Here is a 144,179-nt window from a genome sequence, read left to right as displayed (position 1 = left end):
CTCAGCGGGGGGATCGATCCGCCGATCCCCCGCTAAGCAGAAGGATGACAGCTGTTCTCCGCGCTGTGTGCGGAGACACAGCTGTCAGTTCCTCATACATCTCCATGGGGGAATCGGATGGGAACGGACCGTCCGTCCGCTCTCATCCGATCCCATCCGATCCGCTGGACGGATGGAAAATAGGGTTTCCATCCGTCCAGATTTGAGGGATCGAATCAGATGTCAGCGGACATGTCTCCGCTGACATCCGATGCCCCATAGGGATGTACGGGGGGACCGTTCAGATCCGCCAAAAAAACCGACAGGCGGATCTCAACGGTCCACCTGTGTGAAAGAGCCCTTAGGGGGAGATTTTCTTAAACTGGGGCAGCTGTGCATAGTAATCAATCAGCTTCTAACTTCAGCTTGTTTAATTAGGTTTTGACAATAAAACCTGAAAGCTGGTCCCCTACTGAACACTTCCGATTTGTGCACGTAGCTTATTTTTTGAGGACTATACAGTGCATCCAGAAAGTATTTACAGCGCTTCACTTTTTCCCCATTTTTTTATGTTACAGCCTTATTCCAAAATGGATTAAATGCATTATTTTCCTCAAAATGTTACAAACCATACTCCATAATGACAACATGAAAGAAGTTTGTTTGAAATCTTTGAAAATTTATGAAAAATAAAGAACCAAAAAAATCCCATGTACATAAGTATTCCCAGCCTTTGCTCAATACTTTTGTTGAAGCACCTTTGGCACCAATTACAGCTTCAGGTCTTTTTGAGTATGATGCTACAAGCTTGGCACACCCATTTTTGGGCAGTTTCTCCCATTCTTCTTTGCAGGACCTCTCAAGCTCCATCAGGTTGGATGAGGAGCGTCGGTGTACAGTCATTTTCAGATCTCTCCAGAGATGTTCAATCAGGTTCAAGTCTGGGCTCTGGCTGGGCCACTCAAGGACATTCACAGCGTTGTCCCGAAGCCACTCCTTTATTGTCTTGGCTGTGTGCTTAGGATCATTATCCTTTTGGAAGATGAACCTTCACCCCAGTCTGAGGTCCAGAGTGCTCTGGAACAGGTTTTCATCAAGGATGTCTCTGTACATTGCTGCATTCATCTTTTCAGATTTTTCTTTAAAAAAAACAAAAATTGTTTTTTTTTTTCTGTATTTGAAAAATTTTGGAGTTTGTCCTTTTGAAAATTTTCATCCGAAAATTTAGAAACGGATGTCAAAACTTGTGTACACACTATATGAAAATCGTACGAAAATTCTTTGTACGGAAATGTTCGCCTGATTTTCTTATGGTGTGTACTGGCCTTTAGGCTCTTCTGCCCCAATCGCTCAGTTTGGCTGGGCGGCCTGCTCTAAGAAAAGTTCTGGTGGTTCCAAACTTCTTCCATTTACACATGATGGAGGCCACTGTGCTCATCGGGACCTTCAATGCTGCAGAAATTTTATATACCCTTCCCCAGATCTGTGCCTCGATACAATTCTGTCTCGGGGGTCTACAGACAATTCCTTGGACTTTTGTGGCTTGGTTTGTGCTCTGACATGCACTGTTAACTGTGGGACCTTAAGTAAACAGGTTTGTGCCTTTCCAAATCATGTCCAATTAACTGAATATACCACAAGTGGACTCCAATCAAGTTGTAGAAACATTTCAAGGATGAATAGTGGAAACAGGATACACCTGAAACTCAATAAGTGTCATGGCAAAGGCTGTGAATACTTATGAACATGTGATTTTTATTTTTTCTATTTTTAATAAATTTGCAAAAATTTCAAACAAACTTCTTTTACTTTGTCATTATGGGGTATTGTTTGTAGAATATTGAGGAAAATAATGAATTTAATCCATTTTGGAATAAGGCTGTAAGATAACAAAATGTGGAAAAAGTGAAGCGCTGTGAATACTTTCTGTATGCACTGTATGATCCTCAACAGAACCACCATTTTTAACAGCTTATGAGAAGTGGTGTACCAAGGATCAGGGCCTCAGGGGTGGTATCTCCATGGCAGGGGTTCTCAAACTACGGCCCGCGGGCCGCATCCGGCCCGCCAGGGTCCTGAACCCGGCCCCCCCCCGGCAATTGCAGAACTGAGTTGGGCTGTGGAGCAGGGTGGAGATTTCCATGGCCGCTGTCTGCTGACATTTTTTTTTTTTTCTGTGTGCAGGAAATCGGCTGCAGCAGCCGCCAATTGGCTGTTTTACTCCCGCGCTGCATTCTGGGAGTTGTAGTCCCGACCACGCTCAAGTTCCTTGTGGCGATGGCTGTGGAGAACAGAGCAGGGGCGCGCGGCAGGAAACTACAACTCCCAGAGACTTTGAAGGCAGGAAGAGGCGGGGCACACGGCGCGGCACGGAATACAACGGAGCTCGCCGCTGGATGGCTGCAACAGTGCAGCCTGAAGTTTTTACAAAGGGTGCAAGCAGCTTACTTTGGAATGGAGGCAGGGAGCGCCAGCCTGCCAGGGGACGCATGTTACTGGCTCGGGCATGTCACTTGCTGCAGCTTGAAGTGGTCATCACCCCCAGGAGGCCGAGCAAGAACCTGCTGTCATCGGCATCGCTGAGGTGAGACACCCTGACACCCTCAGCTGACCCCCACATCCCATCTCACCCCCCCCCCCCACATACACCCCATTTACCCTGCCCCAGTGCCCTGCCCACCCAGTCACCTCAAAACAGAAAATAGCCCCCAACACTGTCTGGCTGTCAGGTCCTGTGCTGGCCATGGCCTGTGGGTCCTGCTGGGTGCTGGCCATGGCCTGCTGGTCCTGCTGGATGCTGGTCATGGCCTGCTGGGAGCTGCCCATGGCCTATGGGTCCTGCTGGCCACTGAGTCCTGCTGGCCTACAGGTCCTGCTGGGAGCTGGCCATGGCCAGTTTCCTGCAGGATCCACAGGCCATGGCTAGCTCACAGCAAAACTTACAGGCCAGCGGCCTGCAGGACCAACAGTGATGGTCACTGGTGGGGCTGCATTGATGGGCACTGATGAGGCTGAGCTAATGGGCACTTGTCAGGCTGCACTGATGGGCACTGGTGAGGCTCTATTGATGGGCACTGATCAAGCTGCATTGAGGAACACTGCTGAGGCTGCATTGATGGGCACTAATGAGGCTGCTCTGATGGGCACTGGTGACGCTGCATTGATCCTTAGATCTCAGGGGTTCCTGCTGGGACTTGAAGTCCATTACTTTTGGGAGGTATGAAACTATGAACTTCCTAAAAGTGAAGGACTGCAAGTTCCAGCATGAACCCCTCTGATCGGAGGACGTGACAATCTCTCCTAACTAGTGAAGTCCCAACATGACCCCCTGAAATATAAGAATGTGACCCCCCCCAAAAGTGAAGGACTACTTGTCCCAGTATGAGCCCCTCAGAGCTGAGGAAATGACAGCCCCCCAACTAGTGAAGGGCTATAAGTCCCAGCATGAGCCCCAGAGATTTAAGAATGTGACCCCTTGGAGCTCGTGGGTTCATGCTGGAACTTGTAGTCATTCACTAGTTGGGGGGGGTGTCAGGTCTTCAGCTCTGAAGGGTTCATACAGAGACTTGTCTGCACTGCTTGCACTTTAGTTCCTCAGGCTATGGTTTTAAATAATTGTACTGTTTTTTGTGCACTACAAATAAAATATGTGCATAGGAATTGGTTCATAATTTATTCAAACTATAGTCCGGCCCCCAACAGCGTCTGTGGGACAGTGAACTGGCCCCCTGTTTAAAAACTTTGAGGACCCCTGCTCCATGGTATATGCATCCCTGCTTACCCAGAAGCACCTATACATGCTGGCCTGAGAGCAGGGGCAGATCCAGAGTCTAGTCTTGGGAGGAGCACTGCCAGAAAATAGGGTGTTGCTTACAAAACTGTTTTTAAAGTATCATATAGTCTTAACCTTGTTTAAAACAGTGACACATTTAAAATGATGCCATTTCCTCTCAGTACGGAGGAGGTAGGGAAGAATAGTGAGACCTGCCAAACATAGTAATGAAAATGTTAAGGCCAGCCGCGACAGAGGTGGTGGTCTTAACACTTATCAACTTCAAAGGAGATCTTTAGGATTTCCCTGTGGGTCTCCTGATGTGCTACAGTACAGAGCACCTCTCCATCTGGGACTCCTTCCCTCCTCCACACACTGTGGCAAAACGAAGGGGAAAGGCTGCTACAGCGCACCTCTCCATCCGGGACTCATGTCTATACAGCAGGGGTGCTCAATCTTTTGGGGAGAGAGGGACACTTTAGCGCCTTAGTAACCAGTTGCGGCCCACAATGAGCGGAGCGGGCAGATGACCACTAAGCATATGGAGAGCAGACACAGACAAAGCCCTATCTACTCTTTGGGCCCCCCGATCCGCCCAGACAGAAGGATTGGAGATAGGCGGGTTTAAACAGGCACAAGTCCATTTACATCTGCCGCTCTATAGAGGTAAATAGAGGGTCCAATTAGGTCCATCCAAAAAACAGACAGGTGGACCTGCTTAAACCGATTGTGTGAAAGGGGCCTAAAGCCCCGTACACACGTACCGATTGTCGGCCGTAAATATTCGGCCGACGACCGATCGGCCGATTGTAGGCTTGTTCGGCCGAAAAGAATCTGTCGTGTAGGCATTAAAATTTTTGTTGGCCAACACCGGAACGGCCGATTGTTCGCCAGTCAGTACAGAATTCGGCCGACAATCAGCAGATTTGCAAGACTGGGCATGCTCAGAAAAGAAAAAACACACGGAAAGTTAACCATCACATGACATCACTTCTGCAGTCGGCTGTTGTTGGCCGACAAAATTCGTGTGCAGTCTTTTGCAGTTTTCAACAGACACGACAGCCCTGGACAAAAGACGGCAGATCGTTCGGCCTACGATCGGTACGTGTGTACGAGGCATTAGGCTGCTTTCACACAGATGCACTGTCATTTACCTGCACCTCAACTAACCTCAATCTTCACTTCTTCCTCAGGATTACTGCAGGTATCGCTGGCTGCGGCTATCCCCCGGCGGGTATGGCTGGTGGCTGCTGCTGGCTGTCATACAGGGCTGGTACTGCTGGTGGGTACTGATGGCTGGTACTGCTGGCAGTTTATTCTGGTGGGTACTGCTGGCTCGTACTGCTGTCTGGTGCTGATGGGTACTGCTGGTGGGTACTGCTGGTTGGTACTGCTGGTAGGTACTGTTGGTGGGTATTGCTGGCTGGTGCTGGTGGGTACTGCTGGTAGGTTCCCGGCGCTGGAGGGAGCATGCGGCTGCAGTAGAGAGCAGAGCTGCAGCCTCCTGTACTGCTCCTGCGCCCTGTCACAAACAGAGTACATTTGGTATCACTCCACCATTGACAGGAGTCAGCGCTATGCAGGAAGCATTGGCTCCGCTTCCTCTAGTGCTGGCTCCGTTATTTACAGTGATGCTCGGGGATGGCGGGTCGGTATGCCCAGATTGCAGGTTCCCGACCCGCCATCCCAGAGCAGGAGGGAGAGTCAGTAATATTTTCTCAGGGGGAGCAATTACCCTGTCCCCCCCCCCAACTGAATCCACCCCTGCCTGAGAGAGGGACCTTGCATGTGAACTAGAACTAGAGGACTGGTATACCAGGCTTTAGGTTTCCTACAAAGAAATACTAAATGTCTCTCTGCTAAAGGCTAGTATTCAAGTCCTGAAGGTGGTACTTGGCCCCTGCTTGCCTAGCCAGATAGTGTCCAATGGCATCATCAGAGTGTTTTAGAGGATTCTCCCTGCGTGGCACTATGCTCCATATTTGGTTGGAGTGCCCCAGGATCCGCAGCTATTGGAACAGGGTCTTTTTTCTTGCCCTGCAAACTGACAGGTGTTACAATTGCTCAACATGTTCATGTTACAATGCTCAACAATCCCCCACCAGGATTGCCACACCCCATGCGGCACTTGGTTTGCTCTGTCCTTTTGGCAGCCAAAAATCAATTTTGCAGGATTATGGAAGTCAACTTCTGTTTCCATTTGTCGCCTGAAACATAAGGTTTCCTGGATCATTGTTCATAAGAGAGTCGCTATTGTGATTAATGATAAACAAGCTTTGTTTGACCAAACTTGGGAACCATGGGCAACCTATATGAACGTACCTCTGCCCTTTTCCTAACTGTAATTCGCAGACGCCTATGCCATCTGTTAAACTTAGGTCTCCTCCTATTTTCTCCATTGTTTTCTTTGCTTTATTCTTTTTTCCCTTTTCTTTCGGTCTCCTTTTGGAGCCTCCTTTCCTCTTCTCCTAATTGCTTTGGATTTACAGTGGGTACGGAAAGTATTCAGACCCCCTTAAATTTTTCACTCTTTGTTATATTGCAGCCATTTGTTAAAATCATTTAGGTTCATTCTTCTTCCTCATGAATGTACACATAGCACCCCATACTGACAGAAAAACACAGAATTGTTGACATTGTTGCAGATTTATTAAAAAAGAAAAACTGAAATATCACATGGTCCTAAGTATTCAGACCCTTTGCTGTGACACTCATATTTAACTCAGGTGCTTTCCATTTCTTCTGATCATCCTTGAGATGGTTCTACACCTTCATTTGAGTCCAGCTGTGTTTGATTATACTGATTGGACTTGATTAGGAAAGCCACACACCTGTCTATATAAGACCTTCCAGATCACAATGCATGTCAGAGCAAATGAGAATCATGAGGTCAAAGGAACTGCCGGAAGAGCTCAGAGACAGAATTGTGGAAAGGCACTGATCTGGCCAAGGTTACAAAAATATTTCTGCTGCACTTAAGGTTCCTAAGAGCACAGTGGCCTCCATAATCCTCAAATGGAAGACGTTTGGGACGACCAGAACCCTTCCTAGAGCTGGCCGTCCGGCCAAACTGAGCTATCGGGGGAGAAGAGCCTTGGTGAGAGAGGTAAAGAAGAACCCAAAGATCACTGTGGCTGAGCTCCAGAGATGCAGTCAGGAGATGGGAGAAAGTTGTAGAAAGTCAACCATCACTGCAGCCCTCCACCAGTCGGGGCTTTATGGCAGAGTGGCCCGACGGAAGCCTCTCCTCAGTGTAAGACACATGAAAGCCCGCATGGAGTTTGCTAAAAAACACCTGAAGGACTCCAAGCTGGTGAGAAATAAGATTCTCTGGTCTGATGAGACCAAAATAGAACTTTTTGGCCTTAATTCTAAGCGGTATGTGTGGAGAAAACCAGGCACTGCTCATCACCTGTCCAATACAGTCCCAACAGTGAAGCATGGTGGTGGCAACATCATGCTGTGGGGGTGTTTTTCTGCTGCAGGGACAGGACGACTGGTTGCAATCGAGGGAAAGATGAATGCGGCCAAGTACAGGGATATCCTGGACAAAAACCTTCTCCAGAGTGCTCTGGACCTCAGACTGGGCCGAAGGTTTACCTTCCAACAAGACAATGACCCTAAGCACACAGCTAAAATAACGAAGGAGTGGCTTCACAACAACTCCGTGACTGTTCTTGAATGGCCCAGCCAGAGCCCTGACTTAAACCCAATTGAGCATCTCTGGAGAGACCTAAAAATGGCTGTCCATTAACGTTTACCATCCAACCTGACAGAACTGGAGAGGATCTGCAAGGAGGAATGGCAGAGGATCCCCAAATCCAGGTGTGAAAGACTTGTTGCATCTTTCCCAAAAAGACTCCTGGCTGTATTAGATCAAAAGGGGGCTTCTACTAAATACTGAGCAAAGGGTCTGAATACTTAGGACCATGTGATATTTCAGTTTTTCTTTTTTAATAAATCTGCAACAATGTCAACAATTCTGTGTTTTTCTGTCAGTATGGGGTGCTATGTGTACATTCATGAGGAAGAAGAATGAACCTAAATGATTTTAGCAAATGGCTGCAATATAACAAAGAGTGAAACATTTAAGGGGGTCTGAATACTTTCCGTACCCACTGTATGTTTGCATGGATGTTTATGCCAGCCTTTCTCGCAGGTATTGTGTCTTCTCTCATGAGAACTTTGACAAACTCAATCAGGACAGGGGCTTTTGGGGGGGACTGCAGGCTAGCCTCTTGCTTACTATGGGCCCTGGCTTGTGAGGGAACACTGCTCCTTGTGGGGTGTATGCAGGGGGGCCCCTTGGAGTAATGTTACTTTGGATTCAAGTCCACATCTCCCCAAGACACATAGACTCTGGGACTCTTGGCCTAGGATCCAGGTAAAGGCCTAGCTGCCTATTGCCAATAGGGGACTGCTTCGCACATGTCATCAGCTCAACCACCTGTCTTCCACACATTGTGGATTGTGCTTGATAGGATTATGTTTTATTTAAATGTTATAATCAGGCTTAATTAAATGATCCAGAGTCATGCTTTAAAACTTTTATTCTACTGAAAAGCTCTCGCTTTGTAATTGATATTCTTGTTGTCATGGAAGATGTGAATTTCCTCCCCAGTGTTATTTGAGTTGTGGGAACATCTTGTTTGCAGGATATTTTGCTATTCTGAGTTGTTTGCTTTCCTGTTGTATATATACATTTGTTTCCTTTAAGTAAAGGTATGTTTTTAAGTGTTTCGTGCTGACGTGTATAGACTGGAAATATATCTTGTTTTGTATACCCTATATAAGACCCAAAATTAAAGTTAGGTAACCCATTCACTATGCTCTTGTGCTAGTGCATTATTTCCAGAGCTCTGACATTAACCACTTAAGCCCCGGAGGATTTGGCTGCTAAAGGACCAGGGGTTTTTTTGCGCTTTTTTACTGCGTGACTTTAACGGACAATTGCGCGGTCGTGCGACGCTGTACCTAAACGAATTTGACGTCCTTTTTTTTCCCACAAACAGAGCTTTCTTTTGGTGGTATTTGATCACCTGTGCGATTTTTTGATCACGCGCTATAAACAAAAAAAGAGCGTAAATTTTGCAAAAATAACAATATTTTTCACATTTTTTTATATGAAATTCCCCAAAAAAAAAAGTAAAAATCAAAATTTTTTAACATTTTTCGGCCAATTTGTTTTATGCTACCTATGTTTGGTAAAAAAAATCGCAAAAAGCGTATTTTGATTGGTTTGCGCAAAAGTTATCGCGTTTACTAACAAAGGGAAAGATTTTTGTCATTTTTGGTGTTTTTTTTTTTTAACGCGTAATGGCGGCGATCTGCGATTTTTTTTCGGTACTGCGACATTGCGGCGGACAGATCGGACCCTTGACTGACATTTTTGACACTTTTGGGGTTACCAGTGACATTACTGCAGTATATCAGTGCTATACATATGCACTGTTACTGCAAAAATGACACTGGCAGGGAAGGGGTTAACTTTATTGGACAGGTAGGGGTTAAGTGTGTCCTAGGGGCGTGATTCTAACTGTGTAGGGACATTCCTATTGGTGTAAAAGCAAAGATCAACCGTTCTACATAGTAGAACGGACAGATCTTCACTTTTACACAGGGAGAACTGACAGGCAGCTTGTTTACACAAGCTGCTCTGTCTTTCTCCCTTCACAGGAGTGATCGCAGTGTGACTGGCGGACATCGAGTCCGCCGGTCACACGCACTGACTTGCCTGTGAACGAGCGCGCGCCCGCCCGCGATAGGCTCGCAAGTCAGTGACAGGCGAGTGACGTACCGATACGTCAATCTGCCTGGCCGGGGCTGACCGCCGCAGTATATAGTCGTGCGGCGGTCGGCAACCGGTTAAGGACATGTGGAATGGAAAAATATGCCGGCAAAGGTTAGTAGAGATTACATAGATAAATCACTTAGATAGATTGATACAGTTGCAGTTCTGGGATAATCTTTTAGTTATAATGAAGTAATATAGAAAGGGAATATGGATATATACCATTCATTTGTTATATATCAGGTATGGTATTCCTTTAGTGCTGATTAACTGACCTATTTTCCACTGTGGGGATGTGTTTACACTTATAAAAATGTGTATTGTACTTTATAATCTCGATGACGGCAAGTCTGCTAGTTAATTAGCTCAAGTTAATTAAATCACACACCTGTACTCTATCAGTGTCCACTGATATAGGAGGAGTCTCTTGTAGTGCATTAGCACATCTCTCCTAGCAAGGAGTGTTGTCTCCAAGGGTTAGAGAGGCTGGATTCACCCCTTTTTTATGGATAGTGTAGGACCCACTGATAATGGGGTACTTTGACGTAGTGGTGGGCTTGAGCACGATATGGCCATATGGTGGGACTAAATCCCCATTTTTTTTTATGGATTGTCTCCATATTTGATAGTCATTTCTTTTGCATGTGTGCGCTATTCTTTTTTAATATACATGTTGCTTGGTCCATAGCTGCACCAGCTTTAGATATACATGTTCAGGGCTTGCTCCCCAATTATTTGCTTGTTTATTATGTATTTGGTCTGACCAGACTTCTGAGGTTGAGCACCCCACCCCCCCACACACACCTGTACTCTATCAGTGTCCACTATCAAGTAGATATAGGAGTCTCTTGTAGTGCGTTAGCACATCTCTCCTAGCAAGGAGTGTTGTCTCCAAGGGTTAGAGAGGCTGGATTCACCCCTTTTTTATGGATAGTGTAGGACCCACTGATAATGGGGTACTTTGACGTAGTGGTGGGCTTGAGCACGATATGGCCATATGGTGGGACTAAATCCCCATTTTTATTTATGGATTGTCTCCATATTTGATAGTCATTTCTTTTGCATGTGTGCGCTATTCCTTTTTAATATAATTAAATCACTGTCATCTATTAGTTGCTAGTGGGAAAGTAGAATACGGTTTGTATTGGTTGTTCCTCAGATAAAGGTAATTATACTTCTCTACACAATTTCATCTGCATATGATAATCTAATCAGGCACCTGACCTGGTGGGGTATATATTCGGTGTGAGTTTGTTCAATAAATGTTCCAGATCTTATACAAGCTATTCTCGGCTAGTTTTGTATAGGGGTGGTTAGAATATCTGATATCTATGTTCAAGACTGAAGGAAGTGGTATTCTGATGGAAGCACATTGTGGGGTCGCGGTTTTGTTACAAGAACCATAACAGCTTACAGTAAGAGGTTAAATTCTATTGCCTATTTTGTATTTGGTACTGTAATAACCATATCATAAGGCTGACTGTTATTTTCTTTGACTGACTTTTTGGTTTTGCAAAAGCTTCATAAATATTTTGAACATAAAATCCTGGAAGCTGTTTGGTTACTATGCACAGCTGCACCAGATTCTGTGTGCACAAGTTTTAGTAAATCTCCCCCACTGTGGCCAGATAACAGATTTAGAGCAGCAGGGTCTCATTCAATGATGAAATGGACAAGAGTATGTGGAATGTCCTACTGGTTAAGCCGTGTCATGCTGGCTTGAGATAAATAGGAATCTCTTGGGATGAACTAATAGTGGGGGGGGGGGCAGTGTATAAATTACTTGTACTTTAATGGTTTTGAGCAAGTCTGGTTTGGTTTCTGCACAGTAACAGCTCCACCTTTGGTTACCCTTAGGTATGTGGTTTGTCTGGCCATTTACCTGTGCTTCTGAACACTTGCACTCAAAAGACGGTCTTCCATTGGCTAGTAAAGATGGGCAGTGGCTATGCTTTTGCTATAAGGATATTTTTCATTAGAATATGATCACCCCTTAAAATGCTGCATCTTCTTTCAAGCTCTTTGATTCAGTCCAATTTTCATTTCTGTAATTATATTTGTGCAATGTCATACAGGTTTTTCATTGGTGTTGTTTGTGATACATCAAGCAGAGCATACATCAAATGGTAACAAGCATTTGAAAATCATTTAAATTGATAGTGCCTTCAAATGATCCAGCATGCCGGAGATTTTGTGCACTTCTCTCTCAAGAAGAGAACATTCAGTAGGGGAAAGTCTCACTGGGAATAAAACTTGCAGCTTTTTTGATCCTCATGAGAACAAGTAGCTCTTAGATCTTGTAATTATGGAACAAAAAAACCCACAATTACAAGAAGAATAAATGAAAGCAATGCAGATGCACCTTGGTTGAATCTGAATTCAGAACCCTCTTGCTGCTAGGCAACAAGAGTACTTACTGAACCACTGTCCCACAATCTTTTGATGATGGGTCTCATATTATATTTAAACCCTAAATTGCATTTGTTCTTGTTTTGCTGCAGGACCTTGTTTATCAGTGCCTTCCTGGCTACCATCATCATGTACATTTGTGATGGAAGGTTTGAACTGTTTATAGAATATCATTGTCCATTAGCGGTTATTATTAGACACAGCTTCTGTAATCACTGTACAACACAGCTGAAATATCCTCCTCTTGCTGGCATAGTCAATAACCTTATCAATTATTCAAGTAATGTCCTTGATTGCTCTATAATTTGCCATTCTTGATCGTGAAGGTTACAAAAGATGATATACAGTCTTAGGCAATGTTTATGTGTCCAACTATAGGCTTATATTGAAAAAGAATAAAAACAGCTACTATTCATTTAATGCATTAAGGTTAACATTTTCTGAATTTATGAGATGGGATATGTGCATTATTAGGAGTCTTTTTTTTTTTTTTTTTTTTAGAAAAAGTGCTATTACTAAAAAGCAGCTCTAGTCACGGGCACACGAATGCAAAAAGTGCCAGAAACACTCCATGCATAAAAAAGGCCCCAACAGTCATTTTAAACATTTGCAATAAAACATGTTTGCCTCACAACAGATACTATTTGTTGCCTGCTGTTTCCTTTAGAAAACCATCTTTTGTGGGCCACCTTTATTGAAAGCCCACCCATGCAAGTAAGAGGTGTCTGTAGATAAGGTAAGATGTCATCCTTGGAAGTTTTTCAACCAGACTTCAGAAAGTATGTAAAATAACCTAATCCTATGGCAAAGACATTATCCAACTTTAGTCTAGGCTGCATAGTTTGTTTTTATCTACAGATGCCTCTTACGTGCATAGGCAGTTTGTTGGTGAAAGTGAACTAACCCCGTATATTAGATTAAATGTTGTCACTAGGGGCCTGATCTCTGGATTTTGCTGTGTCAAAATACCATTCTACTGTCTAATAAAGGCACTCTTGTGGCAACATGGATAGGACATTCTTAGCAGAGCATGCCTAGAATATAAACCAAGGTTTCTCAACCAGGGTTCAGTGGAACTCTAGAGCTCCTCCAGAGGTTGCTAAGGGTTCCTTGAACAATAACCAGTTTCTGCCCCTCTGCTATGTGCAAGGTGGGAATTCTTCCCAGTAACCACAAATTTAACCACTTGCCGACCGCCGCACGACTATCTACGTCGGCGGTCAGCCCCTCACAGGCAAACTAACGTAGGTCTACGTCGCTTGCCTGTGAGGGTCTAGGGAGCGAGCGCGCGCCACCGGAGGCGCGCTCCCGCTCCCGCGTGGTCACGGACCCCCCCGCGCGTGTGACCAGCGGACCCGATGTCCGCCGGTCACTCGGCGATCGGCGGGGGAGAGGGAGAATGTCAGGCAGCTTGTGTAAACAAGCCACCTGTCATTCTCCTCGCTGTAAAGACACTGATCACACGGATCTAGTATGTAGATCCGTTGATCAGTGTCCTTACAGCTGAAGCCACAGCCAATCACAGTAGAAAGCACGCCCCTAGGGACACACACAGCCCCTCCCTCCCAAATAAAGTTAACCCCTTCACTACCAGTGTATTTTTACAGTAACAGTGCATATGTATAGCACTGATTACTGTAGAAATGTCACTGGGACCCCCAAAAGTGTCACAAATGTCAGTCAAGGGTCCGATCTGTCTGCCCCAATGTCGCAGTACCGCAAAAAAAAAAATCGCAGATCGCCGACATTACGCGTTAAAAAAAAAAAAACAACAAAAATGACAAAAATCTTTCCCTTTGTTAGTAAACGCGATAACTTTTGCGCAAACCAATCAAAATACGCTTTTTGCAATTTTTTATACCAAACATAGGTAGCATAAAACAAATTGGCCGAAAATGTTAAAAAATTTTGATTTTTAAATTTTTTTGGGGGAATTTCATATAAAAAAAAAGTGAAAAATATTGCCATTTTTGCAAAATTGATGCTCTTTTTTTGTTTATAGCGCGTGATCAAAAAATCGCACAGGTGATCAAATACCACCAAAAGAAAGCTCTGTTTGTGGGAAAAAAAGGACGCCAAATTCGTTTAGGTACAGCGTCGCACGACCGCGCAATTGTCCGTTAAAGTCACGCAGTGCCGAATCTCAAAATACCCCCTGGTCAGGAAGGGGGTAAAATCTTCCGGGGCTTAAGTGGTTAAGGAGCATTCTTCCCATTGAGCATTAATGTAAGGAATATACTTCCAATGGCAGCCAATGTAAGGAAACATTTATACATCTAAAGCATTAGGGCCCCATTTGTTTGAATGGGCTGCCGAACATACCAAAAAAGCGTTACCATACCTTGTGAATGTCAGAATGAGTGTCGTTGCCACACATTACTGCAAAGCAATGGTATGAATCCAGAATGAATGTAACAACATATCTTTGAGAGTACTCATTTGAATAAAAAGACCTACGTGGAACAGATACATAAAAGCTGCCTTTGCTGACAGTTGCCCGACTGTCATGCTGAAAATCTTGGTTCAAGATGGTGCAACCTTGAGTGAGATTGTCTGTCTGCATTAAAAGCACTTTTGTAAAGTTAGGAAGGGTTATAATTCTTTCATATTTTGACAGCTTTTGGAAACATTTAATTCGAAACAAAAAAAAAAAAAATGATTAAATTAGTAAACAAAAAAAAAGAAAAAACTTGCATCTTTAATAAAATTTTATTTTTTTCTCAAATGAGCACCAACGCATTGTAAATATGACAGAAATAATGCACTTTCCTCTAATACTGAATAACTATGTACATTTACACAAAACAAAGACAACAAAAAGACAAACCATTACATTTATAAAAAAAAAAAAAAAATGACCTGATAAAACTTATAGAAGCCAAAAATAAGAATAAGACATTTTGTAAACACAAAAGCAATACACACAGGTATTTGATTCTTAATTCTTGTAAGATAAAATATGGATTTCTTTTACCTCACAAGTGAATTACGTTTGTAAAGAAGTTTAACAGGGAAGATAGATTCCACGTTAAGTTGCTACATGCATGAGCCTCACAAATCCCCTTTATAGTAAAGATTTCAGAAGACCTCACAGTGCTTAACATAGAAACAAATTCACTTTTTCCCACTGCTTCCTCACTAATCTTTCTATTAACTGCAAACATTTGACTTATGACTACCCTATGACAGAATTATCATAAGCAGTACCCAATAGGCTGAATTATATGTCAGTATCACCATGTACTATGTATTAACATGTATTACAGATAGGAAAATATAGATATAATTTAATTATAACAATTTTCAAACAAAACTAAAAACAGGTTGTTTGGCTGGAATTAGGATTAAAGTATAACAATAAATCAGATGTTTTTTTCCCCCAGTTCTACAGGAATGAATGAACTCCAAAGGGCCAATGCGCCCAAACTCATATAGGATTTTTGGTAGATGCTAGCAGGATTAATCATCCACAGCTCCATATTTCCCATGCCACAGCTATCAAAAGAGATCTAATGATATCTTAAGGAGACCTGTATGTATGTGGGAGACTCTAGGAGAGATAAAAAGCTAGTGGGTGATTTAACCAGAGTCTACACAATTATTGGAATAGGTTTGGGTGGAATGACTCTCTGGTTTCTACGTGCTTAGAGCCATCAGGTTATGCTCTGTCCTGAAAACTCTGCATCCTGATCAATATACAATATTTGCCATGGGGCTCTTCACTTTAACATTCACTAACAACAGGGTTTTCATTTGATAAATGTCCTTGTGAGAAATTTTGCACAACTTGCATTGATTACACAGTTAGGGTACCATTCTACCAGATCTAGATATACTAAGTTCTGTATGCACTAATACATATAAAATGATCCCATGTGGACAAATATGGGGTTCTAAATTGCCAACTTATCAATGTTTAGACTCTAGGGGCTGTTATGTTTCTGGCTCCAGATAAGGATAACAGCCTCGGAGGCTGCACCCATAAGAAGTAGTACACAATGCTTACTCCTATGTTTCCAATTGTTCACTTTAAGCCTAAGTAGTGATGCATAATAGAGAATATTAAACCCAGTTTCCAAGTCATACTAGAGTGCTTTCACTTTTACAATTTTAAATGCAAAGTTAATTTTAATACAGAATGCAAAAAGAAAGGGGTTTATAACTCGTACCAACCAATCATAAATTGTCTTTTAATCATGCATTACATTTAGCAATGAAAAGACAGTTTCTGTTAGCTGTTGTGCATACCAATTGCCTTTGTATCATGGTATAAAAAAAAATACCCAACAATGCTTTGCCCAACTCAGAAAGCCACCTTTGTTTGACAAGGAAACCATATGATGTATTCTTTGAGCATAACACAGTTATCATACTGATCATTTTAAGGGAGAGTATTGTACAAAGCATGGTAGCCCATAGCACCTAACCAGCAATTATAAATCTCTGTTCTTATTGCTCTGAACTGTTGAAATCTGATTGCCATGGATTACTAAAATTTGCACTTTTGTTAAATAATGCTAATTGTGGTTTTTAGGACTACATATAAATGGCTCAAACAAAAAAAAAATTAAATGTAGAATGTGTAATCACTGTAGGTAAATAAAGATAATAAAATAAATCTAGATAAATGTTTTGAGGGATGCTGACAGCAGGATTATAATTTTTTAACAGCACTATGCTTGTTGGGGGTAAATGTAAGCATTTCTCCTAGCTACCATTCAGAGCTAGGGTTTAATGAAAACAATTGTGCAAGATATTTTCTTCATCTTCTATCAACACAGATTGTGTTAGATACACACTTATTCCAATTTGATGTGCTCCTTGCACTTACTCTGTGTGTAAAGTACAGTCTTAGCAGCATTACAACATAATAAATCACAACTCTAAAGCTTTGTCAATGTAAGCACAGATGTAACTTTGGTTAGGACACCCAGAGTTAAAATAAAGACTGAAACACATAAGGGGTGTGAAATACTTGGGTTTCTCAAAAGTTAACTAGAAGGTGAAAAAAAAGAAACATGAAGACTTTTTTTTTTTTTTTTTTTTTTTAACAATGAGTGCTAAAAATAAACAAAAAAAAAACCCCCCAAAAAAACACACACATAAAAAAAAAAAAAAAAACAACAGTTGGTAATAAAAAGGCAAAACCGGATACTTAGTATATAAAAAGGTTGCAAGCTTTCAATTGGGGCAACATGAGTAAATTAAATGGGATTTCTGTCTGCTATAGGAAGTTCAGTTTTCATCAGACGTTTGTTTAATTTTTTTTATTTATGAGGGTTGGTGTGATGTTGGTTTACTGAAGATCAAGCTTGATGCTAATGCCAGCTTGTATTTCCATACATTTGTTGTGTTCTATGACCCAGTAACAAGCTATTTGCAAATACATTAGGCTTTCCTGCCATAAAGAGACTGAGCTTGCTTCAATCTTCCATAGAGTGAGTGCACTAAAGGATTACCGTTCTTTATACAAAGTGTAAATACCCTGTTTAGTGTTTGCAGCTGATCAGAAGACTGCTGACGGAAAAAAATCAGTGATCATTGAGTATTAGAATAGTCAACGTTTATAAAAAACTGACTAGGATTCCTAATACAGGAATCAATAACTACATCAAGCCCAGCTGCTGCTTAGTTCACTATATATTAGTGGATACTTGAAATGTGAACAGTATTACGAATATAACTTAAGGAAATTGATAGGCAAGCTAGCAAAAAGGGATATATTATGTCATTTTGTTGACATCTCAGATTATTTTTCACTTTTGTAATGAATTCAAAGACCATTTCTAGATCACTGTGTCCTTGAAGGGCGAGTTACAATTTATATCTGTAATCTTGTGAAACACTATCAGTTGCATAGCATCTCATGGGATGCTCAGTTTCATATAATGTTTAAATTCAGCTATATAGTGAATCCGGTAAGTATTCACAGCGTTTCACTTTTTCCACACTGTTATGTTACAGCCTTATTCCAAAATTGATTAAAGTAATTATTTTCCTCCAAATTCTACAAAGAAAACCTCATAATAACAACGTGAAAGAAGTTTGTTTTAAATCTTTGCAAATTCATCAAAAATAAAAAACGAGAAAAATTACATGTAAATAGTATTCACAGTCTATGCCATGATGCTCAAAATTCAGCTCAGGTGTATCCCGTTTCCACTGATCATCTTTGAGAGGTTTCTACAACTTGGAGTCCAACTGTGGTAAATTCACTTGATTGAACATGATTTCGAAAGTCACGCACCTGTCTATATAAGGTCCCACAGTTAACAGTGCTTGTCAGAGCACAAGCCAAGCCATTAAGTTCAAGGAATTGTCTGTAGACCTGAGGCACAGAAACATTTCTGCAGCATTGAGCACTTCATGGATGGAAGTGTTGGAAACACCAGGACTCTTCCTAGAATGGTCTGCCTGGCCAAACTGAGCGATCAGGGAAGAAGGGCCTTAGTCAGGGAGGTGACCAAGAACCTTATGGTCACTCTGACAGAGCTCCAGCGTTTCTCTGTGGAGAGAGGAGAACCTTCCAGAAGAACCATCTCTGCAGCACTCTACCAATCAGGCCTATATGGTAGAATGGCCAGACGGAAGCCACTCCACAGTAAAAAGGCACACTATAGCCCGTCTGGAGTTTGCCAGAAGGCATGAGAAACCATGAGAAAAAAAATGATCTGGTCTGGTGAAACAAAGATTGAACTCTTTGGCCTGAATGGCAAGCATCATGCCTGGAGGAAACCAGGCACCGCTCATCTCCTGGCCAATACCATCCCTGCAGTGAAGCATGGTGGTGGCAGCATCATGCTGTGGGGATGTTTTTCAGTGGCAGGAACCAGGGGACTAGTCAGGATCGAGGGAAAGATAAATGCAGCAATGTACAGAGACATCCTTGATAAAAACCTGCTCCAGAGTGCTCTGGACATGAGGCTGGGGCAAAGGTTCATCTTCCAACAGTACAACAACCCTAAGCACACAGCCAAGATAACAAAGGAGTGGCTATGGTGAATGTCCTTGAGTGACCAAGCCAGAGCCCAGACTTGAACATCTCTGGAGAGATCTGAAAATGGCTGTACACCAACGCTCCCCATCCAACCTGATGGAGCTTGAGGAGGCCCTGCAAAGAAGAATGGGATAAATTGCCCAAAAATAGGTGTACCAAGCTTGTAGACTCATAATCAAAAAGACTTGAGGCTCTAATTGGTGACAAAGGTGCTTCAACAAAGCATTGAGCAAAGGCTGTAAATACTTACGTACATTGATTTTTTTCATTTTTTATTTTTAATAAATTTGCAAAGATTTCAAACAAACTTCTTTCACGTTGTCATTATGGGGTATTGTTTGTAGAATTTTGAACACAATAATGAATTTAATCCATTTTGGTTCAAGGCTGTAACATAACAAAATATGGAAAAAGTGAAGTGCTATGAATACTTTCCGGATGCACTGTATTCACTACAAACTCCAATCTAGGTATGGAGGTTTCTCTTCAGATGATAAAATATGGCTTTCACCACTGGCATTGGCAAAAAACACTGCTACCGAGTATATATTCCAACTGGGCAAGTCATTTTTTTAGGCAATTATTTTTTTAAAGGTATTTTTTTTCACATTACATTACCACATTTAACAAGGGCAAATGCATAGGAAAATTAATTTTAGGCAATTACTTTTAAGCGCCATTCATTTTGAGTGGAGGGGGAAGGACGTGTATGACATATGAATATCATTTGGCCCCATTCTGCCAATCTCCTGTACTAAAGTATATGCCATGGACTTAGAGCCTCCTCAACCTATGAAAACCTATTAGACCAATAGAAAACTGGAGTAAACATTAAGCATCCATATAAGGTGCAGAGAAAATCAATGGGCAACTGGAGAAGGAATGTATGCTATGAATCAGGACAGAGGTAAAACGGTAGAGAGAGGAAAATTTACCCCCATCCATCCTTTGAACACAGGAGATCTCCAAGTTTTAAATGCTTTTAGCTCTGGTATCTGAACCTATTAATGGTGTTAAGTATAAGTTTTGTTTCAAAGCTGAAACTGAATAGTTGCATGTGATATCCTTAAAAAATAAATGACATGCTTTATTGGGTTAGCCAAAGCCAAAATTAATTCTAAAATGAACTAGTCCCCGGCATCAAAATGAAATCCGAGGCTCACACAAGAAATTCTTAAATGCAGAGAATGACTGTCTAACAACTAGAGTCAGAATTTGTCCTTCATCTCTGTTATTAGTAAGACGGCTTAACATGAGTTTGCTACCAATATTTGTTAAAAGTGAATCAAGTGAGATAAAAGAGAAAAAAAAAATTAAGTATTTAGTCCTAAATTATTATAATATTATAAATGTGCATGCTTAATCAAGAGGTTTTTATTTACCCCATATTTAACTTTACTTAGTTTGCCAGGCTAACTTCAGCTTGAGAGTCAGATGTTACCTGAAATTTGACAGTTGCTGACCTCGTACAGTCTTCCAAACAATGTCTAATAGCAGAATTCCACAATTAAGATGAATGTAAACAACCACGGGACTCTGCTATTTAATATGATTACATACACTCAGAAGTTATCTAACAGTTGCTATAAAATGACTGAACTGACAGCTTCTGACTCCTGACTGTCTAGCGGAAGAAATAAAGTTAAACAAAAGGATATACACAAATCTTTTGAAAGTAAAAATGCACAGATTATACTAATTTAAGACGTAATTTACAGATGGAGCATCACCAATATTGGCCATATTCAACACATCATTGCATCAGCAGATAGTCTGTGGGTTTAGGAATGCATGATTATGAATGCAACAATAATCTGTAGGTTTTGGTCATAGAACTCTTACAGGAACAAAAAAAAAAAAAAAAGGAAGGAAGGAAATTGCTGGGTCAGGAGCAGATCTTATATAGTTTACTATGGGTGCTTTGTTTTGAGAACAGGCTCTGGGTCTATTTGTAATTGCTACTTGGTTTGCCTGTGTAGATCCTGCAGAAGGCATGTAGTACAAAAGCCCAAATGACAACGGCAGCATATTGTTACGTCTAGTGGCTGTATGTAACACATACACCATACAAGTTGGGATCACACTTTTACATTAGGGAATGGAGGGTAAGTATAGCTCACAGTTTTCAGCACATTCCCAGTACAATATGAGCATCCTTTCTTTTTCATAGATTATGAAAAAATCAGATCGATTATGAAAAAATTCAGATCTCATCGCACACATCGCTTAGAACAACAGTGGTGTCGGTGAGCCATGTATCAAAGAATGAACAATATTGCTAGCTTTAATTTGACCACTAATTGTTTTTCTTAGACCAATGAAACAAAAAAGTTGAAGCTTTTCGATAACTACACTGGACCTTTAAATTTAAAATATTTTTAAGCCCAAAATTGAATTTATATTATTATGGCCTGGAAAATGTTGATAAGCCTATAGGCCAATATCTATGTCTATATATAATCAGCAAATGTAGAGTATAAAAGTAAAACTTGCAGCATGTAAATATATTGATTATTCTATGTTTTTTTGTACTGCAAGAACAATAGCAAAGAGAATATGCACTAAACACAATTTTTTGTTATAAATTTGCTTCAGTACTTTAAAAAGAATGGTAAAGGCTACATGGGAAACTGTTATCGTTTGATAATGATAGATTTAGCTGCTTGTTGATAGTCATTTCATTGGCCTCACATTAATTTCAGCATTCTGAAAACGAGGTGGCTGCCAACAAATGGTTACATATCTTCATAGAAAGAAAATAAAACTGCCTGTGTAGCTCTAGTTTATTAGACTTGCCAGTCTTTAATAGTTCCTGTTACACTACAAACCATGGGGGATATTTACTGGTGCAGCTCTGCATAGAAACTAATCAGCTTCCAGGTTTTATTTTCAAAGCTCAATTGAACAAGCTGAAGTTTGAAGTGGATTGGCTTCAATGAACAGCTGCACCAGATTGCATGTTCCAGTTTTAGTAAATCTCCCCCAATATGTTTTAGTATACAGAAAACCAAATGATAACTTTTTTTGTGGGCTTCACAACACAACTGTAGTTGTTGTACATGCCAGCTGATCCCTGATAACAATTCGCACAGACTGTTTGTTGGCAGTCTCAGTTGCCGGTCAGCTGAAGCCTAGTACACACTAGAATTTTTTTTCCTTTCAACCCAGTAGGGCTGAACAAAAAAAAAAACTGACAGCGATTTCCCCTGCTGTGCTATTGTGTTCTGCCAGGGGGATGGCCCAATGGCTGAGAGTGCTGATTAGGAGCTGATCAGCAGACTTTTTTCAGTCATGCCCAATCAACAGACGCCGGCCAAATGACCAGCTTCTGTCGGACCGGCTGCAGTACACATGGGCCCAACTTTCAGCCCATGTGTGATAGGCTTAAGGCAGCCAACAGTGAACATTATAGAGAGTGTCTGGGTCAGTTGCACCATGAAAATCTGTTACCAGTGAATGAGATAGACCTGTTTCGAAAGATGTCCTTGGCTAAGACATTTTCTAAACAGATAGTCACAGAATAGTTAGGCTGCACCCACAACAGAAGAGACTGAGGAGACAAGTACTCAGCCCCAGGTAAACTATCAGGACTTACTGCTTTGTACAGTCAGTCTAAACCAGTTAAACCAGAACATATTTATAAAGGAGGGGAGAGGAGTACACTTTACATTGAGCTCCTCTTTAATTAAAATTCCTGACAAAAAAAACCCCTAAAAAATACAAATAATGATTTTTGATTTGCAAACTTTAGAGTCTGACAAGTGTAATGCATACACTCTAGATCTGGATGTATATGAACGACTCACAATATTTAGTACTTCAGTACCTTTCCATCATAACTGTTTTTCAGGTTGCTAGCATTTTGCTTGTTATAGAGCATTTTGCTTGTTATAGAGCTGAAGGGTCTTTTTTTTCCCCTCTTACAACCATAAACACATCAGCCTCTTGTCAGAGGACCTACTTAGGAGGTGGGGATTTTACTATAAATCACGTTTATTTCATAGTTCATATGTATTCAGATATTAAACAGCTTGTAGCAGGAAGACCTAGGTCAATCCGCTACTGAATATTAAGTTGTAAGAATTTTTGTTAGTTGAATCTGAAGTGTAAAATGCTAATTTAAGGAACGTTTTTGTTCAACAGTTTCTATGCAAAACTGTTTTTCTCTTCTAAAGCTTTTAAACCTCAGAATAAATTATGCATTTTAAATTGACAGAGCCCTTAAGTCACCTATGCTAAACCTGGTCTGTTTTTCATCACTCTAAGATATGTATAGAGCTTGTTTTATAGACTATTGCAAGCACTTTCCTAGTAAGAACAGCTAATGCAGTGCACTGCAAATTCAACTTCTGCTTTCTCCCCAAATGGCATTTAGGCCAAATAGAGCAAGCAGAAAAGGCAGTTTTCCAATGAAATAGGTGCTCGGCACTGAAAGACAAAGAATTAGGAAACAACTCAATTGTGTCCAGACTACTCATTCACTTCTTGCTTTAATCAAAAGCCAAAATTTACAAATCGGTGCTTAGGTATACTTAATATATGTTGTCATTGCTCAAAAGGGACACTCCTTATGATAACTCAGGAAAAGAGAGCTTCTGAGAATGAATTTACAGTATTTCCAGATGCTGCTCCAACAAACCACTTTAGTATTCCCAGAAACATGAACATGAATTCTGTAAATCGTCCAATTAAACCTAAACTGTGGGATTAATTTACCAACTAAATGTATTCGTGCAGAGAAAAATTTGAAAGATTTTTTTTCCTTGTGACTATTACCTTTAAATATATGAATTAACTAACAGTCTAGAAAACGTAAGAAACACGCAGTAGCTGCCCACACCAAGCAGATGTTCACATTCATCTTCAACCCTGCACTAGAAAAATATCAACTAAAATATGATTGACTGTTTTAGGCAACAGTCCTTTACTTTTACTTTACACTTAAGAGAACACGGTTACACATCGTTCACACAGCATTTGCATCACGTCAATAAGGTTTTCCAAATGCTGTGTAGAGCAAATGTTTGTTCTTTACATGTACTGCAAAGAGTCTAGTAACCATGGGGGGGGATTTATAAAAACTGGTGCACTCAGAATCTGGTGCAGCTGTGCATGGTAGCCAGTGAGCTTTTAACTTCAGCTTGTTCAATTTAGCTTTGGCAACAAAACCTGGAAGCGGATTGGTTTTTATGCAGAGCTGCACCAGATTTGGCGGGCTCTCGTTTTGGTAAATATCTACCCCCCCCCCTTCTCCCCCCATGTGTCTGATAATTTTGATCTTGCCCACAACATTCGGCAGTCGCTGCAACTTGCAGAGTTAGCCAAACATCTCCATTAAAGTCAATCTCATTCTAAGGTGTTTGCCACGCATTTTGTGGAGCAGCAAGGATATATCCTTGCCCCCCCTCGCCCAAAAAAAGGCTTTTGTAGAGCTTTAGAAGTTACTTTCTTAGTGCTTCTAAAACACATCTAAAATGAATCTGAAGCTCAAATGCTTTAGGTGTTTAATCTCAATGCTTGTGTGGACCTAGCTTTCAATGCGCTTCCATTTTGTGCAAAATGCAAGTAAGTCAACTGGGCCATAGGAGAGACCATAACATTGTTCAAGAATGGAGAGTGGAGAGCAAGCTGATTTATGATCGTTAAATGTTTTCGCTTTCCATTAAATACTACTGGCAGAGTTGAATGCTTATTTAAAGTTTAACAATAAGTCATTGGTAATGTTTTTGCTCTCAAGGAAGGTTACCAATTTTATGTACTGAACAAGAATGCACATTATGACAATGTGGAAAAGATAGCTGTGCCTAAGTGGGAAATGTCGACATGGCTTTACATTAAAACACAAGCTTCTTCAAGTATTGAAATGTATACATACTGCCCAAGTGTATTTTTTAACTTAGGTGTCGAGATGTGTTCTATGTAAAGAATATGCTACTGAAAACATTTGCAATAATAGCACATTCTTATTGTACAGTCTATTCCTGTTACATTGACAGGCAGTCACATAGCAAAATAAAAAATGCATACTTTGGTTTTTCCTTTAAAACATAGTTCCAGCAAGTGCAACTAATATACAGATCACAGAATATGAAATAAAGGCTTAAAACCCCAAAAGGCAAAAATACTTTTTTTTTTTTTTTTTTTTTTTTTAGGGATCTGTTAGGATTGCCATTTCAGCAGCATGAACTGCAAAGATAATTTAAAAAAAAAAAAAAAAAAACAAGCTCTGCTTGTTGGGTGCACGTTGCTTTTCGTACAGTATATAAAACAAAAATCTAGTAAGTGAAAGAAATGAAAGTGAACAGAACACAATTATTACAGAAAAAGCCACCCGTGTATCTGTGAGAAAAAAAAAGAAATAAAAATCGACCATCAGCTCACTCTTCTACAACTCAAAAGGCGATTTTTAAATTAAGTAAACCAAGTGAACCAAAGTAAAAAAGAGCTTCTTTCCATGCTTTATGGCTGTTTTAATGTCACAGACCACAAATACCAAATCTAATGATGGCTACTGGAACATTTTGTTGAGTACTACAATCAAAACCTGGGAAGCTTTTAACTGTAATAGCAAAATGTCGAACAAAATTGACTTATTTTTAAAAGCAAGAAAGGGTTTCCCAATTATCTCACAAAGTAAATCAATAAAGCATTGTTATTCATATTCCGGTTTCAGAACTTTCTCCTAAACTTGGCTCTCATTCTTATCCTTGTATTTTATATCACTTTGACTGAAGCAGCTCAACATATGTCCTTCTGCACTGATTTCCCAAAAGAAAACAAGAGCCACCACTATGCTCTTTACAATAACATACTAAACAAAAAACAGGTGTTACATGTCCAATATGGACAGTAAAATACCTGGGACACTGGATTGGTTTAAATCAGTGGTGCCAGGGCAGACATAGGAAATGTGATCATATACAGGTCTTTCAATGTTTGATACAGTCAAGGTGCACAATTTTGTCAGGGAATATTGGTGCAATATGAAATCATAGTTTTTCAGAAAAAAAAAAAGTAATCCTCCTTTCAGTAAACCAACGATGGTCCTGTAATCGGGACCATACAATTTTAGAGTATCAGCTGATTTGGAAGAAAGAATTACCAAGTACCACTATATGGCTAAGGATTTCATGAAACAATCTTCTAATCTGGGTATTTTTGGTTTCTTCAAGGTATAAATTATGAACCCAGTTTGTCTAGGGTAATCACCCACATTATCCAAAAGTAACAGTGAGGTATTTTCCTCTTGTAAGAAACAGGTTTCATAAATTAAATCTTAGGACATTATCATCATCATCGTATGTCCCTCCCACCATATAAAGACTAAACCTCCCCTCTGTTCTACAGGACGACCCCCGTATGCCACTTCTTTTACATCGTGTTACGCACAGCTTTAAATCAACTTTAACATTTAAAGAACTGGCTGGGCTATGAGGCTCCTGATGCTTTTCTTTAGCCAACTCTACAAAAGAGCATGAGGCTGAGGGCAACTCACAAAAGGAATACAAAGCAAAGAGACAGAGTGTCAGAAGTTTAGAGGCCATTCACCAAGAATGATGGATTAAGGGTGAGAGGATGCTCCATGCGGCACAGCCTCTGAATCATATGAAACCAAGCACTCAGTTACTCGCTCATTCTAAGGATAACACGTTCGGCTGGATGTTCTTTTTAGGCTTCTGTGCATCTCTTCAGTCCCAGCCATTATCCTTGATCATGTGAGCTAATTCAATGATGTATTTGCCTTCTTTATACTTTTGGCTGCTTTCAAAGGCATGTTCCTATGAAAAACAAAGAGAAGTCACCTACAAATTTTGAGCATGTGAGCATTGTGCATTACATTGAACATTGCATTGCCATCTGTATAAAAGGCTTATAAAAAGTAATGAAAATGTTAAAAGGGGAACCAAAGTATTTTTTAATGCAAACATACTGACACTGCAAGCAAACTTAAAGTGTTACTAACCCACAATAGTAAAATCAGTCTGTATATGCAGTAAAGCATGCTGGCTATACCCAAGGATTTATTCCTCCGAGTTGTGTAAAAAAGGCTGTCTTCTCCCCTTCTTCCACAGTCCCCAATCTATCTCGTGATGACATTTCTGCCTGCTTTGTATAAAGCTCCCCCCCCACTCTGCTGCCAGCATATGATATACATCCATGGCAGCAAAAGGGTTAAAGGCTAAGTTTATGAGAAAAAAAAAATGGATATTAACTCAGTTGAACAACAAACTGAAATCTTTTAGGTGGAGGGAAATAAAAATAAACTAAAATAATATGGTTGCATGAGTGTGCACACCCTTAAACTATTACTTTGTTGAAGTACCTTTTGATTTTGTTACAGCATTCTTTTTGGGTATGAGTCTATCAGCATGGCACATCTTGACTTGGCAATATTTGCCCATTCTTCTTTGAAAAAACACTCCAAATCTGTCAGATTGCGAGAGCATCTCCTGTGCACAGCCCTTTTCAGATCACCCCACAGATTTTCAATCAGATTCAGGTTTCAGCTCTGGCTGAGCCATTCCAAAACATTATTCTTCTTCTGGTGAAGCCATTCCTTTGTTGATTTGGATGTATGCTTTGGGTCGTTGTCATGCTGAAAGATGAAGTTCCTCTTCATGTTCAGCTTTCTAGTAGAAGCCTGAAGGTTTTGTGCCAATATTGACTGGTATTTGGAACTACAGTATTAATAAGTCCCTCAACCTTGACTAGGGCCCCTGTTCCAGCTGAAGTAAAACAGCACCAAAGCATGATGCTGTCACCAATATGCGTCACTGTGGGTATGGTGTTCTTTTGGTGATGTGCAGTGTTGTTTTTGCGCCAAAGCTATCTTTTGGAATCATGGTCAAAAAGTTCAACCTTTTTCATCAGACCATAACACATTTTCACACATGCTTTTGGGAGACTTTAGATGTGTTTTTGAAAAATGTATCCGGGCTTAGATGTTTTTCTTTATAAGAAAAGGTTTCCGTCTTGCCACTCTACCCCATAGCCCAGACATATGAAGAATACGGGAGATTGTTGTCACATGTACCACATAGCCAGTACTTGCCAGATATTACTGCAGCTCCTTTCATGTTGCTGTAGGCCTCTTGACAGCCTCCCTGACCAGTTTTCTTCTAGTCTTTTCATCAATTTTGGAGGGACGTCCAGTTCTTGGCAATGTCACCGTTGTGCCATACTTTCTCCACTTAATAATGACTGTCTTCACTGTGTTCCATGGTAAATCTAAAACCTTGGAAATTCTTTTGTACCCTTCTCTTGACTGATAACTTTTAAGGCCCCTTTCACACTATCCGTCCGTCGGACGGACTCCGTTTTTCTCAGCGAGGGATCGAGCCGCCGATCCCCCGCTGAGCAGGAGGATGACAGCTGTGTCTCCGCACTGTGTGCGGAGACACAGCTGTCAGTTCCCCATGCATCTCTATGGGGGAAATCGGATGGGAACGGACCGTCCCATCCGATCCGCTAGACGGCTGGAAAATAGGGTTTCCATCCGTCCAGATTTGACGGATCGGATGTCAGCGGACATGTCTCCGCTGACATCCGATCCCCCATAGAGATGCATGGGGGGACCGTTCAGATCCGCCAAAAAAACGGACAGGCGGATCTGAACGGTCCGCCTGTGTGAAAGGGGCCTTACAATGAGATCCCTCGAATGCTTTGTAACCTCTCTGTGGACCGTGGCTTTTGCTGAAGGATGCGACGAAGAAAATGTCAGGAAAGACTTACTAGAACAGCAGAACTTAATTTAAAGTTAATCAGAGGCACTTTAAATGATGGCAGGTGTGTACTTACTCCTATTTAACATGAGTTTGGATGTATTTGCTTAATTCTGAACACAGCTACATCACAGCTACAAGAGGGCATGGACACTTATGCAACTACATACTTTTAGTTTTTAATTTTTTACTCCCCCCCCCCCCAAAAAAAAAAAAAGATTTCCGTTTGTTGTTCAACTGAGTTGTATAGTTTATAGGTCACATTAAAAAGGTGAAAAAAGTTCTGAAATGATTTATCTTTGTCTCATTTTTTTACATCACAGAAACCTGTCATTTTAACAAGGGTGTGTAGACTTTTTATAACCTATATAAGTGTACATGATTAGCAGATGCCTGGATTCCGCAGACTCTTAAGCACACTGTCTGCACATACCTCTGATACAGATACGGGTGGACAGTTACTGAATGTCAGGGAGAATCAATGGACTACGCTCAACATCACCCCTGCAATTCATTGAGAACTAGCGTCAGCCACTGAGGCCAACGGTAAATTTAAATTCTGACAGCGGGTACGGGTAGAGGATCCCCTGACTACTGTCAGGGATGATTGACAGTCGGGAGAAGAGGAGGCAGGAGCTGGAACATGTTCATGTTCCAACCTAAATATGAGTGGAACAAGTAACATGTTTCAAAGGTTAACTTATCGTGTAAACGTGAATCTAACTTTTTGTAGATGCTTGGGAGTTTTCATTTGAGCCAACTAGCCTACGTGCTATAAACTGTTTTTTATTATTAGCCACAACCTTATGATCCCTAACATTTTCACATTAAATGTTAATTTAGCATAGTCATCACACGTTTACAGACAGCTTTAATAGATGTACCACACATTCATAGGCAATCTAGTGAACAAACATGTAACTAACACAGGCCTACTCACATATTTCCAGCCCAATGTGGTTTTGCAATTTTCACAGTAGATGTCTGCTACCGCATGGAGTCCTGTAAGTAACACACGCTCCTCTGCAGGCCCACAACCAACGTTAACACTGTTTTAGAGGAGAAAATTAAAATCGATAAAACTCATTTGAGGTATGCTAGATACTAGGTTTTCACAATGGAACATTTCTGAGAAGGATATAAACAGTGCACAGAGATGGCATATATGTATACACTATTTAGGGGCTCGTATGCACAGTAGTCCACAGCTACCACCAATTTACCTGTCATAGATTTAGAGCACTCAAAAAATAAGCACAAGTTCGGGGGAGCCTTTGTGCAATCAGATGCTAAACACCCCCACGGCACAGAAGATTGTAGTCACTTGCTCATTCAGGTTCTGTACTGCCAACATCTAGCCCAATATTCTGCATGGTCTGAGCCAACAACACATAGCAGTAGTAGACCCAAGTAAAGATCATTGAACTTCTTTAGGTAACACAACTAGTAAATGAAGAATGCATGTTTTTTTAGCTAAAGGAGATGCAATTCAGCCAACCTTACTACCACCTACTATCACTGAAGCAAAAGGTACATGCTTCTACTCACTCTGATGGCAACACCCTCGACCTTTTAATCGCTTACCTATGCACTTTGTGCAACCTCTCCAACAATCCTTTTCCTCTCTCTGATTACCACCTTATTAGTTTTGCTCTCTTCCAGCACCTCTCCCTCCAACAGCCTAACAATTACCTGTATAAATAAACCTTCGCCACTTCAACCTTTCTCTTCTCTATTCTGCTACTGACCACCTCTATGATAAAATCTTACCCCTGTCCTGCCCCAATCTAGCCACTTCTGTCTACAATAGATCTCTGTCCTCCATTCTGGATGAGCTCACCCCCTTCACTACACACACATTCAGGCCCCGACCCCTACAACCCTGGCAAACAGATGACACCAGAAGTCTCAAAAAACTTAAGACACACTCTTGATCGTCTGTGGCAAAAGACTAATGCTCACAAAAGACTTCAACCAATATAATTCTGCCCTCCAAAAATACAATTCTTGCACCTACACTGCCAAGCAGACCTATTTTAATCACTCTCATTTACACTTTCTCATCCAGTCCCCAGTCCCCTCTCAACTCTTCTCTACCTTTAACTCTCTACTTTGTACTCCACTGCCTCCACCAACTAACTCACTCACTGCCCAGGAGATCATCAATCGCTTCAACGCTTCAAAAATAAGGTTGATTCAATTTGTGATAAAACCTCTACTCTACAGATATACCCCTCACCTTACACCTCATGTCCACAGATACAATCAACACTTCCCTTATTCAACCCTGCTACTATAGACAAGGTTGCTAAACATTTATAAGGCCCACCTAACAACCTGTCCCCTGGATCCAGTTCCCTCTCAAATACTGTGGTCACCCTCTGACTCTATACTACACTTTCTAACCCACATCTTCTATCTCTCCCTCTCTTCTGGTATCTTCCCCAACATTCTAAAACATGCACTAGTCACCCCCATACTTAAAAAACCTTGGAGCCCACCAATCTTAACAACCTATCTCCTTGCTCCCCTTTTCCTCCAAACTCCTTGAACGCCTGGTCTACAACCACCTGAGTGATCAACTCATGATCAACTCATTAGGGGGTAACCTCTTTGATCCCCTTCAGTCTGGATTTCGCCCTCAACACTTAACGGAAACTGCTCTCCTACAAACTCACAAACTACTTACTAACAGCAAAAACCAATGGACACTATTTTGTAATCCTACTTCTGGACCTTTCAGCTGTCTTTGATATGGTTGATCACCCCTCCTCCTCCTCATAAAACTTTACTCCTTTGGTTATCAAGACCGTACTCTTTGTTGGCTCTTATCCTACCTATCTAACCACACCTTGAATGTCACTTACAATTCTTCTTCCTCCCCCTTCTCTTTTTTTCTCTGTCTGGGTCCCACAAGGTTCTTGGACCTCTCCTATTCTCCATCTACACCTCCTCCCTGGGTCAGCTAATAGCCTCCCGTGGCTTTAAATATAATTTCGATGCTGATGACAGCCAAATCTCTCTCTCTACCCCTCAGCTCACAACATCAGTCTTCTCACACAACACTTATTTACTGACCAACATATATGTCTGGTTGTCACACTAATTCCTTAAACTCAACCTGTCCAAAACCGAACTCCTAACATTTTCTACCAGCGTGCCCCTTCCCCTGACTTTTCTGTCAAGATCAATGGCACAACTATCAACCCATCCCCACATACCAGGGTGCTAGGTGTAGTCCTGGAATCTGAACTCTTTTTCCTGCTCCACACCCAATCACTTTCCAAAGCTTGCCGCCTCAACCTCCGCAACATCTCCAAAATATGTCCCTTCTTAACCAAAGACACCACAAAGCTCCTTATCCCCTCCCTGGTTATCTCTCGCCTCGACTACTGCAACTCCCTCCTCATTGACTTAACTTTACATAGACTATCTCCGTATTGAGTCCATCATGAATGCTGCTGCCAAACTCATCCACCTTACAAACCACTCAGCGTCTGCTACCCCTCTCTGCCAGTCTCTCTATTGGCTGCAACTTACCCCAACAAATTAAACTCAAAATACTAATAACTTACAAAGTCATCCACAAATTGGCCCCCTAAGAAAATCGTTCTCTTCCTTCCTCCTAAGACCTTCTGCTCTCTAGTTCCCTTGTCACTTCCTCCCATGCTCACCTCCAGGAGTTCTCCCCAAGCCTCTCCCATCCTTTGGAATTCCCTACCCCAATCTGTCTATCTCCTACTCTATCCACTTTTCTGTGATCCCTGAAAACTTTTTTCTCTTCAGAAAAGCCTATCCTGCCTCCACCTAACAACTGTACTTTTTTTTCTCCATCAGCTCCTTCCCTAGTTATTACCTTTTGTATCACTTGACCCTCCCTTTTAGACTCTAAGCTCCAATGAGTAGGGCCCTCCGATTCCTCCTGTATTGAATTGTAACTGTACTATCTGCCCTCACATTGTAAAGCACTACGCAAATGGTTATATACATCCTGTATAATAAAAATAATATCCATTAAATCTTATATGGTGTTAATTAAATTAAACCTTTTAATTAAATGAAACAAAGGTTGCGGTTCTTTCAAAGCCTGGCTTCCTAGGCCAGAACCTATCCAGTGTTCCATAATTCTGGGCCAGCTTGTAAATGAATAAATAGGTAGCACCAACCCTTGCATAACAGTTGTCTCTTATTGGTCATGCACAGGGCTTTTTTTCTGCCGCAACTGAATTCTGCCACATCTGGCAGCCCTGTCCTCTCCCACTTGTCAAGTAACACAAAAGCTGGTAGAGGAATCATTTCCTCCACCAGCTTCTGTGTGCTAGTGTCGGCAGGCACCCAGGGCACATGATGCTAGATGTTTACAGGTGGATGTCCCGGGTCTTGACACTACAATCAACAACATTTTTTTGTAAATATGGGGCTTAGGGAGGCGTCTTCTTTCTCCATCCGCCACCTGTTACAACTGTGTAGCACGGAGCTGAGTGAAGAAGTGCTGTGAAACTCCTCCTCTGCTCTGTGCTACATTCCTAATAGGCGGAGCTGCCGAAAACTTCACCCTGTTGAAAAAAAAAGCCTTGACACAGAGCCCTGATGGCTGCATTCTGTAAGAGATGAAAGAGAGCTGTGGGGGGGGGGGGCAATCGGTGAACAGGTGGTGGAGCTTTTTGTGTGGGGGTGGGAGGATCTGTGAGAGCTGGGAGGGAGGGGGGTTTGTGAAAAGGTAAGTGAGCTGGGGGGAGGTTTTCTGAAAAGTTGAAAACTCTTTGGGGGGGGGGGGGGCAGTGGCGCGTACCTAGAGCCTTTGGCACCCGGGGCGGATCCTATATCTGGCACCCCCCCCCCCACTTTAAAATGTAAAAACACCCACAAAAAAATGTAATGTTTTCAAGAATATTTTTGCACAAATTTCACAGCCCCCCTATCACAGTGCCCCTTGCAGTCTGCCCTCCGTCTCTCTAATCACAGTTCCCCCTTTTGCACTCTCTGCCTCCCCTGCACAGTCCTACCTTCAGCATAGATAGATAGCTAATATTAGCAATGTGTTTAAGTTTGAGTAAGAGATTGGAGACTTGCTAAAGGAGATATTCAGAGACTACAGACATGATACAGTAGATGGTCAGAGACTGCAGACGTGATACAGGAGATGGTCAGAGACTGCAGACGTGATACAGGAGATGGTCAGAGACTGCAGACATGATACAGGAGATGGTCAGAGACTGCAGATGTGATACAGGAGATGGTCAGAGACTGCAGACATGATACAGGAGATGGTCAGAGACTGCAGACATGAAACAGGAGATGGTCAGAGACTGAGGACATGATACAGTAGATGGTCAGAGACTGCAGACATGATACAGGAGATGGTCAGAGACTGCAGACGTGATACAGGAGATGGTCAGAGACTGCAGACATGATACAGGAGATGGTCAGAGACTGCAGACATGAAACAGGAGATGGTCAGAGACTGAGGACATGATACAGTAGATGGTCAGAGACTGCAGACATGATACAGGAGATGGTCAGAGACTGAGGACATGATACAGTAGATGGTCAGAGACTACAGACATGATACAGGAGATGGTCAGAGACTGCAGACATGATACAGGAGATGGTCAGAAACTGAGGACATGATACAGTAGATGGTCAGAGACTGAGGACATGATACAGTAGATGGTCAGAGACTACAGACATGATACAGTAGATGGTCAGAGACTACAGACATGATACAGGAGATGGTCAGAGACTACAGACATGATACAGGAGATGGTCAGAGACTGAGGACATGATAGAAGATAGAAGAGCACTAGGGGGGCTGGAGAGCACAGACGAAGCAGAGAGCACTGGAGGTGCTGAAGGGCACGGTGGGGGGGGGGGGGGGACTGGAGAGAATTAAGAGAGGGTTTGGAAAGCATTGTAGGGGGGTTGGAAGGTGCAGGGGGTGGATTGCACTGGGGGGGACAGGGAGCACTTGGGGGGGCGAGCAGGGATAACTAGGGGGGTGGAGAGCACTGGGGGGGGGGGGACAGGGAGCACTTAGGGGGGTGGGCAAGGAAAATCAGGGGGGTGGAGAGCACTGGGGGGACAGGGAGCACTTGGGGGGTGAGCAGGGAAAATCAGGGGGGTGGAGAGCACTGGGGGGACGGGGAGCACTTAGGGGGGAGGGAGAAAGCACTGTGGGGAGTTGAAGAGCATGGGGGGGGGCTAAAGAACAGGGGGGTCTAGTGCACTGGGGGGAGAGGGGCTAAAAGCACTGAGGGAGGGATTAGGAGCACTGGAGGAGGTTAAGAACTTTGGGGGGCCAGCAAAAGAAGTTGTATAGGAGGGGGATGGGGCAGCTGCATTTAGATGAATTGATCTTTCCCTATTCTTCCTGCAGGAGGGAGAGGAGGAGAATCAGTTATTCAGCAGGAAGCTGCAGGAAGAATAGAGAAAGATGAATTCCTCTATATGTAGCAGCCCCATCCCCCTCCTATCCAGCACACACTTTTGCAATGGGCACTCGCCTTCTTCCCGCCGCGGCTCCGCCCCCTTATTCCCGCCGCGGCTCCGCCCCCTTATTCCCGCCATGGCTCCGCCCCCCACTAGCAGCACGGACTGAAGGAGCTGCCAGCCACTGCAGCTGCCTTCACACTGCGGGATCTGTCTGACTCTGAACACACCGGGCAGGACACCGGCTGACACCCCCACAGTGAGTGGCACCCGGGGCGGGCCGCACCCCCGCCCCCCCCATTGGTACGCCACTGGGGGGGGGAATTTGTGTGAGGTCAGAGATCTGGGGGAGGGGGAGGATTTGAGAGATAGTGGTGGTGGGGGATTTGTGCAAAGGAAAGAGCTGGAAAAAGGGAGACTTGTGCAGGGATGATAGCAGAGATTGGGGTGTGCAGATTGTGCAGAGGGGAAAGCTGTGAGGATAAGCTGAAGATGGGGGTGAGTTGTGGACTGGAGGTGTAACCTGTGGATGAAGGAGTGCAGGGGTGAGATGTTGAAGGGGTACAAAGATGAGTTGTGGACTGGGGTGCTAAGGTGAACTGAACTGTAGATGGGGGCAGAAGAGGTTGTGGATGGGGAGGTGTGTAGGTGAGCTGTGGATGTTGGACGCAGAGTTGAGCTGGGGATGGGGGATGCAGAGGAAAGCAAAGAGGTGTGCAGAGGGCATTACGGCAGTCAGGAGCATCACAGCATTACATCACAGCATACAGAGTTCTACAGTCAGGAGTATGTAAGGTACTGCACAACTGGCGGAGTGCAGTGGTCAGAAGTATGTAAAATACAGACTAGTATAAAGAGAACAGTGGTCACTATTATATAATGTATAGCACAGTATACAGGGGTAGTGGTTAGGAGTGTGTATCATATGGCTCAAATTATGTATGTTATGTACAGTGTACATTACATACTCTTGATCATAGTCTCTATGCTGTGCGGTACACACTGTACCTTTTAATGTTATGTACTGTACAGGTTTATGGCTACTGCAACCTGTATGATATGCACTACTCAGCACTGCACAATACATACTCCTGAGTACTGTATTTTGTGTGCTTCACTTTTCTGAACCTTGTACCTTCATGCGATACACAGTTCTGAGTCTTGATCACACCCACTATTTGGCGACTGTGTATTTTTCACCTCTGAGGAAGGCGTGGCTGGGGGCCGAGTTGTGGGCATTGTTGGGGAGGGGAATAGGCCGGTGAGGGTGAGTTCCAGCAGCTATGCTCTGAGACAAAAACCCTGGTCATGCACATGTGGAAGAATTTGAACCTGCACTTGTTTAAATGGAATCTAAAATCAACCCCCCCCCCTCCATTTTGAATAATGTAGGGTCACAACATACACTTTAATTTTAGAACATCAGCATTGTAACTACATATCCCATGGTACCTTGCTGCCTGCTAGCAGTGATGATGTGATGTGTTTCCTGTACAGACTCTGCCTCCTGAAACTCCTGCTTTTCAGCACTTCTGTAGTTCAGACAACAGGCTCTATGAAATGTGTGACACAGCAGTACATATTCACAGAGCATAGTGAATATGTGTCACTGCATTAAAGGAAGTAAATGTGTGAGATTCTTCAAAAAGTAGATTTAAACTTCAAGATTGTTCAGAATACTCGGCGTTGGCTAGAAATAATTGAAATTCAATGTGGAAATGAATATATGATTTTAAATTTTGACCATCACACACTTTAAAAACCATGCCCATTTTGTGCCATCTGTGCCCTATTAGGGGGATTTCCCTTTACTTTCTGTCCTGCGGACACAACAGGAAGTGCTTTGTATTTATTAAATTCATGGTATAAAATCTTTATTGATCAAATACACATTTATTACTTTATCATGATAAGTGTTTGTAAAGCCATTTTTTTTCTTAGTTTGGGATAGAGTCGGGAATTTTGAAAGTCCCTGTCAGGTTTTTTTTCTTTTCGACAAAGTCCCAGTAAAAAGTGTTACTAAACCCAGAACCTGTAGTCACTATATCTGGTCTCCCACAGTGCATAGCACATGGAAATGAAATTATTTTAGTAAAAATAAACTGCTAAATACCTTTTCTCATCAGCAGTATATATCAGTCTTGTGATTTCTATCAGTGTCTGGTTAAAGCTTGTAGGAGGAGCTTTCATTCTCCTCTGATTGTCCTATGAGGCTGTAGGACCCCTGACCCTCTGTCTGGACAGTGCTGATTAGCCTGTGCTGATCACATGCACCCTCCCAAGTAAAAAAAAAAAAAAAAAAAAAAAAAAAAAGAAAAACCTCTAGCAATACATACCAAACTGAACATGTGCCCCCAAGGCTCTGTTCTATCAGGAGATGGACTGTGGACAGTGGAAGAAGGGGAGGATCAGACAAGACAGGATCAAACAGCCTTTTTACACAATGCAGAGGGTTAACTCCTTAGGATCCACATGGAGTAGAACAAGCATGTTTACTGCATTTACAGACTGATTTTAGTGTTGTGGGTTTAGTAACACTTCAAGGGGATTTCCCCTGACCTCTTGTCAAGGAGACCCATTAGGATGTGGAAGGAAATCTCTGCAAAGTGAGGTCTCACCAGTTGTCACTGGAACTGCCACCCCTGTGAAGACTTTCCCTCTATTCCTGTTTGGGTGGATTACTCTCCACAGAAGAAAGGACAAAGACAGCAATCAAAACAGAGGCTTTTTATACTTCCCTAGTCTATCCATAATATTGATCACTAGCTAAGAGGCTGCCATCTTTGCTAAATGGTGTGCCTTTCTCTGACTGATTCTGGTCTGTTAGGGCTCTTTCACACAAGGAGTCCACCAGGCGGACTCAGTTTTTCTCAGAGGGGGGATCGATCCGCCAAACCCCCGCTGAGCAGGTGGATGACAGCTGTGTCTCCGCAAAGTGTGCGGAGACACAGCTGTCAGGTCCCCTTTCATCTCTATGGGGGAATCGGATGGGAACGGACCGTCTGTCTGTTCTCATCTGATCCGATCCGCCAGACGGATGGAAAATAGGGTTTCCATCTGTCCGGTTTTGACGGATTGGATCGGATCGGATGTCAGCGGACATGTCTCCGCTGACATTCGATGCCCCATCAGGTGCCCCCTCGTTCAGATCCACCAAAAAAACTGACAGGCGGATCTGAACGGACTCCCTGTGTGAAAGGGGCCTTAGTGTACAAGCTGTTTTTTGAGACAAAGAGGCCTTGTTCTTGCTCACAGCGCCCCCTGCTTGATGCATGTGATACATATTAATCTCTTACTGGATTTAAAGATGTAATACAAATATTGAAACGTTTTTTTTCATCAAAACAAAAGATATATCCTGTATAACATATTCCAGATGCCCCTTAAGCAACTAAAGAGATAAAAGCAACATTATAACTAAACAATAGGATTTGTGCAAATTGTGTACATTTTCCTTCAATAAAAGAACTGTATATTTTCCTCTGAACCCCACAGGGCACATTTGTTTTATGCAAAGTGTGCAGAGTTGGCTTATTCCTCTGGGTGTCTCCGTTCTCTTATGAAAAGCGATAACAATATGTTTTCAGGTTAAAAATAAACACAATGGTGCCTTAGAGCAAGCTGCTGCAATTTATGGAGGAATATTTCCTTTCTAGTGATAGCTTCATAATGCTGTAAGCCTACTGTTCAAATAACATAACCTACAAATGCATGCAGATAAAATAAAACGTGGAATTTCTCCTTTCTCCTGAATAGCTTTAGAAAATGATATTTATTACAGCAGAAATATATAAACAGATAGTCTGTGAGCACTAGTGCGAGTCCTATCTGATATTCTCCGAGCAGTAATAGAAAAAGCTTGTCTTAGAAGTAATACTCACACAGAATTGAATAGATAAGCTCGACCTTGACTCCCTTGAAATGACTGCAAATTAAAGAAAGAAAACCAGTTAAAAAAGAAAAAAATAAAAAAAAAGAAGAAAATTAACTATTTTTTACCAAGCACAGAAAGAACCATCTTTGAAGAAAACTTTAAAAAATACCTTACAATCTGGTATCCAGCGTTTTCCTGTAGGCACCAATGAGGTCACTGGGCATAACTGTTTGATACTGGGAAACCCAAGTATCCCAAATCTTGCAACAAGATGCTTCAGGACTGTGCAGAAGCTTGTTTTTGCATAGTTTTGGATGCTCAGTTTTCCCAGAAACCCACAAGGCGGCCCAATGACATCACCATCACCTAGGCCAGGCATCTCTAAATGGCAGACCGTGGTCAGGATCCAAACTGAGTTACTGTCCTATCCAGACGGCCGCGGTCCCACAATTTAGGAGCCGGATTTTCCCCCAAGCCTTGGCTGCTGTCATTGTCAGCAGAACAAGGAGGCTGTCCAGTTGTGCACAACGAACAGGAGCCAGCTTTTCCCCAAGTCTCAGCCGCTGTCCTAAACAGAGCAAGGAGTGGAAGGCTATTCAGTTCTAAACGGTGGGTGGGAGCTGCACGAGGTAACTTCTCAAGTTGACCAGCAGGTGGTTGGTTGCTAGGACACAGGGCGGTCCTAGCAACCAAATATCATCTTGGTAATAGGAAAAGTTAACTCCGGCTGCTCCCGCCTGCCTCTCAGAACTGAACGGCCTCCCACTTCTCGCTCTGCTTACAATGACAGCGGCCGAGGCTTGGGGGGAAGCTGGCTCCTGCTCATCACTCAGAACTGTTCTGTGTGTACATGTAAGTAAAAGAGTAAAAAGGGAAGTAAATGAGAAGAGGGGGGCAGAGGACAACCTGGGGGACTGTGACGTGAAGGGGGGGGCAGAGGACACTAGCTGTGGGGGCTGTGATGTGAAGACAAGGCAGAGGACACTATCTGTAGGGGCTGTGACGTGAAGACAAGGCAGAGGACACCGCTGTAGATGGAGTGGGGGGGTTGATGTGTAGGGGGGGGGCAGAGGACACCACCTGTGGTGGCTGTGATATGAAGACAGTGCAGAGGACACCATTGTGTGTGTGTGTCTGGGGGGGGGGGGTGTGAAGAGGGGGCAGAGGACACTGCTGGGGGATCTGTGATGTGAAGAAATGGCAGAGGACACCACTCTGCCATTTCACTGACACCGCTGTGTGGAAAGAGGCGGGGGTGGGGGGGTTGACATGAAGTGGGGGTTAAGGACACTACTGTGCAGAGAAAACTAAAAAACTGATATGCAGGGGGGACAGAGGATCAGATATAAGAATTGGATTGTGATTTGAGAGGAGGGGACTGTGAAATGTAGGATCTGAGTGATGACACAAACGTGATTCGGACCTCGGTTGGAGGAAAATGTCACTGATTGGACCTTCTTGAATTTGAATTCATTACCCCTGACCTAGGCAGTCATGCCAAAAGCAAAGATGTAAGGCAAGTATTTTTTTTTACATTTTTCTTCAACTGCTATATTCTTTGATAGACTTCACTAAAGGGCCATACACACTATAAGATTTTCTGAAGACTTTTGTCTTCAGATTTACCTTTTCTATGTAGTGCAAGGGACTGCCAGATTGCATACAAATTGAAAGTGTTTAGGTTTGACCTCATATTATATCGTTTTGGTAAATCTAAAGGAAAAAGTCTTCAGAAAATCTTATAGTGTGTATGGCCCATAAGTGTTTCTTATTCAGAGTGGCTGCAATATAAGTAAACCTTACATTTTCATTTAAGGTCCGCTTTAATATCAGGTTATGCATACTGCAGAATTACTTGTATTAAGGTTTTAAAAAAATGAATCTCTGAAACCTGTGTTGATTTACAAATCCGTAGCATCTAGGCATGTTCACGCTTAGCTAAAACTATGGGGCCTTCATTGTTGAGTGTTTTTCCAAGTACACACAGCTTTATTGCAGGAAGGTATACTGGCACTATTGTAGACAGAAACCAGATGTTATATAGTACCCTTTGTTTTACAAGCACTCCTATTGAAGGATAGATAAGTGATACATTTCATTTTTTCAGTTTTGTTGCGACATCTGAAGAACACACTCTCTAATGGACATCCCAAAAGTGACATGTCAGGGTGTGTGATGACCACAGGGGATAAAATACACTGCTTGGCTGGTCACTAAAGCACTTCCGAAAACATGCTCTGTTGCAATAATACACAACTCTATGTTGCAAGAATACACAACTCTATGTTGCAATAATACACAACTGCTCTGCTACTCATTGTGCCCATAAGGTGTCACCAGAGTATGCAGTATTTCAATCCATACTTGTGGCGCATCTGAAGGCTATACCATGCCTCTCCTGTATTATTGCTCAGTCAATACATTCTACGTACTTACAAAAATATATATATATGTAGCAGTTTGTTATGGTAAATTGTAACCAAATGTAATTTTTCTTTCAGGGGGAGGGGATGTTCTGTGCATTTGACTTTACAAGTGCATTTGCCTATGAAAATACGTCAAACAAAAACTAAAAGCACACGAGGCAACTGCTGAGCCCTAGTAGGCAAATGTTAGATAATGAACAACACCTGCAGTGCTGAAAGGACAGACAAACTGGATGATCTTATTTTGTTCTCGTATAACAATACATTTTGTGTAGCACATAGAATGTGTTGAATTCTGTTAGGCTAAAACATTTTTTATTGTTGCTTTCTAAGCGGTCAACAATTCCAAATACCTCACTTTATCACCAACCTGCTATATGTGTCTTCAACATACCAGCTATAGATCTTTCTCTATGGGACATAATTAGGCTCAATTCACTAAGCTACAACACATTTCATTTGCCATAACGAAGGATCAATGAGAGCTGAAGAGAAGATTTACATAGTTTAAAATGATACTAAAGTCTCAGGTTCCTTTGTAAAAAAATAAACATGGTATACTTACCTGCTCTGTGCAGTGGTTTTGCACAGAGCAGCCTGGACCCTCCTTTTCTCAGGAGTCCCTTGCTGCCACTGCTGGCCCGTCCCTCATGCCAAGTGCCCCCACAGCAAGCAGCTTGCTATGGGGGCACCCAAGCTGCTTTGTTTGGCCAGCCAGACATGGAGCCGTGGCTCAGCCCCACCCCTTCCCTCTTTATTGGCTCACTGATTTTGATTGACAGCAGCAAGAGCCAATGGCACCCGCGGTGTGTCTCAGCCAATCAGGGTGGAGAGTCCCAGACACCAGAGTCTCTCGCGCAACAACGCTCATCGCTGGATCGAGATGGGGGTTCAGGTAAGTATTAGTGGGGCTGCTGCACATAGAATGCATTAAATTAAACCTTCTGCCTTTACAACCACTTTAATATAATAATCACTATTGCAAATAAAATATACAACATAGGTTAGTAAACTGAGCCTTCTCCACTGTTCCATTTGGCTGACCAACAACAACTCCACTTTTTATGTAACCTCACACGTGTAAAACGAGTGTTCTCAATTCATGAAAGAAAAGAACACCCAAAGGTTTAATAAACACAAATTACTTCTATTGCATAGTGAATGAACAGACAACCTTTCAGAGATTGGGATCTACCTGGAAAATGATTGTTGTCGCCCTTAAAAAAAAAAAAAAAAAAAACACATATTGTGTCACAGTACTGTTATCTGCCTGCTTCAAATCACTCTCCCCCCCCACCCTACCCCAACAGTTGTATTGGCCTGCCATCACCCTCCCCCCCCCCCCCAACAGCGGTGTCCTCTGCCCCCTTTTCACATCATCCCCCCCAGTAATAAACTATGCCCCCCCACTTTAGTGTCCTCTGCCCACCCCTCCCCACACACACGGTAGTGCCCTCAGACCCCCCCCCCCAACAGTAGTGCCCCCTCTGCCCTCCCCATAGCGGTGTGCTCTACCATCCCCTCCACTGTAGTGTCCTATGCCCCCTCCCCCACAGTAGTATCCTCAATCCCCTCTGTAGTGCTCTCTGCCCCCTCCTGTAGCACTGTCCTCTACATCCCCCCCCCCCAAATACAGTAGTGTCCTCTGCAACCCCCCTCTGCAGTGTCCCCTGCCATTCATCTCCCCCCCACAGTAATGTCCTCTGCACCAACCCCCCCCCCCACAGTAGTGTCCTCTCCCCCCCCCCTCTGTATTGCCCCCCCCCCACTAGCAGTGTCCTCTTCAACCCTCACAGTATTGTCCTCAACATCCCTCTGTAGTGCTTTCTGCCCCCTCCCAGAGCACTGTCCTCTGCATCCCCCAACAAACACAGTAGTTTCCTTTGTAGTACCCTCTGCTCCCCATAGCAGTGTCCTCTGAACCCACACACAGTAGTGTCCTCTGCACCCCTCTGTAGTGCCCCCCATAGCAATGTCCTCTGCTGTGATCCCCCTCTGTAATATCCTCTGCCACCCCATAGCAGTGTCTTCTGCCTCCCCCCCCCACCCTCCACAGTAGTGTGCTCTCTCCCCCCATAGCAGTGTCCTCTGCACCAAACCCCCCCACAGTAGTGTCCTCTGCCCCCCCCCCCTGTAGTGTTCTCCCCCCCATAGCAGTGTCCCTCAACAGTGTTCACAACACACAGCTGTAGGTAGCTCTCTCTTACCTACGAGCTACCTCCTACCAGCGGCTGTAAATCACAGAGGAGTGAGAGGCAGCACAGTGCTGGATAGAGGGTGGGACCAGGAGCAGATTTAGTTAACTTTTCATGTTAATAAGCTGATGATTGGTTGCTAGGACCGCCTAGCAACCAATCACCTGCTAGGTAACTTGCAAAGTTAACTAAAGCAGCTGCCATGTGCCCACCCTCCATCCAGCACTGTTTTGCCTCTCTCTCTGCTCCGCTAGTGAAAAGAAAGCGCCAGCAGAGACTGGGGGAAGCATCGGCCCAGCCATGATCGTAACCTACCTGCCAGCTTCCTGAAAAAAGGACAGGTAGATTGTGAATGACAGGTTGCTAACCCAGGGAATAGTGCACCTGAACCTGTAGCACTCCTACAACTTGTGCACTATATCTACTTACGTATGCTATAAGCAAGTAATTATTTTTAGTTTTTCAGAGTAGAGTAGGAACTAGCTAGAGAGGGAATACTTTGAGGCAGTTGGCCAGCTTAAACATATATTGCAATCTATGTGAACTGCAAGTGAAGGTAAAAATAAAAAATAAAAATTAAAAAAAATCAGATCCCCCCCTTTCCTGACAGGGCTGTGCTGTGTGGCACAGTCTCAGGACTGGACGGACAGAAGTGTAATCCCTTTGACCAGTAAATCAGCTCTCATATGTATTTCATCTGTGTAGTTATCTGTTGCCTGGATTTCAGCTTTAAAGCTGATCTCCAGCTTTAATGTCAGTGTAAATAGTTTGTTGAAGCCAAGCTGGCCCAAATTAACTATTTCCCTTATTAATATGTGCGGCTGCTGTGTGTGCTGTACAAACTGTATATAGCTGAGGCTACAAACAGCACTGTGTTCCGGGTGCGAGATGAGACGTTCCTGTCTTACACACGCAACAAAATAGTGTCAGTCTGAGGAGCTCGCAGCCATTCATAGGCAGCTTTGTATTCTATGATAGATTTACTGGGTGTGAGACAGGAAGGTCTTGTCTTACACCCAGAACACAGTACTGTATATGGTTTGTAGCCTCAGCTAGGTACAGTTTACAGATCACACCCAGTGGTCGTACATATTAGAGAGGGAAATTGTTAGTTTGGGCAAGCTTGGCCTGCACTAACTGAAACTAAAGCTAGAGATCAGCTTTAAATGTGGAGTCTAAAACATCGGATTTACCAAAATGAACTAAAGATAAAATGGAAAGGTTAAAAAAAGGAGACGTATATTTGAAACAATTAGAAATCAATCAATGCACGATCTGATATTCTTTCATATAAACCATACAGAAATCAACTCTATACAGAAAATCCAGGAAAATTAATCTCTCTTTTCATTTTACTACCTCTACGCAACATCAGAACACGTCTGACCTGGTCTTGTGTTTAAAATCCAATGACCTATTATATTGCTTGTGCCTACTCAGACAGATTAACAGTAGGAAAGAGTGTATGTGCCCTTGCAATAAACCTTGTATAGTCTAATCTGCCTACACAGCTCAGTGGCACGATACATTCTATTAATTATGAATGACGACAAGTGTGTCAGCAATTGTTTTTTCAGGTTACATTGACGCAGAGGAAAAAAAAATCTCTTTCTATTCTTGTAGGCTAATACGTGCTACAGGCCCAGTAAAACCGGAGACAGGCCGTTTACCGATTTAAGAAGATCAGTGAGCGTTATCTGTGAGAGCATCAAGACCGCACACTATGAGATTGTACACGCGAACAATGAATTATTACTATATCATGTACATTTACAGGAGCCAAATCACATGAATTTTAAATAATGGGCACACCAAGTAGAAATAAAAATGAATTTCTTTTTTGGTAAGAAGCGTGTATACAATGTGTAAAAGATTACACACAGAAGATAACAGTTTGTGTTGAGCAGGCACTAAAGGGCTTGCTTCCTCTTTGGTCTCTTCTAGGGCCCAAACAGCATCTTGCAATGCTGTGCTGGTGCAGTAGTCGATTTGAGTATCATAAGAGATGAATGTGCAATTACCTACTATACTGTAACAAAGCATGGCTTATGAAATAGAATTCCAGCCTTTGTTAAAAATAAAAAAGGGTTAAAATCTCTAAGCCAATAGGCATCGAGGTCGCTAATAAATACTTCAATCATCGAAGCAAACTATAAAGTGCTTTTGCGATGGTATGGTGCCAGCAAGGCTGGCAATGTATGTAGTGGGAGCATCTCCCTTGCGTTTCCGTGGTTGTGGTCAGGAAGGGATGATGTATCACGTATGGTGGCAATGCCCCAAAGTGAGGCATTATTGAATAGGGGTGTATCATTTTATCTACAATCTCACCCAAGTAAATTTGACTAAATCCCCAAAACAGGCCCTGTTGGGCTAGAAGGTGGAGACCGCTACGATCCCAGAGATTACTCATAACCTTTATATTTACATCTACAAAAAATTATAATAGCAAAATCTTGGAAATCGCCTGCCCTGCCAGTCGAACAGCTCGAGCACAAACTTTCTTGGATAATGGGTAACGAACATATGTCAGCGATATTAATAAAAAAAAATGAAGATGTTTGAGAAAGTATGGGAACCATGGGTCAGATATTTAATTGGTGACTCCTAGATCAATGGCCAACTGACTGGGTCCTGTTACTGTGGGGTCTCATCCAATTACCCTCTTTAATCTTTACCTTTTCTCTTTTTTCTATTTTAAGTCCCGGTTCAAACTTGTGCGATGCGGGAAGGCTGCGAATTCGCAGCCTGTTCCCGCATCGCAAACGCACCCCTGGCAGTTCACACTGCCATATGCGATACGCAAGGGGTGTCAATGAAATGTTAACGACACCCCCAGTTTGATCGAATATCGCAGTGCGATCAGACAGTTCTCACAGGATCGGATCGCACAAGTGTAAACCACTGTGCGATCCGATCCTGATGCGGCTGGAAAAAAGGGTCACGTGCATGTTTGGTGCGGATACAGTGCAAATTCAGCCATACAAAGTGTATGGCTGAATTCGCATCCGCACCTCCGATCGCATGTAATGAAGGAGCAGTGTGCTCCAAATTACATGCGATCGGCGCACTCGCAGGAATGTGAACCGGCCCTTAAAAACTTTAAGGGCTCTTTCACACGGCCGCTCCGCTGTTTTTCTCCGCTGCGGGACTTTTTTTTTTTTTTCACAGAACGGATGACATTTATGTCATCCGCTCCGTATGTCTGCATATCATCCCATCCGTTTGCGGATGATATACGGACATAATGTAAGTCTATGGGCATTGCGGATGTCAGCGGATGACACCGCTGACATCCGATTTTCCTTCCTTTCTATTTTTTGAACGGAGGAAAAATAGGGTTCTGTTCCATTCCAAAAAACGCAACAGAACTGAAAGGAAGAAAATCGGATGTCAGCGGATGGTATTCCGCTGACATCCGCAATGCCATTGACTTACATTATGTCCGCAAATCATCCGCAAAAAAATAGGATGATTTGTGGACATACGGAGCGGCCGTGTGAAAGAGCCCTAAATGTCATCTTTTTCAGGTCCTCCCGATTGTCCTGACTAAATGTGGAAGTGATGACTGTCCTTTGGGCTGGAGTCACAACATGAGTTGGTAAAAAATGGATTTTTGTAAAATCTTACCGTAAAATCCTTTTCTCTTAAGCTCCTTGACAGACGTAGTCCTCGTTGATTCAACACAACTCGGGTTATGCTGCCCTCTACAGGAGTAGGACTAGACAGGAAAGAAAACATTCTGGCCACACCTTAGGGGCAGTCCCAGAGGGTATATCCTCTCTCTCTCTGCTACAGCAAATCAGTTATGTCACAAAGCAGTGTTTAGAGAATTTAACCCAACCCAACTCAAAAACAGAGGGGCGGGTACTACGTCTGTCAATAAGCTTAAGAGAAAAGGATTTTACGGTAAGATTTTACAAAAATCAATTTTTCTCTGCCGCTCATTGACAGACGTAGTCCTCATTGATTCAACACAACTCGGGACGTCCCAAAGCAGTACCACAAATGAGGGGTGGGAAAATGGAAATCAAATCCAAATCTAGAAGGCCCAACCGGTGCCAACTAGAAGTTTTCAATGCTCATCAATCAAAGATGAGACTCAACATGAGGACACAAGGAAGGTAGTACAATATCTTCATTCAGATGAAAGTCTGAAACCACCTTTGGAAGAAAGGATGGCTTCGGATGAAGAACTACCTTATCCCTATGAATCACTAAATATGGGGACTGGCATGACAATGCAGCCAGTTCTGACACCCTGCGTGCAGAAGTGATAGCCACCAAGAAGGCCACCTTCTGGGATAAAGTAAGCAAGGGAATCTTCCTGATATTTTCAAAGGGAGGTTACTGCAGAACCGACAAAACCAAATTAAGATCCCAGGGCGGTAAGGGTGCGCGGACTGGTGGAGCCAGGTGCCGCACCCCCTGGATGAAATTCCGCACCAAGGAATGAGTAGCCAAGAACTTCTGAAAGAAGATTGCTAACGCTGAAACCTGACCCTTGATGGTGCTCAAGGCTAGTTTCTGCTCAACCCCCTTTTGCAGAAAGGTCAATATTCGGGTCACCGAATAGGTACGTGGAGGAAATCCTAAAGATTCGCACCACGCGACATACGTCTTCCATGTGCGATAATAGACCTTGCTGGAAGTCGCTTTCCTTGCCTTAATAAGCGTAGGAATAACTGAAGCTGACAACCCTCTGTCCTTCAGTACCTGGGTCTCAATGGCCAGGCCATTGAACCCAGCGACTGTAAAGCACAATGGAAGATCGGTCCTTGAGACCGCAGACACTCCCTGAGAAGTTCCCAAGGAGCGTTCGCGACTAGCCTGTCCAAGTCGGCTAGACCGGCTTGACGAGGCTAGCCTAGAATTTCCAGGACAAATGGAGCTGACTGGATCCGAACCAGGCTGCCCTAGAGCTATCTGGCCCCGGCAATCCGACAAGTCTGATCGTTCTCTGTTCCCACACATTTATCAGACACCTGATTCCTATCAGGAGTGGTGATTTCTCCTGGTTGATCATTAGAGACCGAAGTCACCCGGCTAGAGGCTCCTTGGTCTGTCTGTTCAACCGGATCTGATTCTTGTGGGGAACTGAGGCTAATCTTTGGAAAAGGTAAAGAAAATGATCTGTTCAGGGAATGGTAACTACCGCTCCCTGTAGTACTTAAATGTTGGAAGGGAAGAATCGCACCGGTAGCAGTGGTTGATGCTCGATCTAATGCTCTGAATACCGGTGAAGACGCCCCCCCACCCTCAAGCCGGGTGGGGGCGCACCTTCAGGCTGTGTAATCCTTTGCTTCAGGTTTGGCTGAGTCGGTCTTTTGTTTGTCCGACCAGCCCTTCTTGAACCCTCCTAGAGGGGTTTTGCCCTTCCCGCTTGCTCCAGCAGAGCGAACGAACCCTTTATGGGCGGTAAAGAAAGGTCCCCGCTTGTTACGAGGTCCTTTAGCTTTAGCAGCCTGTGGCAAAAAAGTGCTTTTGCCCCCAGTGGCATCCTTAATGATCTCATCTAGGGTGAACCCAAATAGGAGATTCCCCTGAACGGGGAGATTCGCCAAGGTCTTTTTGGAACCTAGGTCCGCTGACCAGCATTTTAACCACAGCACACGTCTGAGGATTACTGCTGACATAGATGCATGCCCTAATAGGGGGGTAGCATCCAAGGCTGCGTCACAGACAAACTGTAGTCCTTGTATAATCTGTTCCATCAAATCAGATGTTGCCTGGGGGATATCCTTCCCCTTCAGGTCCTGGCGCACCAATCTCGCCCATTCCGTTAATGTCTGAGAAACTAGACCAATGACAATTACTGGTCTAAAGGCTGATCCTATCAGGGAAAAGTGCGGGACTCCGCTTCTACCCTCCGATCCACCGAATCCTTAAAGGACGAAGCGTCCTCCACTGGAATAACCGTGGCTTTATTCAGTCTGGAAATAGGTGGATCCACCACTGGTGGTACCGTCCATTTCTTAATGAGGGATTCCTCAAACGGATAGCGTCTAGCAATGCGCTTGGAAATAGTAAAGGTACGCTTAGAATGCTCCCATTCCTCTTTAATTGCTAGTACCAAAGGGAATTTCTATTTCAGTTGCCTCTGCCGGTAAAACCTCAAGTCTTAAGGTTTCCCGAACCGCCACAACTAGTGCGTCCACCAATGCTTCTTCCTGAATTATGGCGGAAGCATGAATGTCCTCCTCACTGTCTGAGGGAACTTTACCTGAGACAACAGCCCCTGCAGAGGGACCTGCAGCTGCAATGACCATCTCAGCAACTGAATCTGAAGTATCAGATGATATAGGGGTAGGCGGGGGTCGCTTTTTTGACCCCCGTTCCTGACAGGCCGTCTCCACCCGAGCCACCAAAGACTCCAAAACTGCTGTAAATGCATCCATACTCTGTGCACTGGCGGGTCCCGCGGCCCCCTCGAGGAAAACCGGTGGGGGTACCTGTGTGGCAGGGTCCATGATAATTCCAGATACTACCCGGAAAAAATCAATTTGTCAAAAAAAATAAAACTTTTTTTTTTTTTCTCAGACCCCCAGCGCCACAAAGCCCCTCAGTGTTACCTGCTTTAGGGACCCCTATAGAGCGAGAGAGAGAGATAGACCCCAAGGCTCACCACTTGATGCTCAGAGTTTCAAATGCAACTTGTCTCAGCACTGTCTAGAACCGACAGGAAGTCTTTTGGCTGGCTTCCCGGGAAACAAGGAGGTGGCTCCGCCCCTCTGCACGCCTTCCGGCGCCTCCCCTAGCTCCACGAGGTGTTTGGGTCACCTCAAACATGGCCGCCCCCATGCTGGAGACACGAGGCTACGCCAAAATGGCGGCCCCGTGCGATCTACCAGACAATGGCGGCGGCCTGTACAGAATAACGGAGTATCTCGACCTCACAAACCTTCACCCTCATGGTGATCAGCGTGGCCGGCGGTACCGGACCCTGGCGGGCCGTATGCGGTCCGTGGCCGTCGGGAGGCATCTGCTTTAGCTGGAGGAATATGATCTGGAATGCAGTATACATGTATAGACATCGCCCTGTGGCTTCTGACAGGTAGGATACCTTATACTATCACAGTAATGTCCTAGTACTGCCACTGCCTACAATCATTTAAACATTTTTGCAATTAGATTGTTAGCTCCCAAACCAAGCCTCCTGGTTTCTTGTTCACAAAAATCACACTCAAATAGGGGGATCTGTGACATGTTATAGGATAGAGGGGAGACCCATCCTTACCATTACAGAGAGGGGCCCGCGTTCACCACAAGACCCGTCAGGGGGAAAGGGGGAACATACTACTCACCCTACCGGAACCAGGCGGGCGCCAACTCCTGACAGTACCCCTCTCCACCGGGGTGGGAGGGCTGTCGACCAATACGGACGCCGTGACTCATGGTCCTTGGCATTTAAGCGAGACGTTCAACTCGCAGGGTCAGTCCCCGTCCAGTGGGACTATGTCGCGGCCGACCCAGCGCGGAGCTATGGCCTGCACGCACTCGTAGGCTGAACTGGGGTGACCACTGGATCTCAACATCCAGCCCGTCGCCCAGTTCCAGCTTTCTTGCTTGAAGATCTCACAGGAACACTGGAGAAAAAAGCTGTGTAAAAATCTTTCTAAGAAAAAAAATCCTGCCAGGACCAAAGATCCTAGCAAGGCATCTAGGTCCTTACTCCTAACTAGACAGAAAAAAACTGATTTGCTGTAGCAGAGAGAGAGAGGATATACCCTCTGGGACTGCCCCTAAGGTGTGGCCAGAATGTTTTCTTTCCTGTCTAGTCCTACTCCTGTAGAGGGCAGCATAACCCGAGTTGTGTTGAATCAACGAGGACTACGTCTGTCAATGAGCGACAGAGAAATATAGTTTTCTTGTTCTGGAACGAGATTTTGATGCGCCTTTTTTTATAAGATTCTACATAGTATGAGAGATAGCCCACAAAGTTGGAATGTTCCATATAGTTTGAGAAGATTTTTTTTTATTCTGGAGAAGACTTCTTTACATAAACTGGTGGGTTTATAGCCATTTGATATATGTTGGACACTTGTGGAAGACATGTACTCTTTGTATTATCATTGCATTTTCTTTTTTACTGTTAAATACTTTAATAAAAACATTGAAAAAGAAAATCTCTGTAAGCCTTGTGTTGCTACCCAAGCTTATGCCTGAACTGGGCACCCCTCACTGTTATAAAGAAATATCGAATGAGAACGCAATAAAAACAGAGGTTCTAACACTTAGTCAGTCTACCTGAAAACTATTTTTTGTCTCCATGTGGTGCAACTGTGAGGGTTATTTAACTTACATACTAATTTAGTAGTTCAGTTTGTTGTTTTTATCAAGGAAACACATTTTCTTAGTAATACAAGTACTAGCATGAAGGTTTCTTACAGTGACCAATCGCACCCGCTTTGAAGTTTACATTTGCACTGGAAACTAACAGGGAGCTATTTCATACAGCACATTATTCAGGAAGCATCCTCCATCATGTGTGCAGTTGTGTGACATCTGGCTGCTTTGGATTGAAGAAAACTCAGATTAAACTAAATAGAATGGATTTTAGGATTCCTGATTTATTTTATGATTGCTATGCAAAAAAACACTGAAGCTGTGATAGGTAATGGAATAGAATAAATAACAAAAGGCTTCAAATAGCACCCTGGATTCTATAGCAGAAAAATAATATAAAAAACGAGAGATGTTTATTTCAGCAAAAAAAAAAAAAAAGCATTTGCGAAGATGTAAGGAAGGAAATTACATCAGTTTGCAGCATACACATAGGGAAGGTCTGAATACTAATAAAAAGTAGACTGATCTTGTGCGATAAAATCTCAAATTTTTACACTTACAAGTGTAAATGAAAGCAGCACTTGCACACAAACCTGCAACAGTCCCTTAACCACTTAAGCCCCGGAGGATTTGGCTGCTCAAAGACCAGGGCCTATTTTGCGATTTGGCACTGCGTGACTTTAACGGACAATTGCGCGGTCGTGCGACGCTGGGCCCAAATAAAATTGACGTCCTTTTTTTCCCACAAACAGAGCTTTCTTTTGGTGGTATTTGATCACCTGTGCGATTTTTACTTTTTGCGCTATAAACAAAAAAAAGCGACAATTTTGAAAAAATAACAATATTTTTCAAATTTTTTTATATGAAATTCCCCCCCAAAAAATGTAAAAAATCTAAATTTTTTAACATTTTAGGCCAATTTGTTTTCTGCTACATATTTTTGGTGAAAAAAAATCACAATAGGCATATTTTGTTTGCTTTGCGCAAAAGTTATTGCCTTTACTAACTACGGGAAAGATTTATGTCATTTTTATTGTTTTTTTTTTTTTTTTTAACTAGTAATGGCGGCGATCTGCGATTTTTTCTGTGGGACTGCGACTTTGCGGCGGACAGATCGGACCCTTGACTGACATTTTTGACACTTTTGGGGGTACCAGTGACATTACTACAGTAATCAGTGCTATACATATGCACTGTTACTGTAAAAATGACACTGGCAGGGAAGGGGTTAACTTTATTAGAGCTCAAGGGGTTAAGTGTGTCCCTAGGGGCGTGCTTCTAACTGTAAAGGGGCCTGGTTTTTGATGTAACCACAGAGATATACGATCCTACATAGCAGGATCGTATGATCTCTGCAGTTACACCAGGGAGAATGACAGGCGGCTTTGTTTACATTAGCTGCCTGCCTTTCTCCCTCTCCAGCAGGAGATCGCGAGTGACCAGCGGACATCGTAGCCGCCGGTCACTCACGTGGGGATGGCAGTGAACGAGCGGGGGCAGGAGCGCGCCTCCGGCGGTGCGCGCTCCCCCCCTATTGGCTCGTGGGCAAGTGACGTACCCATACGTCACTTTGCCCAGGGGGGGCTGACCGCCGCAGTATATGTACTTGCGGCGGTCGGCAAGTGGTTAAAGTGATACTTAAAATGAAAAACTTTTTTCAAGTATGTATTCCTAACTTCTATTACTCTCAGACTCTGAATCTCTAAATTCCTTTCTTTGCTGCTTACTTCCTGTTAGAGGGTAGCTTCCTTACTTCCTTTAACAGGATCTTACTTCCTGTCAGAGGATGGCTTCCTACTTCTTTTAACAGGATCTTACTTTCTGTCGGAAGATGGCTTCCTTACTTCCTTTAACAGGATCTTACTTCCTGTCGGAGGATGGCTTCCTTACTTCCTGTTAGAGGATGTCTTTGTTCATTCTCTATGATCCCACTGTATGTAGAAACAAAGCCAACCTCTTGTTCACTCCTAAAATGGATTAGGGACGAGGAACTATAACAGGGATAACCAATTAATTTTCCCAAGGGGTCACATGAGAAACTGGGACGGTTGTGGAGGGCCAAGTTTAATTCTGCTCAATATAATTTTTTGGACCTGGGAAGGTCCATAATGTAAACATACACTCACCGGCCACTTTTTTATTAGGTACACCTGTTCAATTATATCCTCCCATCTAGACATGTAAAGCTAGCTCATTGGGCTTCCTCAGTAAGTGGGCGCTACACGTCTAGGAGGGAGGAGGTGAGCCGGTGACATCACGCTGCTACCGCTGTGTACGAGGAGAGTGAATATGAACACAAGGGTGTGAGAGATAACAGACTCAAGAAGAAAGAAAGCAGTTTTTCCAAAGAGCAGAGTGATATTTGATGCTGGGCCCCGTTTATTTCTACTTTGAGGTGAGCAGGTTTTTCACCCGGTGTCGGTGGAAGACAAGATGTAGATGGACACTTGTATATTAGCTGATAGGATTATTTTCACAATTTCTGTGCAATTATCACAGTTGGAGAAAATGACACTAGAATATATGTTTTATTTGTATAAGAATAATTTATATTTATATATATATATATATATATATATATATATACACACACACACACACACACACTTGTTGCGATGCACTAGGAGGGTGTAAATCGAATCTAATCAGCCAATCACATGGTACATTAAGGCATCTAGACGTAGTGAAGGCGATTTGCTGAAGTTCAAAGGGGGATTTAGGTGACTTTGAACGTAGCATGGTTGTTGGTGCCAGACAGGCTGGTCTGACTATTTCAAAAACTTCTGATCTACTAGGATTGTCATGTACAACCATCTCTAGGGTTTACAGGGAATGGTCTGAAAAAGATAATATATCCAGTGAGCGGCAGTTGTGAGGAGGAAAATGCCTTGTTGATGTCAGAGGAGATTGGGCAGACTGGTTTGAGATGATAGAAAAGGCAACATTAACTCAAATAACCACTCATTACAACCAAGGTAAGTAGAATACCATCTCTGAACGCACAACACATTGAACCTTAACAACGGGTGCCACTCCCTTTAGCTAAGAACAGGAAACGTAGGCTATAATTCACACAGGCTCACCAAAATTGGACAATAGAAGATTGGAACAATGTTGCCCGGTCTGAGGAGTCTCAATTTTAGCTGCGACATTCAGACGTTAGGGTCAGAATTTGGCGTAAACAACATGAAAGCATGGATTCATCCTGTCTTGTGTCAATGGTTCAGTCTGGTGGTGGTGGTGTAATGGTGTTGGGGATATTTTCTTGGCACACTTCATATCAACTGAGCATTGTTTAAACACCACGGCCTACTTGATTATTGTTGCTGACCCTTTATGACTACAGTGTACCCATCTTCTGATGGCTACTTCAAGCAGAATAATGCACCATGTCACAAAGCTCAAATCATCTCAAACTGGTTTCTTGAACACGACCATGAGGTCACTGTACTCAAATGGACTCCACAGTCACCAGATCTCGATCCAAAAGAGCACCTTTGGGATGTGGTGGAATGGGAAATTTGCAGCCGACAAATCTGCAGCAACTGCATGATGCCATCATGTGAATATGGGCTAAAATCTCGGAAGGAATGTTTTCAACACCTTGTTGAATCTTTGCCATGAAGAATTAAGGCAGTTCTGAAGGCAAAAGGGGGTCCAAACCGGTACTAGCAGGTATACCTAATTAAGTGGCCAGTGAGTGTATAGAAAACAAACAGCTGGTGCTAGGAATCCTAGATACAACTGCTCATGAAATAGGTTTCAGACAGGCAGTCAGGGGGTGGTGAAAACTGGCAACTGAGCTGTGCTGCAGGATTTTTAATTTGGGGTACAGAGTTTGATAAGCAGCAAAGCTTATCAAACTCATCGACTGAGTTCAAAGGGTCAGCGACTGCAGCGCAGCACTGTAGGGTAAATCAGGTGGTGAGAAAGCCATATACCACCTTCTCACTGCCTATCAAATGCCCTCTGAAAAGCACTTGGGCATAAGCACATAGGAGCGAGCCCAAGTTTGGTACAGTGGGGATTTCTGCAGAACCTGACCTAGAGCGAAAAGCAGGTGCACCGCTCCTAGGGTCTGCAGTGTGCAGGTGCTGACACAGGAAGAACTTGGCCAAGTAGCAGAGTGGCAAGAGAACATCAGGACATCTCCTAGGCAGCCCTCTCCAGCCAGAATAGAGCCTCCCCGATGTACTGAGGCTCTCTCCTTCCAGTTCTTGCAGCTCTCTACAAAGGTATCTGTCAGCATGCTTCTCTGAGCCTGTCAGCTTCCTTTGTGAGGAAGCTGACAGACACAGAGAGGCATGCTGACAGTGGAGGCATTGAGAACCGTATAGGGACAGCCAAAGAGCCATATGTGACCCTGGGGCAGCAATTTGCTCATGTCTGAACTATGAAATATAGGATTTGTAGTGTGCATAAAACAGTGCACACGACTGCTCGTTCTAAACAAATGGAAGGTAGGAAAAAAGAAGTGGTTAAGGAGCTCAGAAAGAACAATACAAGGGAGGAAGAAAAACATAAGAAAATTATTTCATGACAAATAGATTACAGAGCCATTAAGAATTGGATGTGTATGGATTTCTTGGGGGGACTAAAGATATAATTTAGTGTCACTTTGAGTGCAATGAACATAACTCACCCTGGTCTTTTAGTTTACTACTTTGTTGCATGTGTTGCATGGAATTGTTAAAGGAAACCTGTGGGCTCATCTTATCTTCTAATTGACCATATGTCTCTTGTACCATAGAGCAGGCACCAAAACTGCATACTGGAATTAACTTCAGTCTTTATGAAGACTAGAGCAGTTGGGCATAGCAAAGGATCCACTTCTAGGTAGACGAACCCAGCCCCTTTCACTACTGAAAGGCCAGCCTGTATCGTCCTCAATTCTATGCAATCAGTCAGATGCCAAGGCCCTGGAGATTACCATCCAAATAACGGGCTGCTTGATTAAGACTGAACTTCAACCAAGGTTTACAGCAATGACAGCACACCACGCACTCCAACCAAAAGCTACGCCCCCAACATGTTTCACCCACAGCAAGACTTAAGCATAGGAATCAGGAATTTTGGCCATAGATTAGGTGTTCAACCTTTAGCCTACCTTCTTTTACTCACATGCCTTCCTCTTGGCCCATGAGACTTCTTGGCCAGGGGAAAGGTGTAGTAGGCGTCAGGACTGATCTTGGCCCTGTAATTTGTAACTGATATTTCTATATTAGAGCACCCTTTCTAGTATATTAGGTAAATCCTAAATGTTAAGTATTTTGCTTCTAAAGAGACACAGTCATGTTGCACATGCAGGCAAATGACAAGGTTTCACTTTAAACATGCAGGTTAAAAGGACAGTGTTTCTGCACAAGGCAATCCCAAAACCTAATAAATTCAACTTACTTGCACTCCTCTGCAACTCCTTGTTCCTCCACAGCTGGTGCTGGCAACCAGAGGGTAGTGGTGGCCTTGCATGGGCAAAGTGACCATGTCTCTTTAATTTTACACTTTTATTGTTGGCTTTTGTCATATTACAGCTGTACCATACAGTATAGCCAAGTGTGGATCATTCAGGCAATGCAAAAATCAACGCACAGTAATACCTTGGATTGCGAGCATAATTTGTTCCAGAAACATGCTTGTAATCCAAAGCACTCGTATATCAAAGCAAATTTCCCCATAACAAATAATGGAAACTCAGATGATTCGTTCCACAACCATTTATTCATGTGGCAACACAAAATACAGTATGGTAAAGTGTATGGTGTATACAGTATGTGGCCAGAGGTCCGGGGGCAATACGAGCAGTCAAAGGATCACAGTTTTATTGTAAAAAAAAAAAAAAAAAGTGGAATTACACTCACAATGTTGAAAACAATATCTCGCAGTAGGAAGTCTGGTGCTCATACATGTAAAGCTACTGGTATATAGAGTAATGCCGCTGGTGTATACAGTAAAGCTTCTGGTGTATACATTACTGTAGGTGGCCAGAGGTTCGGGGGCGCTGGTAGCTCCAAGCGCTTCCTGGAGAACTCAAAGACACTCGAGAACTGTTGACACTTCCGGGTGCTCCCAATGCACTTTACGCCCACCCCACCCAACTGGGAGTGTCCGAGAGTCTCTGATTTCTCCAGGAAGCACTGGGAGCCACCAGCGCCCCAGACCTCTGGCCACATACAGTACTGTTTACACCAACGGCTTTACATGGATGAGCACTACACTCCTTAACGCGAGATATACATGGCGAGTGTAATTCCACTTTTTTTTTTTTTTACATTAAAACTGGGATCCTTCTACTGCTCGTCTTGCAAAATATTGCTCGCATATCTAGGTACAATTAGAAGAAAAAAAAAAGTCGCTCGTATATCGCGTTACTCGTAAACCAAGGTATTACTACATTTTGGCTTCCAGTCACTTTATTTTAAATGGGTACTATACTCAGTGCAATACTATTGATTTTCTCATTTGGATAGGTTTCTAAAACAAAGACCAAAATGCAAAAGTACCCACAAGTCTGGCAAAACATGGATTTTGCATTCATTTTCTATGCCGAGGAGTTGAAATTTGCCTGGTTTCTAATTTCTTTTTGCAAATGACAACTACTCTTTTTACTGCCTTATACAATAGGCTGTTGCTAGTATAACAGCAGTTATTATACACTGCCTACATCATACATTGTACCACAAACACTTAGAACTTTCTTTATGTATGCTTTTTGTACAAACAGTTAGCATATTTCAGGAGTACGTTTTTGCATATCTCCTTAAACAGTACATGCATTTAAAAACACATTCATTCTAGACACAGACCTTTTGCAGAAGCATCAAGCAGCCGTAAAATGTAACCATTGTCTATTTAGCCAGTTTCATAATCTGAGGGTGGAAAGTGGAGGATGGAGTTTCAGGGGAGATCTAAAACAAGGACACACTTTGTGACTCTCAAACACAAACTGCATTAATAACACTAAACTGTAGAATGCTAACATTTTTTAATAAGGAGTCTGCCTTGTTTCACTGTAGGCCAAGTAATGAGATACATATTGTCAGGGGTGTTTCTGTATGAAAGGGGCAGCAATGTATAAATGGGATTTTCTCTTGAATGCTGCATTTATAAACTGGAATATTTTCCCCAATACTTTTTTCCAGATTGTTAGTATAATTTTTAAGCACTTCTGTATCTTCATTCCTAGCTACAGCCTATAAATAGAACTTTATTTAAACATCATGCTACCCTAGGTACACTTTAATGACACCCTTTTGTACAAGACCTGTACACCTTGCACCATGCAATTATTTTTTCGTAGAAATGGATGCTAGAATGTGCTATTAGAAGAAGTATGTGGTCTGACAAAGTAGAACTCAACTATATCTAAGCACCACAAACTGAAAAATGCTATTTAAGTCATTTTTAATATTCAAAGCAAAAACTTACCCATCCATGTACATGCTTTATCTTGTTGAGAAAATACTTTGAAAAACAACCCCCTAGCATTCCTAGCTGCAGCCTTCTTGAGTAAGGGCAGATTATTCATGTAGCATTTACTTTCTGGAATCCATCTGCCCTTAGCTCAGGTATGTAGGCAGGAGGGCGTGCTTAGCGGAGAAACCCCCTCCTCCAGTTGAAAGAAGACTTCTGAGATATATGACATCATTTTGGCCTAGGCCAGAAACCAGGAAGTAAATAAAGAAATGTAAAGAAAAATCATACAGGCAAACATAATATACCTTTCTAATCTATTTACTAATGCTAGCATCATATAGAATTAAAAATAGGGAATGCTGAGAGTTTACGTCCACAGCTACTTTAGAACTGTACAGAAACAAGAGGAAGGAAAAATGGTTTCCTAAAACTACAAGGAGTCTTCCAACTCTTCTCAAAATCCCACACACACCCACCTACCCCAAAAATGTATTCACAATGTTCAGAAGGTGACCAAAAGAAGGGAAACCAGAATAAAGGTCCTACAAAAAGGTGCCAAAAAGCATGTTATATATGACAAATGTATTTTATTTTTAAATAATCCAGAGTCAACCTTCAACATATAATCTTTTCTTTTGAGCCAAGGCCCTTTCACTATTTACACATCAAATTAATACCCCAAAAGATAAACCGTAAACCTGATTGGACACCTGCATCTCTACAAAGAACAAAATAACTCCCTGAAGGACAGAACCTATAAATCTAAATAGCGCTGCATAAGGCACTATTAGTGCATATGACCCCTTAGGGGTGCGGAGAGCCTAAATCATCTCTGGAGAAGGATAGCATTATCCAACTGGTTCCCACAATCCACTTTACTGCTTTTCCTTCCTCCCCTCACACCAGCCTGTTTATAATATATTTCTTGACCGCCTATTCATGTGAAGCTTGAGATATAGAGTGTAACTGTAGACCATCTTTTTTCAACTAGGGTGCCTTGCCAAAATTCCTAAAAAATGCCTAAAATTGTGTATAAGCCAACTGGTGGGTCAAGCCTACCTTTTGGTTACACAAAGTCAGCGATTTTTCCTGGGTAACATTACAATGTTGTGCACTGTGCGTTCCAGCCGTCGACCTCTCAGCAACCAACGTTGAGCATTTGTGGTCCAGACGTCGGCATCTTAGCAACCAATGATGTCATCCATTGATAGAGGAAGACGTTGGGTACATGCATAACATCCTCGTTTGCCCTTCCCCTGTCTCTCTCTGTAAGCACTGGGCATACATTAGCTGAGTGAGGGAGAGCAGGAGATGAGAAACACTGGAATTATATTCGGAATAAATAAATCACCTCTAATGCTGGGGGTCCTACACGTGTGGATGCTGCTGTGATATGTAGTTAACTATTCGTTTAGTTTTTACATTTTAGAATGGGGTGCATAAAGACTTGCTCCCACCTAGTTTGTACTGCCCATTGCCCATGGATGGCATACCTAGTCTTAGTAACTATGGTCAGACTCCCTCAAAATGGAGTGGCCAAACCCCAATATTGCAGAGCTAACAGTCCACAATTGCAGTCTTTGGCCAACAACTGACAGGGTGTAGGCACAGGCTACATAAAACCTACCTGGACTCCTTTCAGACTCCCAGCCCTTGGGCTCTGGCCTTCTCTGCCCCAACCACCAAGCCTGTATAAGACCAATCAAATTTGAAAACATTGCTATAGAGAGAGACTAAAAGGCAGTGACAAGTCATCCCAGCAATAAAAGTGTTTATGGAGAATGAACTACCAGGGATTGTAATTACAACCACTTGGTATACAATAAAATAAATAAATGTCTTCAATGATAGGTCCAGTCTTTGGGGAAGGTGCAAGGTCAGCAGTCCATTTCTATAAACTGACCTGCTTGCATATTTAATTTCAATGAGTTGGCTGCATTTGAAGTGCTGCTTGTTTTACCAATGTTTAAAAGACAAGCGAAAAAATATCCCATGTACAGTATAGCAGATAGCAATCCATTGAAATTATAGTATTCCTTTTAATATGGTCATTGCATACACAGCTAAATCTTACTGTATAGTACCATATTTTTCCATTTATAAGACGCCCCCATGTATAATCCGATGCATCCCTTGTCTTTTCTGTAAAATGTGCTTGGAACTGATCAAAACAAGCAAAGCTAGCTTCTTTAAGAGCCCTCCAGATCTTCTGGACCAAACCTTTGCAAACCAGATGGCTATAATGTTTTCATTCATCCATCCTTCTCATGAACTTGCACAATAATGCCAGGTGCCTTTCAACCTCTAAAAGGATGTATTCCAATTGGTTGGCATCAGCTGACATCAGTTACATAAGGCTCGTGATTGAAGAAAGCCTGTTTGCAGAGACAGGGTATGGGCAGTTTTGCAACTACGCGGTTCTCTCCTCGGCTTACTTCGGTGTAAAAGATGACCCTCAATTTTTAGTCCAACGATTTTAGACAAAAGTATCGTCTTATACACAGAAAAATACGGTATTTGTGTAAAAATAATACTTTTTTTTGACCTGGGCCTGAAGGTGCTCCTACTGTAATAAAACCAAAAGGTTTATTTAGAAATATTAAAAGCTGCAGTTTAATTTGCATATATTTTGCCTTCCCTGGTTCCTCCTTTCTTCCCTCAACATGTTAATGACCTTTTTCATCCCTATTTGCATTGCATACATTTAGACCTGGTAATGTCATTACGCTTTTCTATACAATACAGATAGATCATGGCTGGTGGGAAGGGGGTCGGCCGGGTGCTGTACATAGCTTCCTGAAAACATCACAGTACTCCTTCCAAGAGCCTTTTGGCCTGGGTACAAGCAGTGGGTTGGCTCTTGGAAGGAGTTTTATAAATCTTAAAATGGCTAAAAGGGTGGATGTTAGTCTGGTCTCCCCAATTTTGGCCCTTTGCTTGCATTTAATCAGGCCCTCAGGGCACTATTCTTCCCACTAACACCAACAAGGGAGCATTTTTCCTTCCACTGATACTAATGATGGGCTCCCATTCGTCCCACTGACACCAGCAATGGGAATAATTCCTTCCGCTGTTAAACAATTAGGCACTATTCCTCCCACTAATACCAATAATGGGACACTATTCCTCCTTCTACTGACTACAAGCACTGTGTAATTTTCTCCCACTGATGCTGAAGCATTTTCCACTTTCAATGGCCACTCCGCCCCCCTAAATCCTGAAGGACAGTAATTTGGTTCTATGTTTAAAAAGTTTGGAGATCCCTGGTTCTAGAGATTTGAGTCTACATGCTCTGGGCATGTAGACCTGCCTAGAAAAGACCCTGCTCAGCCACCATTAATAAAAGGGCTAAAAGCCAAGAATACATGAGATGAGCTAGGAACAGTAAGGCTGGGAAAGAAAGGGCTGTATGAGTTATTTCAGATCGTTTTATACTAGGTATAGCATTGCGTGAGCAAAGTTCTTGCTAACTAACATTTTTAACAAGACCAACTAAGATGGTTAAGGCTTCTGTTGACAGGCTTTTGTTTGCTTGAAACCCAACTCCAGGATATTGGCAATCCCATCAACACAGGCCATTTAGGATTTTTAAGAAGAGTCTGTATGATGCTGAGGAAGCAACATAGCAAAGATTTTAGCTGAGCAAAAACAGCAAGTAAATGGCTTTGTCAGGGATTCTAGTGAAGGGCAATGGGCCCATTACTTTGAGCAAACTTACCCTTTACCGCTTCTGGCCCGAAAGGTTTTACCCTCCAATGACCAGGCATTTTTTTGCAATTCGGCACTGCATTACTTTAAGCACTCAAATGGATGTTTCTTTCAATGTGATGTCTTATTTCTTATATTCACGCACTTTAAACTGTGGTACATGCATGACTATATTTAGTTGCACAATATTACTTTATCATCACACCTCTGTTTTCTTTCTTATTCCCACTGGGCAGTAGCCTTGATGAGATATATCAAGCACTTCTTACTATTTCTGCTCTACTATTTATTGTTCCAATTTATGTCCGCCTCACCGGTTGGCAACTATGACCAACAATTTTGGCCTGATGGATGGTGGCATATATTTATACCACCCCAGACCATATATACATAGTCATATATTATGTGCCAATTTGTTCTCTTTTCCCTTGACTCCAAGGAGGCAGCCATTTGAATTGTCCTTATTGCTGGCCGTGTTACCAAACTTCCGTTGTCTGGCATTATTCGGTCCAGTCTCTGCCACATTAGGAGGACATACCTAGCTGGATTTGGTCCAGGAGTGTGAGTACTCCCTAGATGAACGCGCACATCATGCCACTGTCTGTTGATTTACTAATTATGCTCTGGATTTTATAATTGGGGAGTGTCTGGTCTGACATCTCTAAATGTTTGATCGATGTTTAATCTTTCTACAGTGTATAAAATTTAAAAAATATACATGAAATTTATAATATGTTATTTATACCTAGAACCTATTCAGAGGTCACCAGTTTCTATGGTCCCTGAGGAAGCCCACAAAATGGCGGCGAAACATGTCGGACCTGTGTGACCCTGTTACCATAGGATATGGTTCTTAAATCCATGTTTTATTACACAACTCTGCATACTTGTATTGATGCTTTGCATCTTTATTGATGAATCTTTATGTTAATTATGTATCAATAAAATTATTGTATTTTATCTATTGTTTTGTATTATTATTATTTATCTACTGCCAAGTGAACCTTACCTTGAAAGTCCCACTTTTGGTGTATCCTGTGTATACATACGGGCCTCATGGGGCTAATATAGAGTCCGTTGTTTTGGAAACACCTGTCTCCTTTGAACCTTATATGTACTAGGGATGTGGTGAGAGTTCCCTTGGCTTACAGGCATTTTGGAGTATGGCACCAATAATATTTGCATTACTTTAACTGACAATTGCCTGGTCGTGCGACGCTGTACCCAAATAAAATTGATGCCCTTTTTTCTCCACAAATAGAGCTTTCTGCACTATAAACCAAAAAACTGCTACAATTCTGAAAAAAAATGTATATTTATATATATATATATATATATATATATATATATATATATATATATATATATATATATATATATATATATATATATATACACATATATACACACACATATACATATATATATATACACACACACACACATATATATATATATATATATATATATATATATATATATATATATATATATATATATATATATATATATATATATATATATATATATATATATATTATATATAACATTTTTACTTTCTGCTTTAAAAAATTCCCAATAAAAAAAAATTAAAAAATCTATTTATTTTTTCATCATTTTAGGCAGACTAATAAAAAAAAAAAAAAGAAAAAAAAGTCAAGCTTTTTTTCTAAATCCAGAAAACTGGCTAGCTGCAGAGTGTTAAAGAAAGGAGTATTTTGTTAATAAAAGTTACACAAGGAGGTTGCGTAGGTCATATACTGTACATGTTATGAAGTTTAACAACACAGAAAACTTCCTCATTTCAGGTTACATGACCACAAAGACTTTGGGAGCCTCCACTTTGGAGCATATAGAATATGAAAATATACATTTCAGATCCTGGGCTATAAATGGTGTATAAAAAGTGCAAAGGGAAGATATTAAAAGAGTTGTAGAACTAGAAATCTCTAAAGTAATCTATGCAGTGGAGAATCTTCTTTTAGAAGATAGAAATGGAGCTGTCCAGCATACCAGATGTGCTAGTGAGATTTGCAGCCAGAATTTGAACCTGGACCTTCACTTTAGCAAAACTCAATTTTATCTTTTATTACTGTATATTACATAAAATGTCCCTGATACCCTAATCATCTAATCATTTAATAATTCCTACACGGCATATTTTTGTATGTAGTACACGCAAGCCAAATGGTACTTATGAAAGTACACTTCTAAATTACACTTTTTTTAGGGGAACCTGATTCTCCATAGCACTAAACGGCTACAGTACTAGTGGTGCTTGCTCCTTAGGCCCCTTTCACACTTGAGAGACTTGAAAGTTGCGCAATTTTACAACCATTTTGCTGCCGCGATTTTACCGCGATTTTGACTGGGCTTGAAGCAATGCCTATGTCTTTGGACCTCAAAACGCATTAAAATCGGGCCAAAGTAAGTGCAGGGACTACTTTGAAGTTGCTGCAACTTTAAGTTGCGCATATATGAATGGGTATCATTGGAAAATATGGCGAACGACATGTCGTGCAACTCTGATGTCCAAATTTGCATGACAAGTTGCACAAGTGTGAAAGGGAGGCATGAGGCAACAGACAGGTAAAATAAATTGTTAAGGCAGCTTAGCTCCATTCATGCATGGTTGTTTTTACCACATTCCAAACACAGAGTACATATATTTAATTTAATAACCCAGGAGAAGCTCCAAGGTGCATGCAGCAGTTAGCAGATGCTCACCATACAGATCAGCTACTGCATTATGTGTACTGCAGTTAAACTGGAGCAGTCACATCCTTTATGCTAATGGTTGAGGTTATCCCTGCTGGCCACAGCATAAGTATTCATTAAGATCTTGTTTGAGGGCATAATTATGTCTTCATAATCTAGCTCCATGTTCACCTTCAAACACGTGTAAAATCAACATCTAGCAAGTATAATATTCATTGCGTGCATACTATTTTAACAAATAAAGTCTACTGTTGACCTATAAGGCTAAGGATAAAAAAATAGCAATGGTTAATATTGCTGGAACTTTGTATTTCCATGTTGCATGGTAGATCCATTTATTACACTCCTTAGTAATGATTAAACCAAAGCTGCTTCCTTTCTCAGAGATGGCAGAACTGGGATTTCCATGCTAAAAATCTTCAGCATTTTAAAAACTTTCAGGTCTAATGCACACTTTACCTCAAATTATTTATTTATATAGTGCCATCATCTCCCACAATGCCATCCTAAGTAAGAAATGTAATAAGAGAGGGTTGAATAAGTAAAACAATACATAAAATGTCACAAAGACTAGTATATACAGTTGATTAGTAAAACATATTATTATTATTATTATTATTATTATTATTAAGTCCCAGTGCAAGCTTGTAATATAAAAAAGTTAGACATAAAAAGGAATTAAACTGCTTCATTTACACAAGGTAAGATGATGCACCTTGATAAACCAGGAAGCATTACTGGGTCAGTAATTAGAGAATGGGAGAGTGGCGGGAAGGATTTTAGTTATAGGACTAGTCATTATTTCCCTCCTTTTTTCCTAAGGGAAAAAAGGGGAGGGAAGAATGATTGTATCCTGAGGAAAACAGTTGTAGTGGGTTGGTCTTTTAGCTCTGCAGGGGTCAGAGCACCTATAGGAAGAGAGCAGCTTAGGAAGTTTCTAGAGCTTCTGGGGACCCTATATAAGGATGGGATCGCCTCAGAGGGGCTAATTCGCCTCAGAAGACCGACCAGTGCAGTTCCCCACTCCCCCTTCCCTTGTCGCAGCTGTTTTTATGTGGTAGGTCACCTTTGCGTTTAGCAAAGGGGTACGGTTTTTACTTATATGTGGAAGTGATGATTTTAACTTAGGTAGGGGAGTACACTAAGTTATATAAAAAAATTAGGTTTAAGAAAGTGAGAGGACATGAAGGAAAATAAAGGAAAGAAGAAGAAAAGCAGTATGGGAACATCAGACACTGCTAGTATAGCAACAAATCCAAGAGAATGCTAGCCCTTTGATACGCAAGGAGGAGAGCTTTGGGAGTATTAGAATGGTCAGCAATGTCAAAAGTGGAGTACAGATTGAGAAAAAAAATGTATATGGAGAAGTGGACTTTAGAGACTTTGCAGTAATAAGATAATTTCCAATTTTGGTAAGGCAGTGGAGTGATTGGGACAGAATCCTTATCTTATGATATCACTGAAGTGACACTAAAACAGTCCAAAGCAAATATGTTGATCAAGCAGTCTGGATGAGGATGGGTGTAGCGAAATGAAGCGGTAGATGCAGAGGTATAAAGACTATGAGACAGTGTCAGTAGAAAAGGTAAAGAGCAATGTCATGGCTAGACATAAGGCTGAGAAGAGATGGGGAATGAAATATAAAAAACAGGAGCAAGTGAACAGTGGCAGTATATAGGACTTGAAAATTGGCAAAGATAGATTATGCTCAGATAAGGGATTGAAGCTTATTAGAGAGGAGGCTAGAGACAGGATTTAGACTGACACATTGATGCCAATTTACTAAAGGAGTTGAGAATGTTGATACTATAAATTATGTCAAAATTCACTTTAATTATCCAGACATGTGCAGATGAAAAAGGTAAACAGATTAACTTTTCACATGAATAGATAATTGATGTGAATCACACAATTTATTTTGTGAACATTCTCCACTCCTTTTTTAAATGGGTCTCATTAACTTGTATACGTAATAAAGGCATTTTTCAGTGACATACTGTATGTTCAAGGTTTTTACATGATAAGAAGGAGGTACGAGACGGAGGCATAGGGAAGTAAGTACTGAAAAGTTTCTTTGGGTTGTGGAACTGGGCACAAATGAGATAGAAGAAGGACTGCTTAGCAATTAGCATAACTGACAGTGTTGGGGGTAACGAGTTACAAAGTAACGGATTACAGTAACTACATTACTTTTTTTGGTAACGAAGTAAAGTAACTAGTTACAATATTAATATTGATAACTACACTACTTTACTAGGCTATAGGAGGTAACTACACTACTTTACTAGGCTATAGCAACACGCTTTCCTGCGTTACCCAAGCCGTGCGATACAATTGTTATTCTGAAGAATAGAGAGGGATGAAGTTTATGACTTTTTGTTGCACTTTATGTTTTATTCTGTTTTTTTCAGGTTTTGTTCTCATGTTTCCCAAAGCCTGTGTTTATACAATAAACTCGATGCAGAAAGAGTGTCATGTATCTTCTTCTACACAGTCAATTAAGAAAGAGGAAAGTAAAGTAATAAGTAGTGAAGTTACTTTTCAAATGCAGTAACTAGTAAAGTAATCTCGTTACAATTTACAGAAGTAACTAGTTACATTTTTTGAGTAACTACCCCAACACTGATAACTGAGCACAAATACCGATTTGTGTCTATAGCTTGGTACACACATTACAAAACCATTGTAAAATCTTCTTTAGATTTACCAAGCCATTCAATTTATAGTCCGAAGAGTGCTCATATTTCATAGCTGGTAAAAAATCTGAAGGAGATTGCAAAACGGACATGTGTATTTTGCTTAAACTAAATCTGTGTTTTAGACAAAGACACAATTTTACTTTCATGCAGAGCTTCCCCGGTAACATACACTTGCCTTCTTGATTGAATGGTTAAGAATAGTCCATTGGTTGCCCTAAAACAACGACTCTTACCATCAGCTACAACCAAAAAAATAGCAATAATTCAATGAAGACCTTGTCTGATCGCTTGGTAAACCTAACCATACAGTAGTCTATCAGAGGAAAAATTTCCAACATGTGTGATCGTCTTTCAAATGATTATGTTCTGTTTTTTGAACACAGAGTTAAACTGAATGGTCATAAACATCTATACAGTATATTACAAATCATCAAGCTTCTCTCACCACCAATATGGCAGCCCAGTGCAACACTTGGGCAAGTACTGGGGTGAACACAGGTACCCTGACGGTTGGGAGGGAAGGAGGTGATAACAAAAGCAATAGAAAGCATTCTTTACCGCACACAAATATCTGCCAACTTGCTGAAAACTAAAATTTCTGTATGGGGCAAATCTTTCCTTTTCTACCCAATATCCTAATATAGCCCAAGTTCACTAAATAAGAGTGCAGAAGGGTTAGAACTTCGGTCAAAATTGTAACTGCTGTCTGTATTCCCATTTGGGAGATTTCTCCTAATATCCTGTGTTTTTAGTGGGTGTCATACAGAGCAAGAATTAAGAGAACACTAGAAACTTTCAAGTAAAAGAAAAGGGACGCCCTGCTAGATTTCTGTTGCTGTCTGTGCCTCGACAGGAGAGATTTCCCTTCACTTGCTTTACCACATAATGGGTGTCTGAACCAAATGTGAAGAGAAACCTCCTCAATCGTGACAGCAAATAAAATCACAGAGCCTCTAATCCTTTTCTAAAATAAAAATATTGTCATGAGGTGGGCTTTAAAGTAGATCTCCAGCCAACACGAATAGTTTTGGCTACTTTGTTTTGCTGTGTGAGGCCTTACTGGATGATTTACCTTTACTTTCTCTCCTGGCAACAAAGACAGGGATTGAGGGGAAATCTCCAACAGGAACATAGTCCACAATGAAAAAATAAATGGTGATTTTAGCTTTCCCCTATACTACAGTTTGGATACTTTGACAAGAAGACAGAAAACAGGTCTCCAATTTGGTTTCAAAAAGTCTCAAACACTGACCAGTCAAGTCTCTTTTTGCATCACATAGGCTTTTATCTCAAAAATGATCCTCAACAAGCCAACCTTCTGTAAATGACTGGATTTCAGAACTAAATAAAATAAATACATCTCCTTTAAAATAACCATATTACTTGAAAAATTCTATGCTCAAGTTCAATTCTATCTGGTCACGTTGGATTGAGGGGATGTGCCCTCTATTTATTTATAATGGTCAACTATAATGGTCAACTATGCCTTTTATAGGTGGTCTAGTGTTGAATGCTCCACTTTAAAGTGATTCTAGTCCAATCAATGCCTGTCTCCTCTGCTGGAACATACCTGTTTTTGGTGTACAGTTTATTATGTAATATTGGTAAAATAAACCTTTCTTGATTTAAAAAAAAAAAAGTGGTTCTAAAGCCTAACAATCTTCTAAAGCCTAAAGTGGTTCTAAAGCCTAATGCATTCCTTGCATTAAGGTAAAAAATGTTCAGGCATCGGTATTCCCCCTCACCCTCTTTTTTACTTACCTGAGCCCTCATTTGACCCAGCGCTGTGCACATCTGCAGCTCTTCTCCCCCCCACACTTCCAGGTCTCACTGGCTTTGCTAGGGCACTGGGAGTCACTGGCTCCCGATGTGGTCAATCAAGCTAGTGACAAGGGAGCAGGGAACGGGGCAAAGTCCCACTGTCCATGTCAATAGATGCAGGCTTGGAAGTGAGCACGCAACAGTGCCCTCATGGGGAGCGGCTTCCCGTGGGAAGACTTGACAGAGGAAGAGCCAGGAGCGCCGCCGCGGGACCCGAGAAGAGGAGGTTTCGGGACCGCTCTGCGCAATTCCATTGCGCTGAGCAGGCAAGTATAAAAATTATTTTAAAAAAAAAATATATAAAACCACTTTAAGCTGTTTAGCAGCGACTACTACACTGTCCCCCATGTTTCGAGCTGTACTTTGTAAATGATCAAGCTTTCCTTTTGTCTTTATACAGTGTTGCCTTGTGTGTTTTTAAAGGATGACAAAAGCACTATTATAAAAAAAAAAAATCTATTAAAAATAAATAAAAAAGTTATTATCCTTCTCCATTCTATCTAGGAATGAGAAGTTTGCCCGCAGCACCCGATAAAAAAATAAAATAAAACGCTTCCGCTTCTTCAGACACCACCGATGTAATGAGCTGCTGGAGCTGTGACAGCTCTTTTATAGGAAAGGGGCGGGGACACCAACCGGTGGCACCACCCCTTCTGACGTGACATCAGTAATTTATTCACTGCACCTGAGCCGTGCATTATGGGGCGCTCGTGACGCCAGATTCCTATAAAAGAGCTGTTGCATTGGTATATGTCCCCCAGGGCAGTACCCAGACCCCCATACACTTTTTTGGGCAATAACTTGCATTTAAGCCTTTAAAATTAGGACTTTTGATTTTTCATGTTCGAGTCCCATAGACTTCAATGGAGTTTGCATGCTCTAACAAACTTTTCCCCCGTTCGCCGTGTTCTGGTGCGAACCGAACCGGGGGGGGGGGGGGGGTGTTCGGCTCATCACTAATTCTATCCAAAACCAAAAAATGGTTTGGCTGAAGACACATAATTTTGTGTGTGTGTGTGTATATTATATATATATATATATATATATCAATTCAAGTGCATTCTCCCATTGGGCTTAGAATTTCCATATATATATATATATATATATATATATATATATATATATATATATATATATATATATATATATATATTTCCAAGGCATGCAAATAGTTACAAATAGTTACATATTAATCCCAGACATAGTTAAACTTTATAAGCAATGCTACGTCAGCAAACCTTAACTCCACATAGGTCTGTAGCGTGGGAAGACTGGATTTTTTGAAAGTCTTTATTTTATAGCGTTAAAAAGATTGCTATGCAGTGTTCTCAAAACATCTTCGAAATTTAGATGCTGCAGCTAAGAACATGCAGAAAGGTTAGTGCGTCACTGCTACAGCACACGCATACAAAGGGGTGCAGCGAACAATGTAATATTTTAAAGGGTTGTTTGTGTCTGTTCTGCTTTTTTGCATGCGTTAGTCACTCCTGTTTACTTGTAAACGTCAGTTTTCGATATCTGCTGTACCAGTCACACTGGCTGCATGTTCAGAAATGAAACAGAAATAAAGAACCTGTTATCACATTGAATGTCAACAGTTGGAATGAAGAATAAATAAAATGAGTTAGCACCAGTGACCTATTGACATACTGTGCTACAAGCCCTTATTGCTGTATGAACTAGTTTTCCACTTAAGGAGCTGTATTGCTAAGAACACAAAAAGAAACCAAGCTGTATGTCATTATTTTACTCCTGAAAATCACTGAAGCGCTCTAACTAACCACATCAAGGAATATTAATTGAAAACAACCATGAGTGCAAATTTGGATACATACAAAAAAATCTAAAAATAAAAGTTAACTATAGCTAGTGGCTAACCCACAGTAGTATTCATTCCTTAAAGTGGAATTTTACCCATAACAACTTGATAAAAATAATGTTCTTTAGCAAGGAAAATACATTCCACAATAATAATTATGCTACCAATGTTACTGTGTGCTGTAAAATGCCATTTTGCTGAAGCCCAGAGCCCCTAAACAGCAGTAAATCTTTAGGTTGTCAGCAGATTGGCCTCTACAAATTTGGCACAGTGCCTAAAAATAGAGAGCAACTGAGCATGTGCAGAGTACAGTGTAATACTGGATTTTAAACAGTGTAGGAACCCATTTTTAATATTTTACATAACTATACCTGCAAAAGGGGAGAGAGAGAGAGAGAGAGAGAGAGAGAGAGAGAGTTGGAAGTGATTTAGCAGGACTTCATTTTCTGACTAAAAAGTGCCACTTTAAGGGCCTTTTTACATGGTTGTTCAGTCTAGATGTGCCTGTCAGTTTTTTAAACGAATCCAGACTGACCACAATGTAGAGCGGATGATCCATATGTTAACATTCGCCTACATTTTTGTTTATACTTTTGTCACTTAGGATTGGTTTCTACAACTAAAAAAAGGATGCAAAAACGGATGTAGACTGATGTAAACTGAATTCATATTTTCTTAGAAAAAGTTAAAGCAGAGCTCCACCAAAAAAGGGAAGATCCACTTGCCTGCTATTTCCCCACAGTTGCTGCCAAATTTAGCACCTTTTGGGGAGACAGGGGGGTGGGGGATTGCGGGTACCTAGTTTTGACAGGTAGCCGCTCCCACTTCCAGCTCAGTTTGCCACAGGAAATTGAGCCAGGAAATTGAGCCAGAAGTTTGCCCCCTCCCCTCCTTTCCCTGCAGCCTTCTGGGACACTTCACAGGTCCCAGAAGACTATGGCCCATTCACAAAGCACATCACACTTCATGCATGCACAGTAGAAAACCGGCTGTGAAGCCGCAAGGTCATTAATCAAGATGGCAGCGTCAGCACCTGATAGCCGATTAAAGAATCGGCTCGGGTGAGGACACAGCTGGATGCCTGCCCTAATATTAAAAGTCAGTAGCTACAGTATTTGTAGCTGTTGACATTTATTTTTTTTTTTTGGGGGGGGGGGGGGGGAGGAAGCCTGGAGCTCCTCTTTAAAGAAAAAAAAAAAAAAACCACAAGGAGTAGTACTTTTTAACTTGAAGTGTCCTTTGTGATGGTTATAGTTGAAATCCAAAGTCCATCTTCAGGTGTAAGACACTAAGCATAAAAACAATAACCTGGCCTACGGGCATCCCCTGCAGATGGCCAAACCCAATCTGCTGGAGGCCCAGTACACACGGACTGAAAGTTGGCCAGTTCATTTTGGCCTGAGTGTACCGCTGTCTGTTCAACCGAAGATGGTCAAACGACCATCTTCTCTCAAATAGTCTTGCTTGAAAACCAGCCTCAGGCGCGCGGATGGGGGAGCTTCTTTGTCAGAATACAATGTCTCAATGGGGATGTTAGGTTTTTTCATTCAACCAACTGGTTGAACGAAAAAAAACTGTGTGCGTGTACCCAGCTGTAGTCTAAAAGCAATACACAAAGCAACAACTGGTCAAAGACATAACAAACAGAGGGGTGAGTGCAGTGTCCTTCAATGAACACAGACAAAAATATTTTTCCTATTTTCTCTTTCGTTCATTGAAGGACAAAGTGGAGACCTTTAGAACTTGATTGTTGGGATGTCCCAAAGCATAGTCTACCGAGGGGGCGTGAGAAATCTAAACAACTCAAATCAGGCAGTAGTAAGTACTCTGCCGCCTGTAGATTTTCTTTACAAATTGATGTGCAAAGGCCTGTTCCATACAAAATAAATAGACCTGGGGTTCCTGAAGCTTCATCTAGGGAACTTGGGGAATGTAGGGGATGTCCATGCTGCCAAAGAGAGTGGCAAGTAAGATAGCACCAACTTATATTTCATGCAGAAACAAACATCTACAAAATGTAAAAATATATATATCTTTCAAATGACAATTAATAGAATTATATGTGAATCAAGTGATTATCAAATAAATAGCATTAAAAAAAAAAGAAAAATCAAAGCAAATTCAAACAGTCCATGCTATGAAAAAGTGTCTAGTGTCTTCCAGTTCATAAAGCATAAAAGGAATCGTCCTTCATAACGGATTCTTGCTCTAAAGTACAAATCACCCTTATGCGACTATTCCACCTGCCACTCACAACAACTCACCTGAGGCACAGACCTACCAAAGGTCTCATCTTACACAAATACAACTTTACAGGATCAACACTCTCTTCCAAGACACAAAAGCTCCAAATCTCCATTCTAAAAAAAACAAACAAAAAAAAAAACACTGATGGAACATAAAGAACAAAAAACCTCCATAGCATAAAACCATCCGTTTACTCACATATTTCAAGTGTCTTCCTGACACTAAAGGATCAAGCGCATACAGCTTTAAGCCATGATGGTTCCAGCCACGTGTCCTAGCTGTGAGCGGGTATGCTGTACGGGAGGACATCATGTCCAAACAACTAGATATTCCCCAGCTGCTTGGGAACCCTTTTTCAGATTTTTATTTTACTAGGACCCACATCGATGGCAACAAAAAATGCAACCTTGTGAGTAAAAGTGGAATATCCCCAAATGACTCAAAGTTTTTGAAGACCTGGAAGAACCAAATTCAGATCCTATGAAGTAATATGGGGCGGCACTCATAGGGGAAGCCACATGATTGATAACCTGGACAAAATTCTTAAATCAAAAGAGTGAGCTCCCACTAGCAGATAGGGGTTTGGCTACTGTCAGGGTCTGTCCCTAGGCAGTGTTCTTGTTTTTGTGCCCAGTGTCTTACTCCTGAAGGTGGCGCTATAACAAACTTTGCTCTCTGTGACGAGACCCTTGCTCGCTCGCTTCCGCTCTCCCGACACTCCTCTGCTACCAGTGAGTCAGCTTGCAGATCGCAACGTCTGATGGTTTGCTCATCCCAGGCTCCGGGATCCGAACTACAGCTATGTGCCGTTCGGAATCCATTAGAACAAACACCAGGCAGGCTGTATGTAAGTTCAAACAGGATGACCTTTATTGGAAGTACACAACACACTTTTATACAGAATTTGGAACATCCCTCCCCCAACAACCGCTTTCCCATTGGTCAATTGCAAAGTACATGCAGTTCTCCTTCAGGTCCTCCTTAGCCATGCAAATGAGGACTTGAAAATGAGTCAGCAGGGATTGGTCCGATAGCTTGATTAGAAGGACTGTTCTGTCTCATTACACATAAGCCCCCAGGGGGCAATCGATGTACACAATAGCCAGACACAAAACAATGGGAGGTCATCAGTACTCAACAATGAGACAGGGCAATCCACATTCCCTCCCAATACACAAACAAAAGGAAAGCCTCTCTGACACTGAAAGATATGTAACACACACAGCACTCAGAAATCACAGACCTCATGGCAAATGGGAACAAATCTCAATATTTCTACATGGAGACCTTGCTGACAAATATGAAGCAATCCAAACCATCACCCATCTGTCCTTAAATTCCAGTGACGGTGAACACCGCCACACTCTCCATTGTGTCATTTAATGAACAGAAGAGAACTATGCATTGCATTCAATCTTGAATACAATCCAGGAGTATGAGAGTATGTAGTTAAACTACACTTTTGTAAAGTGTGATGTTGGCAGTACAGCCCCTCTAAACAATTTTCTTTTACCAAAGCCAGGTTTTACTTATCTCTAACAAGGTTTACTAATCTAAATAAAAAAAAGTCTGGAGCGCTTGCATTAAATATAAAAGGAATTATTTATATGGACGTTCTAGTGCCAAGTAATGAGAGAGAGTCAGGAAATAACCCATAAGTGCTTATGAAACATAATAATTTGTTCTTGCTTAGTTTACTTGGGTACATAAAACAATGTTTAAACAGTTTTCCAAAGCTGTAATTTAACGGGTGCACATTCTCTTTTGATATGATGATGCTTCCCTGTGTTTTGTACAGACGCAAGTGTTCATGGGGTCGTTATGGCAACCATATAAATGAGTTGTTCGAGTATGAGGTAAGCAAATGCTAGCATTAGGAACTTGGTGAATGATTCATTTTGTAAAGGCATATAAAGAATATCAAGATGTTTATGACTTCTCTGCATGCTTGGATATTGGCAAGGTGCAATTATTTATGCTCATCACAAATATGGAATGAGCCTCATGCTTAGAGATGCTGCACTGTGGGTGTATTTCAGTGTTCATCTTATCTCAGTGCTATCCATGGTAAAGTTCTAAATAGTACATTAATGGAAAGGTTTGCTTGCACTGTCTGACTAAGAGATGGCCATTAGATGGGTAATGTACAAAATCAATTTACGAAACACCACCACAGAAAGGGTAAGAAAAGACTGAAAATGAAAAATAGATTACAGGGCTACAAAATTGTGTGTCCATAAAAGACATAATGGAGTCTCCGTTGGGTCTCCAAGAAGTCTGTACAGATATATCTCCATTAGCTGCCACTGTTGATCTTATCTCTCAGTTCCTTGGCTACCATGCTGATCCCATGGTTTTCTGAATTAGTGACATGGACTTACTTTTACTCGGCATTGAAACTGCAAGCATTGTAGCTCCCAACTTTAAAAATACATTTTTACCAGCTCATGAAGTCCGGTGCTGTCTTCTAAGAACCCAAAGTCTTCAGTGCAGTCTTTGGTCCTATGCTGCCATTTTGGATTGGAATGAATGAGAGATGGGTGTTGGCGCTGCCTTAAGTAATTAGGAATCTGTGTGCAATGGAAACATATGAAGTAGTAACGCAATAAAGTGACTAGTGCAAATATCACAACATATAAAGTGCACACTTAAGGTGGATCGTAAATAAGTTATTCATCAAATAAAGTGCTGATCAAAAGAAGTGCTTATCAGATAAAGTGCTATCGTGCACGTGCAAAACCCTCAACTGTATCAAGCAGTATAATATAAGTGCTATAAGTGCTAATAAAAAGCCAATTAACTTTAAGATATAGAGGGTATGGAAACACAGTCCAGATAGACACTGGTGTGCAGCAAAAAGTTCAACAGTCCAATATAGTAAAGTCTCTAGAGTCCAATGGCTATGTATAATGTGAAAAGTAAAAAACAAGCAAAAGGTGGATGGTCAGGTGGAAAACACACTACCGAAGGTATAAACTTAAAGGAGTGACCCCGTGCTGGGAGGTGAGGTGCTAGGCGATCCCTTCTGGTAGAAAAACTCGCTCACCAGAAGCACCCACCCCACACAGGGGTATAAGGCGGGTGTATAACGATCAAAGGATCTCAATATCTCCCCTCCTCCTGGGTCGGTAGGTCCTGGAAGTAGTCTCAGCGGTCCTAACTGCGGGTGTCCCTAGGATAGCAGTGGGTCCTAGTGGTATCCTATGGGCCGGGGATAGTCCGAGATGTCCACCAGAAAGGTCTCACAGCCGTATGCCAAGGGACAACAGATAGACAGGGCACATAGCGTAATAAAGTCTCAACAAGTTTATTTAGTGTATAAAGTGGAGAGGTACTCACATAAAAGGCAGGTATACAAGCATAAGTACGAGTGTGGAGCGCGATGCGGTCCAAGCCTCGTTCTCGATTCCACAACCGGAAGTGACGCGACTGGTGGGGTGGGTGCTTCTGGTGAGTGAGTTTTTCTACCAGAAGGGATCACCTAGCACCTCACCTCCCAGCACGGGGTCACTCCTTTAAGTTTATACCTTCGGTAGTGTGTTTTCCACCTGACCATCCACCTTTGCTTGTTTTTTACTTTTCACATTATACATAGCCATTGGACTCTAGAGACTTTACTATATTGGACTGTTGAACTTTTTGCTGCACACCAGTGTCTATCTGGACTGTGTTTCCATACAAACTATATCGTAGAGTTAATTGGCTTTTTATTAGCACTTATAGCACTTATATTATACTGCTTGATACAGTTGAGGGTTTTGCACGTGCACGATAGCACTTTATCTGATAAAGTGCTGATCAAAAGAAGTGCTTATTTGATGAATATCGTATTTACGATCCACCTTAAGTGTGCACTTTATATGTTGTGATATTTGCACTAGTCACTTTATTGCGTTACTACTTCATATGTTTCCATTGCACACAGATTCCTAATTACTTAAGGCAGCGCCAACACCCATCTCTCATTCATTCTATATTTAGTCTCCGGACTAATATTCTGGGAGGCTGCAGCCTTACAATCACATTTTATATATATATATATATATATATATATATATATATATATATATATTTTTTTTTTTTTTTTTTTTTTTATATTTACCACACACTTGCATCCACATATTTATATATTTTTATATATTTATATTTCCACATTGTCGCTTATATTTGCACATCGAAATAGAGACATTTGCGCGGAGTTTATACCTTCTATTTTGGATTGGAAGCCCCCCTACTCCCCTTTTAGTAAAGAGGGGAGCGCTGGGTCCTGTAACCTCCGGCAATATGTGACGTATATACCAAGAGGCTGTGCAGGGGGGGGGGGGGTGACAAATAGAGAGTTTAGCAAGTACCTACTGGAAAATGTACTTGCTACCCAAAAAACAAGAATAATATCCAAATGTGTAATATAGATGGGTGAAGAGTTAGGGTTGTTTGATGTAATATATGGGAGTGGAGGTCTGTTTTAGGCTCCTGAATGCTTTTTCCAGGTCAAAGACCTATAGAACTGATCCTAGGCATCTAGCATTTCTGTTAAAGGAACCCCTATAGGTCTCTCTCAGCACAGGATTCCTTTAGTGCAAAGCCTATGTTAAAATAGGCTAGAATTGGGATGTACTTGGTGAAACGGAGCAGCTATGAAAAAATACCATACACTCTCATGTCTTTTGCGATGTAGCCATTTATTTGAAAACCTTGCAGTTCAACTGGACCGGAAACGAGGAGTTGAAACCTTTTTTATTTGAGGAACACATCATATGTACTACTTGGGTAAATGCTGAAGGAGGAAAGCAATGGCATTTATCAGAGTACGGTCATGAACAGCCATTCACTTCTATAGCTGTGCATGCCACCTGTGATTCCCCAGTCATGGAAAAATGCCCACATTTTTTACGCTAGAAGAGAGGTGCCTGCAAACGTTCACGTGCATGAGCCCTAAAAACTGTACTTGCTAATCACATATCGAAAAGGGCAATGCAGGGTAAAATCTGTGAAGCTGCACCATTTTTGCCACTGACCAGATAAACAGCCTACTACTGTCACTGTACCAATGAATGTCCCTTTGCTTTAGGGCAGGGGGCTTCAAACTTTTTAAACAAAGGGCCAGTTTACAGATCTTCAGATATTATAGGGGGCAGACTATGGCTCAGATTTAGTTGTCAATAAGAGTAAAATGATTACATAGTGCCTGTGGTCAGTAGGAGGAGGAATCGTGCCCCATCATTGGTGTCAGTGAAAGGAATCGTGCCCTACACATTTGTGTCAGTGGAAGGAATCGTGCCCCATCATTGGGGTCAGTGGAAGGAATCGTGCCCCATCATTGGGGTCAGTGGAAGGAATCGTGCCCCATCATTGGGGTCAGTGGAAGGAATCGTGCCCCATCATTGGGGTCAGTGGAAGGAATCGTGCCCCATCATTGGGGTCAGTGGAAGGAATCGTGCTCCATCATTGGTGTCAGTGGAAGGAATAGTACCCCATCATTGGCGTCAGTGGAAGGAATAGCACCCCATCATTGGTGTCAGTGGAAGTAAGAGTGCCCCATTGCTGGTTTCAGCAAAACGAATAGTGCCCTGCTATTGGCATCAGTAGAAGAAATAGTGCCCCACTGTTATCAATGGAAGCAGTGGCAGAACTACCAGAGTCGCAGTAGTCGCCCTTGCGACTGGGCCCTGGAGTTCCGCCACTGTGGGGGGGGCCCGCCGCTCCACCCGTTCCTCTCCTGCTCTGCTGTGAAGGGCCCACACGCCCCTCAGCTGTGAGCTGCCCATTCCTCTCCTCTCCTGACTATCACTGTAGGGAGGTGGACAGTGATAGGCTGAAAAGGAGGCATCAGCTGAGCAGCTGGCGACCAATAGATTTAAGGGGGAAGAGCTCTCTCTTCTGGGAGGCGTCCCCAGGCATCAAGAGGCATCCCGGCTCAGAGGCATCCCTGGGAGGCATGTGACTGACTTAGTAGTACTGTGTTTGGTTGGTTCCTCAAGCCAAAAGAATTGGGATTGTGTAGGCAGTAGCAAAAGTTAAAAAATATATTTATTTATACAATTTGCATACAAGTGCAGTAAAGATGACAGTAGTAATAATAATCGCTAGTTATTCTTATACTTTAGTTCTATTGAGGTGATCCGTCGTTTAAACAGTGAAGACATCCGGGTTGGATGCGAGCCAAACTGACGGTTTTCCGACGCGTTTCGGCTGTAGAAATATAGCCTTTATCAAGGTATCACCACAAAATATTCTAGAAAAGTGAACAATTTCAGTATTAGTGATTTTATACATTGAAAGCAGAATATAAAAAGCATTTGCGTTCTTATACAATATTCATGCGTTTGTACTGTTGCTTCTGAGCAAATTAGAAAAACTGGGTGTATCTTGCGGGACTGGAGTGAAGAGATGTGGTCTGTGGCTTGAGGAACCAACCAAACACAGTACTACTATCTAGGGATGATGGCAACCACCCATACTTTTAGTAATTCCATAGACACTCAACAAGATGTGACTGACTTAGTAAGAGATTATTTGCAAGGTGTCAGTCAGTACAACTGATCCCATCCTCTACCACTGCTGCCTCTTACTGTTCCCTCCCTCCCCCACCCACCACCACCATAGATGTCATCCCCATTGCCCCCATCACCTCTGTTGCAGAGGTGATGGGGTGGGGAAAGGCATGAGATCTGTGGTGGTGGGATCAGTAAGAGGCAGCAGTTGTAGAGGGGGGGGGGGATGGCACCCTCACCACCGTGAAAAGGCTGACGCAGCTAAACGCGTGTTAAAGCTGTATACAGCGTTAATCCGTGTCAAACTTTTTTAAACTGTAGTAATTGGATTTGGAAAACAGAAGAGGGCAGAGAAATGCTGCTAAATGCTAACGCAGCTAAACATTCATTAATGCCAATGCAGAACGCTTCCAAAAGCACGTTTTTACAGGTGCTTTTTCCTGGTGTAGGTACTGGCTTTGCAGCTCTTTTTTTTTTTTTTATTGCCGTGTGCATGAGGCCTTAGGATTGCCTTGTCTGATCCATACCACATAGTAAAGGCCATGGGATGTAGCAATGGGAAAAGCTGAGAAAATGTTATATGTTCAGGCAAAAAAACCCCTAGTAAATATTGTATTGTATTTGTAGGCATACTGTTATGAAAATTGCAGGAAAATTAAAGACTACTGTCTTTAGCCCCAGGACGACGTCACGTGTGATGAAACACGTAGGGAGAAGCGGCGTGCTGATGTCATCGTGTGCTTTAGGAAGTGCGGGACAATTTTCAATGCGAGTGAACTACTTAGAACTTGTACGTGCAATCTAGTTGTACAATAAAAGGTCTAGGATGGATTTTTCACTATGGGGAGCTTCTTCTTTTGTGGGGATTGTGAATACATCTGGAGAGTGTCGAGATAGGAACTGCAGTTTATACCTACATCCTTTGAGGGGATCCTGTGGGAGAGTCCTATTAATACTCTGGTCAGGGCATTTTGGCCACAAGCTCGTATGACCTTTCTTTAATTAGAGGGTCCATCCATTCTGGTAAGCCTGCTTTTCAACTATAGGTGGTGGTGTCACTGGCTGGAGATTTTTTTGGTGACTTGAAGAACTCTAAAGGCCCGTACACACGTACCGATCGTCGGCATACAAACGTCGGTGGACGAAGGATCTGCCGATTGTACGCGTGTTAGTATGGTGCCTCCGACAGATGTCTGCGCACAATCCGCGGACAAAAGTCTTTCGTGCAAACATGAAAATATTTGTATGCCGACACCAGAACGGACGATTGTTCGCCTGTCAGTACACAATTCGGCCGACAGACCGCAGATTTGCAAGACTGGGCATGCTCAGAAAATAGAAAACACAGGGAAAGTTAACCATTACATGACATCACTTCTGCAGTCGGCGGACAAAATTCTTGTGCTGTCCTTGTGCTGTCTTTGCACTTTTCAGCAGACACCGACATCCCGGGGAGAAAAGAGGAACATTTGTAAGCCGACCATCGGTACGTGTGTACGGGGCTTTATCTTCATCTCAAAATCCATGTGGAGAACGTCTTACATCATATTTCTATCACATCACCTATGGAGAATGATTTGTTTCCAATTCCTATGAACTTTTTTTGAAAATTTCACTACCTTACTAGTGTATTCACATTTACACTTGAATTTAGATGCACTATAATGTCATGAACTGTTTATTAAAGTGCAAGTCCACCCCCAAAACTAAAATCCCTGCATCTATAGACATCCATGATTGCAGGGTCCTTTCACACGAGCGATCCGATCAGATCCGCCTGTCAGTTTTTTAGGCGGATCTGATCGGATCCCCCATGCATCCCTATGGGGCAGCGGATTTCAGCAGAGACATGTCCGCTGACACCCGCTGCCATCCGCATCCGATCCTGTCCGTGAAATCCAGACGGATGGAAACCCTATTTTCTGTCCATCCAGGGGATCGGATCGGATGAGAGCAGACCGCTTGATTCCCCCCATAGAGATGCATGGGGCTCTGATACCTCCCTCTCCGCACACAGAGCGGAGAGGGAGCTGTCACCTGCCTGCTTAGCGGGGATCTGTGTATCAATCCCCCGCTGAGCAGCACAGATCCGCCTATGGAGGTGGACCGTGTGAAAGAAGCCTTACACTAACCTAAGGAATAAATCAGTATACATGCCTTTTTTTTTAAGCCGACCTGATCCGGTCTACAGCGGCGGAAGCTCTGCAGAGGACACAGCCGACAACCGCTGTGAAATGAATGGGGAGTGACATCACCTATAGACCTACCATGGGGCTTCTGCTGTCAGCTGTGTCCTCTGCACCCGCCTACACAGCGAAGCCGCAGATGACAGCTCAGCCTCGGATCGGGTCAGATCGGCTTCAAAAAAGGTATGTATACTGATTTCTTCTTTACAGGGCTAGATAGGTTAGTGTTAGATCCTGGATTTCTGTAGATGCAGGGATTTTCGTGTTAGGGTGGACTTCTACTTTAAGTTTTGCGGATAGTGAAAATTCAATGGTTTTGTTTAATGTATTTTACGGGTTTAAGGATTCGATTATAGTGTGGCTTATTTTTGTCTTTATAAAGCTGAGAAAATGTTATGTTTAGGCAAAAAAAAAAAAAAACCCTACTAAACGTTCACATGTAGGCATACGGTTATGAAAATTGCAGGAAAAATAAAAAGACCACTGTGCTTGCACAACTACAACTGGAAGGAGCCTATTCTCCTCTGTAAAAGAGGTTTCATCCACAGCAATTTATAAATGTTCGCCAACTAAAATGACATCTTTCTACAAATCAGTAACTCATATTTTCCAGAGAAAAAGCCTAGACGTTACTTGGCCCAAGTCAAAGTTTCCGTGCTTTTTTATCCACATCTCCTGGCTCTGTTGTACATTTCATTTCAGCTCTATTTTTAGCTTTTATAAACGAAGCCTGCACAAGAGATTTTGTTGCAGTAAGGACTGCAGAGGCAAACAAACATCCTGAGAAGGGGAGTAGTTTCATGTACAGAGCAAGGCTCATAAAACACAGCCAGGTCTGGATTTTGCCCCCCTCTGCTACCAGCTTCACATTAGGACTCAACCGAAACCTTTATTATCTATATAAAGCCTGCAGGCCAGATGTAGCTGTTCCCATTTCCCACAGCCATAAACTCAATATTGAGATTTTCTAAAGAAATACAACACAATACTCTACTTTCATTTCTTATCCACTTCTGGACCGGAAGATTTCCCCCCTTAATGACCAGGCCATTTTTTGCGGTGCGGCATTGCGTCACTTTAACGAACAATTGCGCGGTCGTGCGCCGCTGTCCCCAAATAAAATTGATGTCCTTTTTTTCCACAAATGGAGCTTTCTTTTAGCGGTATTTGATCACCTCTGCAATTTTTTTATTTTTGCTGCTATAAACAAAAAAAGAGCGACAATTCTGGAAAAAAAAAAAATTATATATTATCTAAAAAATATATTTTTCATCATTTTAGGCCAATTTGTATTCTGCTACATATGTTTGGTAAAAAAAAAAATCCCAATAAGTGTATTTTGATTGGTTTGTGCAAAAGTTATCGCATATACAAACTATATAGAATTTTTTAGTTATTTTTTGTTTTTACTAGTAATGGCGGCGATCTGCGATTTTTAGCAGGACTGCAACATTGCGGCGGACAGATCGAAACCCTAACTGACATTTTTGGAGGACCAGTGACATTACTACAGTAATCAGTGCTAAAAATATGTACTGTTACTGTAATAATGACACTGGCAGGGAGTTAACCCAGGGGCGATCAAAGGGTTAAGTGTGAGCCTAGGTGGGGTGTTTTCTAACTGTGGGGGGAATGGGCTTGTGAAATCAATACAGAGACCTGTGTTCCTAAATAGGAAGAACATAGGAGCTCTGCATTGATTCCTGAGGGAACAACCGTCTGCTGTGTTTACAACAGCAGACCACAGCTCTCTCTTCACAAGGAGCAATCGCAGGTGCGCAGCCGCCAGCCCTGTGGATCGGCTTCCCCGCTGGCGAGTACAGGTATGACGAGTCGAGGGAACCTACCGACCTGCCACCGTATAACTGCGGCAGGGCTGGTCGACAAGCGGTTAAAGTGGTAGTAAACTCTTGTTTTATTTTTACCTACAGGTAAGCTTATAATAAAGCTTACCTGTAGGTAAAATGAATATCTCCCAAACGTGCACCGTTTAGGAGATATTACAGTGAGCAGCAGCCAGTGACATCACCAGCGCATGCATTCTGAAGGAAAGGCATACCACTGGGTCTGGGGCATGTGTGCACGCTGCCGGTGACTTGCTACCACTGCAATTGGACACAGCGGGAGCCAATCAGCGGGTAAGGTGGACCCGATGCTTTATAGCATAAAGTAACAAATATTGTTTTGTTTTTCGAAAATTGTCGGTCTTTTTTTGTTTATAGTGCAAAAAAATAAAAAAAACGCAGAGGTGATCAAAAGAAAGCTTTATTTGTGCGGAAAAAAAAAGGAGATAAAATGTGGGTACAGCGTCACACGACCGCGCAATTGTCAGTTAAAAGTAACGCAGTTCCATATTGCAAAAAATGGCCTTTTCATGAAGGGGGGTAAACCTTCCGGGGCTGAAGAAGTTAGGATACAGTAGGTCTTTCATATTGTGCTAGTATGTGGTGCATACTAGCACATTAGGATATTGCCTTGCAGGTGAAATTTTTTTTTTTTTTTCTTAAAGACTTTGCTTTCGCTTTAAGGACTCCTAAGTGTACTGAAATATTGGAGCCCTTTAATGAAGGCATTGAGCAGAGCCTGGGCATACATACCTCTTGATGCTCTCTTCTGCAGCCTGGGAGCTCTGAATCCCATGCCACCGTTATATACAATATTCATTACATCTTGGAAGTGTCAAACGCTCTCTTCCTGCACATTCCTACTGGCTCACGACTACGATTTGCAGCCTTTTGGCCAACAGGAACATGTGTGGGGTGGAAGGGTAGAGTCAGCAATTAAACAAATTGTGTATGGTTGAACCCTGTAGACTAAAGTGACTTGGGCTTCAGGATTCAAGGATTTTGGAAGAGCGCATATAGAAAATAAGGTACTGCTTGTTGTCTGTATTTCAGTGTTGGAGGCCTTTCAGAACCCTTTTTGGCAGTGCAGCAAAAGGAGTAAGACAATTACTTTCAGGCCTTTTTTACTCTGGCTTTAGCATGTAGCAAAGCAGTATGTACATCAAGTTTTTGCTAAACATTTGTGAAGCTTTGTTGAAGACTATAAAATTACCATTAAAAGGTTATTAAACCCACATCATTAAAAACTATCCATAAATGGTGTATTACTTGCTTTTTATACTCACTAACTCACTATGGAATTAGATTTCTGCATTCCACAAAGAAACCTGATTAAAGCGGTGTTCCAACTGGGGGAAAAAAAAAAAATTAAAAGTCAGCAGCTACCCCTTACCTGTCCAGGGAGCCCGCAATGTCAGCACCCCAGCCGATTTTCGGATCGGCTGCCAAGTACTGCCACCGCCATTCCTTCAAAGGGGAAAACGGCAGTAAAGCATTTTGGCTTCACAGCCGGTTCCCTACTGCACATGTGTGAAGTGTGCTGCGCATTCTAATTAGCTCGGCAGCAGGGGAAGGAGGAGGGGGCCCAACTTCTGAGGGACAGCGCCATGGTGCTATATCCCAGAAGTGGGGAAGGATACCTGCCAAAAACAGGGGGGGAGGGGGGCGACAGATGAGCGGAAGTTCCACTTTTGGGTGGAACTCTGCTTTAACCCTGCCGTTCTCTGCCTCCCACTCCTGCCCATGTCCCTACTGTAGTTGGGAATTTAGCAGTGTTAGCAGCTAGACTGCATGCTCAGTTTTGAGTGTATCTCTAACTTGAGCATTTCCAACCTATCTCATCTGAGCAGCCCATGTTACAACAGAGTCACACATGCGGATGTATGCACAGTGGTAAATGACATACCATTCCCACTAACCAGCTAAACACAATGGGGGTGGAATTTTACATCTTGATTGATGGGGGCTTCACCTCCCTGTTATTCTAAGACACAGGCTAGAGGGGCGTGACACAGCCTGGGACTGGCAGAAATCTGCCCATACCATGTTATTTCCAAAATAAATAATAAAGATTTGATTTCAAAAATATATATGCATGCAAATTTATAACAGTTTACTGGTATTATTTATTTTTACTCTATTCCAAACGCTGTTTTTTTTTTAACATGTGACCAGCAGCAGAGGACTAGAAGCTCCTCCTGCCACTGTTTCCCTGCAGACAGGCTGGGAAAGAGCTGAGTCACGTTACAGCTGTATATCAATTAGGAAAAAACAGTACTTTTTTTAAAAAAAATTACAGTGCCATCATCCACATACAGAAACAAAGGGGATCATGTAAATTAAACATGTGTTGGTATCACTTTATGCTTCAGGCACGGTTATCAGGCCATTCATTTAAAACAAAAATCCTCCCTGGTCTTCTGCGTTCAACAGGGCCCTACCATTCAGTACAGCGTTCAGCCCCTATCCAGCTGCAGCCTGCCATAGTCTTTAACATACTGCCAGCAGCAGAGCTGGACAATGCATCGGTCCCTCCTAGGCGTACTGAAACGCCAGGAGAGACACACTGTAGCTTGTCATGTACGCACGCGCGTGCGTGTGTGTGTGTGTCTGCGCATGTATGCATATTTGGAAGGGTCCAAATAAATCATTCTTCAGATGTGGGAACAAGGTACAGTCACTCCTGACCTACTTATCTGTACCAGGTCAGTGGCTGGAGAATTTGCACCACAGCAATGGCAGGGCAAGTCTGTCTGTCTGTCTGTCAGGATAGCAGCTGTGTGCAGTGGAAAAACTGCTGGGATCTGGATTTTTGCCAAAACAAATGTCAGTATAAACTGTGAATGTTCCCACTTTCTTGACAGCGAGACGCAAGATGTATAGAACTTTCACTAGTAATCATGGAGTTAAACACATCAGAGACACCATTCCTTAGTGGAATGTCAGAGTAAAGAAACTCGATACTTAAAAAAGGACTGCTAAAGTTCTCAACTGCAAAACTAGTGCAGTCGTCTAGTGTTCAAAGCAAGCTCAGCGCTGCAAGCTGGTCTAGTTTTGCCCTGGGGACAGGCAATATTGCCAAGTCAGCTGGAATTGTGGAGAGGTTTGTCTCTTTATAGGTAGGTTGAGACACATTAAACACGTTAGTACTAGATTTTTATGACACAGCTTTCATTTCCTAAAACGGTCTTTGGATCAGAGATATTGGGGTCGATTTACTAAAGGTAAAATAGGCTGTCCGTTTTGCAAGAGAATTTGCTCTAGAGCAGTGGGCCAGCAACCTGTTGATCGTGATCTATCAGAAGATTGTGGACAGGTGACTGGTAGATCGGGGTCTGGGCTTGCCAATCTCCTATCCAAGAGCATCAAACAGAGTGTAATGCAGAGGGACTACTTGTAAAGTTGGAGCTGTAGTAGGGAGTAAGAGCCGCATAAGCCGATGCCTCCTCTGTAGTGCTGGCTCCTGTCCCATGCGGAGTGATACCAACTGTACTCCATCTCTTATCCCGGCTAGCGGTCCCCAGAGTGGTGCCAGCAGGAAAGAAGAGATCTTCAGGTCAGTGTGAAGCAAAAACACTGGGCATAATAGTATAGGGGTTGCTTTCACAGTGCTGTTCTGCGGTTTACCCACACCACGGGTGCAGTGCAGTGTATCTGCAACTTTCCTGCGCTTAGCCATAGACTTCTATTACATCCTGCGGGTTTGGTACATTTTCTGAATGCAGGAGTTTTGGTGCACTTTCAGAAAGTGCACCACACCTGCAGGATATAATAGTCTAATGCAAAGTGCAGCTAACCCAGTAAAGTTGCAGATGCACAGCGCTGCACCCAAGGTGCAGGTTAACCACAACACATTAGTGTGAAAGCAGCCTTTTAGGGGGCTCAGAAGAGTAAGGGTTCATTTACATTTGCAGTTTGGGGGGGGGGGTGGTAAAACTGGGTAGTTAAGATCGTACTACATGTATGGCTCTGCACTAATGTAACTCTATGTGTCTTCATACCGGTAGCTCAGTGTGTGTTATGTTTTTGTTATTATATACAAATAAAAAAAGATTAAAAAAAAAAAAAAGATGTGTTTTGATCACCCCCTTCTCAATGCACCCCCTTTAGTTGCCCTGCCCAAGGGTGTACACATGTCACAGCAGGAGTTATACGACCTGTCATGGTTGGTGGGTGTAACAACTGCCAAAAGCATAACCCATTCAAGTGAATGAGGCCACTCTGCAAGTGCCCTGCAACCTTGTGCAGTACAGCAAACAAGGGGTTAAAGCAGGCAGCGTTGTGTTGCTTTCTTACCACCCACTTTAACCCCTTGTACCCTGCACACCGCTTGCAGAGTGGCCCCATTTCCTTCAATGGGTTGCAACTGGCAGGCGTAGCACCCACCAAAAGCAACAAAGGGCTGCCTGCTGCGGCATGTGTACACCCTTGGCTGCTGGGGTAGGGATTGAGGGGCAGTAAAACCACATTTCAACAGCAGGATTTTATCACTCCCCCCCCCCCCCCCCCCAACTTTATGTGTGATCAAAAACCTAAGGTTGCTGCTGCTGAATACAACTAAGGGCTCATTCAAAAGTACAGCAGACACTGCTGCTCTTCTGAAATGAGAGCCGAGTGTGTTTGACAGGTGGTGAGGAGATGATATATTGCCTCGTCACCATCTGATTTAAACCCAGGATTGCTGTTCAACGCACGCTATTGAGTCACGGTAGTATGGCAACTAGAGGTATAAAGCAGGTGTGTTGAGGCAACACTGTGCCTGGTGATCTTTGACTTCTTCCATGTTGTTCAGGTAGATCTCCCCCTCTTTAAGGTTGCCTACCCCTGCTCTAGAGCTTAGTGAATTGTGGTGACATGTTGCAAAGGATATCCAATCACATGATAAAAAAAAAAAAAAAAAAATAGCATTTTTGTTTGCACATGACTGAACAATGGACTTCAACAGAGCTTCATCTTATTCACTACTAAGTTCTGGGGCAAAGTGAACAGCCTAGTTGCTTTACTAAATCATCCCTATTCTCTCAGGTTAAGCACATGTATGCCAAGTCATGTATAAGAGATCGGTTATTGTTGTCATCTCTTCGTCAGGTAATACCTGTACTTCCCTTGATTTTCCTTCTTTTATCCCTGAAAGGCTGGTGCCACGTTTGTATGGGCATCAGCAAAGGTCAACCTGGCCAAAGAGCTGGCCCATAATAGATACAATTCATGCAAATCACGATGCCTAAACTACTGCTGCCTTATTTATTCTGCGTGTATACACAGATTAGCCCCTTCACCTTTTAACTTTTTAAAGTTACAATAATACAGCCAGTGATCAAAGGAGACTGAGAAAAGGCTTCCTCATGCCTGCAGCAGACCGATGACATCGTATCTCAGGATGTTCCCCCCAGGCACATCTTGAAGAGTTTGTGCCTAGGAACCAAAACACACATTTGGAGCTCAAGGATAGTTTAATCACAAAAAGGAACAGTACAGTATTTCTTTTATATGATATTGTTATGGTTTGTGGTGGCATATTAGGAATGTAGGTCTGCTTTAAGAAAAAACTTTTTCAGAGCCTTTCAGGGTCAAAAGCTGCAGCTTTTATTTATCGTATGCCACTCCCAAACAGAATAGCACAGGAATGTAAGCATTGATTTGTTGACATTTTGTGTATGGTGACAAGACCTGCAAAGACTAGCTGTAACAGAGTTGGAGTTTTCCTTACAAATGCAATATAGGCAAATATTTCTTTGCTCAGAAATTTGAATTGCATAATCATGCAGATGAACATCTACTGCATTCAGGCATGACAATTTTGCATTTTACCACTTTGTATCCAGGCCAATTCTGACCCTTTGCTTAATTTACATGTAAAGATCAACTTCTAGAACCCCCAAACATTATCTATCTATCTATTTTTTTTTTTTTTTTTATCAGAGGCCCTATAAAATAAAATGGTGGGTGTTGCAATTTTTGATGTCACACAGTATTTGGAAGCGATTTTTGAAAAAAAAAAAAAATACACTTTAATGAATTAAAAAAAAAAAAACACAAAATATTTACACCAATTTTCTTGTATAATGTGAAAGATGATGTTACGCCGAGTAAATAGATACCTAATATGTCACGCTTTAAAATTGTATCTGCCCATGAAATGAAACTACGGTGCTTAAAATTCTCCATAGGCGACGCTTTATATGCCTTTACAGGTATCCAGTTTAGAGTTACACAGGAGGTCTGGTGCTAGAATTGTTGCTCTCACTCTGATGTTCGCGACAACATCTCACATATGTGGTGCGATCACCATTTACATATGCATTGCGGGCAGGGCCGCTGTTAGAAATGGGGCCTCATACAGCCTACCTGACAGGGCCCCGTTCGACCTCATCCTTGGCCCTTCCCCTGGTCCCTTTCCTGTCCTGAGGGAGCATAGCATGTACATAAGTGCACTCTGCTAGGGAAGGCAGCCAACTAGAACTATAATTGAGCAGAGCAGGTTGTGGCGCAGGGTATGTACTTACGCCCCTGAAAATGATTAAAAAGTCTCTTCAATGGTCCCAACTCCTGGGCCCCTCTGTTGACCCGATGAGGCCCAGGAAAAAGGTATCTATACACCCCCAAAGCATGTAGGAGCATGGGTGTGTTTTACTAAGCCCTATTTCTATATTTGGTGGACTATAAAGCTGCCGAGCCCCTCTGTTGAGATGATGAGGCCTGGTTTGGACAACATGACTGGTTGTAATGCCTTATCAGCGGCTCTGTGTGAGGGGGTAACGTATGTGTTCACATTTGCATAAGCACAGTGGGACGGGGATGCTTTTTTTTTTTTAATTTTTATTTTAAAAACACTTTTTTTATTTATTTTCTTTTTTTAATTGCAATCACAATAGATGGACAACATACCTTTTGACAGCATGGGCTGTGACAGGTCCTCTTTGTGGAGCTATCTGGGGTCTATTAGACCCCAAATCTCTCCTCTAGCCTTCCAATACAGTTGGTCAGACACAGATTGGTCTGATTGGCTGCTTTCCTGGTCGCTAGTGGCCGGGTAAACAAAGAGGCGGAACCAGAAGTAACAAAATACTCGTTGCTCCCAGTTTTCGGGATTACAGAGAGAGAGGAACAAGGTCAGTTCCTCTCTCTGTTCCATGCAGCAATCGCCGCCAGCCTTGTCGCTCCTGGGCTCTATGATGGGGCGGTAGAGCCCGAGAAAGGTGGCGGTGGGGTTTGGGTCCACCATCTACAGAAGTGATCGAGGGGCCACTCTAATTAGCCACTCTAATCACTTCTGATAGAAAGGGACTTGTCGGCTGAAGGTGCAGGCATCATCCTGGTATAACTACTGAAAGCCAAGGATGTCCTGGGGGGGGGGGGGGGGGGGAAGTAGTTAACTGACTCGATGGATATACAGCCTACATACCGAACGGCTCTAGCTTCCATTCTAGCATTTATCTTGAGCAAGCAAATTGTTTGCTTGCCAAGTCCCTGTGGATGTCAATTCTTTTATTTTTTGAAAGGACTTAAATCTTAAAAAAGGCCACGTGTCATATTCTCAGTATCCAAACACAACCCTCTATAGTTCTATTTAAAGACAGACCCGAGGCACAGTTTGAGCCATCCCCAATATTGTCCTTACATTTACAGCATTAAGCCTTATATCTTTGGAGGCATACTGGCAGTACATTTACACAGTGAACTAGATTAAAGCAGGCTGACCCTCCCACTAAAGGTTGAGGAACTTGGTGCAATGGCTTGTCTCTGTATCTACAGAACAGAGGCAGGTTAGAATCTGCAAGGATATGTGCCAGAATACTTGCATTACTTATAAATGATTATTTGTTTTTCTCCTCAAAAAGAATGCACAGATCCTGCGTGGAAAAAAAGAATGCATAGCATAGAGAGGGGGGGGGGGGGGGAGTATAAATGTTTGTTGTTTTTTATTATAACCCCAAACTCCTTCTTTATTGCATTTAATTGAAAAGTAAGTAAATAGTGGTACTTAAATCTCACTAAATATCAGCCTGTTGCAATCCCCTGTAAAATAGAACTAATGGAAGGAAGTCCAGCATTAGGAGCCAATCACACTGGTGATGGCAAACATACACACGTGCTGGCAAGTAAAATTTTGGCAGAAAGAAAGACTTGGCCCCTGCCCCTGACAGGTCAAATCGCACATTAATCGCAGCCTATTCCCGGCGATTGGAGCGTCCCAAACTGTACGACGCCGACTTTGCGGCGCGGCACCGATTTCCAAAAGAAGCTTCTGCACTACTTTTGGGGACTTCAGGGGTGACTTTAATAGATATCTGTGCATGAACTCCCACAGATCTCTTTCAAGTCGCCCCCGGTCAGACTGAAATGCGGCTTTGAAATTGCGCGAGTTTAAATGAAGTCGCACTATTTCAATGCCGTGTTTAGTGGGAATGAGGGATAAAAGGGGTTGTAAAGCCACCTTGTGATATTGCTACAATCCAAGGTGTTACATTAAATTATGTGCCCTGTGTATTTAAAAAACATTTTTTTAAAGAATATGCCGCTGTATACCTTATTTCATAGCACCACTCGGCGCTCACGTGACTGCTCGCCGCTCTCCTCTCCCGATCTGATAGCTACAATGGGAAAGGCTGAGAAACCACCACTGATGTCAGCCAGGAGGAGGGGAGGACTGGAGGAAAGCGGCAGAAGGTCACATGAGCACCGACTGGCGCTATGAAATAAGGTATGTAGCGGCATATTTTTAAAAAATGACATACACTGGCCACATCATTTATTATAACACAGGGGACTGGGACTATAGCAATAACACACAGTTATGATAGCAGCAGGAGGGGAGGGGCAGGGAGCAGAGTGACACTGTCACTGTCACTAGCTGATAGGCAGGGAGGGAGAGGGAGGGACAGAGGGATGATGGAAGCACGTAAACTGACCACGGTATCATGGATCAGCCATGATAAACGTGGTCAGTTTACAGAGGGGAAGGCAGAAACATGCAGGAAAAGCCAGGTATTTTAAATGATACACAGAGCCAAATTACACAGCACAAGCACTGTGCACTTATTGATGCTTTAAAGAAACAGGATAAAAAAATTTTTTTGTTCAGGGTTACAACCACTTTAAGCTGGCTACACATGATACAATTTTCCTTTAGATTTACCAAAACCATATAACATGGAGGTCTACTACTTCCAAATTGTACAATCACTTTGTCAACATGGAGCTCAGGCTGTATAAGGGTCCCTCAAGTCAAGATAAATCCATGCCTCCTCTTGGTACTATGCCTACTCCTGTCATTCAACAGTCAAAAATGAAAGCATAAGGCAGGCCATACACGGTGCAAATTTCTTTCCTGCAATCATGGGTTGCTATAGCAGCCGCTTGCAATAATCACAAGAAAATCCTGCAAGCTGATTGTACCCAAGTTGATCGATCAGCTTGGTACATTCACCCTGCCCATTAAAGGTTTGGGTCTTGGCCATTTCCCGCTGAACCGGCTGAGATTTGAACTGTGTATGGCTGGCCTTAGTGGGCAGTGGAAGCTCCATTTTCATAATTGAATGAAAGAAGGCAGCTCTTGGCAATGAGGGAGGGGATTAATCTTGATTTGAATAGATGCTGGGGCCCTATGTACAGCCCAATATGCACTACAGGGATGGAGATGCCTTCACTTCAGCACTCTTGTCATCTTAGGCTGTTATTAGGTTTGGTTAGGATCACTTTGAACATAAAGTTTAATAATAGATCTTATGTCAATAGTAAGTCTGGTAAGTTTATAACGAGAAGCCCCCCAAAAATGTAGTGCACTATGAATGTATGCATGCAACGGTTGAATGAGGTAGTATAGACTGAAAAAGACAACAACAACTGAAATGTATATCCATATGTAACTTTATCTTAAAGCAAAGTCGCATCTGCATATTGCATGCGAGTCCTGTTGAGAAGTTACCAGAGAAAACTATAGGTAAGCTGTAAAAAGCAAATAGTGTCTACCAAAACGAGGTGAAGCCGGGTAATATATTCTAGGAGTTAAACTTTTACAGAATTTAAGTTTTACTTTAAAAATTCATTGCTCCTTTTTTCTTTTTTTAGATTTAAAAATAGGTCAGAACTGTGATTTATAAGATAAACTTCCATCTCCATGACCTTCTACCACCAATGACCCAGACCTTTTAGAAATCTTTGCCAGGGGAAAGCATTTGGGCCTAGACACGGACAGGGAAGATATAGTAAGAGTAAGCTGGCAAAAAAAGACTTGTGCTAGGTATGCATGTGAGAATTTCTCAGGTATTAGAGAATTCAGAGGTTGATTGTGGACAATGTTTTACTCAATTTTTTGACTCAATCTCAATTTTTGACTATCTGGAGAGAGGTCTCTATAATTTGGTCACACGCACTTTAAAAAGTTGGGTAACTTTTTTTTTTTTCAAATTAAAAGGGGTTTTTTTCTTACATTACAGCCACCAATCAGATTTGTAATTCCATCCTAATTTATGAACAAGAAAAAAAATTGGACAGCCACAGCAATGTGGCTTGGCTGTTAAAGAGTATGTTAAGTGAATATTAAAGTGATTGTAATGTCTTGTTTTTTTTTTGTTAAAAAAAAACAAACATGTCATACTTAACTGCTCTATACAGTGGATTTGCACAGAACAGCCCAGATCCTCCTCTTTTCTGGTCCCTCTTTGGCTGTCCTGGCCTCTCCCTCCTGTTGAGTGCCCCCACAGCAAGCAGCTTGCTATGGGGGCACCCGAGCCAAGAAGAAGCTCCGGGTGTTCATGCAGAATTGGAACCACAGCTTCACCCTCTCCTCATTGGCTCACTGAATTTAACTGACAGCAACGGGAGCCAATGGCGCCACGCTGCCATCTCAGCTAATGAGGAGAGAAAGTCTCGGCAGGCCGAGTGTCTCCTGTATCACTGGATAGAGATGGGGCTCAGTTAAGTTTGACAGGTGCTGAGGGGGGCCGCTGCATACAGAAGGCTTATCTTAATGTATAGAATGCTGCAAGATAAAAACCTTCTGACTTCAGAATCACTACAATCACTTTAATGTAACTGTAAAAAGGTACATTTTTAAAAAAAAATAATAAACAGGTTAATTACCTGCTCTGTGCAATGGTTTTTCACTGAGCAGCCCCAATCCTCCTCTTCTGTGGTCTCCGCTGGTTCTCCTCCTCTCTTCTGAGTGTCCCCACAGCAAGCCACTTGCTATGGGGGCACTCGTGCGGGCTGAGCCAGGATGTGTGCTTCTATTGACACACATAGCTCGGCTTGGTCCCGCCTTTCCCCCGCTGCGGATCACAGAAGGTTTTCTTTACCAAGAATGCATTAGAGTTCTTTACAAGCACTTTAAGATCACTGTAACTCAGAGAAGTGATAGGCACCAGGTCAAAATTTTTAATCAAACCCAAGCTACCTGTTACTTTTCGGAGTTTCTGCTACACATACTCTTTTTGTATATTTGTTTTCTAAGTAAGAATTACTGTGAAAAGTATTGTATTTTCATCTGTATGGTTTGCAAGGTCAATTACTGCTAAAAGAACACTTCGTAGGTAAGGTTTTTCTACCTCCTAAAGGGGAACTAAACCCTCTTATTTTCAGTCAAGGAAGCTGCCATTTTGGCATCTGTTTGATCTTCAACTGCCATGATAATGCACGGGTGATCAGTTATGGTTTGACAGTTTAGTTAGGAGCACAACCAAAGTGACAGCTATATTTAAATTGTTTAAACTATAAATTGATGAGTTTAGTTTCTGCTTTAATTTCTCAATAAGCATCTAGAAACACAAACCTAGGAGAGAACAATAGTTTTAGCTTGGAAGTTGAAAAGCAGGACATCCTACCTTTGAAATGAGCTCATCATGATTTGCAAGATGAGCTCTGCAATGGATGCAACTGTACGTTCTGTGGCAAGAGGGGAGGTATGCCTGAAATGTTTTGGACCTCGTCATTTTCACCATTGGGGCCACTGAGCGCTGGGTGAATTCTGGAGTGGCCCACGAGGCGCTGCCACAGGACGGGTCGCACGGGAAACACCGGAACACGCAGGTAAAGGCCGTGGTTTGGCAGGTTACGGGTGTGGGGGCAGGCTCCACACACTGAAGAATACACTAATGTTTGATATAGTCCCTCCAGATCCAGTGCAATCACCTGGAAAAAAAATAAATGTATTTTAGTTAAAGGTTCAACTGAGGGTATCAAAACATAATTTGTGGGACTACAATATATCAATTATTATTGTCAAACTGTATATACAGCACTGACATATGCTAGAGCTGCACGATTTTGGATAAAATGAGAATCACATTTTTTTTTTTTTTTTATTTAGAATAAAGATAAAGATTCTCAACAATTTTTTTTTATTTGAAAGATCTACAACCCCTGAACATTAGGTCATCAAACAAGATGGCAATAATAATAAAAAAAAAAAAAAAAAAAAAAAAGACATAATACTCTTTCCTTCAATCAAATCTAAAAAAATTTAATAAAAAATAATTTAAATATGTAAAGAAATAAAAAAAAAAAGATCACAAAGTTGTATTAGGGTTTTTTTAGTACTTGCCGATACCAATTGCCAATACCAATTACCGATACCTACCACAACTTTTATGTTTACACTTCAGCTGTCAGCAATAGTACAAAGCATTGAAACGTTATTTTACAAATAAAATAATTTCTCTCTTTTTTTTTTCTTCATTTTGCTCATTTTTTTTTTCATGTGAAACGTGCAAATATATATTAAAGGTGTAAAAATATAATACAAAGTAAACAAAAAAATTATTAAATTATTAATAGTTTATAAAATAGAAGTACATAAAATTAAAAAGAAATCAGCAGGAAAATCCTAATTAAGTGGAGAAGGAGAATAAGGAGTTACTAGGGCTGATTAGCGGAAATTAAGGTTAATAAGGGGTTAAACATGGAAACAATTAATTTAAAAAAATAAATAAATAACTTGACAAGGTTGCTTAAACTAACTTTATTGTCAGACTTAAGTTCATCCCTTTGATTTGATAGAAGATTGATACAATTCGTGAAGAGATCTTTACACTACAGATATCTCCCTCACCTTACACACCTTGTCCTCCTGCACAATCAATACTTCCCTTGTTTAACCCAACTACTGTAGAGGAAGTCACTAAAATTTTTTCTAATGCCCACCCAACTTCCTGCCCCCCGTTCCTCTGCAAATACTATGGTCACCCTCTCTCTCTATCCTACACTCTTAACTCATATCTTTAAACTCTCCCTCTCCACTGGTATCTTCCCCAACTCTTTAAAATATGCGCTAGTCACTGCCATACCAAAGAAAGCCTCACTAGACCCCAATCTTGACAACTTAAGACCCATCTCCTTACTACCTTTTGCTTCCAAACTCCTTGAACGCTTAGTCTACAACCGCCTGAGCAAGCACCTCATTGAGAATAACCTTCTTGATCTCCTTCAGTCTGGATTTTGCCGACAGCACTCAGAAACTTCTCTCCTAAAACTTACAAATGGCTTACTAACAGCTAAAACCAATGGTCACTACTCAGTACTCTTAAGCCTCGTACACACTAGACTGCACACGAATTTTCCCGCACGACAGAATTCTACTTCAGAAGTGATGTCATGTGTTGGATTGCTTTCTTTATGTTCTTTCGTCTCTGAGCATGCCTAGTCTTGCTCATAAGATTTTTCCCCATCGAAATCTGTACTAATGAGACGAAATCTGTACTAATGAGACGTGTTTTGACAGTCGACAAAAATTATATAGCCTGCACACCAGGATTTTTTCGGCCGAAAAGTCAGAGTCGGTTGTCGGAAGCACCATACTAATGCCCCATACACACGTGCAGATTGTCTGCAGACTTACCTTTTCTATGTAGTGCAAGGGCCTGCCGGATTGCATACAAATTGAAAGTGTTTAGGTTTGACCTCATATTATATGGTTTTGGTAAGTCTGCAGACAAAAGTCTGCAGAAAATCTGCACGTGTGTATGGGGCATTACTAGCCAAAAATCGGCAGATCGGTCGGACAAAATTTCCCGGCTGAATTTCTACTCTTGTGTACGGGGCTTTACTCTTGGACCTGCCTTTGATACTGTTGACCACCCCCTCCTTCTCAAAAAAACTCAGTTTGCTCGTCTCCGTGACTGTGCTCTCCAATGGTTCGTATCTTACCTATCTCACCTCACCTTCAGTGTCACTTACAATTCCACTTACTCCCCTGCAACTCCTCTTACCGTTGGGGGTCTCCCAAGGTTCTGTCCTTGGACCGCTACTATTCTCAATCTATACCTCCTACCTAGGTCAGCTAATAGCCTCCCATGGTTTCCACTACCATTTCTATGCTGATGATACCCAAATCTACCCCTCAGCTCACTCCATCAGTCTCCTCCCGCATCACTGATCTACTAACAGACATATCAGCCTGGATGTCCCACCAATTCCTCAAACTGAATCTATCTAAAACCGAGCTCATAATATTTCCTCCTCTACGTGCCCCTTCCCCGGAATTCTCTGTCAAGATCAATGGAACAACTATCAGTCCTTCCACACATGCCAGGGTGCTAGGGGTAACCCTGGACTCTGCACTGTCCTTTCAGACTCACATCCAATCCCTGTCCAAATCATGCCGCCCTAGCCTCGGCAACATCGCTAGAATATGGCCCTTTTTAACCAACGACACCACCAAGCTTTTAATTCACACCCTGGTTATCTCTCGCCTCGACTACTGCAACTCCCTCCTTTACATCCATAATGAATGCTGCTGCAAGACTTATCCACCTTACCAACCGTTCAGTGTCCTCCACCCCACTCTGGCAATCCCTTCACTGGCTTCCACTCACCCAACAAATAAAATTAAAAGCACTAACAATAGTTTACAATGCCATCCACAACTCTGCCCCCAGCTACATCACTAACCTGATCTCAAAATATTAACCAAGCTGCTTTCTTCGGTCCTCCCATGACCTCCTGCTCTCTAGCTCCCTTGTCACCTCTCCCCATGCTCGCCTCCAGGATTTCTCCAGAGCTTCTCCCATTCTTTGGAACTCTCTACCCCAATCTCCGCCAGTCACTAAGCTCATTTGTGCGCCGTCGGTCATTGTGCTGGAAGTGTGCAGGGCACGCGCTCTTGGCACAGCAAATGCACGCAAATATGCAGACTCTCAGCGCCAAGGCCCCGCCCCCAAGAGGCCGCACATTTGTGTGCGCTCGGTGCCTAGGGGTTAAGATAAAAAAGAAAACAAACCTTCTACCTCTACAACCACTTTAAGAGTCCTGAGAAAATATATGCAAACACAGACTTTACATTACACAGTGGATCAAGACTTGTGGCCTAGCGCTACAAGCTAGCAATGCTAACCACAAAACCAAACTGCTCTGTTTATTAGGGCTCTGAAATTACTCTTACTATTTAACAGTTATGAAACCCCTGAAAATAAGCAGGCATTATGGCAGAATAGATTCTATAGCCTGAAATGCTTCATCAACCGAGGAAGACATCTAAAAATAAGACTTTAAAAATAAAGACCATTTGTGATCAAAAAATGTTATTGTGTGGACCCCTCTTCTGTTATTTCCTGTCAAGTGTATTGTTGCCATTATATCAATTTTCTTCTAACGCTCTGGAAATCATTTCGGACACCGAAAACAAAAATGATTCGGCAGATGGATAAAAGCTGTCAATACATTTCAAAATTTGCTGAACTAGAACCTGTCATTTCTTGGCTTGTGTATATTCAAGAGCTGTCAGCAAAATTTAAACAGAGATAAGTAAAATAATTAACAGGCTTATCAGAAATAAAGACCTCTGAGGGAAACCTAGACCTAGGGAGAAGTATTCATACACAAGGATAACTTCCTGATAGCAGGCCAAGCAACTGATAAACAGCCTCTCCCTGGCCTAAAATAGCTCATTACACTGTATTCACACCTTTGTACTGTTCAAATGGTAAAGGTATGTTTTTTTTACCCCTTCGGAAGGTTTTCCTGGACACTACAACACAGATAAAGAGCTGCATCTAAACCTTAAGGCCCCTTCACACTTGCGGACCATTCAGATCCGCCTGTCAGTTTTTCAGGAGGATCTGAATGGATTCCCCAATGCATCTCTATGGGGCATTGGATGTCAACGGAGACATGTCCGCTGACATCCAATCCGATCCGTCAAATCTGGACAGATGGAAACCCTATTTTCCATCCGTCTGGCGGATCGGATGAGAACGGACAGACGGTCCGTTCTCATCCGATTCCCCCATAGAGAAGAATGGGGACCCGACGGCTCTGTCCCCGCACACAGCGGCGGATCGATCATCCACTGAGAAAAACTGAGTCCGCTGACGGACTACCGTGTGTGAAAGGGGCCTAACTCAATGCAATGGTTTAAATAGGTCCTAAAATATACTAGGTCACTATCACCCATCTTGCTGTAAGATACCACTCTCTCTAAAAAAAAAAAAAAAAAAAAAAATAATATTTTTTTTTTCTTCTAATAGTCAGTATAATTACAAATTTAAATCCTAATCTCTAAATTGGCTTAACTATGGTCTTTAGGACCAGCATCATAAATCATTATTTACATTAAAGTCGGACTTCACTGTCTCAATCAACATTATTTTTAATCCTCATGCTGCTAACATTAGTAAATAAAAGTATATCATATTTATTGGTTTTAAAGTTTTTTTTTTTTTTACATTTCTTCAGCTACTTCCTAGGTTCTTGCCTAGGCAAATGAGGTCATAAATCCCAGGAGTCTTCAAAAGGGTCAACAACTGGGTTACTTTTTAGGTAGCCCAGGAGTCTTCAGGAAGGGAGGAGAAGGAGAAAAGGTTTTCTCAGCTATGCACACTCTCCTGCCTGCATGCCTGAGCTAAGGGCAGAGGGATTCCAGGAAGTATATGCTACATGAATAATTTTCCCTTACTCAAGATGGCCACGGCCAGAAATGTTAGGGGGTTATTTTTCAAAGTGATTTTTCAATAAACTAAAGACATAGATGGATGGAGGAGTTTGCTTTGAATATTCAACATTAATTAAATAGCGTTTTAGTTTGTGGTGCTCAGATGCAGTGAAGATCCACTTTAACTTGTTATAGGTGCTGGTTTCTGTCCAGTTTGGCACGGAACACCACTGCAGAATGGGTTTTGCCCTGAACACAAATGCAGAGTGAGTTTTGCACGGAACACCAAGGCAATGCAAGTTTTGCATTAACCACATTAATACAAGCCTGTATACAGTACACTCATTACCAGGCAATTTTCCATTTTTTTTACGGCTGTGATAGTTTGGCTAACAGTTACTTGGTCATGCAACACTGGACCCAGACAGATGGGAGCTTTTTTTTTGGTGCTATAGTTACAGGCACTGGCCATTGGCTCCTAGTGCGGTCAATCAAAGCCAGTGACGAGGAAACGTCGCCGTCTGTGTCAATGGACGCAGCAGCATGGCTTGGTTGCAAGCACCCCCATGGGAAAAGCAGCTTCCCATAGGGGCACTGGACAGAGGGGAGGGGCCAGGAGTTTCGGTGGAGGACCTGAAAAGAGGAGGTTTGCAGCAGTTCTGTGCAATTCCATTGCACAGAGCAAGTAAGTATAGACATGTTTGTTATTTTAAATTAATTTAGTAATTTTTTTTTTTAATTACCATTTTCAAATCACTTTAAATTACTAACGGTGGATTAGACACATACATACACACAGTATTTTTCACAATATGGTGGTACAGAGACCGTTAAACACTAATGAAATGTGAATTTTGCACTAAGCCAATGGCGCATAACTTAAAAATTAGAGCAGGCCTCAAGTGTGCCCCCTTCCCCCCAACACTTCACAAGGGCCGAACAATAGCAGTGCATTTTTGTGCATTGAGGTGCACTGCTTCAAGTTAAAGTGGAGTTCCACCCATTTTTAATAACTTGGATTACATAGATGTATGTAATCCCCTTTAAAACTACTTTTACCAATGGAAACTTTTTTTTTTGCTAGCAAATACCCCTTATTTCCTTATTTTCTTCTTTATTCATCCTCTCCTCACTTCCGGGTCCGGCCGCCGATCGGAGATTACGTCATTCGGCGATTCGCAGGGGGTGCTGGGATGTAGCTCATGGCATAAAATCTCGCATTATTACACAGGAGCTGAGCTGTACTGTTTGTATTGAGGCCGTGCTCTGCCCCGCCTCCTCTCAGTGAGCTCTCAGTGAGCTGTACTATATGTATTGTATTGAGGCCGTGCTCTGCCCCGCCTCCTCTCAGTGAGCTCAGTGAGGATATAATGCTTTCAGTCCTCGCTCACTGAGAGGAGGCAGGGTGGAGGCGGGGCAGAGCACGGCCTCAATACAATAATACAGTACAGCTCACTGAGAGGAGGCGGGGCGGAGGCGGGGAAGAGCACGGCCTCAATACAATACATACAGTACAGCTCACTGAGAGGAGGCGGGGCGGAGGCGGGGAAGAGCACGGCCTCAATACAATACATACAGTACAGCTCACTGAGAGGAGGCGGGGCGGAGGCGGGGCAGAGCACGGCCTCAATACAAACAGTACAGCTCAGCTCCTGTGTAATAATGCGAGATTTCATGCCATGAGCTACATCCCAGCACCACCTGGGAATCGTTGAATGACGTAATCTCCGATCGGCGGCCGGACCCGGAAGTGAGGAGAGGATGAATAAAGAAGAAAATAAGGTATTTACTAGCAAAAAAAAAAAAAAAAGTTTCCATTGGTAAAAGTCATTTTAAAGGGGATTACATACATCTAAAGTTACTAAAATGGGTGGAACTCCGCTTTAAGCAGTCCATTCAAAACAAATGGACTATAATGCATCTAAATGCCCAAAATTTCCCTCCCGATGCACTTTTTGCAACATATTGCACTGCACACTGATGAAGTTGGAGTACAATAACCCCCAGCATTGGTCTCGGTAGACACAATAACCCCCAACATTGTTGTCAGTGCAGTAAAAACCCTTGGTGTCAGTGGATGCAATATTATGCCCACAGCATTGTTGTCTTTGAGTGCATTAACAGCCCCTAGCCCGGTGTCATTACTATTAATTCTTCCCAACACTGGTGGTCACTGTCAGTGAAATTCCATCCCCCTGCACAATGGTTAGTGGCAGTCAAATTTAAACTGCCCCTCATTCTCCCACGCATTGATGGTAAGTGGCCATGAAAGTTAAAGTAAAAGTTCAGGCTAAAACTAAAATCTCTAAATTTACTTGCACCCTCAATCTAAGACTAACCTATTTAGCCCTGTAAAGAAGAAATCGCTATACATGCCTTTTCTGAAGCCGATCCAGTCCGGTCCCACGCTAAGCGGTCAGCAGTAGGCTGGTGCAGAAGGGCCAGCTGACAACGAAATCCCCATAGTAAGTCTATGGGTGACGTCACTTCTCATTCATTTCCCAGCTGGTGTTGGCTGTCTCCTGCCCACAGCATACGCCACTGGAGACTGGACCGGAGTGGCTTCAGAAAAGGTATGTATAGTGATCTTTGCTTTACAAGGTTAGATAGGTTAGTCTTAGATTGTGGATACAAATATATTTAGAGATTTTAGTTTTAGGCTGAACTTCCACTTTAAGCCCCCCTTCACCTTCCTCCCCCTGGTGACCAGGGCCGGCAGGCAGAATGCAGCCATTGGGCCACATGTTGGCCACCAGGGCACTAAAGACTAAGACCATCTGAGTTTTGTACTCAACACCAATGCAATGTAGGTTTTGCACTGAACACAAATTACAATGTAAGTTTTGTACTTATTTTTCTTATTATGTCCACACATATATACACATGTTTTGTGGTATCATGCTGAACACACAAATGCAATATGAGCTGTAAAGAAGAAAATAATCTCAGGGGTTTCCCAGGATCTTAAACTTTATTCAAGGGTTCCCCCAGGGCAAATAGTTAAGAAAGGCTGCTCTACTGGAAAGAAACCAATTAAATTCTGAATTGTTGCTATGGGGACTATTTCTACTTTAGGCAAAATGAACAGACGACCCCTGATTTTATGCCATCTTTGGATTTACTATGAACAAAGCCAGTTAACCAATAATAAGCTGTACAAACATGCACTGTAGTCTGGAGTGTGACTACGTTCAATATTGCATGTTCATTTTTTTAAAAATGGTTTTTCAGCTTGGGCCAACGCAATTATGTACAGTTGTATTCAAAATTATTTAACCCCCACTGAAATTGATTGTTTTGGCCAGTTTGACATTGATTTTGATCATTCAGTCATCCTGCTTACAATTAAATCAAAGAGGCACGTGTAGGTCAGACAAATATAACATAACATTTATAATGAAATAACCACAAATATCTTTTCTGTGCTCACATCATTATCAGTTTTATTCAACCCCCAAGTGACATTCAATCTTAGTACAACATCCTTTTACAGTTATAACAGCTTTTAAACGTGAAGCATAGCTTGACACAAGTGTCTTGCAGCGATCTACGGGTATCTTCGCCCATTTGTCATGGGCAAAAGCCTCCAGTTCAGTCACATTCTTAGGCTTGTGCACTGCAACTGCTTTCTTTAAGTCCCACCAGAGGTTCTCAAATCGGATTTAAGTCTGGTGACTGATGGCCACTCCAAAATGTTCCAGCCTTTAATCTGCAACCATGCTCTAGTGGACTTGGAGGTATGCTTGGGATCATTGTCCTGTTGAAAAGGTCCAACGTCTCCCAAGCCTCAGGTTTGTGACGGACTGCATCACATTGTCATCCAATATCTCCTGGTACTGAAGAGAATTCATGGTACCTTGCACACGCTGAAGCTTCCCTGTACCTGCAGAAGCAAAAACAGCCCCAAAGAATGATTGACCCCCCGCCATGCTTCACAGTAGGCAAGGTGTTCTTTTCTTCATAGGCCTTGTTCTTCCTCCTCCAAACATAGCGTTGATCCATGGGCCCAAACAGTTCTAATTTTGTTTCATTAGTCCACAGAACACTATCCCAAAACTTCTGTGGTTTGTCCACATGACTTTTGGCATACTGCAGTTGACTCTTCTTATTCTTTGGAGACAGCAAGGGGGTGCGCCTGGGAGTTCTGGCATGTAGGCCTTCATTACGCAGTGTGCGCCGTATTGTCTGAGCAGAAACTTCAGTACCCACATCTGACAAATCTTTTCTCAGTTCCTCAGCAGTCACACGGGGACTTTTCTCCACTCTACGCTTCAGGTAGCGCACAGCAGTCGAAGTCAGCATCTTCTTTCTGCCACGACCAGGTAGCGTTTCAACAGTGCCCTTTGCCTTGAATTTGCGAATGATGCTTCCTATGGTGTCTCTTGGTATGTTTAACATCTTTGCAATCTTCTTATAGCCATTGCCCTTCCTGTGAAGAGTAATCACCTCTTCTCTTGTCTTCCTGGACCGTTTTCTTGACTTCACCATGTTTGTAACCACACCAGTAAATGTCTAGAAGGAGCTGAGTATCACAGTCATTTTAAAGCTGCCTAATCGGCGCTTATTAGGCTTTATTGCTGCTCCCTGACATCCACAGGTGTTTTTAATACCTGATTGAAAACACGTCAATTAAACTCTGTTCTTCAGAGTGGTAGTCTTTAAGGGGTTGAATAATTATGTCAATGAAGAATTCACAAAAGAAACATTTACTACTGTATTACAAAACCAATTGATGTCATTTTAGTTGCATATGGTTCTTTAAGAAGTCCTTGTAGGATTTCATTCTGAATACAATTACAAATGTACACTAAATTCCCTAAAACCCTCTACAGCATTGGGGGGTTAAATACTTTTGAATACAACTGTATATGCCATACCCATGGATCCCCCTGGAAGTTAGAAATTACTGTAGTAGGCACCGATACCTTCAGTATTCTCCACTAGCTTCCGGGTCCCATGCCGAATGGCTGCCCTTCAGCATTGTGAGCACGGGGTGCCGCTAGCTTGGCATGGGCGCCATTCAGAGGTTGCTTTACATTTTCTCAATGAGTACAAAACATTTTTTGATTGAACGAGGTAGAAAGTGTGTTGTCACCACCCTACCCAACACTGCTGCATCTGGCCAAGTGTCTCCATCAGGAAACACACCCTGAAATACCATGAAATACTATAGTTGGTGAGCATACATTAAGTGGTGGCAAAGCAACTGCAGGAGATCAGCTCCGACCCCCCTTTCCCCCAGCAAAATCCCACGTCCTTTTGGGGAACCGATGTGAGAAGGCTCTTGTCTCAACATCAGGACAAGGTATCCTTTCAAGGGTGAAAGGCATGTGGCCTGGTGTGGTTGAGAAAGGAGGAGCAGTCACTTTCAGACTCAGTGAGGCCCCATGCCTGAATAAGGGTCTTATTAAAATTAATATAAAGAATCCCAGGCTGTTATTTATTTTACCTTTATTTAAATGTCCCTTTGAAAGGTTAAACGGTTTTGTTCCCCGTAACTTCATGTGTAACTTTAGGGCATCCTCCAAGCATGGTATTTTAAAGGAATCGTGTATTTTTAATGTTGCCCTTTAAGTTGCATAAAAAGACTCTCTCCATTTGAATGGTATTTTTATTTATTTATTTATTTATTTTCCTTAAAAGAAGTTAGGGGTTTTTTTATTTTACAATCGTACTTACCTAGAGTGGATGCAGCATCGGACCGATGGTGCATCTGTCCCCCCTTGGCCCTAATGCCTCGTACACACGTTCAGATTAATCGTACAGAAAAAATAGTTTTCGACTTGATCGCACGATAATCTGATCGTTAGTACACAGCTTTCGACAGCCGATCACGACAGTTCGTACAACAAAATCCTAAAGGGACAAACACGAAAACTTCTGCCGTATGATGGCCTGGCGAACGACAATCGTTTAATCAGTACAGTATGCGTCCGCTAAAAATCGATAGACAAAGACCATGCATGATCAGAAACACAAAAATAACCGGAAAAGGCCTGGCTGCTATTGTTTTTGCACTATCTGATACGTAGCTACGCAACCAGGAAGCTTTTCCAGAATCGTATGAAAAAAAAAAAAAAAAAAAATCATACGCTAAGTACGCATAGTTGAATTCGATATTATCATGCAACAAAATGCGAACGATAAATTGTAAGATTATATGAACGTGTGTAAGAGGCATTAGGCTGAGAACCGAGCAAACACCACTGATTGCTCGGTTCTTAGAGCTCCCTGGGCAGACAGCTGGTGACTGTCAGTCACAGCTGTCTATTCTGCCCCCCCCCCCCCCATGCTCACTGGAGTGATGGGCTGTAGAGGGAGCGAGAGCGGCCGGCTCAGGCTCTCAGAGGCTCTCTGAGAGGCTGAGCCTCGTGCCGGTCCAGGCATGTGGGCAGATCCTGACTTCATTGTCTCAATCTTTCCTGAGCCTACACCGGCTCTGTGACATCAGCCAACAGCAGGGTTCAGCCTGCTCTCTGCTGTAAAACCAGGTCACAGGAGTACAGAATGAACTGCACTCCTGTGATTCCAAGGAGAAGTACAGCCAAAACAAGCCTTGGCTGTACTTCTCCTTTAAGGGCATTGCATCACGCATGCCAATTAGATTTTCTCCATGTTGGATGCCGGCCGACTTGTACATGAAGCACTGTTACCACTGAACCTATGAGTGCATACAGTAAAACCTTGGATTGCGAGCATAATTTGTTCCGGGTACATGTTTGCAATCCAAGGCACCTCTTATATCAAAGCGAATTTCCCCATAAGAAATAATGGAAACTCAGATGATTTCTTTCACGACCATTTATTCATAAGTCCTTCAGTTTATAGGTCATATAAAAAGATTGTAGCAATGTGATAGGTTGTGTAACCATAAAATGTCCATCCACAAATGGCAGCCTCCACAAGGGGATTAGAAGCAAAATCCAGTAGAAGCTACAGTGTATAAAAGAGAGGAGAGCCGCCTTGAAGTGTAGCAATATGGATACATTTAATGAAGGTTCAACATTTAGCAACGCACATGGTTGATGATTAAAGGAGGCACATCTAAGTATGCAGGCATCCGGGGTAAAGCTGTCCACATACACCTTCCTCCTCACTGCTGGCAGTCTGTAGTCGTGACCGGGAAGACTACCCTGCAGTAGAGCGATCTAAAACAGAAGCTTGAAGCGCTCATGGAACACAGTGTGGAAGGGATGACGTCCATGGTGGTGCAGAGGACAGTCTATGTGGAAAGATTTACCCCGGATGCCTGCATACTTAGATGTGCCTGTTTTAATCATCAACCAGTGTCCCCCATTGGAAGATTTCCCCCCCATTACTTTTCTTTTCCTTTGACTTTCAATGATAATGGTAAACAGGACAAATATAGAGGGTGTATCTCCCTAACGGAGGTACAGGCAGCAATAAAAACTGACAAGGGTTCTAATCCCTCTCCACTCTGTCCAAAACTAAAAAAAGTAGTGCCAAGTTATACTTTAAGAAGTGTTTTTTGCATTGTGGAATGGTTGAAGATTTCACAAGCAGACCACTACATATGATAGCTCAGTAAAGCCTTCTTAGGAAACAAAGTATTCACACATCTCAATCCATGACATATCCTAATAAATGGAGGATTATCTCTCATTTCGGGACAGTGGACGGAGCCATGCAGATCATTCCTTTACACCCCAATGATCAGAAACCACATCCAGAAGCGAAAAGCCAAAAAACAAACACAGCTTAATATCATAGAGCCATTTATTCGAAGTAGGTAGATAAAACAGTAGACAAAAGCTTTAGGTTTAGTGTTTCCAGCAGCTCAACATTATAAAGAATAATAAGATCTTGCACGAGATTGAGCTGTGGCTTAATTTACTGGAGTGTAAGTTCCCTGCTGCAATTTATTAGACGTTGCTTTTTTGTTTTGCTCTCCCACTGTTCTTTTCTGCCTCACATTTGTGAAATCAGGAAGTGGTATTTGTTTTTGTTGTACATGCATGTGTCGAAGCTAGGCCGTGCTGCCTGTATTAATTGCAGCCTTTGTGTCAGATCCAGGGCTGACTAGTATACAAGGAATGAGCCTGGATAGAAACACAGAAACTGCCATTTCTGAGGCAGAGGGCCAAGCTGCAATCTTATTTTAAATCAATGTCATAATCTGTACTACCTTACTGTGTGGGAAAGCTAATAAACTCCCCTTCTGTTTCCTTTACCCTTTAACCGAGGGGTCTCCAAACTATGGCCCTCCAGTTGTTCAGGAACTACAATTCCCATTGTGCCTAGTCATATCTGTGAATGTCAGTTTTACAATGCCTCATAGGACGTGTAGTTCCACAACAGCTGGAGGGCCATACTTTGGAGATCCCTGCTTTAACCCAGTATCTAGGATTGCTATGCTGCCATGTAAACATACTGGCCACGGCACATGGTTTGTTTCTTATGGGGGAGAAACCCCCTTTTTGTGTAAAAACTGGTACACATTATCAGAAGCTTATACATGCAGTAATTGGTGTATATAGGCCTGAAGGCTGAAGAGTGAATCGGGCAAAAATGAAAGCCTGATTCATACCAGGACTGCTGTGTAATAGTCCTTGCTCACTGGTGGCATGGCACTAAAGAGCAGCCAAAATCCAACATGCAATGGTAACGCCACATCACACGATTAAGTAGCAGAAGTTGTCCAACCTCCCCGTCACCTCTGTGTGGACCATATAGATGGGGGGTCAGCAACCAGTAGATCGCGGGCAGGTAACTGGTAGATCACGGTCTGGGCTTGCTGATCCCCCATTCCAGAGCAACAGAGTGTAATGCAGAGGGACTACCTGTAAAGTTGTGCTGTAGTAGGGAGTAAAAGCCGCATAGGCCGATGCCTCCTCTGTAGTACTGGCTCCTGTCCCATGCGGATTGAAACCAACTGCACAGCACTCCACCTCTTACCCCGGCTAGCGGTCTCCAGAGTGGTGCCAGCAGGAAAGAAGAGATCTTCAGGTCTGTGTGAAGCAATACACTGGGCATAATATTGGACTGCTTTCACACCGATGGTCTGTGGTTTACCCACACAACCGGTGCAGTTCATTGTATCTGCAGCTTTCCTTTCAGAAAGCGCACCACACCTGCAGGATATAAAAAGAAGTCTATGGCAAATCACAGCTAACCCAGGACAGATTAGGTAAATAACCCCCAGGTACAGATGGGACTTTGAAGGCAACTTAAGTCAAAAGGAGATAAAGTGTGTTGTATAAAAGATAATTTTATTTGTACATAAGAAAAAAAAAAGAAGGGGAGTATACATCACCAATATATAATATAAAAACAAGTCATCAATAATGAAACACCTGGCTTTAAATGGGTGTGCGCAATAAAATGACACTGTCTTCTCTGTATACCCGACATGTTTCAGGAAGGGTTCAATCCCTTCTTCAGGGGTGTTTTTTTTTTTTTAATAGAGAAGGTCACAGAGTATTGCATTCATCCCTATGAATAGCACATGTAGATCATCAGGGATGTATTCAAAGGTTTCACTGTGCCACAACTTGAGGTGTCTGAGATGCCCTCAAATGAATGGCCAGGGTCCCATACCATTTCACACAATGATCCCCCCTGTGAACCATGCAGAGCAGCCATGAATGGCCAGCTATGCAGGGAAAGAGAGGGGAAGGGGGGAGAACTCAGACTGTCATACGGCTGGGGTACACGGGGGTGCGATGTCAACTCCAGTGGCATAGGCAGCAGCGCCCAGGACAGTTGCAGATGCACTGCGCTGCACCCGTGGTGCAGGTAAACCGCAGCACATAAGTGTGAAAGCAGACTTATAGGAATCTCAGAACAGTAAGATTTCATTTACATTTGCAGTTTTGGGGGGTAGTAACCCTTTAGCTGCAGTAGGCAGAGGGTGTATGTCACAGCCGCAGTTATATGACCTGTCATGGTTGGTGGGTGTAGCACCTGTCAAGCATGACCCACTCAAGTGAATGAGGCTACTCTGCAATTGCCCTGCAACCTTTAGCAGTACAGCAAACAAGGGGTTAAAGTAGGCAGTGTTGTGTTGCTTTTTTACCACCTGCTTTAACCCTTTGGATCCCACAGAGGTATGCGGTTGCAGGGTGCTTGCAGAGTGGCCCCATTTACTTGAATAGGTTGCGATTGGCAGGCATTATCACCCACCAAAAGCAACAGTGGGCTAAATTCCTGCTGTAGGATGTGTACACCTTTAGCTGCTGCCTCAGCAGCTAAAGGGGGGTAGGGATTAGGGACTGCAACTCAACTGCAGGGTTTTACCGACCCCCCAACTTTACGTCTGAATGAGCACTAAGGGTGCTGCTGCCAAATGCAACTGAGGCCCCATGCACACAGGGCGTTTTTGCAGCTGCTGTTAGGAGCATCAGACGTTTTTTTTTTTTGCAGCTGCAAAATGCCCATCCATGTTATTCTATGGCCTCATGCACAAATAGAGCTTTTAGGAGCTCCAAGTGGCATAGGCATTTTTGAGCTGCAAAAAAAAAAAAAAACACAGAACCAGAGCATTCTGGAGCTGCAGCGTCAAGCTGTAAAAACGTCTGATGCTGCTCATGGCTGGTTAATGTTGCTTAATGTTGCTTATACAGTGTTAAGCCATGTTTTACGTTTTTTTGAAAATCAATGGTTCCCGATGGGAGCCTATTGATTTGAATGGAAGTCGCATCACAAGTTGGATCCGGATGATCCGACTTGCGGTGCTACTTGCGCTCTGGGAATCTAGAAGGGGAACTCCATGCGGCGTGGAGGTCCCCCCCCCCAGGTTTCAAACCAGGCCCTTCGGGTCTGATATGGATTTTGGGGGGGACCCTATGCCGTTTTTTCCGGAGTGGGGCTCCCCTAAAAATCCATATCAGACCCGAAGGGCCTGGTTTGAAACCTGGGGGGGCCCTCACGCCATTTTGGTATGAGTTCCCTCTCAAGATTCTCAGAGCGAAAGTCGCACGAAAGCCGCACCGCAAGTCAGGTCATCATCATCCATTAATTTTGAATGAAGGCAGAAAAAAACGCTGCTAAAAGCGACATGGCCAAGCGTGCAATAACGCCAATGGAAAAAGCTACTGAAAGCACGTTTTTACAGCTGCTTTTTCCTGGTGTTAGAAGTGGCTCTGCAGCTCGATTTTTCTGACGCCCTGTGTGCATGGAGCCTAAGGGCTCATTCACAAGTGCAGCAGGCACTGCTGCTCCTCTGAAAAGCGATCTCAGTGTGTTTGACAAGTGGTGAGGAGGTAATACGTTGCCTCCTCACCACCTGAATTAAACCCATGTTGCCGTTCAATGCATATGATTGCGACACAATAGTACGGCAATTAGAGGTTTAAATCAAGGCTCTGTACTATCAGCAGATGGATTGGGGACAGTAAAAGGGGATGATCACAGAAGACAGGATCAAAACAGCCTTTTTACACAATGCGGAGGATTAACCCCTTAGGTTCCACTGTGAGTACAACAAGCATGTTTTACTGCATTTACCGGCTGATCTTACTGTTGTGGGTTTAGGAACACTTTAAAATCTATAGTTTGGCTTTAACGCAGTTTAAAGTATAGGCCTACATAAAGGGGATGGTAATTATTGATCGCTAAATCCCTTTCTGTCATTTTACTAGCTAGGCCAGTAAAATACCATCAGGAAAGGAACTAAACATTTAGGGAGACCACAAATGAGGAAGTTAAGCAGCAAAATTAGCAGACGACAACAGTTACAACCAGGAAACCCCTAAATTAGGCTTCAACAATCAATTTTACTGTAAAAACAAAAACAAAGCATGCCTTGCCTATAGTGTGTGTTTCTATATGTGTTGCCTCTGCTGTGATGACCGTGTAAACTGTAAAGCCACATTAACTGGTTTGACTTGAAGCCACAGGCATCACATTAGTCATTATCTGCTCTATTGTTATACAGTATGCGTGCTATCAGCATTATTTCCCGTATGCACATAGAACATAGTGATATTGAATGCAATTTATTCAATGCTCCCAGGGATGTGTAATGAAAAGGTCTGAAAATCCATCCAATATCTTTAGGCTATTAATGTATATGCTTATTTATTCATTGTCCTTGTGGAGCTGCTGATAACAGCTGTTAGAGCACTTTCTTGTTATCTTTCCTATGGTTAAATAGAATACCGTAGAGGCCTGGAACAACTTAATAACTGAGACTACAATTTACAAGCAAAACAGACTTTAAGTATGAGGCCCAGTTTAAAACATACCGAAAACGCAAGGGAAAAATAAATTGCAGATTTTTTTCAGCCATTATATAGTCATTTAAAACCCTTTTCCAAGCCTCCTGGCAAAACGGTTTTTATCCTGAATCCACCCAAATATTAGAGGTTATCACCGATTTATTCTAAATTAAGCTTTGAACCCTATCATTAAAATCCCAAATTATAGGTTACCTTAAAAAAAAAAAAAATGTAACCCTTGTAAGGGTCACTGGCAGGTCATAATTTATTTGCACGTTAAAAAAAAACGGAACTTTACCTTAAAAGGGGAAGTTCCACCCAACCTCCTCCAGCCCTGCTCCACTTTTGGCACATTTTTTTTTTTTTTTGGCAGAGAAGATACCTATTTCTGGCAAATACCCACTCCCACTTTTGCTGGAATCACCTGGCGATCCAAGGGGACGATCTCCTGCCTGTCCCTACCTGCAGTCTCCTGGGACACATCACCAGGAACCAACCAAATATTGATCTATCTATTTTGATGGCAGGGGAACCTCCCACTGTCAGGATACAATAGTACAGTGGGAGGGATTCCCCCATTAAAGGGTTACTAAACCCACAACAGTAAAATCAGTGTGTATATGCAGTAAAGCATGTTTGTTATACTCACTGTGGAACCTAAGAGGTTAACACTCTGCATTGTGTAAAAAGGCTGTTTGATCCTGTCTTCTCTGATCCTCCCCCTCCTTCCACTGTCCTCAATGTCCTGACAAGACAGAGCATTTTACTCCTCACATGTCCAGTTTGGTGTGTAGTGTGTTTGTTTTTTTTCTTGGGAGGGTGCATGTGATCTACACATGGCCAATCAGCACTGTCCAGACAGAGGATTAGGGGTCATGCAGCCCCATAGGACAGACAGAGTAGAATGAAAACTCCTCCTACAAGCTTTAACCAGACAGTAATTAATAGAAGTCACAAGACTGCTATATACTGCTGATGAGAAAGGGTATTCAGCAGTTTATATTTTTATTTCCATGTGCTCTATACTGTGAAGGACTGGATATAGTAAATGCAGGGTCCTGGCTTAAGTAACACTTTAACATTGACTGTGTTGGTGGGGAATTGAGCGATTTTCTTTCCTTTAACCCTTGGTTGAAGGAAAGAAAGTTGCATAATGTATGGCTTGCCTAAGGCTCGGTTCACACTGTGGAGCGGCTCGCAGCAGGGGTCCGGTGCATCCTTGTTCACCAATTCAGGTCTGAATTTTTGGCTAAATTTGGACTTCAAATGGACCAGAAGACACACAGGACCCTTCTGCAAACCGCTCTGCAGCCATCCTAGGACTGTGTGAACCAGCTCACAGTCTCCTGACATGCGAATTGGATGCGGAGAAACCCACATCTAATTTGCACCAGTGTAAACCCAGCTTTAGTCCTAGGCTAGACTATTACTTAACTGCAATCGGATTCACAAGAATATCCAGGATCTGGCTATGCCGTCTGGCAGTGGGGCCTTGATCACAAGCCTGACTGTACAGAATGAAAACTCTTTTGGCAGGTAAAGCAGTCTACATACAGTATATGCAGCTAAAATATAGTTATTTAACTGGCTGACATAAGTTAGCATTCCAAAAACATCACTGTATTAAAAAATGCAATTCCTTTAAACCACTTGCCGACCGCCCGCCGCAGATATACTGTGGCAGGCTAGCTTGGCTGCACAAACCGCTGTACCTGTATGGCGGTTCGTGGGAGCGCTCCTGGAGGTGCCGATCCATGGGGCACACGGCCATGATTGCTGCTGGGCACCCGCAATCGCTCCCCGCTGAGAGAGGACGACGGTCTGCTGTTGTAAACACAGCAGACCATTGTTCTCTCTGGAATGATCACAGAGTGCCTGTGTTCCTCCTATTTAGGATCACAGGTCTCTGTGTTCATTTCATAAGTCCCTCCCTCATACAGTTAGAGAACACTCCCCTAGTCTCACACTTAACCCTTTGACTGCCCCTGGGTTAACCCCTTCCCTGCCAGTGTCATTATTACAGTAACAGTGCATATTTTTATCACTGATTACTGTAGTAATGTCACTGGTCCCCCCCAGAAGTGTCAAAAAATGTCAGTTAGGGGTCCAATCTGTCCGCCGCAATGTCACATTACTAGTAAAAAAAAATATTATATATATATATATATATATATATATATATATATATATATATATATATATTACACAAATCTATCCCCCAGTTTGTAGACGTGATAACTTTTGCGCAAACCACTCAAAATACACTTTTTGGGATTTTATTTTTACCAAAAATATGAAGCAAAATACAAATTGGCCTAAAAAGGATGAAAAAATTTGATTTCTCAATTTTTTTTTGGAATGTTATATAGCAGAAAGTGAAAAATATATATTTTTTTTTTCAGAATGGTCGCTCTTTTTTTGTTAACAGCGCAATTAATTAAAAAAACAAAAAAACAAAAAAAGGGGGTCAATTTTATTTCAGTATAGCGTTGCACGACCGCATAACTGTCCGTTCAAGTAAACACAGTGCCGAATTGCAAATAAATGGCCTGGTCATTAAGGGGGCAAATCCTTCCGGTCTAGAAGTGGTTAAAAAATAACTAATAATCAGCTCTGAGTTATAAATGGCCATATCATATAGCGTGATTTTTACTAAAGAAAAAAAAACACCTTTCTGTGAAAGACAAATTTTTTGAGGATTGTGCCTCAAACTGCCAAAGGCAATATTAAAGCGGAGTTCCAGCCATTCACTCACCTGTCCAACGGTCCAGCGATGCGGCCGCCCGAAGCCTTGATCCTCTCCCTCGGCGCCGGCATCACTGCTGTGGGCACCCGGCTGTGACAGTTTGCGGCTTCACAGCCGGGTACCCACTGCGCATGCGCGAGTCGCGCTGCGCGTCTTGATTGGCCGGCAATCTTCTGGGACCTTCGACGTGTCCCAGAAGATTGCAGGGAGGGAGGGGGAGAGGAGAACTTCCGTTCAGGGCGCCGCGGCGCTCCGAGCGGAAGTGGGAGTGGGTACCTGTCAAAACTAGGTACCCGCGCCCCCCCCAAAAAAAATGACATGCCAAATGTGGCATGTCAGGGGGTTAGAATACCAAAAGCGGAAGTTCCACTTTTGGGTGGAACTCCGCTTTAAGAAGTTGAATTTTTTCCTGTCTGTGGCAACTCTCATGCGGCAGTTTAATTAATCGGATTCAGTCACACAAATATACGCTCATGGAATGGGAGCTTGCACAGTGTCTTGCTCAATGTAGGTTTATGTTGTGAATCAACATGATGTAGTGCAGGGGATGGATACAGACAGAAATTCTAAAAAGGACAATGCTCAGCTGGAAATGAGCTGTTCTCCCATTGCAAGGGCAGCAGGTAAAAGTTATTAACTGGTTGGGGGATTACAAAAGAGCCTCATTTTAATAACATTCTGCTTCTTAACAAGAAAATTCATTGTGAATTTTTCTGCCATTAGTATTTTGACACTTCAATTTTGTTAAAGCAATAATAAACCCAAAAGCAAACAGATTTATTATGTTGCAGTTTACCATATCTTTAAAGTAATGGCTGCATTTGTTTGCTTTTTTTAGGCTTTCTTCCTTCTATTTTCATCTGGTGATCAAGCCAAAAAGTCTGTTTTTCAAAAGAACAAGCTTTCTTCCAGATGTATCAGTTTACAGGGATGGGACTATCCATTTAGGCTGGGTTCACACTGGTGCAATCCCAGACATTTGATTTGCACTGCATGCCTGTGCACATCACGTGTGATGTCTGTGCACTGCGAATTGAATTTGCATCACATTCAGACCAAAATGGTGCAGGACCCTTTTTGTGTCTGCACTGGAATCGGATTGCATGGGTGCTCAGACCCATGCAATCCAATTCCATCCAATTTCACAGTTCTCACTGCGTTCTGTGAACCGATTTAGGGTTGTCATTAACTTTACCCACAACGGTTCACAGAGAGCAGTGTGAACTGCCTGCAAGTCAGATGCGATGTGGGAACCTGCACAGGAATCATGGTGGTTCCCGCTTCATATCAGTGTAGACCGAGACTTACAACTGACAGGGGTGCTTACAATGATCAGCTCAGATGTAAGTCAATAAACATATTCGCCAGCACAAACACTTTTATTACAGAAGATTCAAAGGAATACGTTTTTATTTCTTTTGTGATGTGATATTTCTGCAATAAATAGTTTTGGATTGAAAGTGAAGATCCATGGTGTGCTGGCGAATATCCTTACTGATCTATAATGTATACAGTGTCCAGCTACAGCACCCACTACAGGTGAGCCTGTAATCCAGGAATGTGTACAATGGAAATAGAGTGACATTATATATATATATATATATATATATATATATATATATATATATATATATATATATATATATATATATATATATATATATATATATATATATATATATATATATATATATATATATATATATATATATATATAGTCCAAAGAATCTCACCAGTCCCTAATCTATTCAAAACTAAGAAAAAATGTTATTAGATTAATATTGGTGGACAGATGTAGATGCATCTGCCTATATCCACCCGCAGGCCCAACTTACTAGAGCTGCATGATTAATCGTTAAAAAGTTGCGATCTTGATTCCCCCCCTCACGATCTTAAGGCTCCATGTACACGGGACGTTGTTAAAAGTCCCTTTGAATGCTGGAATTTTTAGGACGTTTGAAACGTCCGTTAGGTCGCGTTTGCACCCTCGTTTAGCGGGCGTTTTCGTTTAGAACCGTTCCTAGAGGTCAAAATAAATGATTCCCCTTTAAAATGGAAAAACGCGAACGCTAAACGCGGGTCATCGCGTTCGGCCGCATTCGGTCGCGTTTTTTGCGTTTGAAATGCCGGGAAACACACGTTCGAACGCAAATTGCTTTCCAAAAAACGTCCCTGAACTCAACTGCCTGCAAATGACTGTAAACGACCCTGTGTAAATGGACAGATAAGATAACATGTAGGTGGGTTCAGGGGCTTCTAAAAAAAAGGCCAAACTGCTCCTAAACAGCCATTTACAACGTCCCGTGTACATGGAGCCTAAAACGGTATGTCCTCGATTCTTACAGAGCTGTTCTCTGCTCACTCTCATCTGTCAAAAAAAAAAAAAAAAAAAAAGAAAGAGCCTCCAGTAAATGTTTATCAACATTGTTAAGGCTGCTAGATAACTATAAACACAATGCTTTACAATGTATCATTTTGTTCTTTTAGATCAAAGGAATGAACTTCCGTCTGTAAGCCCCGGTTCACATTTGTGCGAGTGCCGGGTTCGCATGTAATATCGGAGCGCACTGCTCCGACATTACATGCGATCAGCTGTGCGGTGCGAGTTTAGCCATACAGTTTGTATGGCTAAATTCGCATCGCACCCGGAGCAAACACGCACAGGAGGCATTTTTGCAGCCGCATCAGGATCGGATCGCACAGCGGTTCACACTTGTGCGATCCGCTCCTGTGCGAACTGCACGATCGCACTGCGATATGCGATCAAACTGGGGGTGTCGTTAAGATTACATTGACACCCCCAGCGTATCGCATATGGCAGTGTGAACTGCCGGGGGTGCGTGTGCGATGCGGGAACAGGCTGCGAATTCGCAGCCTTCCCGCATCGCATAAATGTGAACCAAGCCTCAGTCCCCGTTCACACTGGGGCGACCTGTGAGGCGACCTGGTCGCCTCACAGGTCGCCGTAGGTCGCCTTCCATAGAGAAGCTGCGGACCCGTTCCAATAGGAGCGACACAAGTCGCTCAGACTTAGAAAAAGGGTCCGGAGCTTCTTTGGGGCGACCTGGAGGCGACTTGCATTGACTTCAATTATATGAAGTCAATGCAAGTCGCTTCACAGGTCGCCCCACAAAGTCGCGTCGCGCCAGTCTGAATGGGCTGTCAGGCCTCTTTCACACAGGCGTTCCATATGTCCGTATATCACCCCATCTGTTTGCGGGTGATATACGGACATAATGCATGTCAATGGGATTGCGGATGACCATCCGCTGACATCCAATGTGCATCCTTTCAATTCTGTTCCGTTTTTTTTTTAACGGAACCGAACCCTATTTTTCTTCTGTTTAAAAAACGGAAAGGACGCAAAATCGGATGTCAGCAGTGTCATCCGCTGACATCCGCAATCCCATAGACATAAATTATGTCCGTATATCATCCGCAAACGGATGGGATGATATGCGGACATACGGACCGGATGACACAAGTGTCACCTGTGTCCATAAAAAAAAAAAAAAAAAAAAAAAAAAAAGTGACTGAACAGACGACAAAAACAGAGCGCCCGTGTGAAAGAGGCCTAAGGCCCCTTTCACACATGCGGACCGTTCAGATCTGTCTGTCAGTTTTTCAGGCGGATTTGAACGGATGCCCCATGCATTTCTATGGGGCAGCGGATGTCAGGGGAGACATGTCCGCTGACATCCGATCCAGCCCGTCAAATCCGGACGGATGGAAACCCTATTTTCCATCCGTCCAGCGGATCAGATCAGATGGGATCGGATGAGAATGGACAGGCGGTCCGTTCTCATCCGTTTCCCCCATAGAGGACAGCGGGACCTGACAGCTCCGTCTCTGCACACAGCGCAGTGACAGAGCAGCCATCCTCCTGCTCAGCTGAGAAAAACGGAGCCCGCCGACGGAGCGGACAGTGTGAAAGGGGACTAAGCCTTTTTCTGACTTGTTGCTTACAAGTTAAAATCATTTTTTTTTTTTGCGAAAAAATTACTTAGAACCCCCAATATATTATATATCTATCAGAGACCCTAGAGAATAAAATGGCGATTGTTGCAATCTTTTAGGTCACACTGTATTTGCGCAGTTTTTTTGGGACAAAAATACACTGTAATTAATTAAAAAAAAAAAAAAACTACAGTTAGCCCAACTTTTTTGTATAATGTAAAAGATGTTACGCCGAGAATCGTGATCTTTATTCTAAGCAAAAAAAAAAAAAAAAAATCATGATTTTCATTTTATCCAGAATCGTGCAGCTCTACACTGTACCCAAATAAAATTGATGTCCTTTTTTTCCCACAAATAGAGCTTTCTTTTGGTGGTATTTGATCACCTGTGTGGTTTTTATTTCCCCTCCAGGGAGGGAGATGCCTGGAGGGCCAAGAGACCAGATAATAGGATGGTCGGCGGCTTCAGGAAGGTGTTCCGACAGACAAGGAGCCCAGCGTGACAGATCCAATCGCACTCCCCTATCTGTCGGCGCCGGATGTACTGAGGAGCAGGGCGCCCTTCTGAAGCCGCCGCCCATCCTACCAAACGGTACCTCGGCTCACCAGGCATCTCCCTGAGGAACAGAACACCTTCCTGAAGCCCCCGGCCATCCTACTATCTGGTCTCTTGGCCCTCCAGACATCTCCCTCCTTCACCATCCCCTGCACCACCTCTGGGAGCCACAACATCCAGCCATGAACCCCTGTGTTCCTTCAGACCACCTAACGGATGAGCCATTTTATACTGTTTTAAATGTGAGCAGTTTTCCTGTACTACTCTTTTAATTAAACTGATAACACTTAGAGGCGCTCTGTTTTTTGTTTTTAATTTCCTTTTTGGCTATGGAACAGGAAGTGAAGCTAAATTTCCGCAATGGGACACAGATGGCAAAATAAATCTGACAGGGGTTATAACCTTCTTCTCCTCTATATATAGTTTCACATTAGGTATCTATTTTAACATACATTACCCAGGCATGGACCACTGACACTGCCAACAGAAAACCTGCAGACATTTCTGGAGGACCTGCCTGTAGACAGGAAGTGGCTGCTGAAGATCAGGAGCACTGGGAAGCACCAAAGGATGGAAAAAAGGCAACAGTAAATGATAGAAAACGTCATTTTATTCAGTTGGGGTTTTCATCTACTTTAAAATGAGTCATTATCTTCTACATGTTTTATTGCTGATAAGCTGCACATTATGGGCACCCAAAGGAAAACAAACAGGCCATCAGAATTGGTGCAAGATAATATCCTGCAATAGATTAATGGTTTACCAGTTGAAGTTCATGATTATAAATACTTGAATGGACACTGCAAACAAAGATGTAAGGTAACAGTTTAAATTTGTAATCGTACAGTGCCTTGAAAAAGTATTCATACCCCTTGAAATTTTCCACATTTTGTCATGTTACAACCAAAAACGTAAATGTATTTTATTGGGATAGACTAACACAAAGTGGCACATACTTGTGAAGTAAAGGAAAAATGATAAATGGTTTTCACCAATTGTTACAAATAAATATCTGAAAACGTGTGGCGTGCATTTGTATTCAGCCCCATTTACTCTGATACCCCTTAATTAAAATCTAGTGGAAGCAATTGCCTTCAGAAGTCACCTAATTAGTGAATAGAGTCCACCTGTGTGTAATTTAATCTCAGTATAAATACAGCTGTTCTGTGAAGCCCTCAGAGGTTTGTTAGAAAACTTTAGTGAACAAACAGCATCATGAGGGCCAACTAACACACCAGACAGGTCAAGGATAAAGCTGTGGAGAAGTTTAAAGCAGGGTTGGGTTATAAAAAACATCCCAAGCTTTGAACATTTGAGCACTGTTCAATCCATCCTCAGAAAATGGATAAAGTATAGCACAACTGCAAACCTACCAAGACATGGCCGTCTACCTAAACTGACAGGCTGGGCAAGGAGAGCATTAATCAGAGAAGCAGCCAAGAGGCCCACGGTAACTCTGGAGGAGCTGCAGAGATCCACAACTCAGGAGAATCTGCCCACAGGTCAACTGTTAAGCCTCGTACACACGTACCGATTGTCGGCCGTAAATATTCGGCTGACGACCGATCGGCCGATTGTAGGCTTGTTAGTATGATGCTTCCGACAGCCGACAGCGCACTTTCGGCCGAACAGAATCTGTCGTGCAGGCATTAAAATTTTTGTTGGCCAACACCAGAACGGCCGATTGTTCGCCAGTCAGTACAGAATTCGGCCGACAATCAGCAGATTTGCAAGACTGGGCATGCTCAGAGAAGAAAAAACACAGGGAAAGTTAACCATCACATGACATCACTTCTGCAGTCGGCGGACAAAATTCTTGTGCAGTCTTTTGCACTTTTTAGCAGACAGGACAGCCCTGGACAAAAGACGGCCGATCGGTCGGCCGACAATCGGTACGTGTGTACGGGGCATTAGTCCTGCACTCCACAAATGTGGTCTTTATTGTTGAAAGAAAGCCATAAGAAGCCCAGTTTGGGAGAAGCCATGTGGGGGGGGGGGGGGGAGATATTTTTTGGTTTTCGAGATTCCATATGCTGAGACCCTATACCACCAACGGTTGAGCAAGTGGACCCCAGAGGAATTTTATAGGCACTCTCCATATCGCAATCTCTACTGAGGGACCACAGCTTGACTCCCCAACAGGAAAACATAGGACAGATCCCAGAGGTGGTTCTCTTAGAACACCGCACTCTCTACCGAGGGAACGATAGCGGCTACCATATTTGGACTTCTTACCAACACCCGACCCCAAGGGGTCATCTGGTAAGTAGGCTGTAAATGCGGTGGAGGTGAACTACACGCACAAATCCCTCTGGAGTTTGCAACAAGTATTGTCACCTAATCAAGCACAAGAGCACTTTTGCAGTTAATTGGATTTCCCAATGTTTACACCAAACATCATTTACTGTCACCCATTAAAGTGGTTGTAAACCCACTTTAAAGACTTTTACCTATTAGGTAGGCCTATGATAAAGCTTACCTATAGGTGCTATAAATATCTCCTAAACATGTACCGTTTAGGAGATATTTACAGTGCATACAGCCGATGAGGTTATCGGTGCACACGCCCTGAAGGAACGGCCACCCGTACCGTTCATTCAGAGCCCTGTGCCATTAACGGCGGCTCCCGTACGCATGTGCGGGAGTGATGTAATCGAGCCTCCGGCTAATCAGATTGCCGGAGGACGATTACCACGAAGCAGGACGGCCGAACATGTCGGCCGTCCTGTCGCTAAGTGGGCGGCACTGCGGGGGCTTCGTTTTAAGGTAAGTACTTCATAATGAGCTAGTATGCGATGACCACACCAGGTGCCACTCCTCTCAGCTAAGAACAGCAAACTGAGGCTACCAATCGCACAGACTCACCAAAATTAGACAATAGAAGATTGGAAAAACATTGCCTGGTCTGACCAGTCTCAATTTCAGCTGCGACATTCAGATGGTAGGTCCAGAATTTGGCATTACAAACATGAAAGTGTGGGTACATCATGTCTTGTATTAACGGATCAGGCTGCTGGTGGAGGTGTAATGGTGTGGCCGCACCCAGACAGCATCTAGTGACTGCCGCCTCTAGTGACAGTAAACCGGAAATCCTCTCCCGGAATTCGCTGGCACAATTTATAAAAAAAATTCATTAATTCACAGAGGAGAGAACTACAAGTACCGAGATCCTTTACAACTGTCAACTTGTAGTTCTCAATGAACTACCAGAGTGCTGTTGAGCGCTCTAGGTAGTTAATTGTTTCTTCCTGCCATACGAGGTACGGACAGACAGCTTACATTGACAGTCTGCATAAGTCCTGCATTGCACCCCTCATCTGCTGATCGCAGGTGCAATGCTTTGCAGGCTCCTAGTAAAATGAATAATAAATGCACATTTGTTTACGTGCAAAAAGATGTGCACTTAGTATATATTTTACAAAGGTGAACTTATCCTTTAAAGTGACATTAAAGGTTCAAACATGTTATACTCATCTGATTTGTGCAGTGATTTTGCACAGAGCAGCCCCGATACTCCTCTTCTGGGGTCCCCCACCGGCGCTCCTGGCTCCTCCCTCTTGATCAATGCCCCCCAACAGCATGCCGCTTGCTATGGGTGCACTGGCGCATTCTAACTCCCAAGCCCGGCTCTATGCGTCCATAAGACACAGAGCTGCGGCTCGACCCTGCGATCCACTCTCTCCTCATTGGGTCACCAGAACTAGTGTCCCCATTGGAAGATTTTCCATCTTTTACTTTTCTAGGGACAACCCAAAATTTGAGACTTTTTACTTTCAATGATAATGGTAAACAGGACAAATAGAGTGGGTGAATACCCTTAACATGGGCACAGACAGCAATAAAAAACCGACATGCATCCCTCTCCATGATGTCCAAAATAAAAAAAATAAACATTTTTTTTGCTTGTTGTACTTTAACCCACTTGCAGACCGCCCACCTTACATTTACTGCGGAAGGGTAGCCACTCTGTGCCAGATCATGTACCTATTAAGTGATCAGACAATGCTGGGTCTGGGCGCACACGCCGGCGGCAACCCGGTTCCTTGGTGGTCACACACAGCGGGAGCCCAGCCATGGGTACCACAGACTCGATCTCCACCGTCACCTGTGATTACACAGGACACAGGCAGAACGACAATCTGCCTATGTAAACAAGGTAGGTTATCATTCTGTCAGCGGGGGAAGGTTAAAGCACCTCCCACACAGTGAGTAAGCACTAGCTAGGCACAAAGTTAACCTTTTGATCGTCCCTGATGTTAACCCCTTCTCAGCCAGTATCATTAGTATTTTTAGCACTGATCACTGTATTAGGGTCACTGGTCACCAAAAAGTTTGTTAGTTGTCCTATTTGTCCGCCGCAATATCACAGTCCCACTATAAGTCACTGATCGCTGCCATTACTAGTAATAAATGAATAAATAAAAATATCCCATGGTTTGTAGACACCAACTTTTGCGCAAACAAATCAATTTATGCCTAATCTGGATTTTTTTTTAACAAAAATCTGCAGCAGATACACTGGCCAAAAATCTGCAGCAGATACACTGGCCAAAAATCTGTAGCAGATACACTGGCCAAAATTGATGAAGAAATTTGATTTTTTTACCTTTTTTTTTTTTTTAAATTTGATTTTTTTTTTTACTTTCTGCTATTAAACCTATTTTTTTATTTTCCAAAAAATTGTCAGTCTTTTTTTGCTTATAAAAAACGCAAAAAATAAAAACCGCACAGGTGATCAAATACCACGAAAAGAAAGAACTATTTGTGGGAGAAAAAAAAAAAAAAAAAGAAGGACAAATTAAATGAATGCAGTGCCAGATTGCAAAAATTAGCCTAGTCATAAAGGGGGGGAAATCTTTCAGAAGTCAAGTGGTTAAAATTTCTCTTAAAATCACTTCCCCCCAGCCCCATTAAACAGGGTGGACCAAGGAATCTTCACTGCCGGCTATTGTATTCAGATCGTCAGCTCTTGGGGCTGTCAGAGCACCTAAACGGTGGCTGCCTCTGATTTAATGCAGCCCCTGTCTGGCTTACAATTTTCCACCCGGCTCCTTCGACTTTAACATTGAAGGAGGATGCTGACAGGGCCATCAATGGCTTGATTGTCATCCAGTTTATCAGGAACCGATTGGAATTTGCTCCCAAATCAGCACAAATGAAATGCACTATGCATATCTGCAGCACTAACCAATGCTATATACACAGATTAGGTCATTCTGATGTTCAGCCAAACACTTTGCCAAGTGGTTCTATCTTAAATCTTAATAAGAGATAGGGGAGAACTGGCCAGACACACTAGACATTTGAGATGAATGGTACAATGTAATACAGAATTAAGCAGTGTGCACCATTATGAATTATTGCCCGCAGTCAGCAGTGTTGAAGAGCTCTTACAAAGATGTCAAAGATTAGACGGCACCACAACAGCGAAGTATCCACTGCTCTTTACTTAAAGCGGAGTTACAAATTAAAGTCAGCAGCTACAAATACTGTACCTGCTAACTTTTAAAATGGAAGGACACCTACCTGTCCAGGGATCCTGTGATGTCAGCACCCCAAGCCAATTCATCCATCGGCTTCGGGTGCAGGCATTGCAAGTAAGGGAAACCAGCCTTCAGGCTTCACAGCCAGTTTCCTACTGCGCATGCGCGAGTTCATTTGCACTTTTTCAATGGTCCTGCCATCTTCTGGGGGACACAGATCAGAAGGCAGCGGGGGAGGAGGAAGGGCCAGAAATAACGTAGACCGCAATGCAGCGATCTGACCAGGAAGTGGGAGAGGGTACCGGTCAAAAGCAGGTACCCGCTCCCCCCCCCCCAAAAAAAAAAGTGCCAGATGTGGCAGTGGAGGGTGCGAACGAGCAGGGCTTCCCCTTTTGGGTGGAGCTCCTCTTTAACACTAGCAGAAAGAATATAAATAGACTCAACTGATAGTTAACCCCATGCTGCCACCTCCCAGTGACCCTTTAGGTGTTATTGGCAGGAGGTGGAAGGGGCTCCCCAACTGCGTGATCAAATTAAAGTCAGCAGCTACAAATACTGTACCTGCTAACTTTTAAAATGGAAGGACACCTACCTGTCCAGGGATCCTGTGATGTCAGCACCCCAAGCCAATTCATCCATCGGCTTCGGGTGCAGGCATTGCAAGTAAGGGAAACCAGCCTTCAGGCTTCACAGCCAGTTTCCTACTGCGCATGCGCGAGTTCATTTGCACTTTTTCAATGGTCCTGCCATCTTCTGGGGGACACAGATCAGAAGGCAGCGGGGGAGGAGGAAGGGCCAGAAATAACGTAGACCGCAATGCAGCGATCTGACCAGGAAGTGGGAGAGGGTACCGGTCAAAAGCAGGTACCCGCTCCCCCCCCCCCAAAAAAAAAAGTGCCAGATGTGGCAGTGGAGGGTGCGAACGAGCAGGGCTTCCCCTTTTGGGTGGAGCTCCTCTTTAACACTAGCAGAAAGAATATAAATAGACTCAACTGATAGTTAACCCCATGCTGCCACCTCCCAGTGACCCTTTAGGTGTTATTGGCAGGAGGTGGAAGGGGCTCCCCAACTGCGTGATCTCTGGGATTGGCTGGTACATGATATGCAGCGGTCCTGTTGGCTCCCACTTGCAACAGTGAGTGGGAGAGATCGGTGACAGCTGTCAATGTGCTGGGAGTGCTCAGTGAGCCTCAAAGCCCCTTGGATGTATACCTACAGCAGGTGGGCATTGAGACCCACCAACCCCACTACCACATCTATGCATTACGCCGACAAGAAGAGGTCACACTAGAAGTCCAATAAAGCCTAGGATCAAACTTGCTCTCACCAACTAGCCTGTAAAGGAAAGATGCTTATAGTTACCTTATCTAAGGGCGCTCCCGTCATGTGATCGGGTCCCGGCACTGGCTCCAGGGGAGAGGAGGGACAGCTGACAACAGATCCCAGTCCATATTCCCATTGCACACATTCCTGGAATGAGCTCTTAAGGTGCCCGGCGCTGTAGCGACCACCAGCTGGATACTGGAACACACACGATAAAACGTAAATATTTGCCAGCACGTCAAGGATCTTCAATTACATCCAAACGTTTTTTTATTGAAAAAAGATCACATCACAAACAGTGTAGTGCAACGTTTTGGAGCCATGCAGGACCCCTTCTTCAGGCATAGTAAGTATATGGGTGATATCACAATTCAAGTTCTGCAGCCCTTGTCTGAGATCTCTCCCCCATCCTGAAGCTGGCTGCTGGGGAGATTACATGACCGGACCGCCCTTTGATTAGGTAAGTACAGACATCTTCCCTTTACACACGTCAAATACAAGGTCAACAACAGGCGGAATCCAGCCCACCAGGCCATTCCATGTGGCCCTTGCACCTCTCCTGCAGATGCAGCAAATCCCCCCCATCTGCACCCCTACCTTGTCTCAGCAGTCCGCAGCAGAGAAGGGGACAGAACGCATCCTACATATCCTGTGCCCCCTTTTATCTCAGCCGCCACCATGTCTCAGCAGTTGGCAGCAGAGAGGACGACAGAACTCCTACAGATTCTCCGTGCAACAATCCCTTGTCTTTGCCTCCCCTGGTCTCAGCATTCTGCAGACTTCTGCAGCTGAGTCCATCCCTCCACTGGTCCTCCTCCAGACCCTGCACTTTCTGCATCCCAGCTCCACCCCCAGCTTCTTTTCAGCAGAAGCACAAGGTAAGGGGGTGCACTGTGATGTAAGGGAGGGTGGGGGACACTAAACTTCAGATGGTTAAGGAAATCTGAACATCTGATGTAAGGGGGGTGGGATGCCCTGCACATCTAGTCTTACAGATACAACTGGCCATTTGAGGGCAACCATAATGCTGATGTGGCCCGCTATGAAATTGAGTTTGATAGGCTTAGAATGGGGGTAGGAATAGGTTTTGACCGGACTTCCACTTTTAATGGTTGCAGATTCCCAACTCCTTTAGCAAATCATCCTTATTCTAATGAAGGACTAATGGTGGCCATACATGGAACAATTGTATATTTGATCATATTGTCAATAGATGTACTGGAAATACAACTGGAAAATTGAAAAGCCATACACTTCGTCTCAAATGATCTTCTTTCCTACAATCAGATGCCGCCCCCATCACCAGTGATGGAGATTCAGCAGAGCTCTGGGCCACCAATGGATAAACAAGCAGCCTTTGTAGCAATCCTGTTTCTGGTGACAGAATCGCCTGTGTCTCATTAGTCTCATGCACAAAGGATGTTTTGCTAACTCTCCTAGACTCCTTTCCTCCTGGCAGAAAAATGCTTGATGCTTGTAAACGCGTGTAACACATTTAGGTGAGCCATGTGCTTGGGCGTTAAAGCGTAGTTTTTGTGTTTATTGAAAGTCAGCAGCTACAAAAAGTGTAGCTGCTGATTTTTAATAAACACACACTCACCTGTCTTGGGCCCCTTTCACACATACGGTCCGTTCATTTCATCAGTTCAGTCACGTCAAAATGTATCCGTTTTTCATCCATTTTTTTACATCCACTACCAATGCAAAAACTGATGTAAAATGGACCGTTTGTTTGTTTACATCCGTTTTTTTGAAGGATGAAAAATAGGACAGTCATCCGTTCCAAAAAACGGACATTGACGGAAGCGGATGAAAATGGATGTTAACGGATGATCATCCGTTGTCATCTGTTTTTACATAGAGATGCATTGATGTCCGTTTTTCACCCGTCAACGGATGGATGAAAAAAAACGGACCGTATGTGTGAAAGGGGCCTAACGGTCCAGCGGTGCAGCCAACCAAACCCTCAATTCTCTCCTCTCCTCTCCCTGGCATTACAAGTGTGGGCACCCGGTTGTTTATTTTAGCTATTGGTTTTTACATTGTTATTTTTTTCACATACACTACTGAAAGCGCGAGAGTTTATACACCTATCTGGCTGTGATAGCTTCTGGCCTCACAGGTGGGTGCGCACTGCGCCTCCTGAATGGTCGGTCAACCTTCTGGGACCTATGATGTGTACCAGAAGATTGCAGGGAGGGAGGGAGGGGGAGAGGAGAACTTCTGCTCAGATTGCCTAGGCGATCTGAGTGGAAGTGGGAGCGGGTACCTGTCAAACTAGGTAACCCCCCCAAAAAAAAAAAATGACATGCCAAAAGTGGCATGGGAGGGTGGGGGAATAGGGCGGAGGAGTGCTTAAAGCAGACTTTCCGCTTTTGGGTGGAGCTCACTTTAGTTCACTTCATTGGTCAGAATAATAATTTATTCTAGCGAATGAAATTAATTAACACTCAAGCGTTAAACGCCTCTAGCGATTAGGCCTGTTTACATGCGTTCAAGTAATTGTTCTGCCAAATGCTGCTGTACCTGGAAGCACTGGCTTTGTGTTTTTTTTCTGCCTCTAAACACCTATGATTGCATGGACATAAAGGATAACATGAAGGGCATTTAAAAGGCAGGAAAAAAGGATGCCAGACTCCCCTAGGAACTGCCAAAAAAAAAAAAAACTGTCCAGTGTGCATGAGGCCTTACTGTTCTTGTCCCACCCTAAAGTGATTATAAAGTCTTGGTTTTTTGGGTTAAAAATAACAAACGTGTTCTACTTACCCCCTCTGTGCAGTGGGTTTTGCACAGATCGGCCTCTTCTGGGATCCCTCTTCAGCTCTCCTGGCCCCTACCTCCTGCCAATTTCTTGCTATGGGGGGCACCTGAGCCGAGTCATAGCTCTTTGGTGTCCATTCAGACATGGAGCTCAGGCTATGCCCTGCCCCCTCTCTCTCCTCATTGGCTCACTGACTGATTGACAGCAGCAGTAGCCAGTGGCGCTCTGCTGCTGTCTCAGCCAACGAAGAGGAGAGAGTCTCTTGTGCAACATCACTGGATTGAGAGGGGGCTCAGGTAAGTTTGGGGGGGGGGGGCATCTGCTGCACACATAAGGCTTATCCTAATGCATAGACTGCATTAAGATAAAAAAAAACCTTCTGCTTTTACAATCACTTCAAGCCTAATATACATGGGCCGAATGTCGGGCGGCATCGGCCAGTTCAATAGAAACCGGCTGACATTCAGGCCGTGTGTACAGCAACCGGCTTCTGTCGAATGGTCGTGACCGAAAAAAGGTCTGCCAACTGGCTCCTGATCAGCGCTGTCAGCCAATGGAGTGTTCTGGCGGGAACACAATACCTCAGCAGGGAAGATTGCTGAACTAACATCAGGTTGTTAGTACAGCAACTCCGACCTGAGCGGTCAGTTTTTTTTTTTTTTTGTTTAACCCGCGGGGTAAAGGGAAAAAAAAAATTAAAAAAATAGTGTATACAAGGCTTTACATTGGCCTGCCTTATGTAAACATATGTTCATGCTCGTGTAACAAAAAGAAAACAAACAGGAAGTGCTGTTCTGGCCATGCACTACCATCTTGATACATTGTAAATTAGTTCCATAGAGACTGACAAACATTTATACATCTCTTTTCATAACGTCACTGGATTACTACAGAGGTACCACAATATAAAAGGGTGAAATAAAAGTGCTGGACTGAATCCAAATCCAACAATAGATAAAAATAAAACGGGGATTATTTCGGTAAACACCTTAAGACTCTAGTCTAGAGGAACTGTTTAAGTCCTGGTGTTCTATCTGAGAATATTTACAGAAGGGCAGTACGTTGTTTGTCTTTTGGGACTATTGACCTTTCAGCATGAAGAAACACAATGCTATGCATCACCAATACAATATAGGCTGACACTGTATACTATTTACTATAGAGCTGGGATCAGAACAGAAATTCCTGACAAACTTCTAAAAGACTAAATGTACACAGTCGGTCAGTAAAAACAGGTGGTTTAGCCTTGGTTTTACCACTCGCCAACTGCCTTGCCACAAGTAAACATGGCCAGCGTCTAGGTTAGTACACACTTCTGCGGCAAAAGTTCAACCACATGTTGTGTTCGCCAGGCAATATTACCGCCAATCACAACCCATTCAGGTGAATGGGGCATGTAATGCACACAGATGCAACACGTTGGGATTTCAATGCTTAACGCAGACTTTGAGGAGGTGACATATTGCCTCTTAAAAACGATCCAGCGCAGAACGCTTTTCAGAGGGGTGGCAATTACAGGCTCACGTGTAAACAAACCGTTGCAGTATACATCTGCATATTTCCCAGCAATTTTTCTGTTAAATACAAATCGTCATTAAATCTGGACTCCAAACCCCTGTTTACATTGGCGCGATTTGACAGGTCCAACTGCATGTCAAATCGCAGCCCATTGCCGGCAATTGGAGTGTCCCAATCAGTACGACGCAGACTTTGCTGCACTACTTTTGGTGACTTCAGCGGCGATTTCAATAGACATCTGTGTATGAACCCGCACATGTTCCACCTGTTGGGTCTTTCAAGTCTCCCCCCAAGTTGGACTGAAATGTGGCTTTGATTTCAAAGCCGCGTTCAGTGTGAATGAGGGCTTCGACTTGGTTCACATTACTGCATGTACACATGTGTTTTACCCACTTTCCCATGTGTCGCGTGCAGGCAGGGCTGTTAGAAATCACGGGGCCCCATACAGCCTACATGACAGGGCCCCCCCAGCTGAAAGTGACTGAGGACATAGATTTATCAGTCCCTTATGGGCCATACACACTATAAGATTTTATGAAGACTTTTTCCTTTAGATTTACCAAAACCATATAATGAGGTCAAAACTAAACACTTTCAATTTGTATGCAATCTGGCAGGCCCTTGCACTACATGGAAAAAGGTAAATCTGAAGGAAAATTCAGAAAATCTTATAGTGTGTATGGCCCTTTAGCCTCAGCTGCACAGATGAATGAATAGGAAGTGCTCTGAGGCATCCTGCTCATTCTCAAACTGAGGAATAGTAAACACAGTTTACTATGTTTCAATAATGAATGGACACAGGAGTGATTGGTACCAATCATTCACTGTGTTCATTCAGGAAAGGAAGGGGCAAGTAAATGACATCCCCTGACATTCCCCGCTGCAGGGGAAAGGGGCACATAATGGGGCCCTGAAAGCAAATGGAAGGGGAGCATTTGCTAGAACCAATACTCTTGTGGCACTTTTCCACTGCAAGTACCGGCTAGTACCGGCTCGGCTCTACTCGGCCCGGTTTGCTTTTCCACTGCGGTACCGCATGGTATAGTGTCGGAACGGTTCGGTACGGTACGGTATAGGTTTGCTTTTCCACTAAAGTAGTACTAAAGTTAAGTGGGTGGGATAACAACGGGGTGGGTGTGATTCTCTGACCAATCAGTGGCTAGTAGTGACTGCATGCAAAGGATTGTGGGATATGGTACCAGTTTGGTACCTGTTGGAACCACAATCGAGTAGGTACTGTTTTTTCAGAGCCGTACCGTACCGTACCGTTCGGTTCCATGCAGTGGAAAAGCAAACCTATACCGTACCGTACCGTACCGAACCGTACCGACGCTATACCATGTGGTACCGCAGTGGAAAAGCACAAAAGCGTGCCGAGCCGGTACGGTTCTATGCAGTGGAAAAGCGCCATTGCAGTGCAGCTGAAGGGAGGGAGAGGAGGAGAAGCTGGCAGGGCTGCAGTGGGAGACCAAAGAACATCAGTGTCTGCAAAAGGACAGTACAGCTGGCCCTCCTGCTTAGCAGGTACCTGGGCCCCACTTTTGAAGTGATGGGGCCTAGGCCCAGTACAAGAGTGCTGTCTGTACTGCCTTATCAGCGGCCCTGCGCGCAGGTCAGCCTATTCATTTCAGTGGGCTGACCTACCTGCGGGAAACACAAGGATAGAAGTCCCTGACCCTTTTGTAAAATTGCACCACACTGAACTGCATGCTGTTGCACCATGCGCAAAACCATGCACATTAGACCAGATTTCTCCCCATTTCACCATGTGACCCCATGAAGAAAAAAAAAAAAAAAAACCCTGTTATGTGGCTGGTATGTGTTGCAGTTTAATATAAAAAGGAACCCGTGGGTCAATTCACATCTATGCATGTACGTTACCGTGCACAATGCGTCAGCTGAGCAGCACTGAATCAAGGAGCTGCAATTACTTTTTGGGTGTTCTGACAGCTGCTGGGGCTGGCTGTCAGAATTCAATATCCTGCAGGGGAGATGCCTCCATCCACTCTGGTTAGCCTGGATGGAGAAATCGGTTTTATAAGCTATACAATCTGATTTTACAACTTCCTTTAAAAGCATAGGTTCACCTTTGAAAACAGGTTACATGTTCCACCTGTTTAGCGGCTTGGCGATCCAAGCTCTTGCTGTGACAGCAGTAAGGGGAGAACTTCCCTGTACCAGCAGTCACTTTTTTATAAAAGAGCATGGCCATGCGAGGCTCCGCCCACATGGCCTCAGCATTTATTTACAGAGTTCTGTGAATGAATGTACTACAACTACCAACAGCCTTTGAGGCTGTCGGCTTGTAGTTCTCAATAAACTACTAGGGCACTGTTGAGCACTCTGGTAGTTCATGGAGTCTTCCTGTCAGTGTGAAACTGCCTGCCCCTATGAGGTGCAAGCAGACAACTTACACCGACAGTCTGCAGGGGTCCTGCATCGCACTAGCGATCTGCTGATCGGAGTCGCACCAACTGGGACAGTGCCAGTAATAGGCGATTTGCCATGTCAAATCGCGGCGATATGAAAAAAAAATAATAATAATGAAATAGTAGATGTACATTTTTTTACCTGCAAAAATGATCATTATTAATTTTCTTAAAAGGTGAACTTCTCCTTTATATCCACCAACAAGTATGTAGCACAAGAACCTGCCTGATTTGATACCAATTGCATCACTAATTGCATAACCGGTTTAGGTTAGACCTGATATTACATAACTTTGGTAAAGCTAAAGACTGTATAGAGATTGCACAATCTGATTTCTGTCATATCCCAGGGGCTGAACGAAACAAAGCTATATGTGTATGGATAGCTATACAATCTGATTGTACAATCTCCTTTAGATTTCTGAACTATGCAGTGCAAGGGCCCGATTGTACAGTTTAAGTAGGCCCCCATATTACATAACTTTGATAAATCTAAAGTTGATTGTAATGGGTGCATTTTAGGGCAGGCCATACATGATTCATTTTTTTGTTCAACTAGCGAGTTAAATGAAAATAAATAAAAATTATGAGCCGATTCCCACTTCCACATATTTGATGTGGATGGGGGGATTCCTTCTCGCAGAGCTATTGTATTTTGCCAGTAGGAAACCTTCCCTGACGGCAGAATACAATGATCAGCGTTGCCAGCTTTAGCCAGCGGCAGTGATTGTTCGGGAAAACCCAACAGGCTGGTTGACTGATAGATTAACTCGTATGCAACCAGCTAGCCCATCAATGGATTAAAGTTTGTCCAGTCCATGCTGAACTGGCCCAATTTCATTCCATGTATGGCCGGCTTAAACTTTACCTAAGGGCAAAACTTTTTTTTTTTTTTTAAGTTTTAGATAGAGGAGATGGATTAGAACACCTGTCAGTTTTTATTGCTGCCAGTGTCCCCCTTAGGAGTAAACAATGTTTCATATTTATCATTAAAAGTGAAAGGAAAAGAAAATCCCAAATTTTGGGTTGTCCCCAGAAAAGTAATAGAGTTTAAATCTTCCATCTGGGGGTCCCCAAGGAATTCCCTTAAATTGTAGGGATTTCCGCACTTCCTGTTTTGCTTATGGGGACAGGAAGTGAAGGGAAATCTCTGCAATAGGGTACCGATGCAGAAAAAAAAAATCTGACATGGGTTATAACCCTCCCTTAAAGGGGTTATAAAGGCAGAAGGTTTATTTATCTTTATGCATTCTATGCATGAAGATAAAAAGCCTTCTGTGTGCAGCACCCCCCCCCCCCAATACTTACCTGAGCCCATCTCTATCCGGCGATGTTGCAGGAGTGTTTCGGCAGCTCGAGACCCTCCCTCCTAATTGGCTGAGGCAGCAGCGCGGCACCATTGGCTCCCGCTGCTGTCAAATTCAGTGCACCAATCAGGAGAGAGGGGTGGGGCCGGACCACAGCTCCCTGTCTGAAATGACACAGGGAGCTGTGACTTGGCTCTGGTGCCCCATTGCAAGCTGCTTGCTGTGGGGGGACTCAAGAGGGACCCGAGAAGAGGAGAATCCGTGCCGCTCTGTGCAAAGCCAACTATATAGAGCAGGTAGGCATGTTATTTTTAACAAAAAAAAAAAAAAAAAAAAAAAAAAAAAAACCACACAACATACATGAGACTTTACAATCACTTTAAAAGAGAAGTTTGGAAATCTTTTTAGAAATACTTACCTAGGTGAATGCAGCATCGCTAGGATATTGCTTCTGTCCCGTCCCTGGATCTAAAACTGAGAACTGAGCAATCAAACACTGCTGATCGCTCAGTTCTCAGAGCTCCATAAGCAGAGAGCCACCGCTCTCTGCTCTCCCCCCCCCCCCTGCGCTCACTGGAGTGCTGGGCCGTGGAAGGGGCAGTATCAGCCTGGACCGGCTCTGAGAGGTCAGCCAACAGCGGGCTTTAGCCCGCTGTCTGCTGAAACTAGGTCACAAGAGTGCAGAGGGAACGGCACTCCTGTGATTCACAGAAGTACAGCCAAATGAGCTTTGGCTGTACTTCTTTAATTCTGTTGCTTTTTCCAGCAACGCATGTAAATAATAAATATTTCATACACCATTCAGGCCCCGTTCACATAGGGGCGATCCGACTTCGGGTGGCGACCTCCGAAGTCGCGGTGCGAGCAGCGCGCCACGACCTTGGAGCGGCCGCCACGGACTTCATAACATTAAAGTCTATGGCGGTCGCCTCCGGGTCGCCCCAAAGAAGCTCCGGACCCTTTTTCTAAGTCGGAGCGACTTGTGTCGCTCCTATTAGAACGGGTCCGCAGCTTCCCTATGGAAGGTGACCTACGGCGACCAGGTCGCCTCACAGGTCGCCTTAGTGTGAACGGGGGCTTAAAGTGTAAAACCCACTGATTACCAGTTTCTGCAGTTACTTAGCACACTACAAGCGAAGCTACCTTAGAGAAATCCACAATACTGGTTGTTTATATGTTTAAGTGGAATGAAGGTGCAGTTCTATCAGCAGACACATATAAAAAGCTGAACTTTGACACAGCCTTGAGTGCTTGCTTCGCCTGAGCAAAGGAGAAAACATTTAATCTGCTCATTATCAATGACCTTCATCAAACATGGCATTCATCGTGACATCTATATAATCCTTACCATTCTAAGCTCTTGTGAGCAGAGTCCTCCTAATAGCAGCCATACCAGCTTCAATAAAATGATTGATACAAATCCGATAGTTATTGATCTATAGTCGACAACCTATTTACTTAACATGCCACACACAGCAAAGTGGATTTGGATCAGAATTTAAGATCCATTGGCAATTTACAATTGTAAATGATCAATTACTTCTCTTTTTTAACCATGTAGCCCTCATTCACATTAAATGCGGGTTTGTAATCGTGCGAGTCCCAGTTGAACTCACATGATTTCAAACCCGCATTTCAGTGGGAGTTCAGGGGGTGATTTGAAAGACATCTTTGCGGGTTCATGCACAGATGTCTATCGAAATCGCCCCTGAAGTCACCAAAAGTAGTGCAGCAACTACTTTTGGAAATCGATGCGGTCACCGCAAAGTCGGCGTCGCACCGATTGGGACAGTGCCATTTCCGTCAGTAGGCGATTCGGCATGTCAAATTGTGGAGATGTGAATGGCGGAGTAGTCCCATAATCAGATTAATCAAAATACAATCACATTCATTAACAAAACAGCTTAGTTGTGCCAACTGAAGCAAAACAACTGACAACCTTCCTCCCTGGCACATTGCCTCAGTTTAATTGAAGAATCAAATCAAAATGGGGTCTAAATTGATGGGAAGGGAAGTTATGACTATTTGTGGATTCAAAAGTTTTGAGCACAAATCAACCGAATAAAAAAAAAAAAAAAAAAAAAAAAAAAAAAAAAATATATATATATATATATATATATATATATATATATATATATATATATATATATATATATATATATATATATATATATATATATATATATATATATATATATATATATATATATATATATATATATATACACACACACTATCTCACAAAAGTAAGTACACCCCTCCTTACATCTTTGTAAATATTTTATATTCCATGGCGAAGGTTGCTAAATGGTAGCTAGCCATGTGACTGCCTTATTTACCAACACATGAAAGGGAGGAGTTATTGCTCACCTCCTGCTCTCAATGCGGAAGAGGGTTTGTGTATTTGTCTGCTGGTCACAGTACAGCTTGGCTTGTTTACAGGACTTTGCTCTTCCTGCATTCTATTATGTCCTTGGTGCAGAGGATAACATACATGGCTGGCGGGGCAGGTCGGCTGGTAATCCCCCCTCGTGGGATAAAAAAAAATAGAACTGTGATCTTTATATGTACATACCATGTACACCCAGGAGGGACATTCGCTACAAAGTAATGAGTGTAAAAGCTTGTATAACAGTGTAAATTTGCTGTCCCCTCAAAATAACTCAACACAAAGCCATTAATCTCTAAACCGCTGGCAACAAAAGTGAGTACACCCCTAGATGGAAATGTCCAAATTGTGCCCAAAATGTCAATATTTTGTGAGGCCACCATTATTTTCCAGCACTGCCTTAACCCTCTTGGGCATGGAGTTCACCAGAGCTTCACAGGTTGCCACTGGAGTCCTGTTCCACTCCTCCATGACATCACAGAGCTGGTGGATGTTGGAGACCTTGTTCTCCTCCACCATCCATTTAAGGATGCCCCATAGATGCTCAATAGTGTTTAGGTCTGGAGACATGCTTGGCCAGTCCATCACCTTTACCCTCAGCTTCTTTAGCAAGGCAGTGGTCATCTTGGAGGTGTGTTTGGGGTCGTTATGTTGGAATACTGGCCTACGACCCAGACTCCGAAGGGAGGGGATCATGCTCTGCTTCAGCATGTCACAGTACATGTTGGCATTCATGGTTCCCTCAATGAACGGTAGCTCCCCAGTGCTGGCAGCACTCATGCAGCCCCAGACCATGACACTCCCACCACCATGCTTGACTGTAGGCAAGACACACTTGTCTTTGTACTCCTCACCTGGTTGCCACCACACACGCTTGACACCATCTGAACCAAATAAGTTTATCTTGGTCTCGTCAGACCACAGGACATGGTTCTAGTAATCCATGTCCTAAAGCCCCGTACACACGTACTAATCGTCGGCCGATCGTCAGCCTGGTCTTTTGTCCAGGGCTGTCGTGTCTGTTGAAAACTGCAAAAGACTGCACACGAATTTTGTCAGCCAACAACAGCCGACTGCAGAAGTGATGTCATGTGATGGTTAACTTTCCTTGTCTTTTTTCTTTTCTGAGCATGCCCAGTCTTGCTAATCTGCTGTCTGTCAGCCGAAATCTGTACTGACTGAGGAACAATCGGCCGTTCTGGTGACGGCCAACAAATATTTTAAAGTCTGCACGACAGATTCTGTTCGGCCGAAAATGCGCTGTCGGCTGTCGGAAGCATCATACTAACAAGCCTACAATCGGCCGATCGGTCGGCGGCTGAATATTTACGGCCGACGATCAGTACGTGTGTACGGGGCTTTAGTCTGCTTGTCTTCAGCAAACTGTTTGCAGGCTTTCTTGTGCATCATCTTTAGAAGAGGCTTCCTTCTCGGACGACAGCCACTTAGACCAATTTGATGCAGTGTGCTGCGTATGGTCTGAGCACTGACAGGCTGACCCCCCACCCCTTCAACCTCTGCAGCAATGCTGGCAGCACTCATACATCGATTTCCCAAAGACAACCTCTGGATAGGACGCTGAGCACACTCACTCAACTTCTTTGGTCGACCATGGCGAGGTCTGTTCTGAGTGGAGCCTGTTCTGAGTGGAACCTGTCCTGTTAAACCGCTGTATGGTCTTGGCCACCGTGCTGCAGCTCCATTTCAGGGCCCTGGCAATCTTCCTATAGCCTAGGCCATCTTTATGTAGAGCAACAATTCTTTTCTTTCAGACTCAGAGAGTTCTTTGCCATGAGGTGCCATGTTGAACTTCCAGTGACCAGTATGAGAGAGTGAGAGCCATAACACAAAATTTAACACACCTGCTCCCCATTTACACCTGAGACCTTGTAACACTAACGAGTCACATGACACCGGGGAGGGACGATGGCTAATCCCAATTTGGACATTTATACTTAGGGGTGTACTCACTTTCGTTGCCAGCGGTTTAGACATTAATGGCTGTGTGTTGAGTTATTTTGAGGGGACAGCAAGTTCAAAGTTATACAATCTGTACACTTACTACTTTACATTGTAGCAAAGTGTCATTTCTTCAGTGTTGTCGCATGAAAAGATATAATAAAATAATTACAAAAATGTGGGAGGGGTGTACTCACTTTTGTTTGATATTGTATATTACACACAATATATTTATTGCACTGTATAACCTAAGGAGAATAAACCCCAAGTACTAGCATTGCTTCTATAAGTGAATGTCCCTTCTGGGTGTACATATAAAGATCACAGTTCTATTTTTGTATCCCACAAAGGGGGGGGGGGGGGGGATTACCAGCAGACCTGCCCCGCCAGCCATGTATGTTATCCTCTGCACCAAGGACATAATAGAATGCAGGAAGAGCAAAGTCCTGTAAACAAGCCAAGCTGTACTGTGACCAGCAGACAAATACACAAACCCTCTTCCGCATTGAGAGCAGAGCAGGAGGTGAGGAATAACTCCTCCCTTTCATGTGTTGGTAAATAAGGCAGTCACATGGCTAGCTACCATTTAGCAACCTTCGCCATAGAGCCTGTCTTTTATAAATAAGCCCTGAATCTACAGGGCAAGGCGACCAGCTTATCACTTGTCAACTATACAGTACAGAGACTGGGCTTACCCTCCCACAACCCAAAAAGAACCAACAAATATACCGGTATGTTATAATCAGATTGCACGCCTCATTAAATAAAACTGGAGCAGACACAATCTGAAACGGCTGTGCATAGTAACCAATCGGCTTCTAGCTTCAGCATGTTCAGTTAGGCTTTGAAAAATGAAAGATAGAAGCTGACTGGTTGCCATGAACAATTGCTCCACTCTGAGTGAATTCCATCTGTATGAATTTATCATCATCCAAGGTGGTCATAATCTTTTACTGCTCTGTATGAGCAGGCCAATCTGAATGACAAGAAACTTTTCTCTGGATGATTCCCCGAGCTCCAATCGCCTGCTGTCATCCTTGTCCCCCAGCTCCAATCGCCTGATGTCATCCACATCCCCGAGCTCCAATCGCCTGCAGTCATCCTCGTCTCCCAGCTCCAATCGCCTGCTGTCATCCTCATCCCCCAGCTCCAATCGCCTGATGTCATCCTCGTCCCCCAGCTCCAATCGCCTGCTGTCATCCTCGTCCCCCAGCTCCAATCGCCTGCTGTCATCCTCGTCCCCCAGCTCCAATCGCCTGCTGTCATCCTCGTCCCCCAGCTCCAATCGCCTGCTGTCATCCTCGTCCCCCAGCTCCAATCGCCTGCTGTCATCCTCGTCCCCCAGCTCCAATCGCCTGATGTCATCCTCGTCCCCCAGCTCCAATCGCCTGATGTCATCCTCGTCCCCCAGCTCCAATCGTCTGATGTCATCCTCATCCCCCAGCTCCAATCGCCTACTGTCATCCTCGTCCCCCAGCTCCAATCGCCTGATGTCATCCCCATCCCCGAGCTCCAATCGCCTACTGTCATCCTCGTCCCCCAGCTCCAATCGCCTACTGTCATCCTCGTCCCCCAGCTCCAATCGCCTACTGTCATCCTCGTCCCCCAGCTCCAATCGCCTACTGTCATCCTCGTCCCCCAGCTCCAATCGCCTGCTGTCATCCCAATCCTCTAATCGCCTGCTGTCATCCTCGTCCCCCAGCTCCAATCGCCTACTGTCATCCTCGTCCCCCAGCTCCAATCGCCTGCTGTCATCCCAATCCTCTAATCGCCTGCTGTCATCCTCATCCCCCAGCTCCAATCGTCCTCATCCCCCAGCTCCAATCGCCTGCTGTCATCCCAATCCTCCAAACGCCTGCTGTCATCCTCATCCCCCAGCTCCAGATCAGGTACACAGCAGTGTCGATGTATGTGCTTGCTCCCCACTTACAGGTCTGGCCTCCCTCCGATCTGTCATCTGCATAGATGTAAAAACCAACAAGAGTGCACAGAGTGATGAGGAAGAGAAGCTGACAACACACTGACTCCTACAACTGCGTCAGCACTAGCACAACACTGCTCTCTGCATGTCTAGCACGATCGCTCTTTAGCAGTACAGGCAGCCAGGTGAGGGCAGCACTAGGAGCACCCCGTTGTGCACACACCACCACCCTGACACTGGGCACCTAGGACATGGAGCTCCATGCAGGGGACACACCAGCTTGCCATGACATTGTACTCCGCAGAGGCCACACACACATAAACATAAGTCCTGGTGACACCCCCCCAGCTGGCTGTCAGCGGGTGACCCCCTGTCCTGCACTGTGTATGACAGTAGCCCTCATACATCGGGGACATACACCCACACACAGCCAATGTCACTTACTGAGAATGGAGTGTCCCGGCTACAAATGCTCAGGAGTCCCTCTCCAGCCAGATCTGCATTTCAGCTCTATGCAGTTTAATAGAGGAACAACCGAAGCAGCTCTCTAATAAGTGACACCTTGATCCACCTATACGTAGGAGCTAGCGCCTAGCAACACTGCAGACATTGGCTGCGGCTAGACACGGCCCATTTTCTTCCCATTGCACAGTCATAGCGCACATCCCCCGCATCCCTACAGGCGTGTGCACTCCTTGTACGTGGCCGCTAGGTGGCGCTGTGCCTGGACTCTGCTCATGGATGTCACATTGTAGCACAAAGCTGTCAGCTGGCCCTGATCTAGTGAGCAGAATGCACAGCTGCTGCACAATCTTCCTGGACACTTCTACATTCTCATAGCTTGCTATGGAGAGCTCTGGGCGAATGCTGGCCATACACAGCCCAGATTCCTAAGAACTGGGCACAGATCACCCTGTTGGCACCTCCTGGCTTGACAAACTTTGAGAAATCAAAGAAGCTGGGCAGAAAAAAGTTGCTTGAACACTAACTTCAGCCAATCAACTGCAGGCAATATTCAGATGTTCTGACAGCCAAAGCTTGTCAGATAACAATCGCCTGCAGTGGGAGATTCATACTTCCACCCCCTTTTAACATCAGGCCACTTTGACATGTCAAATCGGAGCCTATTGCCGGCAATGGCACCATCCAAATTAATGAGACGCCGACTTTGCGGCGACACACCAATTTCCAAAAGTAGTTTCTGTACTACTTTTAGTGACTTCTGTGGGCGATTTCCATAAACATCTGTGCAGGAACCCGCACAGATGTCTGTCAAATCGCCCCTAAACTCGCACTGACATCTGGGTTTAAAATCGTGCGAGTTCGGCTGAACTCACACAATTTTAAACCTGCCCTCAATGTAAACCTACGCCAGTGATGGCAAACCTTGGCACCCCAGATGTTTTGCAACTACATTTCATACGATGCTCTGCTACACTGCAGAGTGCATGAGCATCATGGGAAATGTAGTTCCAAAACATTTAGGGTGCCAAGGTTTGCCATCATTGACCCAGGCTCTATCCTGTTTAGCGTGGATGGGCAACCTATGGATTTCTATCGGTCAGTCCATCTTTACATGGGTGACAGACTTAAAGTGGTTGTAAACCCCCAGGTAGTGTTTGTACCTATAGATAAGTCTATGATAAGGCTTACCTATAGGTACTGTAAGGCTCCGTTCACATGTCAGCGTATGGATCGCGGGCAGAACCGCCGCGGTTCCGCCCGCGGACCGGAGATAATTGCAAATCGCGGGACGCCTGTGCGTTGCCCGTTGAATTGCAATAGCCCCCCAAACGCTGAGCGATGTTGCCGCGATTTCCGCCTGGCGAATCGCGGTAACATCGCGCAAAAAAAATCGTGGGACGCAATACGCTCCAAAGAAGCTCTTGTACTTTTTTGGGCGTAATGCGTCCCGCGATTTTTTTGCGCGATGTTACCGCGATTCGGCAGGCAGAAATC

The 144,179-nt window shown here is 43.1% G+C and overlaps 1 protein-coding gene across 1 annotated transcript; it reads right to left on the bottom strand.

The window, feature by feature from the left end:
* Nucleotides 1-25,232: 25,232 nt before the first annotated feature.
* On the bottom strand, nucleotides 25,233-142,813 carry YPEL2 (yippee like 2). The gene is made up of 5 exons (XM_082248524.1): nucleotides 142,665-142,813; nucleotides 96,652-96,958; nucleotides 38,981-39,024; nucleotides 29,611-29,719; nucleotides 25,233-26,726 (listed from the first exon to the last, which is right to left on the bottom strand). The coding sequence occupies exons 2-5, from the start codon at nucleotides 96,766-96,768 to the stop codon at nucleotides 26,637-26,639; spliced, it is 360 nt and encodes a 119-aa protein (XP_082104650.1). The 5' UTR covers nucleotides 96,769-96,958; nucleotides 142,665-142,813; the 3' UTR covers nucleotides 25,233-26,636.
* Between the last annotated feature and the right edge of the window lie 1,366 nt (nucleotides 142,814-144,179).

Source organism: Pelophylax lessonae (genome assembly GCF_965119305.1).
Source record: "Pelophylax lessonae genome assembly, chromosome: 2".
NCBI classification, from domain to species: domain Eukaryota; kingdom Metazoa; phylum Chordata; class Amphibia; order Anura; family Ranidae; genus Pelophylax; species Pelophylax lessonae.
The sequence above is the reverse complement of the archived record's forward strand: the minus strand, read 5'-3'. Positions and strand labels throughout refer to the sequence as shown.

Excerpts from the sequence above, each read along its gene's own strand:
- YPEL2 (XM_082248524.1), bottom strand. The coding sequence starts at position 96,768 with ATGGTGAAAATGACGAGGTCCAAAACATTTCAGGCATACCTCCCCTCT. Across the intron at positions 39,025-96,651 it reads ATGATGAGCTCATTTCAAAG|TCATTTCAAGGGAGTCAAGG; the intron begins GTAGGATGTCCT and ends TTTAATTTGCAG. Across the intron at positions 26,727-29,610 it reads CCACATTGGGCTGGAAATAT|GAACATGCCTTTGAAAGCAG; the intron begins GTGAGTAGGCCT and ends TGTTTTTCATAG.